The sequence below is a fragment of the Puntigrus tetrazona genome, chromosome 9 (assembly GCF_018831695.1).
Source record: "Puntigrus tetrazona isolate hp1 chromosome 9, ASM1883169v1, whole genome shotgun sequence".
In the NCBI taxonomy this organism is placed as follows: Eukaryota; Metazoa; Chordata; class Actinopteri; order Cypriniformes; family Cyprinidae; genus Puntigrus; species Puntigrus tetrazona.
This window is the reverse complement of record NC_056707.1, coordinates 8437435-8581613: the sequence shown is the minus strand read 5'-3', so window position 1 is coordinate 8581613 and position 144179 is coordinate 8437435. Positions and strand designations below refer to the sequence as shown.

Here is a 144179-nt window from a genome sequence, read left to right as displayed (position 1 = left end):
AATGGGGCAGGCGAAGTGCATAACATAAATTACACACTTCAGGGAAGAAGAGAGAAATGAGTTGTGAGGTGTATGGCAGAAGCTGTTGTTGGCAATAGTTGTGTCAGTGCCCTGTTATCTGTTGAGCGTTTTCCCCTGTTGCTCTATACACACTTCTGTGACTGTATCTTACATCTACCATTTCCTTTGGTCCACATGCCCACAGAGTCTGTTCCCAATGTGATTGTTCTGACTTTCAAATAGTTCTGTCTGCCAGCTGGGATCAATAGGGCTAATCCCTCCTGTGGACGCATCCTGTACTCGCTAAAGCAGGTATTACTGGCACAGTGTGATAATTTTTTTTTTTCTGGTAGGGTCTCTGATGCCGTAGGCTTTCCTAGAACGGAGATAAACAAGGTTTTTATTAGTGTGCTGTATTTGTGGGCCACAGGTGTTTGAAACAGCAATTTCTTAGATCGTGGGAAACCTGCAGCATTCCCAGAATAAATTCGGTTTTCTGAAGGAGTAATTAATTTTTTTGTCATGCCATGTCGGACAGATTTCTATAAAAGGTTTTCAAAGACAAATGTATTTTAAATTTCAATCCACTTCCTGAATTTGAACTGAATTAGAACGGAGGAAGCAACTGACTTCTAAATACACATTCAATTAATTCAAATTGAAAGAATTTCAATATGTTTTTGAACAACAGGTCTGACAGAATGATAAATAAAATGATAGAATGACAGACAGTTATCTACAGACATACTAAACTTACTGTGTTTTGTGGACACTTTATTTAAAATTTCAAGTCATGAATTGAAAACAAACTAATTCAGTCCTGATTTTTGCACAACCCTGCTATACCAATTACATAAAGGAAATGAACAGGATTTCATACAGCAAATGGATTGTTTTACTGCTTTTGCTCATTTTCTCTAGCCATTCCCAAGAGTGCTAATAAGACACATTGTTTGCTACGGAGAATGAATTTAAACATCGACTTGAGTGTATGTTTACAAAGTATACAGCAAATTACTGAGGAAGAATAGGGTGCCACGTTGCTGAGGAACAAATACTGTGTTAACAGGACCTGTGAGAAATAAAACTTCTTGAATATCTTAAGGAGCCAGCCAATATGGATTCATTCACAAGACACTACTGACATATTATAGTTATCCTGTTTCCGAGAGAAGAATAAATGCCATTAGAATTCCCCAGCTACTCTATTTGGGGCGGGGTAGAAACGGCCTTGCTCTGGAGCCCTGATAATGTGCTCCTTTTTTGTTTCTCCTGCATCATTTTCTGCTGACTGCCATTATCCAACATTGGTGAAAATCTATTCTTGATCACAGTGCCCCCTCCACGAGGACCTTCAGGGTAAACCTCCCACTTACCAGCGCTCCCTGTGGGAAAGCAATCACTCTGCGTCAACGCACCTTTGCAGAGAGTCTCGTAGGATGTACCTACCTTAACTAAGGTTGCACAGAGCCACTCATCTTTGCATCTGTTGCATGGAAACAGCGAGAAGAAAAAGAGGCTAAAAATGCTAACAAGCTCCTTGGAGGCTTTCAGCGATGTGTAGCATCAAAAGTGATTGAAGGTCAACCGAAATGCATCTCCGTTACATTATGAAAGAGGGAACCGCAAATATGCATTGATTGGTCCTCTAGCTGCCACCTTCTAGGCCAGCTCTGAAGCAAGCGAGGCCCCAGGGGTGTTCTTGCACTCCAAAAGCCACGTGACCTCCGTTATCTCGATGGCCCGCTTGCACAAAGCAGTGATTACCGGTGACCTCTAAGCACTGGGAGCAAAGACGGCAAGACTATTCCCTCCAAAAGCACATACGCGGCAACATGGCTGCCGCAGGCTCTCGAGCCTGCAAACTTCCACTTCCATCTGTTCTTCTCAACATTATCGAAAAAGAAACAGGGCGAGACAAGGTGGTCGGGGGGAAATCTCTCCTCAAGCCAAGCGTGCATCCTTGTGATGACAGACTGCTGGAGGCTGAGCATCATAGCAAACAATACTGTTAGATTTATAACAAGAGGCCCTGAGCACTGGCTGAAGGCCATCTCATGCTGAGAGCTGGGAAATGTACACAAGATGGATGACACAGAGCGACCGGTAAATACTGTGTGAACAATGGACCATTGTGGAAGTGAGTCACTGAGGACAGCCTTGCTTTTAGTTCACCTCTCATATTTATATTGCCTTAGTTACTTTTTAATGCATCCAGGCCGTACAAACTCGCATTTTTCTTTGATCTTATCAAAGTACATGCATTTGTGAACCACACAGAAGACAGAGACGGAAACTATAAGCAATACATCTAGCCAGCGCACATCTAGGTTTATGAAATCTCGTCCTCGAATGATAACGCCACAGGGCAAAGACCATTTAATCATACTCAATGTAGAGAAACGTTTTATTTTGGAGCATAACATCTACCACACATCCAATCGACACAGAGCACAAGCTGGCAGCCGTTTTGGCTTCTGAATGAATTCTCCTTCTCTCTGCTCCTCCAAATCAATTGGTTATATCGTTTTTTAAAGCTCTTCATAACACCCTTCCCCACCTCTCGTACGTGTCTACGAAGGCGCTTGGGCCCTTAGTGAGGACGACTATGGCTGAACGGCCATATGACTGATTGGCTATAGATAGGGTTCTGGCAGGTGTGCACACTTTGGGGCGAAGTCTACGAGTCCACATTCCCCTGAGTCAGTGCCACTTGTCATTCAGGTGATCAGACAGGGGAAAAGATAATGTCGTATCTGAAGTCAGCCCATAAATCAGCACACAAACTCTTTTAGACTTCCTCTCATCTCATCTGATAAATATTAGTGTCTGCTGTCTGAGTACAGTGCTTTCTTGTAGCACTGGCGGTCTCGCAACCTGAACAATTATCAGATGAAAGAAGCATTTCGAAAATGTTTTCATGGTTTGTAAGTCAAAACAGCTATAAAAACCACAGAGACGTCAAATGGAGGATATAAATGCAAGCTCGGATGCTTGTAGATATGGATTGTAGAGGACTGTGACCTTCTCCACGAGCAGTAAAGGGACTAGAGACAGCAGTTGGTTGGTAAGAGGGAGCAGCTGCCGGCATCCAGCGCTGTCTGATGTGTCAATCAGAGACTCAGGGTCCCACATTTACTATTAAAGTGATGATGGTAAAATGTGTATATTAAAGTCAAATCATTGGAAATGGACTCAAACCATTTTATGTACTATGTAGTATAACAATCACAAGTTCCCTTCTCACTCTATCAAGACCATATACTGTATGGAAACCAACCCATGAATACATTAATGCGTGATCGAACACATTTACATAATACAACTATTCAGTTATCAGCAACTTGGCCCTGAGGTAACAAACAGTATGCAGAATTGTAATATGAATTTAAAATTAGAGAGTATAGTGAATAAAGAAATTATTTCTTTTATATTGGATATCAGGATTTTTAAATTGATGAAAAGTGATAGTGCTGCTTTTTTTTTACTTTATATTTGTAAAAGAATCAAGAAAGAACAAGAAACAAGATGCACAACTATTTTCAAAATTGATAATAATAAGATATGTAATAAGATAAGAAATCTGAATGGAAAAAAATGACCTAAAACTGTACTGTAAAAAAATGGTGTAGAAATTATATTTTCTCTCAGAAGGTTCCACTTTATATTGTCCCTATCACCTATTTACTTACATTGTAACCACTGTGTCAATACACACTGGTAGGTAACAACCTTCAGAATGGTATGTGTAAGTAGTATGTGTAATAGGATATTTCTTTGTGCAAGAAACCTTGATAACATTGTGAGTAAATGCAATTCTAGAATAAGGCTGCTTTTAACATTTTGGAACTGTGGACAAAAATACAGCCGTGTTCTCAGAGGTCGCAATGCACATTATCAGTTCAGTGTCCAACAATGAACGGAAATTACATAAACTCAGATGATGAATGCTGCAGTGAATGTAATTGGAAAACCATCCTATTGCTTTCCTTTGCAGATCCACTGATACTTTTGCTCTTTGTTCACACAACCTGTGGTTATCGCTTTCCTCCTCTTTTGTATACTTCTTTCTCTCAGCATGTTGAATTTGTGCACAATGACAGCATGAGGTCTCACCACCAAGAAAATAGGCTCCCATTTTCTTCTTTTCTTTCCCTCTCTCTCTCTCTCTCTCTCTCTTTCACACTCTCAAACACACAGAGTCCTAGAAAGTGCAGGACTCAGTGGTGTCCCACTTATTGTTACAGGCCCGAGGGACCCAGGAATCTTGAATAGATGGACACTGCTCATCTCTTCCTCGCTTTCTCGTTCTTTCGATAATCTCTTTTTATTGTTCTTCTCTGTATTTCCTGCTAACTCCATTTCTCGCCTTTCCACTTGTTTATTTCTATTCTTGCTCACTTTTCTCTCACTCTTTTATCCTCGCTGACTTTTTCCAGAGAATAAAGACAGGACTCAGCAGTATCTTGCAGCCATTCCTGTGACAGGAACGAGCGGCTGCTAAGATGGAGATAAATGGGGAAGCTCAGGAGGGGTGAGCGTTGACATTTGAAGCTTTTGACATTAAGAAGGGATCAGCCTTTCTGACTCAACTTGTTTGGTACTTTCACTCATTAATGTGACTGAGAATATGGAGTTTTAATGTGTGGAGTGTAAATGACTCAGAACTTCCAGCTCCATCATCACCGGCACATCTTCGCATTAGAAAATGTTTGAATGCCATTTCGACTAATAATGTACTAGAGAGACAGAACACTGAACTAGAGCACAATTACAAAGTAAATAGATGTGCACCATTCAGTACAATTAGAATTGAAACAAAAGTATTTCTATCAGCAGGGGTAATCTTATTAAGCTTAAACTTTTCACTTAATGTGCGCTTAGTAATTTCTTTGCTACTTGAAAAGTTTTACACCAAAGAAATAAATGGCACCAGGGAGGTCTATAATACCTGAAGAGAGCCATCTGCTTGCGTTTCCATTCAATGCCAGTTGCTCTGCTGGCGCAGGACCCCTAAAAAGCACAGTATGGGATTTAAAGTTTACCAGCTTTGCTCTTTGGTGCTCGGTTGTGCCGAGAAAGTTTTTAAACGGGAGAAAGAAAGTACAAAAAAGTTCTGTAAGAAACTTTCAGTTTTCTGAATAAGCAGTCGCTTATATAAAGTGATGCACTACAGACACTTGGCAAAAACCCTTAACAAAATGCTACGACGGAATCAAGCGTTTAAATCTGCGCAATAATGTAGGTTAAGTGTAGTTTAGTTCAAATGCAAAGGCTCTACTTTTCTTAACACTACGTCAACAAACAAGAGCAAGTCAACAACCTGCAGCCAAGTTTGGCACTATCTCCTCTCAAAATAACAATGCTCTCTGTATCCGCGGCTGTCAACATCAGAGCATAATCCTGCTTGACAAGAGCACAGACTCTACGTGACGCTTCATTCACATTCCAGTCCCATCATATCATGGTCCCTGCAAACACCTGAGAGGAATCTCGGTTCAGGAGCGCCGGTCAGCAGCCAATGCGTGTGCTGATAAAGTCCACTGATGTTTGCGCATGGCTTAACCTGCACGCGGTGGTCAGGCCATTTTTTTAAGGGCATCATGCTGTATCATTCAGTGGAGTCTGAGCAGGGCTGACGGGGCCACAGAGGTTCTGTGAGCTGTAATTCAAACTCTCTCACCTCCTGTGTGATGCCCACCTCACTTCTGTCAGTTCATGTCAGCCCATGAACCCCCACAACCCCTTATGCTTTTCTTACACATTGATAAATGTTTTTCGGCGTACTCCTAGCTATACATTTAACAATAAAAATAATAAAATAATCAGTTTAATAATAAGCATTAAAATAATAAGAAATGTTTCTAATAAATGTTTCTTTTTTTTAATAGAAAAGATAACATTAAGAGACACTTAAAAAAAGGATTAAAGAAATAATATTGAATATGAATGTAATATAAGAAGCCTTTTGTGTGTTTGTGTGTGTATTCTCTGTTACATGGAAATTTATATGTACGTGTGTATAGTTCAAATGCAATTAGTAAGTGATAATTATTGTTGGTAAATATTTATTGTTTTGATATTATTAAATATTTCTAATAATAATAATATATATATACAATATATTATATATATTTTAATAACTACAATAAATAATAATAAACTATGACTATAACAATTACATAAAACTATTATTATAATCATCTTTATTAATAGTATTATTATTGAGACAACAAAAATACAATAGAAATCATCCTTTAAAAAAGTTTTATTATCTTATGACATTTTTGTAGTAGTAGTAGAAGTACTAACATTGTTAATATTATTATTATTATTATTATTGTACTTCATAGACAGTACTTTATAGATAAAATTATTTTTATATTAGTCTTACTTGAAGTTTTATATTATAAAAGCTTGGTTCTCAAGTAATTGATTATCTTCACTGTAGACGTTTGTTTGAAAAAAAAACGAGACAAAAACGTTGATTTAAAACCGGCAGTGGTCTTATCCCTCATTCCCTCTCCACACTGGGAACTCGTGGAGGGAGCCCTCATTACCGCCATCAACAATCAAGGAGAACCTCTCGAAGAATAATTAGATCATGTCTGAATGTGATCTAGAATGAGAACGCTTCACATGAAGGACCTCCATCCTTATTCCGATCTCTTTAGAGTCAAATGAAAGCGGTGCTATTCTAATGCGGCAGGAAAGCCTCGCGTTCACTCACACATCTGCACCAAGCGCCCAGGGCTGAATGCATTAAGTAAAACCACAGCACCATCGTGGTATTGATCCTTCACACAGACTGTTGCTCTTAAGGGAATTGATAAGAATCATTCTGAAAGAGAAGTAAACCTTGATGATTGTAATCGGGAGATATTATCATTGATTTTCCCGGCCTTTATTCCATTGTGTGCCAAATAAAGAAGCATTTCATTGCACGGTGGCTCTCCTCTTCCCCTATCCCACTCCGAGTTAATTCACATCCTCTCATTAAACAGTCCATACCTTTTCACTGGAGGCACTATTGATATGCACCCTGCCCTGCGAGTCTACACACCCAGATTATCCAATAACACGTTACTTTTCTGCAGTGCTGCATTTCTAGAATTTAATTAAAACTATAAATTAATAAGTCTAATAGGACCTGCATAAATCCTATTGCACAGCCGAGGTCTCCTTTAATTCCTTCCTGATCTTTTTAATATAAGATTACACAGTGACTAAGAGGGCCTGCATCCTGACGTGTTTTGAATTAGGCTGCATGTACCTATCAAAGCGGGATGTTTATGTCTGATGCCGCGTCGGGGCCAGGAAGCCAGTCGACTGACTATTGTACTAGGTTCTCAATTAATAATGTCAGCTCGGCAAATCACAGCACTTTTGGAGATCATCGTATCTGCATCCATCACATCTTCAGGCACAAACAAAACATTGCTCAACTCATTAACAAAAATCCCAAGACATTTAACATCTCATATAAAATGGAGAAAGAATACTTTCTAGTCTTAAGATCCACTGGTAATCAAATTCTTATTAAAAACGACTATCCATATAACCCATTTTTCATTTTAATGACTGCACACAAAAGTTGGGAATATTAAAAGTTAAATGGTCATGGAATATCCGAGTTAAGCTCTTTTGAAACACCAACTTCCACACATAATATTGTGAAAAAAATTCTGAGCATTCAGAGGAATCCCAGTCCATGCAGGCCAAGGCAAAACACCTCAGTTAAATGCGTGTGACCTTTGAGCCCTCAGACGGCCTTGCATTAGAAACCATCACGCTGCGGTGTCGAATATAGCCGCATGGGCTCTGAAGTACAATGGAAATCTGTTTTGACTTACAGCAGACCGCCGCTACATTAAGAAATGCTACTTGAATCTCTGTTACAATACAGGAGAAATATTTAAATCAATTCTGGGCAGAGTCACCAGAGAGTTCTCCGGGCCGAAAGACAGTGAAAATGCGTGTAGCGCTCAGATGAGCCTACAATTGCTTTAGGGGAAAACAGACAGTCTCAAAGACGAAAGGGACCATCCCGATTTCAATCAGTGACAGGTGCAAAACAAATGTTTGTCATGGTATATCGGTGCATGACATGGAGGCATATACTGCCATCAAGATGACATCCTTCATGGGAAGACCATGGTTATTGTGTCGAGACAACAGCACGTCTCATTCTTCACGCGCTAAAACAGCAAGGTTTCGCTGACATACGAGGATGCGCCAGAGGACGCGTCTTCTTTTGGAAACGTACGGCCCCGTCTTGAAAAGGAGAAGCGCAAAATACAGAGCGATGAGCAGCTGAAGTCTTCTATCAAGCAAGAACGGGGAAATATTTTCATTCAAACTTTGCAAGAGATGATCATGATTAAGATGTGCAATTAAAGGAAACGGTCTCTTTCTTTTTGAAGTGTGTTGTAGCCATCAAAATCTAAATTTGTTTACTTGAAAATAAAATAGTTGGCCTTTGAAAACATAGATTTGTGTATTTGAGTGAAATAAAATAAAGGTTAAAGAGCATGAACAAAAAACATGGTTGAGTTTATGACATTTTCACAAAGCGTCCTGATTTTTCTGGAATTGAGAATTATAATGATCATTATTAATGGCATCATTAACATTTTTATTACTGAGGTTTATGAGACAGAAAATGTTACTTACATTAATATGTATTATATATTATATCACTGTACTACTATAATATATACATAGAAAGGTGATAATTATAAAATATCGTTATGAATAACTCAACTGACATAGAATTATAACAGCCTAATTATACACCGTAGAAATGATTGCTGTGATGAGTTATCACAATTTAAAGTGTAACATTATAATAAGTAAAGCCTCGTTTCAACGTAACACAAAAATGATGTTTGCGTATGACTGAAGAGCAGTTAACTTAAAATTAGTTAGGTTAGATATTTAACTCAAGTTCTTCATCCAGATTCCTACATCTTAACGTGAAAAAGTTATTTTGCATCACATGATTTAATCAACACTATTGGCATAAGTATTGTTTGTAAATTATCAGAAAGATAAACGCTTCCTCCAATGATCAAACCCAAACTAGAAGAAAGTTGCTCACGCTTTTAAAATATAAAAAATATATGTATTATTAAATGAACACGCTGCCATCTAGTGGCCAGCATCCCATCTTAACCAAACAGGTTCACTAGAAAACTGCATGAACGTGTGGCTCTCTTGCATTTAAGTGCATCCAAAACAAGATGTTTCTCAGGAGAAAAACTAAAAAATTTGTTACTAAAATGTGAATGTTTGTGAACATTTCATTTTGAAGGATCCCACCCATGCAAATTTTCAAGAGCCTGCAAAATGGCAGTGCTTTTTTTATTTGCCATTAACTCGGGAAGCATTCGCACTGAAAAAAAAAACAAGACGTCTAATATTGTGTTCAGAGTGGCCTCCGATGTCCTGTGAGGTCAATGAAACCCTGACAGCTTTAACAGTGTACCCACCGCTACACCTATTTATGCATGAAAAAAAAAGCCACAAACAACATGCCATAAAAATAAGCCTGTTTCAAGGTTAGTTAAATCATGCCTCCGGTGGAAAAGCAGCAGTAATCAGGATGGATTATATGTGAAGCGGGCCCGGGGGTAGCGTGCATCTCTGAGCGTATCACCTGAGCTGTGCACTGGCAGCCTCTGACAGCAAGGGTCAGTCTCACCTCCAGAGACCCGCTCAGTGTCACCTTCAGCGAGCACTCAGCCATGTGTCTGATCTGGGATCCAGCTGGCTACCCCGTCTGACCTCCGCTGCCCGAACGGAGCGAGGTTCAGACACCTCAAACAAGTCTCAGGGTCATTTAGAAGGTCAACCAAAGAGCCCGGCGCGCAGAAACGCTCCACCTACCAGGCCTAACCTTTGAGTCTTGAACCAGAGCTAAAGAAATAATCTATAACGAAGGCTAAAGTTTACGCGAAGCCTGGGTCAAGTTACAAATTGCTTGCAGCCCAAAAAATTACATATTGGATTCTATTATACGCGACACGTTTGAAAACAGAATCTAGTAGAAATAAGGTACACGCAAAATCAATAATTCAATAAACGTATTCGATATGCTGAGCTGTGAATGGGTTTAAGCAACGCACGCCGATTTGTTCTCGTTTGCACATCTCACCCCGTATGAAATGAATTTCAATTTATTTTATGTTGAAGTAAATGCTGCGGCTTTGTAGGAGGTTTTGGACAAGCCCTAAGGCCCCAAAAGCCCCAAGCAAGAGTATATTGTTAACAAACTTCCCAGCCTTCTACATGTGCACAACACACAAATAGCTTTACAGCTACTATCTTTTTAGCAGGCATTTTGACTGCAATCTCTCATACAGCCAGAGGGGTTTTATCCACAGTTCTATTTAACAGCTGTTTTTCAACATGTTTTTCCTTAACTGATGTACGCTTTACAGCAGTGTTGCGAGGCATTTAAAACTGAACCAATTTTTTGCTTGTTTTTAGTAATACAGTTTGATACATTTTTCAGATAAAAAAAAAGGTATAATAAATCAAATTTAAACTTATTCAAAAATCAGAAAGGAAGACAATTATAATTTTTGTAGCTTTATGTTTTAAGCTATATTTAATTAAAATTTCTTTGACTTTATTTAATTTCTGTCTATTTCTGAATTGCATTGTATTTATTATTTCATTTTTAGGGTGAACTAACCACCTTTTCCCAGAATGGGGAAGTAAGCCTAGGCTTCCGGTTTGTTAGACGATATATAGGTATATGACAAGGACAAGAACAACGTGCAGTAAATGGCAAGTGTGTTCATAATGAAGATAATACATAAAAAAATGGAGGCATTAAACATGAAAAATATACCTTTATCTATATGTTGTTTTACATTAATTTGAAGATTGCATGTGAAATTATTGCAACATAAAAGTATATTTAAAAACCTTAATGTTATTAGGTGGAATTAATCAATGAAAAAAAAAAAAAAAAACTGTCAATTAATTATTTTTTTTAATGGACTGAAAGTTTTAATATGCATCACCCATTGGATTTCTGTGAATTGCAATTCAGTGAGGATAGATGTAACAACATGACTACAGAACATCTCTTTAAATGCTTCATTCTTAACCCACTGAATCCACCCACATGAAGACTGTGAGCAAACGCCGGATACTTTCGAAAGTCCTCAAAGTTGTGTCAGGTTTCTGACTCAAAGATAAGAATAAACTGAACAAACACATCATAATATTTGCATGATGGTTTTGGAAACAACCTGCATTTAAGGGTTTAAAAAATAAATAAATAAATCACCAGATGCTCATTACTTTATGATGACTTGCGACAAATTAACCTCTTACTCATCAAATACAACCAACAGTCCCAATCTTCAGCCAGAAATTTGCCCACTTGTTTTCAATTGAATGATGACATTTTTCCGATTTCCACATTATGGACATAAAACTGAACAATTGTTGTTTTTTTAAGATGACAAGTAAAATGCTCCCAATAACTGTACTTCCAAAAGGTAAAAACGTGGATCTAAAGGAGCGGTTTAAATGTATTTTTTTTGTCATAGCCTATCATGCCTAGTTAATATCTTAATACAATAACTACAGAAAACGAACTACAGTTAATCATCAATGTTTATTAAAGAGAAAAGGCATTTTCAAATTCAGACATTTCTAAAAAAATGGATTCTGTCCTATTAAAATAACAGATAAAGTTAGTGAAAACCCACAAAACTCCTAAAAACAGAGGTATATAACCCAAATGAATAAATCCTATATTAAGGCCTTGATCTCAAAAAGCTGTATGTGTCAATGATATTCTTCGACGAACCATTCTCATACATAAACCCAGAAAGCTGATCATAACCATGAACAGATTTTCTACAACAGAGTCCCACAAAAGAGCGTGTCATGATTTGGAGTCTTAAATATCCAACAAAACTTTCTCTTGGCATATTTGTTAAGACCTGAAACACATGCTTGTGATTTAGTTGTTAAACCTGTATGATTTTAAGGACAGACAAAAGGGACTAACTTCAAAACACACACAACTCCAAACCCAGCAGCTGAAATCAGTCCATGACAAACACTCAAGAGTCCATCTTCTGTAAAATAGCACGCATAGTTAATTAGTCGGCAAGCGAAGATATAAAGTGCTTTCGTATTCACTCAGTGCTTGTGCTCAAAAACCCCAAAAAGTCCGTTTTTAGAGCAATGTCAACACATCAGAGGCTGTCGATGGTCTCGGAGCTTTTCCATTAGGACCCTTTGAGTGAAAGATTACCATCCAAACATATACTCCATTGCTTTCGATACAAAACTGTCATCCTTTTTCGGCGTCTGCTGATCTGATACAACCTACGAATCAAAACAAGCAAAGCACTTTGAAAAAAAATAGTTGTTCCTTAGAGTAAATTTCAGTTTGATCCGCTAACCAGCATTTACAACAACATTTGGAAACATTTATCTAGACTCCATTACGTCTACAGGTATCATTCTCACCGTTTCCATTATTCAAAATGATACAAAAAATATTGACAACAGCTCCTCTTTCCACAAAACCTTTTTTTTTATTTTTTTTTATGACTATAAATATTTAAAGCTGCCATGGTCAGATCTGTTTCAAATAACGTGTTCAGTGGCGTTTGTGTGGTTTGAAGGGCAGCGAGTGTGTGGAAGGTTACCGGTCAACTGTACCTGGTAGTCACTGCTAGACGCTTTGTAAGCAGCACTGAGGGGTCTCATGACAGATCGGGGAGTTGATAGAGGGTGACTGGGGGTCCCGGGAGCCTTCACCGGGGGCGTGAACACAGAACAGGGAGCACTGCTCTTGTCTGAACTCTCCATTACACTCTGAGACAAAATAAAACACAAAACACTCACAAAGTAACACTAACACTCTTACAATTACATCCGACAGAACTCACTTTTGTACTTCTTACCTTATCGATACAAGGTTTGACGCCAATCATTATGGCTTCTCCAAATATCTTTCCATCTTTACTGAGAGCTTTTCGTGCCTGCAGTTTAGACTGATACTGAACGTGCATCCAGTTGCCTGTATTAGACATCTGTAAACGAAAGGAACTCGTTTTTTATATATTTTATATGCTAATCATACATAGACAGACTGAAGTGATGAACCTTTGTCTGCACTCACCACATGTTTTAATATGTTCCCATACTGAGCGAACTGTAAAAGGATGTACGACGCAGATGCCGGAGGGAATCTGTGCGCAAGCAAAAATAAATATGTAGACGTGAGCTACATGCACATTAACGGAACAAATGAATCGACATAAAATGATCCAAACTCACCCAAAAACTGTGACCCAGGTGTCGTCCAGCTGGTCTTCTGAAGACAGAGCATCCCCTTGTGTGAAGAACGGATCCACTTGAGCAGGGGAAAGTGTTGTTTTCCTCTGCTGCCCCGCGGGGCTAAACAAATTAGAAACTACAGGACAAAAATAGAAACTAAATAATCGGCTTTTTTGAAAGAACACTCGATAATAAGTAATTAAAAAAAGTGATTTTTACCGGTTCCTGGCGTCCCTGGTAGACCAGACAATGGTGTATGTACTCCAGCAAATGCCTGTGAAAAACACGGACATGGCTATGGACACAGTCTCATTAAAACGTTTTAAATTCTTCACTTACATTAGTTATCTAAAATCTAGATTATTCTATTACCTATTAATTAAGATAAAAACCTTTTGGGGCTCTTATGCGAGAACGTCGTGTGACGACAGGCCAAGGAAAAAGCCCTTTTATGAAGCTGGTTTTGTAGATTACTAACTTTAGGTATGTGCCTACGGTTGCTCATTTACAATACTTTAAATTCATTACTGTTAGAACAAGGTTAATCAACAACACAGTGTCTAATTTGATACAAAAAGAAAAAAAAAGACCCAGTGTTTATGCATCCGGCCCCAATCCTCACCATTGACTTTGAAAGTCAATTAATTTCATTTTGTATAACAAATCATAACTAATTCCTATAGAAACAACTCATAAATACATGCTCTATTTAACGCATCTGTATGTTCCTCTATCAACACAGGATATGCGCTTTAATCTCAAATGAAGATCTTTAATTCTCTCACTTGTTTGCGAGCAGCGAGAGGCGACATGCCCACAGCGGAGCCGTTGAGGTCGTCATAGATGCTCCTGACTGGAGGGGCTCCACTCTTGTCTTTAGGTGTCGGGACCACTGGCTGCGGAGGAGACCCACCTGAAAAAGGAGAGCATCAAACGTCTAACCAAGTAGCTTCTGCGTCACGCATTAAAGCGGCCTATTCACAATTCCTTACGGTTTTAGCAAAACACAGTAAAAGGATAACGTTTTACCAGCCAGAAGAGGAGACCTCGTTTCTGCCCCACCTCCTGTCAACCCAAAAGACCTGGGCTGAGGCGTGACGGGAGCGGGCAGGTCTCCCATCAGAAACCCAGGTAAAAACTGAGCCCCAGGCTTGGGGGAGGTCGGAGAGCCGAGTGTCATTGGTTCAATGCCTGTTATTAGACATCAAAAAGGGTCAGCGAGTCATACACGCATTACTTCTTGCGAAACACAGTCTAAAGCGTGCTTTTTTACACTTGAATGCGTGTAGTATATATTGTATTTTTGCTATTTTGTACATTTTATATTTGTATTATTCTTTTTGTTTATATTGTCTTGGCATCTTGTTGCATTGTAGAGCTTATGTCAGTAAAACTAATTCCTAGTACGTGTAAACACACCTGGCAATAAAGTTGATACAGATTCTACACGCGGACAGTTAGGAACATATACAGTTAACTGCAATTTACATTTTTTTTTATTTTACTCTAAGTTCAAAAATTCCCGCATCTGCTGATCATGTGGAAGTTGTAGTAAAGCCGATCAAACGCTTGTTTCTCCGCCGTGCAGCACCGGTCACGTTAGCACGGCCACATTCACGCACGTCTCCACAAACTCTATCTAACGCTTCAGGACGAACACGGGACCGCCGTACAGCACGGCAACTTACTCTGGATGTCCATGCCGGGTCACTTTCACGGCAGCCACTGATAGAAGATCAGCCCTACTTTACCGAACGTGAAAAAAAAAAGAGTGCAAAAATTTTTTGAACCAGGCGGAAGTTGCGCGTGCTCTAATGACACAAGCGCGCTGAACTTCCGCTTTCACGAGACCGTCTGGCGCCTCTGTCGCGCCCCCTGCAGGAAAGGACGTGACGCTGATTTTGCGTTGTGGGACCAAATTCGGGCTTTTATTTTTCTCACCTAGAATATTATAACGCTCTATATAACGTTTTGAGTAGGAAGAGGTGTGAAACGCTGCAACTGGTTGCCAAATGCGTTCTAAACGGGCGCTTCACATTTTTAAAAGCTGGAGACATGTTTTAAAGTTACTTTAAATAATACCTATTTTAGTAATTGTATTTTTTCTCTCTAATTTTCTCTTCGACGCTTAAATTTTCGCTTGCGTGTGTTGTAAACACAGACCGGTGAAATGCTGTTTTGCTATATTCTATATTTTTCAGGTTACCTGTCCTTACATTAACTGACCTGAAGATGACGCTGTTGTTCCACTGGGTGGCTTCATTCCCGTCCAGGACCTTCCAGAGCAAAGGGACCTCTTTCGGGGGCATTTATCTCCAAAATTAAAATTAACATTAAGTTTATTTTTTGTACCACAATTTGTCCTAATTAAATATGTATTTTAGTACTATATGCATGCATATCACTTAATACAATATTTAGATTTTTCTATTTTTTTATGTTGATTTAATTTTTCTGACTAAGGCCTAATAAAATTCTTTTTAGAAGCTTATATGTTAGTGAATTAATGTTACGTCATTTCACTCAAAGTTTCAGACATAACAGTCATTTTGTATGAAAATCATATCTTCATAAAGCGCAGGCTAAGTAAATAAGTGCTTAGGAAATTCAATTCTGGTTAACCAGTTAATTTTTTAACTTTGCCCGCAGCTTATTAGTTGCATTATAAACTAAAGTACATTTAATATGCTTTAGATGAGTAATTTGCTTTAGATTCGTTGTTTAATAATAATCATTATCCCGTTTTTGAAGACAAGCTGCTGGATTCTGATCAGTGCGCACGTCTAGACTGTATCCTGCCCAAGGAAGTACAACATAAAAAGGTTTTGAGAGCAATGCTAAGTATTCATTAGTGCTCAGTGATTTATATCAACAGTAACTATGTCTCTCCAGAACAAAGAGACGGAGAGAGCAAGAGTTTTCTGTTAAATGACTGAGCTCATATCCCCTGGAGCAACACTGAATATATGATGCCAGTCATCTGCATCCAAATAAAGAGAGAAATGCCAGCTCCGTCTAAACCCATTAAGCAAATTGCCATATTTGAAAGATGCATTTGTCTCTTTATTTTGATTTATTTAAACAAATTGACACCCAGAGGGCCTTTCCTTTACAAACCCCAAGATGGTGGGTGACGTTTCAGAACAGCATTATATTTGAACATATGCATTTTGCGGAGCATTTAAAGGTTAACTCGTGTAATAAAGCGTTCACGTTGCTGTGGCACTTCTATTTCACGTCAGCGATTTCCTTTATTTTCGCACGGTGTATCATCTTCGGTAGTTCTGAATGGCGCGCCACACTGATTCTTCCCTGGGAAAATAAAAGTCTATTATCGAGGAGCGAGATAAAGCTGATGTGTAGATGAAGCTGTCTGATAATACGAATGCAAACAGCCTGCTCTCCGTGACTTGTACCAGCCAGTGGCAGCCTTGCCTTTATTACGCCGCCGTAGTCCATGTCTTGCTCTTGGACTGTCATGCGGTAATGAGCGCTTTTTGACCTTGGTAAACTGTGAAACTGCCTGCTTACCGTGTATTACACCTTCGCCGAGCTGAAAAAGAGTGAAGAACTCAAAATGACTAATGAAATGAACGGTATGCTTGTGGAATATGAGGAGCTGCTTTAGACGACTAAAAATATCGGCGAATACAGGCAATATTCTTTGTATTGTTAAAGACGTTTTTTTCAGTTTATTGAGAGCTTTTACCGTTGCACTTTGAGTGATCTGTACATTTAAGGCTTATGTATGCTAAGTCAGTGATTGCATAAAATGCCCCGTTTTACTTCGGACAGTGAAACTGCTAAAGAGCGTATGTCAAGGTCAGCTGGCTGATCCCTATAAAGTCAGCAGAGTGAAATATAGCACCGAATGTGCTGAATGTCTGCTGATGGGGAGATATTTGAGACTCCTGCAAGAGGAATCCTGTGAGGACTTTCGGTTGGCATGTGCACACTTTTGTGTGACGAATGGTTGTCTTTTCCAGTCGATGTGCACTAAGTAGCCTGTAGTTTCCTCTGTGTAGCCTACCCTGTTTTGCTTTCACGACATGACATGACAACATGACAACAAAACACGTTTAACTTGGCTTTAGTAATTGTTAAACCCAGACTGTTTAAATGTTGGTAAAGCAACTTGTTTTATACTTTGAAATGGCTTTGGCATTGGGTTAAATTTTATTCACAGTGACACCAATACTGCTTTTTGTTTTCTGTTTTGTTTTATTTTTTAAATATGTGAATTTTCCAATTCATATTTGGAGAAAGTCTTGTTTTAGGCGTTATGAACAACGAATTACGGTTTGTTTGAAATTACCTTTATTTGAAAAATTGACTAAAAACACACACTCACACACACACATATATATATATATATATATATATATATATATATATATATATATATATATATATATATATATATATATATAAATTATAAAAAAAAGTTGATTGATTTGATTTGATTGAAAACTGGAGGAATGGGAGGGAAGTGGTTAAAAATCTGAAAAAAAAAAAAATTTTTAAGTGGTTATGAAAGGTTTTGGTTTAGATCAAAAACACTTTTATGGTCTTCTGAACAATTTTGAACTTTTTTGCTCAATGACTCCCAAACAATTCTCTGCTAGTGGCAAAGAATGAATTTGTATTTTCATTCTGACAAAAGTTTTTCCAGATCTAACATGTGGGCGGGCAATACATGATAATATTTCATGTTTGAAAACGACTCACTGAACTGATTCACAGTCAACTCTTTCTTCCAAGAGACAATAACTTTATACATGGTGCTCTTTCAGACTTAAAACTTGGCAGGATGTTTTCATTCACTTTGAGCTGTGTTACACGCATGAAAGCTAATTTTCACAAATCCATAATAGATTGTAGCTCCGCATTTGTATAACGTCATGCACAAGACCCTGCAAAAATGTGAGTACTTTAGTCAAACATGTCTAGCACTTTCACATAAAAAAACAAAACAAAGGAAAAGCTTCACAGTGGAACAGGCTGTAAGAGTGCGTTCTATGTGAACGGCCACTGAAATGTTCAGCATCCAAAAAATAAACTGAACGGCACTTTCCCCATTAAGTATTCATATGCTTTGAACAGTCACGTAAAGTTTCACATGCTTTTTGTTTCAGTTTAAGGAAAAAAACCTAAAACCAGACAATGAAGGAAAGATGCGTCAGGTGTCCTGAAGTGGAGACTCTTTTTAAACCAAACAGAAGTTGTGTTTTATTCTTTTAGTTATGTTCAAAAAGCACATGACCAGCTCTACAATATAATGCCTGTTAACTGTCAGGTCCACTTTTTGAATATAGGATTTAAGACTTAAATTTTGAATGCAGAGACTGAAGGTTGGTCTCCTTTTAAAGAAGACACTTGGCAGTTGTAATAAAAATATATTACAAAAGAGTTATGGAGGTTTGTGAAAATATAAAATGCAAAAATGTAAATATTTACATTTTATATAAATTTCATATTTTACAAAACAGGTTTCACTCTAGACGTGCTAGAAAATGAAAACCATCAATCTAAAGAAGTTGTGCTTCAAATGTGTTGATATCTCATAAAATAAGCTTTCCGTTATATTTTGTTAGAGCGTAGTAGCAAGTTTCCCACCAAGCGTTGACCATCAAACCCCATTAGTAACCGTACAAGGGCTGCTCCATTTTCTCACGTGGTTTGAGTGATCTGAAACATGTTTTTCCATACTTTTCTCAATATTTATTATGCTGACATCGCATTCTGAAGTATTTAGGGTAGTATGGCAGTATCTGATTTCAATTCAACCTCTAAAAAACATAAAATGTGACAAGAACCCTGGGCACATGTTATAGTTCACACTGCATCAAAAATTGAGAAACTATTGTTTTTCCTTATATTCAAAACTCTTTAAGATCTCTTTAGAAAAAAAACCTGAATGAATTGTATCTTTTGAATATTTGACATGAACATGAACGGAAATGTTTTTACAGATTTGTCATGATTCATGTATCATTACTTCAAAGTAAAGGTCAGAATTTGCTCTCTAACACTGATTAGTACTCTTCTTACAAATTAATAAATATAATTCAAAACGACACTCTTTAATATATAGCTTGTCAGGATTTCTTTAGGTTTGATCTACGATATCACTGTTTAAGCTGCATACTGTGTTTGTCCAATCAATCTCTTAAACTGTTAACCTAAAAGACTGCACATGACCCAGGATTAATCCTTTAAATGGACAGTTTACAAACAAATAAAAATCCAGATTTTTGTGCATGTGTGTCTCCTAATATAAAGTCTTACAGATGTGAAACAGCATGAGGATTAGTCGCCTGAATGATAAATAATAATTTTTGCGCGAACGGTCCCTTTCATTTTCAAAAGCCCTACAAGGTACTGAACCCAGAAATCAAACTCAAACTCTTTTCCTTTTCCTCAGGAAAGACAATTACTCACAGTTTAGTGCTGCACAGCATTTCATTATGCTGGACCCAGCTGCTGTGATAGGCACTTTGTAATTATGTGGTTGTAGGAGGCTCGTGATGAAGGGACACCCAGGGTCGTCCTTCTGCAAGAAGCATTTAAACATGTATTATTCAGCAGCCTGGCACAGAACATTTCCAGGACCCCGTCAGAGCTGAGCTGCACAGCTTTACCTTTCAACAAACCCCTCATTTACTGCAGGAAAAAATACGCATTTAACATTGAGAGGAGACAAATATTGATCGCTGCTCAATGCATGGTAGGTTAAATATACAGACATCGTATATTCGAAATTCCACGTGGCCGATAATAGCTCGTGCCTGATGCAGTACGGGTATAATGACTGCATTTCTTGTGTGCAGCCTGAAACTGTGCATTGTACTGTGGTGGAGATATGAAAAACACTTCACAGGCATTTCCACTGACAAGCTTTTTCAATTCTTTGAAATTAAGTATTTAAGAGGAAACCTCAAGCCGGAGAAAGTTTTAAAATTCGTTCTCCTGTAAAAAAAAAAAAAAAAAAAGAAAGGAAGACAGTTTCTAATATCATGTGTGTTTGATGGATGCATGTTTAAACAGCCAGACAAAATAAATAATAAATATGATTTTCACCTGGTGAAGGAGGCAATCTTTTAGACTTGCATTTGCCACATCTAGCTTTATAAAAAGATTTTTTATTTAAGTGTGCTATTAGTATAATTTTTAAAAGGAAATTCTGAATCTATATTTTATACAATATAATTATATATAGAATTATTCTTATGTATAAAGTATATACAGTATTACAATATATATATATATATATATATATATATATATATATATATATATATATATAGGTAACATAAGCCTAAATATGTGTGTGTGTGTGTGTGTGTGTGTGTTCTTACAGCTTGTATGCTAGTAAAGTGCAATCATATCTTAATGTTCATAGTCGTTTTACTAATCCTATGGTAAAAAGTTTGTTGTCTAAAAAAACTTATATTATATTAAGATTAACTGAAAATCTAGTTGAATGTTTTTTGATTGTTGTTTGATTCTATAGCTATTTATATATATGTTATATAAGTATATTCAAGCGTAAAGCAACTCAAAACACATTTATTCATATATTTTATGTATGTTGACACTTGTTATGCGCTTAGTTAAATAATATAAAGCATGTTGTCCTTGAACAGTCTCCACTATAGTTTATTGTGCTTCATGGGAGTGCTCCAGTCACTCACAGAAAGGAGTCTTAATGTATAAGTTTTGTTCAATTCACATTTAAACAATCACCAAATTAAAGCAGTGGTTTATTAGGTCTTCATGAGAGACTGGATACAGTCGGCAGGAGCAATCTAGAGATTACACCGACGAAATTGGGGACTGACACTTTTTTAACTTTTTCACAACGAACAGGGAACGACTCGTCAAACACAGACTCACTGTGAGGGTGATATCTCATTATAGCGGGTCTTCAGGTGGTTATTGTTCAGAGCAAGATAGAGAAAGAGAAAAAAAAACACAGTAGAAATGGATAAGTGTTGCTCCATTACATTTCACTGCTGGGGCATCTGCTCCTTCAACACAGTGCTTCCACTCTATAAGACATTTAAGTATAAAATACGGTGCAGTACAGGGTTATGATTCTGAAACTAATTATTATAATATAATAACTTTCCATTCTCACTTAGGTCCCTCAGCATCTTTTGCAATAAATCCAAGTCTATTAAATAACTCCCCACTAGCAGAAATCACATTTAAAAGCCTTAATTACACAACAACGAATGAAACTGCATGAAGAGAATGAATAACATCTCATTAATCTACTAATTAAGCGAGGAATAATATGATAATAATCCATTTTAATGCACAAGGTAATTTGATCAGCTGTGCTGATAATATACATTTTTATTTTATAAGTGTCTTACCTTTTCGCTTCAGCGGTCTCCTCTGCTGCATCTCTATGGTGCTGATAGTATGAGAAATAAATTCAGAGAACTACTGAGCGGCTCCATGGTTCGCCATTGCTGTAAAAACACGGTAGCAACTCTCTCTATATAAACACAATAAAACAATAGAAAAGATCATTGCCACATTTAATCACAAAAGTGTAATTTTGTCTCTCAATTTTGAGTTTTGGGTTCATGAAAAACAAGTGATAATTATGAGTTAGATACTTATTACTTACTTATTTTTTCTTTTTTCTTGCATCAAATACAAGCTTCCATAGCATAACATAACATTACAGTTATACTTGCAGCATCGACATATGCTTACTTTATAAACTGAAATGTCAGCTAGAATATTAAAAGTACATAAAGCTGGCTCACAGTATAGTTGCAAAACTCAAGAAACGCTTAGATGCAAGCTACTTTTGCACTTAAAAATATACCTTTTATAAAGTAATAATTTGGAAATAATTGATAATAAACCTACTAATATTGACATGAATTTACTTAGTACATAAAATAACACTGTATTTGGAAAATGCTTGCAGTATGTATTTAGGCTATATTAAGTTTGTTTGTAGTGACAGACTGAGCTGCAAGCACTTAAAAGCAATCACTTGCCATAGCAACAAGTAGAAAATGCTAGCAATCACTTAGTCACACGCTAAAAACAAATATATAGGCAGCAGACGAGAGATTTTTGAATCGTCTTTAGCTCTAGTGTTTGTGTAGATGGACACAAGAGCTTTTTGTCACTCTAGAGGTATTTTCCTGGTTACACTTCTTCACTCCCACTTTCCTGGACCCCAGACTAAGACTGGTTCAAGTGCAGCAATCATTGTTCATCAACCAGCCACTGTTTCTCAAAAACAAGCTAAATAGTCAAATATTATATGGTAATTGTGGGGATTTAATTCTGCACTTTAATGCCCTGATGAGCTTGAGGAGTCAAGAGGCTCCACTCAGAAGAAACCCGAATCAGCAAAGCTTCTTTTTCAAATGTTCCAGATTATGAAGAAGTGCAGACAGGCCCTAGAGATGAGTGCACTTCACCAAGGAAGGTCAATGCTATAACATTTCATACAAGCGTAATCTTTAAAATGGTAGTTCTTAATTTCTGATGTAACGTCAGGCATTTGAGAAAGGAATTTTTTTACAGGAAATCTTTCACCATACAACAAGATAGATCGGCTCCATTTGTTTAACTGCCTATCGTTGCCTAATTTCAAGATGAAGTGTTTGAGCCCCTTAAAGATTCTTTCTGCTTTGATCTTATTTCAAACTGTATTTCATCTGCCCAGTAAATAGAGCCAAAGTGGAAATAACGTGTTCAAAAATGTAGATTACTCACTTCTTGCTTAATTGTATTATCGCACTAACAATGGTGCGATATAGCTTCATTATGATTTGATTTAGCCCAGATGCATTGGAACAAAATCATATCACACGTCATTATTGCCATTATCATTAAAAACACTAAAGAAAAAAACAATGCTTGCTTAGAACCTGAGGAACTTATACCTTGCCTCAGTAAGTGGAAAATATGTGACTCTGGTTTGTTAATATAATTAAACCTGAGCTTTTACAGATCAGGTCAGATATGCTCCAATTTCATTAGTCTAGAGAATATTAATGTGTTTTATTAGAAACTAAATCTAAATTTAATATAATGATAATAGATCATTGTTTTTCCTCTGACCTGATGACAGATAATGCCAATGTTATTGTCTTATGCTTAATATACTCCAGAACATTCCGCAAAAGCGAAATCAATATGCAGCTCTGCATATTCTGATTTCTGTTTCTGTAATTTCATACATTATAAACATTGTCTGCACATACGCGCTCAGTTATGAATTTAATATCAATAGCTCAGGCAGGTCACTGTCCCTGGTTTATTTGTTCTGGTAGATTATGTTGCATCACGCAATTGCTTTTGTTTGCAATATGTACTGTGCATCCCATGATGGCTTTCTCTGATATGAAATACTACATTATCTATAATGCATTTCCCTTCTCACAATTTGCATTCTTTTAAAGGCAGTGTTGGAAACGCTGAGGCTGGAACTACAGTCTGTGTTGCAGAATTAATGGTCACATACATAAATTAAATCGAAATGTTAAAATCTGACCATAAAGGGTTACTGCACCCCTCAATGAAAATTTTTACCACTGTTCATCCAAACCCATAAAAGTTTTGTTTGTCCTTAGAACACAATTTAAGATATTTTGAATGAAAACCGAGAGGCTTGTACTGCTAAATAAATAACGATATAAAGGTCTAGAAAAGTATGAAAGACACTCTATTCTGAATACTCAGTTCAACCATAACATTATGAAGCGACGAGAACACTTTTACTGTATACAAATAAAAAAAATAACGCCTTTATTCAACAGTTTGGCACTGTAACGTCACAGTGAGTCAACAATCTTGTTGATCCTGGAACAACATTTCAATCAGCCAATGAGATTTGAGGGATCATTTTCAGGAAATACCTGTTTTAGGGTTATGATGAGGGTTAGGTGCTTCTACACCCTTGTTAATAAGCTTTCATTTCTGATTCTAGGAATACATTTTGGGTAGGGATATGTTTAAGGGTAGGGATTGGGATAAGTATATTTTTGGTGATCCAGGATCATGTCTTACTTGGCAAAATCACGGCGACCACGTGACTTACTCGCCTTCATGTTTTTCCAAACCTGCACTGCTCTGTCGCTCCATTTGAAAACAGGTGATGGAGATTTACCACTAAAATTTATTATCGGCATTTACTATCAAGATATATTGTGCGATATATTGACCAGCCCTAGCCTCGCAGTAACTGCTGAGGTTTTAACTGCCCTGAATGAGACACTATTCTTGGATATAAATAAAAAAGACACTTTTGGTTTATTCATGATATACAGTCTCCCTTTCATTTTGAAATATTACCGCATTCATGCACTGGATTTAGACTGACTAAAAACATAACTCATTGACATCAAAATGTTTCCTGACTTACCGACTCGTCATAACAGAGTAAACAGAAGATGTGACTTCAGTACACTATTTTCCCTTAGGAGGTAAACACCTTTCTAATCTTGGATTTACCATCTATTCATTATTTATAGAGGTCAGTGATTTTGACAGGGAATGTTTTTCTTTGCCATTTCTCTCGAGACCCCATACAGGTGTCTGTACACTGATTAAGTTATGAGTAATGTGTAGATGCTGGAAATGCCACAGGGGTTTCCTTCGGCTGCAAGCCCAGATTTCAAAGATCAGCTCAGCTGCACAGTCAGAGGTGCGATAATGAGACCTCCTCCTGTAATATGTCTGTTAACGAGAGTAGAATTGGCATGCTGGGTGAGTGGGCTGATTTTTGAACTGGCTCCTGTGGTGACCACTCTAGTGATGGGAGCACAGATTCCCAGCGCCGTTGCGCTCCTAAGATAAGTAGTGCTCTGGTGTCTGTCATAATGGCTTTATTTATGTAATTTGAATCTCTTACTGGCTAACAGCCTGTTGGCCTGCAATGAATTCATCATTTTGGCAAGTTTGTAACAACTCACCTCATTGTCGTGGTAGGCACTGAGAGCAACAGTGCGCTGCTGTTGTTGTTTTTACCCCTTTTGACCATTAGCCCTCTAAAAATAAAGAAAAGCTTTATCTGACTGTATTCCTGGCTGTAAGATAAAGTAGTTTGTGAGAGGAAATTACTGTGGTTCTAAAATTTTCTTTGTGTTTTTTGGTGCATCACGATCAATATACATCATGCCGTTTGATGACATCCAATCTGATATATAATATTTAATTATTAACAAACCTATGATGTGAGAGCTGCAGCAGAGGAGTTTTCTTAATGTCCTTTCATGAAACATTTCACAAAACAAACATCACCCTCAAACGCTCAAATACCAAAGACCAAAAAGACTCCATGAAAGGCTTCTCAGTGTGCACCAACTGAAGCTCCTGCAGCACTTTAAAAGCGAAGATCCAAATCCCCATGAGCACTGAGCTCACATTATACCACCAACTCCGACAAATCAGACAATGTGACCCCATTACATTCCCCCACCTTCATTCTACAAGGAAGACAAAACTGACACCCGTGAAGCTCTAAAGGGCCAGTAGCTCCTGCACTAGAAAAGAATGATACAAAATTCAGTATCTAAAGCCAGAGTGACTGAACCATGCTGTACAATTGTCCATACAGAGTGCTGTATATGATATATTTTTGTAAGGCAGCCTAGAAGTTAGCATCACCATGGTGCCTTCAACAGAAACTTAGCAGGATTTTTCCATTAGATTTTGGTTTATTGCTCAATTTTACACAATTTTACACGATGTTCATTGTGCTAACATTGTACATATATTTATACTTGAATCTTGAAAATCTATCACCAGAAGTAAAAAGCTACACATACGTTGCATGACTTCAATGTCACCATCATTAAGCTTTCAACACATTCAGTCTTTATTTTAAAACATTTTCCCTGAAAGTAAAGCATTCTTTGAATAGCTTGCAAGAGTGTGCCTGTAAACATAATGAGGCTATGTAAGTAACAATCGGCTGATGAAAATGAATGTGCTAAAATATTAACTAGTTTCCTACAAAAACACATAATTCCTGCAGAACTGTGACTCATTCAGTCATTCAGCACTCATTCACAAACATGTGATCTGCCAGTATTCCCATGGAGAAAACTCTCAATTTCTTCAAGATAAATTCAAGTTTTATGACAACTTTTTGATAGAGGCTATGAGATGCTTTTATTTAACCTCCAGTCAAACCAAAATTACAAGAGCAAGTACAGATGCAATCACTCATTCACGTCCATCCTTAGTCATTTTATGCAATCAGTGGGTTAGCTGACCCTTTCTTTCATCTGCTGATTAAAGTTAATATTAGTTTAAGCAGTAATTGGCATGCCTCAGGGTTTAAGTGTAGAGTTATCAATTTTTAGCTTTCATTCAGATTCATTTTAAAGCACTGACGATGAAAGGGTAAAACAGAAAATAATGCGCTCACATACAGTTAGGTTGATGTATATTTGGACACATGCAGGCACAATTTTTCTTATTTTAACTGCTGAACAAAACTCTCTGAGTTTTAATTCGAGGGCATTCCCATCAAAATGGTTGTAATTCCTATGCATTGTATTTTATATTTTTTCAGCCCCTTGAATTAAAGCTTAAAACCTGCACTTCAATTTCATTTTGATTGTTATGTTTTTAAATCTGTTCTGGTGGCATACAGAGCCAACAATAAGAAAACTGTGTCAGTGCCCAAATATATATATGGACCTAACTGTATTTTTTAAATTCAGAGAAAGGCGTTCACTGAAGAGTTGAAGGTAACATTGGAAAAATTTCCATTGCCTAGAATCACTCTCTGTGTGTAAATAACACTCTATTCATGAATAAACCAAGGTAAATTTGTATGTATATGGCCCATTAACAGCAGATGGCATTCACTCACATGACTGCCCAGTGATCAGTCCCTGTCTAAACACTTCAGGGCAAAGTCACCTCCCTGCCCACACAGCTACTAAAGTTAAATTTACTGAAGAAAGGACAGCTTTGGAAGCTGTCGAGCCCAATGGTGCTAAAGAGATGTATAATATTTGGAGAAAGCTATTCATTAACATCCATAAAACATTTCCCTGGTAAAGAGCTGTGATTTAAAGGACAGCAGACGAGCCCATTTTAATCTATATTTAATTACTTTGCTTTTATTTATTATTATTCATTATTAATAATATTTCATTTAATTGACTTTAAGTGCATAAGGTTTCTAGTTAAGCTTTTAAACTTACAATCTCTTCTATCTTTTTAAATTTGAGAGTGATTTGATTTAGATGATGATCTTTAGACTTAGGTTTTTATGTTATCAGAATATAAATACAATTTTTTCTGATTCATTTAAGGATTTCATCTAAACAGGATTTATTTTCTTACCTAATCTGCTATTTTTTAATAAATCTTACATACTGTATTGCAATATTATTTGGAATATCCTTCAACCGCTTATACAAAGGGTTAGTATTTTCTGGCATAAAATGAATGAATCAATTTTGGTATAAATTGATCTGCTAATAACTATACTGTTATTAACTATACTGCCAGTGCTTAACAATAATAAAAAACTGCACTGTAGTAAACAATTCTACACATATTTTAAATACATATCATTTGGGTGTACTAATAATATTCACACAATGCCCAAAGACATAAAAGCAACAAAAATTATTTCTGAAATATTTTATTGTAAGTCTATTTTTTTATTATTGTTTACTGGACCAGTGTTGAGGGTAACGCATTTCAAGTAACACAAGTTAGAAAATCAGATTAATTTTAAAGCTTAACTAGTAAAGAAAATATTCTAATTTACACGAGTTACTTAAAAAAATATGCTACACCAGGAACTGTGTTTTCCCATTTAATAATTGACATGTCTTCCGTCCCCATGTTGGGATAAATCAGAAGTGAACTTTTACATTTGCTATAAATAGAACTTTTTATTAAAACCCCAAAAAATCAAGCCTTGCTTATATTTAAAAAGTAACATAAAAGTAATGCATATTGTAACGTTGCATAAAAGTAATGCATTTCCCCAACACCGGTAGGGACAAGTAGCACTGTGGCTAGCACCTTTGAGAAGCAGGCTATTTTGTTGCTGTTTGTAAGTTTGAAAATGTTTTGTCAACTGAGATCTTTAGAATCTTCAGCAAAAATATTTCTGGCTGCTTGAATTTAATTGCTGTTTATCTTTGTACCGGTGTGCTAGTGTTTTCTCAGCTGCTGGCAGACTGGACATCACGACATCCAAGAACAGATTAATTATGGAACTGAAGACTGAAATATCCTCTCTGACGTCTCCATCTGCAGTGCTCACTTTACTGAGTCCTTTGCACACAACTTTTGCATAATGTCCTTTTTTTTACTTACAAAGGTTACAGATTTCTGGGTATTCTTCTGGGGTATATTATGAAGTGCATAATAGATGGAGACTGAGCAATAGAACATATACCAACTCATATACATATACAAGGACTGACAGTAATATAATTTTCAGACCAGATTGAATTAAATTCTCAAATGTCATTGCTTTTTTACAATATTTTTTCAAAGCAGCATTAGCAGCATTACAAATGCAACATTTAAAATGTTTACATTGATATAGACATTGACAAATTACACTGATCTGAAGATGGGGAAAATCTTGCACCTCATGATAAGTGTTTCCCAATTAAGAAGGTTTAAATCAATGAAATGTGTCTTTTTTTCTATGAAAATCAGTTTCTGAACCAGTCATATTCTAAAATTGCTGTAAGGTGAGTCATAACTTACTGGCATCTTGCTGAGGATCCCGGCATTTTGTTTTCAGATCAGAGCTGATTAGTCATGTACATCCATGTGACACTCATACATTTTGAGTCCTGTAGCTAAAGTTATTAGATACAGTGCATCTGTTGCTGTTACTAAGATGGTCATGAACATTTATACCATACATATCAGTCCTGTGTTTAACTGCTCATTTGACCAGTACATTTAGCACATCGCAACTAAAAAAAAAGTCAATTTGACTAGAGAGCAATGTCTAGCCTCCCTAGAGCCTCTCTAAAGCAAAGAACTGTTAGACTGACTATAATACGTATTTTAAGGGCTCGTATCTGAATGGACGTGAATGAGAGCTGTTCACTTCTCAGCATATGTCCTTTGTCCTCATCATGTGAAATATGCTTCTAGGAACAGCTTCTGAACCCGTGCTCCAGGTGTGCTGTGCCTATGGACTAAAAATCAAAATAAGGTCTAATCACCCTCTTTGCTACAGTTTGCTGCTCTCCCGTATCCTATTTCACAGTTCAGTGATATCAAACCGCTGTGGCTCCAATTTGAACCTGGAGGACTACAGAGGGATATGTTTAAAAGGCCACACGCTCTCATGTCTACAGTTCACACACTTATGGTAGCTGTGGGTCAAGACATTGCACAGCATATGGGATCGATAAAAAACATTGTTATCTGTAACCACGAGGCTAGCTCATCATAACATCTGGTGTTAAGCTCACATTTTAAATAACTTATGGTTGATATACATAAAAACACTTGAAACCATACAGCTGTAAAAAGCTACTTTGCATGGAGAGTGCACTGAACTCTCTGGTGGAGGAGGTGGAAGGAACTGAAGTGCTTCTGTGGCAGCAGATCCTCCAGAAGGATTTACTGGACCACTAATCAGCCCCCTCACGAGAGCCACTGCTCTGCTAAAGCTACCAGATATAAACAATACACACTCCCATCTAAAATAAACACGCTTTCACTCTGTTTTATACAACTGGAAGTGATTACTCACAAAACATGTAGACACAATATTGCCAGCTCCTATTTTTGCTCCATCAAATAATTAGCTTCTCTGAACCTTGAGTTATATTCAATCCACTTTAAGGCATTAAGAAATTATTATCACAAGAAAAAAATGTCGACATGATTATCAAAGATAATATCTAAAATGAGTGATTGCAGGAAATAATACTATTAATTCAACTATTACTTATTGTTAACTGAACTCACACAGCAGTCTAAGTAAATGAGTCAAAGATTTATTTTGTGTGTGTGTGTATATATATATATATATATATATATTTTTTATATATAATATATATTTTTTTTTTTGCTTTTCAGCATACAGTTATTTACATTGTCCACAAACCATTATTATTCACTGACCTGAAATTCTAAGGCACTAAAAAGGGATTAGACAAACAAAATCTTGTCCTAGGGCATGATGTGGGTAAAAGCTGGTCTTAATGCGCAGAATCTTGAAGGAGGATTAAAGCTGGTGTGGAGGTGCACTTGACAGATAAGAACACAATGTAGTCCCTCTCAGTGGGGAATACTGAACTCATTTAGAATGAAAGGGCAAATAACAGCCAGTTAATCTTATAATTCATAATAAAAATTAAGACAGCTAGACATAGAATAAAAATAATTATTTGCATTATTTTACTTCGTATCAAATTTGTTATGAAGACCTTACTATTAAGCACTGCGCAAGGTAATCAGATGCTTTACTATATCACCTCACCTCTCTGAAAGCACTTATGTTTTCTGCGTTTCGCAGATCAGTCATTATCATTCGGCACTTGTGTCTATGTAGCTTGCTAATAGGAGAGATAAACTTTCTGACCCTGATTGGTGCTCCTAACCCAGCGACTGCACCCCAGACAGTAGCTCTCATTACTCAGTGAGCCTCTGCTACCATCTTTGCTCATTATCCTCTTCAGTACAAGAGTGGCTAAAAACTTCTCAGTTGAGTAATTGCACTTAAGCCAACTCTCCAGTTCAGTGTGATCTCGGTGCAAGACAGCTACTTTTTTTCAATAAATTGAAACAATGCAGTCAGTTGAAGATATTGCGCAACATCTTTCGAACTGTTAATAAAGCTGCTGTTAAGGATAAACTGCATCTCAGAGTGCTTTTTGAAAGAAGCTCTTGTAAGAAGTGAATCTCAAAAGTTACTTAATAAAAAAAAAACCCACACAAAACCTTTTGACTTCAGAAAAGCATAAAAGTGATTTTATGATTTTTTTATCCATGAAATGTGAAAAACACTGTTGCCATTGTAATAAATTCCTATTCATAGCAAACATATGAAGTGGAATAGCATATCTAAAAGAATGGGGTTCCTTTGGTACCGTTTGACAAATGTGCTATAGGACCTATATCACCTATGTAGCACTTAAAGCGGTGCAAGACAATCAACCACTTTCTGTGCTATTTATTCCAAACCTATATAAATTTCTTTTTCTGCTGAGCACACAAGAACATACTTTGAACAATGATGGTAACCAACAGATTTTTTTTTCCATTCTATGAAAGTCAATGGCTACGTCAACTGTTTGGTTACAGACATTCTTCATAATATATTTGTTTGTGTTAAATCTATAATTTTATGTTTACATTTCTAAGGTCACCACTGAGGACCATTCTGCGTCCTAAAACAAAACCAAAGAATTAGAGGACATCCCTGTATGTGATGATTTCTGAACTAAAGACTGTTTGACTGATCTCCACGTTTGCCAGGGAATCCCAACAGGCAGCTGTGAGTGGGCTAATGACAGCAATCAGTGATTACACACACACACACACACACACACACACACACACTTATTCACTCCTAGGCATTATCCATCACCAAGGAAACAAAGTCTTCCATCATGGGAAAGTCCTTGACTGTATCGTTCTCTGATAACAAAGACAATCAAAACTAATGGATCTATTATTGTCATTGACAGAAATGATGGCAACTGATGCTATTCGTTCTTCTCTAATGAGAATATGTGTTAGCAAAACACATTTTCAAGATCTAACCTTAGCACCTCTGATTATTTTGTCCAACAATTTTGAACGTTTTTTCCCCCTGCATTTGGAAATCAGCACCTCCTAAATTATGCAACCAACAGATGAAGCAAAACAGTTATGCTAATGTCATATTCAGTTGTTGACATGCTTCCCACTGTGTCTATGTGGACCTGTTAAGATAGCAGTGGTCTGAGCAGGTTAATGTGGGATTTTGAGCCCGTCATCTAAACCAATTCAAAAATGCCTGAAGGATGGGATGATGACTCTCAATAGGATGATGCGCATTGACATGACAACCACTCTGATCTTAGCACCAACCGCATTTACAGCACTGCATGGGTCCAAGAGACTGATGGCACAGGGCTAAGCTGAAAAACAAACCAAAACACAACATCAGCGTGATGCTCAGGCCCTGCGGTTATTAATTCATCATCATTATTCCAGTTCAGTTTTGTTTGATGTGCTCGAAACAGCTGCATTCCTGATTCTTTCACAAAAACGCTTCACATCGCCTGCTGTCAAAGATGCCATTAGCGGTTTGGTCCTGGTGTGATGAAGAGTGAAGAGCAGATGGAAAATGTACAGATGCAGGTGTCTGGGTTTAGATTTCACACATTCCTCAATAGATGTAATTCCAAATATGCAATGAAATGAGAACACTGAGAAGCTTCTAAAAACTAAAAGATAAAAAAACAACAACTTACAGCCATATGGATGTAATTTGAATCTTCACTCACACTGTGTACTGTGTCTGAATTTGTATTCAAAACTGGGAAGTGAAAAGATTCTTTTTCAGTATTTTTAATAACCTCTGATCTCAACAATAGATCAAGTTAGTCAGTGCAAGGTTATTTCCTTGTCACTGCACTTTGGGTAGAATGATGAATGGCTCTAGAATTTCTACATCCATTGAGATTATTCAGTAATACAATCCTATACAGTTTAAGAGAGGTAAAATGAACAGTGGCTACTTGCATTGCATTGAACTATGGTGGTATTTACACATTTCTTTCTTCAAAATATTAAAATACATGTTTCACTATATCACTATATTTCTAATCACTGTATTTTCCTACTTGGTCACGTGGCATAAACGTAGCTTGATGAGCTTTTTTAGCAAGACTGTACATATCACTTTAGTTTCCAAAAGAAATGAACACTAGAGTCTATAAAACACATGTTATTCCTTTTCACAATTTGCACATGATTGCTCGAAGAATATGATGACTTCAAAACCATAATAATATGCTGGGATATTTGAAAACTGATGCTTTTGAACGTTAGTTAGCATTGCACATATCCAGCTTCATATCTATGGGTTTTCATAGGTGGTAGGTTTGTTCAGTAGGAAGCACAGAGATGTATTTGAGAGACGAGGAGCTCCGGATCAAATCCTGAGTAACTGTTCAACAAAACAATTCAAATATGTGTAAAAGGAAGTTGTAATAGCATGGTTGCAAAAAACAACCTAGCAAACAAGAGGTTTAGGTTTAGGGTCAGCTAACTTCCACTTTTTCTGCAAAGTAGTGTATTTGTACTTCCTTTATACCTTTACACTGAAGACTTCTAGGGATAGTGAGGGAACAACTGGAAATATGACGACGTATTTAATATTTAATACTAATAATGTCAATGTACTTACAGTCGGGTTCTCTTGAAGTGTAAAAAAGTTGTTCCAACTTTAAATTTATTTTGTTTTTGCTGTTAATATAAGTGAGTACACTGTGTAAATTTTCTGTACATTTACATGCACGTTTAGTTGTTCTGCAATAAAAAAAAAAGGCAAACGTCGTTATTTATTTTTTGTTTACTATCAGAAAAATTAAATGGACACAAGTTAAGTTTGGATCCAATTGCTTCTCAAGCACTAGAGAAAAAGAAGAAGAACGCTTCGAGCTGTAGGAGATTCACTGGCTGTGCACTGACAATTGAACGGACGAAGCATCCAGGGCCTGCACTTTGTGTGCCCCAGTCCTTTTCCCTGGGCTACCAGCTAAAAGAGCTAAAAAAAATTATTACAGCTGCATGGTCATTGAGAGTGTCTTCCGACCTTGTGCTTTTGGTTTCCTTACCCCTGATGATGGACACGATCACTGTCTCACTTGACTGGGCCATAAACATGCTGGGACAGCGTTCGTGGATGGTTCATGCCCACACTGTGAGCGTATTTCCATGGCATCGCTAACACCATTTATTAGGAGGCTGACCTGAGCGCTTAAGGCTGGACAATTGGTATAATTGCCATGGTTATCCTGCAGGTCCATCAAGCCAAGCCACTGACACTGTCGAGGACTTCGGCCCACAGTTCTTGGCAGTGCAGAAACCGACTGAGGCCATAAAACACATTTTTCAGTGGGTGGGGTGCTAGGTCTTCATCTGGAACCATTCGTCGAGCCATCCGCCATGCCCAGGGATGTGGGTGGTTTTTCTTCTGGGGACGTCGACATCTGTCCCCCCTCACCCACCAATTCAGAAATAGAACAATATTTTCACATTGCCCTGGGTACAGTTTGAGAGCAATGCACTGCTTCCTCATTCTCTGACTCGAGGCATAGCAGCCCCAGGATCAGGAGGAATAGGTAAGTGCTGCTTCAAGCAACCTGTTTGCACTACAGGACTCTTTGCTTCACAGGTTGAGTCACCCTTCTTCCCTTGGCTGCACGGGTACGTTGGTGACAGTCCTTCTGATCCCACTTGCATGCAGGCTGGGGGCCTGGTAAGCGCTTCCCAGTCTGTCTCAGTTCAGTGCTGTTATGTGGTTCAGTTCACCAGGCGTCCGCACAGGTTCATAGGCATCCTTTTCACATCTGTCCACATAGACAAAGATGTCTCTGTCCTGCATTGGAGATTGCAGTCCTGTTGGTGAAGGACATAATAGAGCCTGTCCCTCCAACCAGGATGAAATTGGGATTTTATCGTCCTTATTTCATAGTACCCTAGAAAAGTGGTGGGTTACGATCTATCATGGATCTGCGAGTCCTGAATCTGTCCCTTTATCGACTTCTATTCAAGATGTCGACACAGAAACATATACTCTTGTGCACTCCAAGTCAGGATTGGTTTGCAGCCATCAACCTGAAGGGCGCATACTTTCATGTCTCAGTTTTGCATATAAGTAGAGTTTTCTCCTTGAACTGTCCCTGTCTCCCAGCATTTTTACCAAACTAGTGGAGGGTGCCCTGGCTCCGCTTTAGGGAGGCATGCACCATCAGGCTCCTGGACAGGTCCTCGCCTGCGGTGGACCATCAACTGCTTTGAGCTGCTACCAGTGCTGCTTGCTCTTCGTTGGCTACAGGGCAAGCATGTTCTGGTCCAGACTGCATGAACCACCTGGACGGCATCCACTCTTGCCACTCCACTCTCACAGCGGCATCCACTGAACTCCATGCACTTTGAGTCAAAATGGAAGTTGCATGACGTCATGTGAAATATTCTGAACTGCCATAATACATACCTATATCAACGTAATAAAAATGTGACAGGGTTTATTTACCTGTGTTTTACATATTTTTATCAATCACTTCAATCAATCAATCATTTTTATTTATATAGCGCTTTTAACAACACAGGTTGCATCAAAGCACTGTTTTTATGAGACCAGGTTGTTTTCACATATAAACTCTATTTTCTGTTCATATTAATAATTTCATATTTTAAGCACTTGTGGCATCTTTTTCAAAATACAATTAACCAAGGCCAGTATCACAGATACCAATACTAGTGCTGATGTCTCTCTCTCTCTCTCTCTCTCTCTTAATTTCTACAGATAAAATTTGTAAAATGTGGATAAAAGCCAGGCACTTAATTATTTATAATAATTATATTATATTAAATAAATATATTATGAACAAAGTGACAAAATATTTACAAACCCATCATAATAAATGTTACATTTGATTTTGCTTTTTTATACAGTGTGTTGTTTCTGTCCCTCTCAAAACTCTTTAAGCTCTCACTGTTTGAATAATTGCTGGCAATTAATTTGTTCCCATCTTTAAAGTTTATTTTGCACATTAATTTTGTATGATAAATTAGTAATAAAATTTGCTATCAAAATTTGAGAGTTAATCTTTATGATACAACATCACTATCCCTGAAACAAAAAACATCTGATGAGTAAACCAATGTCCCTAAGCAGGCAACATTTATGGTAGCTATAGTTATCTTTACTCTTTGCATACTCTAGATGTCTATAACTATAGACATCTCTAGTTGATCTACATCCCATCAGAAGCCATTCTTACCTGGCAGATAACATCCTGCCGTTATTCACAAATCACTACAGATTGTACTCAAAGTGAAGGAAACCAAGCAGAGAGCTAACAAGTTCAGCATGCCTCAGCCAGCAACACAATCACTTAACATAACGGCTACAAGCAGATGCACAGCATGACCGAGACAGCCTTGATTGGAACTTCCACAGCCAAAGATCATGAGCATTCACACAGTAAATGTTATTCACCAAATGTACATTCGAACCAGCTGGATTCTCATCATGACCAAAAAAGGCCTGAGGCTAATCATCAAAATGTGTCTGTAGAGGTGAAATATGTACCCTTGGTTGAAGGGGTTTGTTCTGTCCTGACTGTAACAATGCTAAATGCAAAAAACATACATATATATTGAAAACATATATATATATATATAGGCTGTGATAAGCATATTGTTGGAATACCAATGGTTTTAGTTAACTATATAAGTTAACTATAAACATCATAATAAGTTGTCCTGCCTGGTGCTTGATTTTAATTACTAGTACTTGATCATGTTAGTTATTAGTACTTGATTAACACTATGCTGGCAACATGAGATATTGGAGTGCCAAGCTTGGCAACACAAACAAAGCAAGGATTCAGACATCATGCTTTAAAAAGTTTAGAATTCAAAGGCATTCGCATACCTGAGCAAAGACACACTTGTTATTCATTTCAATTAATGTTTTATTATCTGAACAGTCCTAAAGGAACATAGTTATAAGTGAAAAGAGGGAAAATTTTGTTGTCTGTAGCTGTAGTGTTTCCCACAAAAAAAAAAAAAAACGTTGCCAGGGTGACGGCCAAGGCTAATCATATGCATCAGCACTAAAACTGCCTCTAAAAGCATCATTTAATTTTCTCCACATGGCCCTCATCTCTCAGGACATTTAACAGTATCTCGCTGATAAGCCCAAGCAAATCCGCAGTCAGTTTTGCATAAGTATATTTCTGTTATGTACCCAAGCATGGACGCTTTTAAGCTCCTTGCACTGCTGTCAGCTCCAGAGACATTTGACTTTGAAGTCAACATCAGTTTGGCTCACAATTATAGCATGCCATCAGATTAATTCAAAACAGATGTGATTCATTTACAATGTCAATAACATTAAGAACAAAATGGACTATGTGGAATTTGATAACATGGGTGAAGTTTCTGTTGGTTTTTCTTTCCCTTCCACATATACCAACATGGCTGCACAACTCCTTCCTTTCCTTGTCTGCACTGTACCATAACCCTTTAAAAAAATAATTTGCGATTTAATTTCTCTATTTCTAGCTCCCATTTTTTTGCCATACATTCAAGCGCATGGTAATTGTGCATGTCTCTGATACACAAAACAGCATCCAGCAGCAGCGCTGAAGATTAAATACTTAACTCTATTCATTTTTTCCCTTGACTATCGGCATTAAAAATGCATCCAGTCTGTTTTTTTTTTTTTTTTTGTTAAAAGCATATTACGCAAGACTCTAAATATACAGTTCAGGGACTGCTTGTTCTCTGTCTTCAGCTGTCCGCTGTGGCAACTGCAGTTTTCTTCAGCAGGGACTCGAGAAGCTTTTAGTGGCTCAAATGACCCATCCACTCTCTGCAGCCATCTTTTTGACACCATCATGGTCAAAATGCATTTAGCTCTGCCTGGCTTTTCATGCAGAATAAAAGATAACTGAAATGATAATATCTGTGAATGAAGGAAACATGAGCAGACTCATGTTCTAATATTATCTTCTAATAATATCTTCTAATATTATGAACTAAAGCGAAATATTTCAGATTGCTGTTTAAGGTGTACAAAAAATGCTGGAAGGGACCACAACAAGCTTCTTCTCGGGTTTGTGACATCCTTAAACCCCATTTGTTACATATAACTTTATGAAACTGCATATTTTTTGAGGGAGGAGCTTCATAAAACCAGGAACTCAACAGACAATTTTGATGAGAATAAAGGTAAAATATGTGAAAATAATGTGCAATTTTTTTTACACTGCTTCTGGGCCAATGCCAAAGAAGAGATTCTCACATAAAGGTTCAAAAATTTTTATTTTAATATTACTATATTTTATTTTGAACTGACCTTGACACTGCATACAAATGCCTGCTTCCATAGTATATAGTAGGTGAAAAAAGGTATGTTAAATGACTGAATTCATTATCTGAATTCAGTATTTGAAAAACAGACCTACTAAATGACCTACTATCCCACAGGAGAGGATTTGTCAGTAGGTGTGTTTGACTTGAAGTGGTGCTGCACAGACCGATCAGTGTGTACAACATGAGCATGACAATGACTGTTTTTTCAAAATGGTATCAGGACAGTTCTACCACATTGTCATTTTTTTACTTAAAACATGAAAATATTGTTTTGATTCTGAATTTAAAAACATCACCACCATTAAAAAAATTGTGTTTGATTAACTGTATGCATAAATTGCATTAATAGATCAGTTTTTATGCCATTTACTCAAAAAGCTGGCTACATGAGACATGGGCTGCAAATGCAATACATTTAGTCATTTAGCAGACGCTTTTATACAAATGATAACAATAGAAGCAATCAAAATCAACAATAGAGCAAGTGCTAGGACAAGTCTCAGATAATGCGGTATACATAAGGTTTTTTGTTTATTTTTTATAAATATATGTACACACACACACACACACACACACACATATATATATATATATATATATATATATATATATATATATATATGCAGCAAAATGAAAACAAGTAGATAGAATAGAAAAAGAATTGAGAAAGTTAGCATTAGATGTCTTTTTTAAAGAAAACAAGCAGTTAGAAAATGAATAGAGAGTACAGCTGTTAGACGGTCAATTCAACAAATGAATAAAATTAATTAAAAGAGAGTGCTAGAGTCAAATAAAGATGGAAAAGATGTGTTTTTAGCCATTTCTTGAAGATGGCTAAGGACTCATCTGCTCAAATTTAGTTGGTCAGGTCATTCCACCAGGAGGAACTGGACAAAAGACCAATAGAGCTGGAAATTCCATCACCATTCAGCAGGTGACAAATAAAGATGAATGAGCGTTTTTAACAGTTTTTTAACGCCAGTTTCAGACCTGTAAGAACTTCGCTGTCACTGCTGTGCATTTGCCATGGTTACTGCCGAAAAGTCATTATGGGGACACAACATGGTGCCATGCTTGACTGATTGATATGAGAGTAAAGCGTTCAGTCACAGCAGTGCAGGGTTTCTCTGTGCTGTCTGTCTTTTTCCTCCCTTCTTTTTTTTCAGAGCAGATCTGCCTCAAGCCACATTGCCTGCTGCCCTTGACGTCCTATTAGATGAAAAACAGCAGTAATTGCCTGTCATCACATACCCTGCCCTTGACCCAAATGACCAAAAAATAAAAGCGCTCCCCTCGTTTAATCCCATGGTTTCTCATTTTGTAAAGAAACTGGTGAACTACTACTTACTCTTCCTTATTGTTATTTTGTCAAAAACCTGATGCAAGAATTCACAAAGTTGTTCAAGAAGCAGCACCAGACAAAGCGAACAGCGAGTGAAATGACATGGACCTTTGTAACTGATTTCACCTTCAGTAGTTCTAATGTAAAGATGATGTAAAAGTGATGTAAAAACTAACATTCTGTCATCATTTACTAAACCTGTCATTCCAAACCTGTATAACTCTCTGCATAACGTAAAATGAGATGTAGACTGTATACCATTTATAACTGATGAAATGTATTCTTTCAACGAAATGTAAGTCAACATTTTTTTCTGTGAAAAAAAGTAAAAACGTAATGTAAAATGAGTCCCACAACACTGACTAAAACAATTATAAAATCAAATTAGCTAGCTAAACTAGCGAAACGTTACATGTGTTAAATGTGGCATTATACTACCTGTTTGTCTGTGCAAAAGAAATCTGGGGAGTGTTAGGGAAACCTGTTTGAAAACAGTCATTAATTTTAGAATTCCCTTTGGTGCCATTTGTAGCATTTGTAGAGCAAAAGAGACACAGCTCACCTTTAAACTCACCAGTGGTTTTGTTATGTAGCATGTGATGAATGGCAGCGTCAGGTACTGTAGTCACAGGAGGGTTATGTGACATAAGATAAAGCATGAAAATGCACTAATATCAGCCATATACTGAAATATGTGTATGACCTTTGCATCATTAAGAGGCTTGAATGTGTAGTCTCTTCATTAAGCAAATGAGTGATTGTATGCTAATGACCGAGCAAAATCCAATTTAATGGGGATCCGTCTCAATTTAATTGAGCTTGGAAAGACCCGGAGAGCAGCTGCGCTGTCATGTGTAATCCTATGTTCTTGTCACAGAGAGAAACACAAATGCACAAATATTCTCACCCTCTTGATCTCTCTTTCTCTCTCACACACACACACACACACACACATACTCACTTCTATCTAAACGAGGCCATTGAACTGTTTTTACAGAAAGATAATTATAATCACTGCAGAGTCAATCAAACGCTTTGCATTTCAGAATAAAAATGCATTTATTTTATTTATGAATGGTTTTCCAACAACCCAGGCTTATTGGACATATGCTGCTCCTTGTATATTATGCAGAACTTTCAAAAAAAAATGTTAAGTGAGTGGCACTTAAAGTGCATCGTGTTTTATCTAAATGATTAAACAAACAAATTTCACATTTCTCATATCCAAACACTCTGCATTGCAATTCTGTACCAGGTGAGCTACCGAGCATGTTTACTGTATCACAAAAGCCACGCATATGGAGGTAGTTAGGTAAAATGTGTTAGTTTTAAAATCATGCACTATGGTACATATCTGAGGTCATAACATAGTTTTGTACAAGGAACCATGCAATAATGTGTGTTTATTAATCAACAATCATCCCCTTTGAAAATTTGAATGAAAAAGAATGAATTGCATTGGTCTTTTATTGCCACTGGAGTTCATTTTAGCTGGGAATTGAGTTGTATGTATACTGTAGGTACATTTTGTTTTCTTTATTTAACTTCTGGTGACAAATTGTCCCCAAAGTATAGCTAAACATACACACACACACACACACACACACACACACACACACACACACACACACTACAAGAGACAGATAAATAGAGCAAAAAGCCATCTGCCTGACCATTTAGATGGGAGGCGACTTGGTTAAATCTCAACAAATCTCACAAGATGGAGAATATCATCAAAAGAACATGCAGAGATGAGAGCCCATCTGCTTCAGTCTCACAGCTCCAGAACCTGCCTTTCCTGCCAGCACTCATTCTCTCTCTCTCTCTCTCTCTCTCTCTCTCTCTCTGCAGCCTTCAGCTGTTCTTCAGTGAGCTCAATATACAACAATGTATCACCGAACAGGATGCTGATAGACTCCAGTTTGAAGGTGCTGAACAGGTGAGGGTAAACACTCTGATAGCCAAAGAAACGCCTTGGCAATGTTTTTTCAAAGTGTGTGTGCACTGCTGAATGGAGTGTGTAACTCTCGTGGCGATGTGCCCAGGGCAGAGGGGAGCAGGTGTAACAATTTTTGAATCAACTATCCTGAATGAAGCTAAATCAGACTGACTATTCATATCCAACACGAAAATCAAGCTATAAAAAGCTTATTTCACCACAAGCGTGTTTAGTACTTATACAAAGGTTTTACAATCAATGTAAGTCATTATTACACCATATTGGACACGCATTCTGTTATTAGAAGCACTCTGGGGATTTTTTTTTTTAAACAAGTGCACAATATCGATTAGTTGAGATATGCTTACAAAGGTCTAAAGAGCATGCAACAAAGGCTTCCGTGAATGGTTCAAAAAGTGCTGCAGGGGTAAGCCATAGATGAGCATGCTCGTCCTTCATTTCTGTGTCGTTTAATTGTATTCAGGCCAGTGTCAGCATTGATTTGTCAGAGAATAGCACAAACAAGCAGGATGTGCCTCTTTCTGCCACTGGTGTTTACCTGCTGTGAAACTAAGAGCGTTGGGTTCACTTCTTTGTTCACTTTTGTGAAAGCGTCCTATCTGCAGCACAACGGCCACTTACATGTCTTCATGCTGCTTCATTGGTCTGTTCTCCTCCCCATGGGTCTCATTTGAGGAAGCTTCCTGCAATTGGAAAGATGTGTGCAACAGAACCGTTTGATAGGGCTGAACTAGCAGGGATCCAGTGGTCCTCTGGGCTTTAATCTGCCAAATAACATCCGGCCCACAATACTTTAACAACCAGCGTGAGCCTTTATTTCCTTCTACACTTTCATGTAAAACTGCTGTTCGGAGCTTTGGTGACTTATAATGACTTAAAGAAAGTAGCGCCCAAAACACCAGCTGTCTCCTGCTTCTGGGATATGTCTACAAAATGCATTGTTCAAAATGCTTATGTTCTTATTAGTTTAAACTTTATTTCTGAACGCTCCATTATATGTCATGTCAATGGAACAAATGTGCTGGTTAATACACTTTTGTTATCATGTAGATGCATCTAAGATCAAACTTCTTAATTTGTTGTTTTTTTTTTTCAGATTTCCCCTTCAAAAAAACGGGAAGATGAGGACTGTTTATTTCTTCATTGAGCTTTTGAGCTTTGAGTTTTGCACTTACTTTTTGACATTGCCTTCAGTTTGTGAAATAATGAAGCTCATACCTTACTCAAATCAAATGAAAATCAAAACACTTTCCGTTCCCCTAGTTACTGACTGAATTAAGGTACATGTGCGGATGTCCATGCAGATGTCAAGTTAAGGTTTGGGAAGAATCTGAATGAACATGAAGAATCTTATGAACTGTAAACAGAAAGTGCCAGAATAAGGAAAGTTGATAGCATATCTTTTGTGAATGTGAATTTTGTGTTTCACAAATGTTATACATCAAAAATCCCAAATCCATTAATTCACAACTCTCTTCTGAAGCATAATATGGATGTTCAGAAGCAGTTTTTAGCTAAGCCGCATTTTGAACAGATTAAGAGAGGAGAGACAGTTCTCGTTCTTTAAAGATGAAGTGTGTAATTTTTTAAATGTTAAAATAGCTTTTCCTATCCTAGCTTAATATGCACAGACAGCTATAAATAAGCCATTTGTTGGTTGATTTCCTCAAACATTGCTCTGTTTGTTTGAGCATCAGCACAACTGTAAAACTTCGCTTTAAATGATTGCGCCGGTGCAGAAGGCTTTTATTTTCTGCATTTATATTTTTCTCATATAAGAAGTTAAACCAGCTGAAAGATAAATTACATTAAAAAGAGCTCTTTTGAATCACGGGGATTGTCATGTTTTGCTATTGTAATCCTGCCTTCAAACTTTAAAGTGCCAACTCATAAAAAACAAGATCTATGATATTGTTAATGAATGGTATGCTTTTGTTAAAGTCTTCAGTCTGGTATATCAATCAAATATTTATAGTGAACTAACATCTTCCTTATTACAAGTTGACATGCAATTCTGCTCTATTAAGTGCTTTTAGACTGATATATCCATTTAAGCAAGGAAAAAATGAGGGAGAATTATATATTTAAAAAAAACTAATTTCCTTTTGAGTGTGTTCAAAAAAAATCGACCTCATTACATCCTGACATGCAGTTTCGTTCAGTTTACTCTCTCAACGATCAGAGCTCCCTGATCCTCCTGAGTCAAACCAGCACAGCGACATCCATCTAGAATCTGTGAAGCACAAACAGTCTTGGCCAGTTGACACAACATCAGAATATCTCTGTGGGATTACTGTGATTGTATTCAGAAATGGATCAGACACCAAGTGGAAATTCTGAAGGGTGATAATCTCCAGCTTTTGACAGAGAACTGATGATAAATGAGATTGTGTAACAGGGGGTGAAAAGCCAGCGATGAGGAGTTAAATCAGGATACATGTGAAGAGTGCAATAAAGCAGCACTACCTAAAAGACAGGCTAGTTATTAGCATGAGATATTCATACTTAGTTGCAGGACTTGGAGTATTTAGGGCATTTCTAGGAGAATGTGACAAGAAATTTTGATAGATACAGTGGATAATTTATCAGCTGCATATTAAACAGTCTAATCACCCATTTACGGACATACACAGTAATGAAATACCATTTCAACAAGTTGATAATTTGATGAGGCAAATTTATCTTTGTCATGTGACACCCCAAGGTTCAGCATTGTTAATTAACACTTAAGAACTTAAATGTAAACTGAATGTCATTTTAAATAAACCAACTGTTGTTAAACCAAAAGTGATAGAAGGAGCAGAGAACTTGATGTGACACATTTTTGACAGATCAGGACATGAATTTGTATAATGACACAGGTATGACACAGATGAAGGTGACTTTTCAGGACATTGCCCCATGTCCCCATTTTTCTAAACGCTTATACATCACATGTGCATGTGTTTAGATAATGCTACATACAAGAGAGTGAAAATGCAAGCAAACATTTTGGTCTTAATTAGATGCATTTCTACAGACCTGACACACTGCAAAAAACTGTGCTTAGACAACAAATTATAATGGAGAATGAATGTGGTTAAAGACTGTGGGGAATGGTGGTATATTTTAGAACCCAGACAACAACAAAGATGAGAGAAACCCAGACAACAAAACAAAGTGACGAATGCAACTTTTTTGCTCTTTATCATTCCCTTCATAATTTAAGATTTCTAAGCATCCTGTAACGAGAATTAAACATTCACTCTCACATTTAACATTTATTTGACCCCAATTTTTTTTCTCTCCAAAGAGTCTTCATTATGAAAATTGTTTAAAATAATTAACGTCCTCTCGTCTGTTCTGCTCTCCACACTCACACACACTTCGTATGTTCTCCATTTTTCCTTTTAAATGATTAGTCAGACGGGTCAGGATTTGAGTGTGAAGAGAGCAGAGAGGAAATTTAGTGCCAAGCACTGTGTCATGAGTTTTATCGCACATCCACCTCATTAAACTCACTCAACTGACCTGCAGCTTCAGCTGTCTGGGCTGAAAAAACATATCTTCTTTCCTCAAACAGGCTTTCCAAAGCCTAACCAGACCTCCACTCTTCAGCATCAAGCCCAAAACTGCCGACAAACAAGAAACCCTATGGAAATTTCGATAAGCAGTCATGTTTAATGAGCATGCTACGCTCACCCAAGTGCTCCAACCTTCAAAGTGGCAGCTGCTGATTATAGAAGGGAGAGATAAACATCAAATATAGCAAATATTCAGAAAACACTGAGCGCTGAGTGCAACACATACTGTCTAAGAAATACAGCATTTATAATGTATCACTGAAAGATTTCAACTGTTAGCAAAACAAAAACAAAACTTGATTTACTGCTTACGATTTTTGAACCAGTAGGTGGTGCTGTTTCAAACCTCAGGACAAGATGGCTGCTATGCAAATTACAAATGATACAAATTGATAAAGCATTATGAAGATACAGGCTCGAGTCTGTACTTCCAGGTTGGTTCTATAGTCAATATGTTTCTGCACTTTAAAAATCCAGGCAAAAGCAAAAAAAAAAAACAAACAAATTAATTCAAGCCGATGGAACCAGAAGTGCTAAATGCTAACTCATTTCTGAGTTTTATCTACAAAAACACGTCATCCCTGCAGCACGCTCAACTAGTTTGTTGCAAATTGGAGCATACTCAAATCAGTTAAAAAATGGCAGAAAGACAAATCCATTCAGGTACCCTCAGGGTATAGTTACATGACAAATGCCAAAATTACTTTCAATGTGTAAAAGCGTTACAAAAACAAAAAATGCCTCTCTTTCTATATGGCATACTTGCCATCAAATTCATTGATGCACTAAATGCAAATCCTATGTATTCACTTTTTATTACCATACTAGACGAATAAAGAACTATCACTCCTTTGAGCATCAGAGTCAGTGGCCCCTAAACGCATGACAGATCAATATAATGTTCAAAGGGTGGGCATGAGCACAAACATCTGTTTACAAAGTCAGTAAAATTATGAGACAACCTTAGTACCGAGAGAGCACAGATAGAGAGGTAGACAGTGATCATCTATCACTCACACTTTCAGTGTTGATTAGGATACTTCTCGAAACAGTGGGATTAACAGTGACGGCTCAAATAGGCTTGCATCAACTGTCTCAGGAGCTTTGCAGATGTTCGACAGGATTCAAGAGAGCAAACAAGAGAGACAATTTGTCTCTGTCCCATGAGAAGGTTTACTGATTGGTAGAGCATTTGCCAGTGCTTGGAGACAACAGAACCATTTTTCTGATGCAAAACAGCAAGGCAATAAATCAAAACCAAATATTGTTTTTATTGACTTCAACAGAAATCATTAATAAGCTATGTTGCGTCATTGTTATTTCATGCAGTGCATAAGCTATTTTTTTACAGTATGTGACTCTCTCTGTGAAATCCAGGCTAAAGAGTCACCAAATATGGTTCAAAACATTTTGCCATGGGCTTTATTTCTGATATTTGTTGGAGGGAAACAGTGAAAATCAAGAGTGGCGAGAACCGCTGAGATGCTGAAAAATGGTTGAACTAAAATAACTGCTCGTTACAGAAGCTCACAGAGAATTTGTTCGCTGCTCTCTATTGCACTGCTTTCTCTGGAGAGAAAAAAAAGCATTTGTTGCCTGTACATTGATAAAATGCTTGGCATTTAAGAACAACGGCGCTGCAAAGCACAGATTGAGCCCACATCTGACGATCTATAAAAGCGCACAAACCAAATCACCAAAACAAGCACTTAGCACATCTGTCAAAAAACATAATCCAGCCACAATGGCCTTCCACTTATCAGCACAAAGCCCATCAGTATTCGCCTCCAGCGAGCATGCTGCTCTTTCTCATGATAATAGACTGGGGGTGGAGAGGTGATGAGAGGGAAAACCGACGGCGTGCCGTATTCCAGGTCAGCGTGGCACACGTCCCTGTGATGTGGAAAACCATCTGCTGAGCCCCCATCTGCACAGACTACAGCCCCATTTACATGGCACTTCATCAGCAGAGTTGTGTTTGCCAGCCCAGCCCTTCCCACACGCTTTCCCCACTGCACTCGGCCATTCAAACACAAATGAGTCTGCCATATTCAACTCCCTCGAGAGTTCGTAGACGGCCGCTGGGTTTTGTTACCATTTCATTTCCATATATTGAATGGAGGAGAAAATTGCTCAGTTTTGGATACGAGATGAAATGAGAGGGGGAGAAAGAAAGAAAGAGAGAGTCAGGAAGTACCTGTGAAATATAGGCTACTCTACATTTGCATGCTTTACGGCTGGCTCTACCTTTAACGGTTTAATGTGCAGCTTCGAGGCAAAGTGCTCCATGCACGGTATAGGGGAAAGCTGGCCGTCAGAAGTGAGATTGTAAAAACGCTCAGTCCAATTCTACATAAAAAATAAAAGAAAACGAGTTTTAACCAAATGAAATTCCAATATCATAATAATGCAATAGCCGTTGCCTCATGAGTGTGAGGTAAACACGCTGAAATTTATATGATCTACGTGATACATTTTTCCTTTAAAATTACAATAGGCTATAGCCTACTTGTGTATGTTGCACACTCTCAGAAATAAAGGTCTTTTGTATATGTTAGGTTCAAATATATACACTTTACTACTGTGTACCTTTAAGGTACCAGATGCAATCATGTCCCTTTTAAAAAGGTATGACCGCTTTTGTACCTTTATTTCTGAGAGTGTACATATTTTTGTCGCTTATGTGCTTTTTTAACTTTTGTGTTTGAATTTTGCTGAAAAGTAAAAAAAAATATCTGGTATAATGGCAGGCTTCATTGTGACAAATCACCTCATAAAGAGGAGACACAAAAGGTCAACATGTGTTCAATGAACTATAGATTTTTTCCTGGGCGATAACATTTTAAAACATACTGCTCAGCCTTTTGGAAAATGTAGACTCGCAGCAATAATATGCGACTAAGTATGACTACTTGTGTATGTTTGTTAAGTATGTTATTTTAGCATTGCGATGCTAGCATGATATCGACAGTTATTTTTAATTTTTTGTGTTTTTAATTTTTGTATCGACAAGTGCAAAAAGACATTACACACTTCACATTACTCTTCAAAACATTATGTAGCAAGCAAGAGATGGTTTCTAGAAATGTTCATAAAAGCCGAATGGAAATTTTTGCCCCATATTTATGATGACAGACTGCCTATGCCTGCCTAGCCCAATATTTATCCTACTTTCATCACCCTATTTTGGGTATCTTCAGTTAAGCACTTAGAACAATGGAAATCTGAAAAGCTACCATTGTATTATTCTCTCCTAGATTGAGTGGCTCATTTGTGCTTCACTAAAATAGAGTAAAACACTGCTAAAACTTAAATATGACTGACTGATTATAGATTACAATAAACCACTTTTATCACGAAAAACCATTCACATTAATATGAATTATTCATATTTTCGCACAAATTAATGAATAACTACTATATTAATGAGTTACACTGTATAAGTGAATATAATAGCCAAAAAAGTAGATAATATGTAAGCCTTTTTGCATAGTTATATGTCATTTTCAAATGTGTTTCGAAGCAGGATGTAGCGGATTCTACGAATGTGAAGTGGATTATAAAAACCGATTAAAATAAAAGCATCAGTATTTACGTTGATCTTTTCTTTCATAATCATTTATCCATAGCGCTTCAAGGTCAAGGCACTTCAGGCTTGACAGGACACGACGCTTCCAAACGATTACGTTAATCAGATTCATAGTCTCATATGACCGCTGAAGTAATTTACAAGAAGATGCCCGTGACTCACACCGTTACGAGTGTATTCCTACCCAGGAGAGCTAATAACACACACAGAGCAATAAACATCTACGCTACTGTCAATTCATAAGGTATAAATGAGTGCCGGGCCATCAAACACACGCAGGCCTCACGCAATTCACATCAAGCGCATCTGAATATCAATTTCAGACCTCCTTTCGCAGCAGCATCCACACAAAAGTATTCCTCTACATTTGCATTGTGAATTTGACCCCGTCTCTTCAGCATTGGTGTTCCTTGAAAAGGCACTGTTTGCGCACGGTTAGTATAATGAATGCCTGAATAGACTGTGGACTGTGGAGTCAGGGCCATGTTGAAGAAAAACAACAACCTCCAAAAAACAATCTTTGAGGAGAAGAGAAAAGCAATGAATATTTTACAGGGTGAGCGCAGCGGAGGGCTCGGCGGGTGACTCAGAGACATTTATGGAGCTTATCAAACCTAGATCTCCCACAGAGGTCTGCACACGGACCACAGACTGTGGCAGCTGTTTATCAGGTGAACTATTGGTGAGTTCCCGATCCAGTAGTGGCTTGATTTACCTGCAACGAGGAAGAAAAAAAATAAGATTGTCCTGCTGAATATAAGAATGTTTAGCAGCGGGGTTCCCGCTCATGAGATTACAGACGTCATTCGGCGCATGCGTCTGCTCGTGTGGTTTCATTGAGCTGACTCAGTGTGTGTGTGTGTGTGTGTGTGCTCAGTCTGCTGTGGGCTTATGTATTAAAATATTCATATTTTCAGAGGAATATGTCAACGTTGAAAAGGACACACGCAACACGAAGCTGGGGAACCGAAGGTTGAAACTGCTGTTTGACATTCTGACTTTTTTCCCCTTTCTTTATGCAGCGCAAAATTATAATAGGGGCAATAAATGTCAAATCGTAATTAAGATCGCCTTTATGTTTTCTCAGTCTAATTAAAAGAATAGTTCACCCCAAAATGTAAATTCTGTCACTATTTACTAACCTTCATGTCGTTTCAATGGCTTGCTTTCGTCCACGGAACACAAAAGGAAAAGTTTTGAAGAACGCTCATGCTGCTTTTTTTTTTTACCTGCTTTAGTGACTTTATGCTTTTGATGAATAAACATTTTTGTTCCACAGAAAAAAGGGGGTTTTAAATGAGGAAAAAGTCATTAATTGTTTATATTTGGGGTGACCTGTGCCTTTATTGTGATTCTAAGTAACTATTTCCCTACAAAAATTAAGTATGGTCACACACACAGGAGGAGACACAGCAGCATTAAAGCCCCGTCTTTAAAATGCAGTGTAAGTGCTATATAAACATGACAGCACACAGAAAAGAAATCAATCAGTATCTACTGCAGGTGATGTTTATATCCTGACATCCCCCGAGGAATGATTGAAGCACAACACACACCATTTCTGATCTAGCAGCCTGCAGTGGAAAAAAACCCCCCAAAAAACAAAAAACTCTTGCTTGTTGTGTCTTCACAGTCTTACACTGCTGCTCCTGATGGCCATTTGGTAGAGCATTTCTTAAAATTTGATTAGAATAATCAGGCAAATGTTACTATTACTGCTTATATTTATGTTTAGGGATTGAAGAAAACTCTAATCCTAAAGGTATATATTTAAATGGACAAAATTTGTCAATGTCCAATGAAATCACATGACTGAAATCTTTGTGTGGGAATCTTTTGTCCTCAAAAATGGAACAGTAAATGTGTTTCACGTTAAGTAATAATTTGAGCACGCAATACAAATACAAATTGTGTGGCATGGTAAGGTATGGTGAGGTGTGGTATTAGTTTTTTAACCGATCAGATTTAGAAAAAAATAACCACCTAGCAATGCCCTAGCAACCGCCCAGGAACCGCATAACAACAAACAAGAAACAGACGTAAAAGCAGTGCACTGGCAATCAACAAAAACACCCTAAATGCACTGCGGTACAAGCATCACTCATGCTTTCACCAAACATTAAAAAAATATGATTTTTTTTTTTTTATCATCCTCTTATAGAATTCAAAAACATTTTTAGAGAAAGATTTTTTCAAACAGGCTAAGCTGATTTTGTGACACAGCTAGATGCCCTAAAATACCATGACCTTTCGTGAATTTCATCGTATATGGCATATCCGTTGTTTGATCTGCTTAAGAAATAATGTTCAATCAAACTAAGAGTCAAGATAAATCATCTCTTTTGTCTGTTCGTTAAACTATGCCTACTAAGTTTGCAGTATGCCATCTGGCTGGTGTCTTAATGGTTTCCATCTGGGCAACTTTTCGTTTGAAATTATTATTCATAATTACCATAAACGCTGTATCCTGAATCCACTTCTGTGGATGTCAAGGACATTTCAAGTATGATATCTTGATGACTGAGGCAAAAGAAAAACATTTTAGCCTTGTTTACATGGAAATTAGAGCACTAACAATACCTAGACCTTAGAAAAGCGCCATAATGTTAATGATAATTTAAGTAGACCTGAAAAAGAAACCTTTGTACCGAGACACCTGTTCCTTTTTGTTAAGCTTGGCAGGAGAACTGAAGGAAAGGATTTGGAAATCACGGCCATAATTGCCAGGAACATTTATGAGTAATATCAGTTCAAGTAGCATGAATATAATTTGCGTCCAATGGTAATGATGTGCCCTATTCATGTTCTGTGTTTTGGACTAGGATTAGCCTTGATGAAAATGCATTACACTGCAGAGGGTTCTGAATGGTCTTACGTAAGTCTGTGATTTGAAAGGCCAGTCATATTCAGCACTTAAGAGTCAGAAACTATTAAATTATCAGAGAACAACAAAGCCTTTTTCCTCTCCCAAATTACTAGTAACAGCGAAGCTTGCCGAAATGAAGAACCAATATGCCTTCATTAAACCTGCTATTATAGCTCCTTTGGTAGAGAACGGTGCTAACAATACCGCTGTTACGCGTCTGATTTCCAGAAAATACACATTATGAAGAAATTAAATGCATGTCGTGCTTGTTACTATACTCTTTAAAAGCGCGTGAAAAATTACGTATCTGAAGCACAAACCTCTCCCTGGATGATGGATGGGTTTTCAGTATCAGTAAAACTCTGCTGCAGTCTGCTCTCTTCACTCTTTCTTCACTGAGAATGACTTGTTCTAGAATGATCTAAATATTTCACATTTAACTTCATATATTGGCCAGCTATGTAGTGTGGCGAAGCAAGATTAGGTGAAAAAGTGTCATTTCTTTGTTATTTTCCTTAAACCTGAACTACAAAGTGTTAACCTCTCTGTCGCCATCGGTGGTGGAAATATAAAATTGCAGGCTTAGTTTTACCTCGCTTTTGAGTCGACAAAGCTCTCCTGCGCAGATGATTCTGATGGTTTGAGGGTGCATGGATAAACGTTACCACCGTATCTTGCTAGCTACACAAAGATTTGCAAAGAAGAAAAGCCTACAACATGAATATCTGAAAAGTATTTTTAGTAGCATAAAGTAGCCACCACAGTGGCCTCACCATATTTTCTTTGTACTGACACAACTATGAAATGATTCATTTGGAATAATTTAGCCCCGATTCCCTGATTCATTTTAACCTCAGTTCACTATGGATCACAGAATACAGTTTGCTCAATAATGCTATTTGGTTCGCTTCCAAAAGTTCTTTCGTACTGCATATATGTAGAGCGGCAATTAACATCAAATTAAGTACCATGCGAGGTGTAACAATTAACACAGAGATTAAAGACAAATGTAAAGTATAGCACTGTCTTTATGGGTGTAGCATTTTTTCCTTTAAATACAAGATTTCTTTTACAACAATGAGTTTATCTTGTCAGACAAAGAGAGAGAGATATGTGAAAAGAACAAAAAGAGCAAACATTACACAGTAGTTTCAATGTTTTCAATGATCTCCACAATGGATTTGGAAGGGGACAGTAGGGTGCATTCATCCTGGTCCCATAGACTTCCCGGACTCGAGTGTCCATCGGTGCTAAGTTCATCCTCTTCCTCAGACTCTTCCTCACAGGACTCCAGATAGTGTCCTCCCAAAGCGTTGATCCCCGAGTCCTCGGAGTTGGAGGGCGAAGAGCAGTGGCCCATTTTTGGTCCTTTAACAGTCTCCTCAACAGTCTGCTGCTGTTTCTGTGGCGTCAGAGAGGCGGGATTTATTTGAGGTGGAGTGGGAGGGGCCTCCGTGTGAAGTGGGGGCCGCTGAACGTAGCACATTTTGCCGTTGATGCGTTTGACAATGTAGTCATCGATAAACAGTTCGGCAATGTTGCAATATTTGGGAGATTCGGGACAAGGCGGAGGCAGGAAAAAGGGTGAGATGCGGAGAAAGCGCTCAGTCAGAGAGATGGACAGATCGATGGTGTCGGTACACTCGGACGGAGCGGCCGGCACAGGTGTGCTGGGTAGCTGAGAAACATTGGTCATGGGCTGGTAGACATATTTACCTGTACAGACAGAGCAAAAGGACAACATTAATTGGATGTGTCAGAAAACGCATACTAATGTGAGCATTAAAATCTATAACATCACCGAGACTAAAGCAAGCAGTAAAATCAAGCTGAGGCTTTGGGAATATTTACGCAGCAAAGCTTTAAAGAAATAGCTTTTCCAAAAATGAAGATTTGCTGAAAATGTATTTACCCTTAGGCCATCATATAGACAAGCTTGTTTCTCCATCAGAACAGATTTGGAGAAATTTAGCATTACATCATTCGCTCACTAATGGATCCTCTGCAGTGAATGGGTGCCGTCAGACTGAGAGTGCAAACCACTGATGAAAACATCACAATAATACACTACTAATTCACATGATTCTACAAATAAACCAATATGGTGGGCTTGATATGTGTATATTTATCTCTTGATTCAGATGAGATGACTTTTTCATTGGAGAAAGGAATATTGTTGAAACAAAACATGAATTATCGATTTCTTTCTTTCACGTCACAAGATGTTCATTGGTTGACTAGAGTCATATGAATTACTTATTGTGATGTTTTTATCGGCTGTTTTGACTCATTCTGATGGCACCCACTCATTGAAGAAGATGCATTAGTGAACAATTCATGTTTCTCTACATCTTGGATGAGCCCTGGTTAAGGGAAATATTCAGCAAATAATTATTTTGGGGTGAACTGTTCCTTTAGTTTAACTGAGGCATCCAGGAAAAAAAAAAAGAAAATATGCATTGCATTAAAACTCACAGGATGCTTCATTATGTACGGTCTCTTGCAGTGCACTGCAGTTTTAGTGCCAGACCTCTGTTTTGAATGCCATTTTCATTTATAAATCAGTCTGTTTTGTTTTCATTAACGCACACATATCACTATCTCACACAGGGAAAGTTATTCAAAAACCTGTGGTGTGCATCTATATGATGATGAAAACTACAGGCACACATAGTAGTGTAACTTTGGACAGTTCAAAAATCTAAAATTGTCAAATGCAATTCATTGAAACGTATTTCATTGCATAATAAAAAAACCTGTGCACACTGAAAAAAGTCAGAGATAAAGATAAATAATCTAAATAGTTTATGCTGTAATCCTGGTTGTATTATAGTACAACAATACTACTTTCACAGAATGAATTGCTCAGGGCTTATTATACATGTTGTAGCATTTTTTTTTGTATCACAGTCCACTAAGAATGTTAGGTAATGTTTCTTGCCCTCCAAAAACTCATGATTTCGTGGTATGGATGTGACCTTAACTGTGATCCTGTGTGTATCCTTTAATTTCTTAAACATCCATGTTGGAAGACAAACATGTACATTGATGAATTCAAACCTTTTTTGGACCCTAATTGTGAGACAATGCTTCAGGGAGCAGGAATCATTTTCATGCATGAATTGAAAACCACGTAGTCCTGAGCTTAGTCCCACTGAAAGACTAGGGGTATACTCTAAAAATTGGTCATATATTGGATCATATATTGTGTTGTTTTTCGTTTTTTGGGTTATTTGCTGGGTCAATCTCAGCCCATCATCAGCTTGGCGACACATCCCAGGCACAAGAATCAGCTCTATATTAGTGAAAAAGCCAAGAAAGAACGGTTGAAAAACACTTGAACTAAAATATTAAAGTCAATGCCTTGTTTTCCTCGATCAGTGTTTTTGCTTATAAATAGATTGTCATCTTTTGATTATTACTATTACCTCTAGTCTATTATGTGTGTAATTTCTCATTTCAAACCCATTTTGAGCCAGCAATAAGTTGAATAAACTTAATACATGAGTTAAATAAAACAAACCAGAATGTTGGGTCAAAGCAACCGATTATTTCCTATTATTATCATTCTTTGAGTGTACGTGTTCGAGTCAGCTTTAAAGAGTGATTAGACTCCATTGTCAATACAAGATCTCAGACAAACATAAACATGGTCGAAAAAATATTCAGAATTGCTAAATTTTTGGATAGGACAATTCTATCATATTCCAAAGACTTGCAACAGGGTAAACTGGGGACTCTGAGGTGGCTTTCATAATTTGAGCCAGATGAATCTTGACATCTGGATTCGTCTTGAAATATGGGCATGAGTACGTATTCTAACAGTGTTGCTTGAGAAACAAAAAGCTAATCAGTGCATCAGTTACGGTCGGTCGACTATAATCATATATTCACTGCAATAATCGTTCAATCCTAACATTTTAAGCATTTGCTTATTCTGAATCTAGCTGGTGACCTTTTTCAGGCAGTGTATATCAAACGTTTTATCAAGGGGGACTTTTGCCCATTTATGTGATTCAAGAGGGCAATCATGCTCCCCTTTGTTTAAAAACTGTCAAAAAAAAAAAAAAAAAAAGTGTCCAGAGAGGGAGGGCATCACGCGGCATCATACAGCTCATTTCCGCTCAGTTCCACACATCTGGCCGAATTCATCCGGGGTATGATCAGGACATCTCTGACAACAGTAATCTCCTGTTATCTAAGCCCCGGATCAACATCCACTCTTTCACTCATGGCCTTTGACAGCAAGTCTCTTGTCTCTTTGTCTAAGTGTCTTTCTCACATGCTCAATCTCCATCTTTCTCATTCACAAAAGCATCCCCTGTATTACAAAGTAGTCAGCTATACAGAGATAGCATAAGACAGCAACCCCATCCATCCCATTTACTTCCCCAGAATGGCTTTATAGGGGACACTTAGGAAAGTAAAACCGTCAAATATCTTGTGTCTGGTGCTGCAAACAGATGACTGTGTTAGGCTTTTATCTGACTAAAAGTAGCAACTCTACTAAAACACGTTTTAAAACCACATGAGAGAAGATTTTCCAGTATCTGAGAAAGTGTAAAAAATATATTGAATTATATAATAATAATAATAATAATACAGTATACTTGCAATACAAAGAATTCCAATAACAGAGCTGCAAAAATGACTAAAATGCTCTTTTCTTTGTAAAGAAACTTATAGACTGAACGTGTATACACATGACGTCGCCATTTTCAACAAAAAGTCACATTTCAATAGTAAAGTATCCTTATGGGTTATAAAAGTTTCATATTTTGTTTTGTGAGTACCTGAAAATAAGTTGACATGACCAACGTTTTAAAAATGACTTGTTTCAATGATTCAGATTTACTCTTTCTTTTGAGAGACAATAAATAACTTTATACATTGTGCACTTTCAGATTTAACAGTTTGCAGGCCTTTTTTTTCACTTAAAGCTCTGTTACAGAATGAAAGGTTATTTTTTCAAAAATTCACACTAGAGGTACTTTAATAACAGTACTACGGTTTTACTAACAGTAAAACGTTGATAATTTTCAGGCCCCCAAAACACTGTTGTGGTGTAAATGAACAGCCAAAACACGTAAAACGTTTCTATTTTTAGTTAAAAACAGAAAACTGTGAGCACAAAAAGACTTTTAAAAAAAAAGCACAAAACTACAAATGCACAATATATACCTTTAAATACTAATATGCACATTTTAGTAGTGAATAAGGTATAAAGATACCTTGTCACCAGTGATAATTCTGTACCTTTTAAGTGTATTAGGCACACAATTGTAGCCCTGAGATTTGATATGAGTGCGGTAATAAATTCATGAGTACAACTTAATAATCATATCTTGCCGAGAAAAGCAAAGACAACAAAAGAAACACAAAAGCAAAACAAACTCATTACATTCTAATATGATTCCAAACGTGTCCTGTGAAAAGTGCAAATAAGGCAAATTGCAGGGGTGGCGACTATCTTAACTCAGCGGAACACAATTATTTCGCAGTGCTTTTCTCATGTGCAATCAACAATAGAGGTTCCACTTGTACGACTTGGCATTCATTTACCGACTTCTTTCGGTTCTTTGTTTCAGAAATCTGTTGGACAAAGGACCGGATCTCCAAGCCAGAACAGAGCTCACAGAGGAAATCAGTGTTTGACAGCTGGAGCTGCAGGCACAGCGCCAGAAACAGGAGGCTTCCTTCTCTACGTTTCACACATGGCCGCATAACATCACTAAGCAGCACGTACGCGCCTGAAGCGCAGACGCCACTCACACAGCTTCTGCTCTCTCGCCGCATCCCTGGATTTGCTCAAAGTACAACTGGATACTGTCAAACCCGAGCACAGCTGAGCAAAGCTGACTGTATCACGTGTGGTGCTGTGGAACAGCAATATTAATAAATCATCGCAGTGTACACCGTATCGCAGAGATGTCCCGATGGGGCTCTCGCTGCACCCTTGGAAGAGTTAAGACACAATAAAGACTTTCTTTGTAGCGGAAACAGAACTGCATTTGAAAGGATTTAGGGGATTTATGGGGTTTTTTTTGTCATTAAGCACAATCTCAGTACTCTTTCAGTGGGGTCAGTAACGTTTTTAAAATAAACATCTTTTAAGCTCACCAAAGCTGCATTTATTTGATAAAAAATACAGTAAAGTACAAAATAAAATCATTGTTTTTTATGTAAATATACTGTAAAATGTATTTGTGTAAAGCTGGATTTTCAGAATTAGTCTCACATTTCTTATTCTTTTTTTTTTTTTATAATGGGAAGGCTCAAAACAACGGCATTCATTTGAAATGGGTATCTTTTATAAGACTATAAATGGATAAAATGAATGCATCTGTGCTGAATAATAGCATTCATTTATTTCAGTAAACATTGAACAGTAGTGTACCTCTCCGCTAAAGCGAAAGAGGGTTTTTTTTATAAATTATGAGTGCTTCACCTGATAATGAGCCACACATGGGGTTGCAGAAAGCAGTTGCCATTTGTGCTAGGTGTAATTTCAAAAGAACGCAACGCAGTTATGCATCAGAGCTCCAGGAGTTCCAGCCCTGAATTATTTAACAGATCAGGCACACTAAACAATACGTATCGGGGTGAGCACGTTGTGTTTGTAATTTTATGGTACATTTACTGCTTCTCACAATGATGCACCAGTCAGTAGTTATATTAGTTATATTACAGACCCTATGTGCTGGCTGATAAACCACCAGCATGCATTAACGTAATGCTTTGTCTCTATTGCAATAATGCTAGATTAAAGCCGTTATAATGCGCGCAGACTGATAAAAGACATGCAGATATTTAAGAACCGTCCCACCATCCTATAGTCCAGATTTATTATCATCTCACGTAAAAACCATTACGCAAATCACAATATATACTAACAATGATGCAGTAGTTATAAAACAGGCTGCGTGACCGCATTTGTAGAATAGTATTACAATGTGCAGTGAATTTATGATTACCTACATGCTTTTATCGATCACATAAATGCATAAATAGAGCGCCCATTCTGTGCTGTACAAGTATTCACAGACACCAAAATAAGCTGAGAAAGAATGGGCTTAATCAAAATAAAAATCTGTGGGTAGAAACTACTCCGAGGGCCACTGAGGATAATATTCCTTTATTATTTGACGGCTGAACTCAATAAAGTTTAGTTCCCCTGACGGAAGTGCCACGAGAGGGTATTAAAGTGGCTCGATCAGCTCAGGCAGTTCTAAAGGCCTCGCACCGACCTTTACCTCCCTTAAACACAACGGAAGCTTTTACAATCACTCAGGAGCTGAACTCGGTCTGAAGGACGTCAGCTAGAGGAAGTGAACGTCCTGCTGAAGGAGCGGAGCGGAGCGGGCCACTTCCCGCGGACGCCCTGGTGACCGGCGCTTCGGGGTCATGCCAAGCCAGCGACCCGGAGGACACAGAAGTGGAGTCCGGGGTTCAGGGGGGCTGAGGTCTGCTTTGATATTAAAAGGCAAATGTAAAGGTTAACCCTGGCGCTGGAATTTGCCGCTGGGATATTTGGTGGCTGAATATTTCAGAAATTCTCGAAAACACGTGGCGCTGAAAAAGCATCCAAGCGACACCAGACAGCGGTTTCCGATGACAGCACAAGCTCATAAACGTTCCCAAAGCAGCTGTGACGATAAATAAGAAAAACAGGCTGTGCGATCACACACCCAGCGCGTGGCATTTATCAAATAGATGTCATATTTCAAACACTACATTCATAAAGTCAAATACTGTGCGTGTATTCGTTATATCATCTAGTTTTGCTGCATGTTTATTTCTGCCACACATATAAAATACTTGGGCGGTGATCTTTTATCACACCGTCAGCTGCGCCACCGTCCCTTCCTTGCCGTTTTTTTGTGTGATGTGAATGATATTTCCCACTCCTCCTATTTTCACACGTATTGCATTATCGGACCGTGCATTTTAGAGTATAATAGAGTGGAATAGAATGCATTTGGGTGTCAGAGGTTGTCTACTTACAGTGACACCAGCCCAAATGGCAGCACCAGTGCAGTTTGAAACACTTTCCGTGGCTGTGTGTGGCGCAGATGGACAGTCCATCGCAGGGGAGAAAGTCCGGCCTCCCCGCACAGCTTTTGGCCAGAGCTTGAGCTTCATCTAACTTATCGCTCTTCAAAGCCTTCTGAGCTCCGGCGTAAGCCATGGTTTACTGCAAGTGAAGAGACAGCGTTACCTACCGACTTAACGTGCATTACAAACAGGAAAAGTTTCGTTTCTTGTATTTAGGACGCAATTAACACGAAAGCGTCAATACCAAACACAATACTGCTTTTTAATTTCACATTTTAGATCACAGTGTTATATAACATTACCATGCGGCTTCACCGCTGTTATATAAAATGTTACTGTAGTAAAAAGCAGCGTGTTAGAAGTACTCAGGTATTTGGAGTTCGCTTACCTTGTTGAGGGTCGAGCACTTAGAGCTGATGAGGATTTCCAGCCATCTCACAGCGTCCGCCTTAAACTTCCCACAACATCTGCGGCTAGATCCCAGTAGTCGCGCGGGATACGAAGAATGGCATTTTTTTCCCCACGTTAAACTGACAAATGGCCACTCGGATAATCCTCGGGTTTTCGTAGATTTCCAAAGAAACGTCAAGTGAGCGGAGTTAAAAGAGCGGCGGCGGCGGCGGCTGCCGGGTCTCTGTTGAGGAACAATCGCGCGCGTGAAGGGTCCTGGAGCGTTAGCTATTTAAAGAGAGGGGGGGGGCTCGTCAAAGAAGCACGGGCTGAAACTTATGTGAGACGAGAGAGCGGTGGCGCGTGAGCTCCTCGCGCTGCTGTCGCGGTGGACGCCGCTGCGGGACTGAGAGACGCTCGCCTCGCACGCGGACGGATATATCACACCGCACGTAGCGGCAGTGGCGACACGTGACCAGCAGACGGCGCTACAATCTCCCCAGAGTCAACACAAAGGGGTTTATTTGCATAATTGTGTAGTAAGGTGTGCGAGGACAAAAAGAGATTTTTTTTAAATAGATACATAATAATAAAAATAATAATATTACATATATCGCTGGTAAATATATGTTATTACATTATTCTAGTGGCAGCAAATGCATTAAATGTTATTGATAGCACTCTGTGAACATTTAAAACAATGAAACGCATCGTGCAATGATATAGCAGTGAATCTGAGTACTGATGCAAACTTCTGATCTCTCTGCGTATGCGTGCAGATAATTTGCTCTTCATAGTTTGATTTCTACACCATCTTTGGACATAGTTCAAAGGGGTGAACACAGGGGCTTAGTGTGGTTTAATTAAACAGCCTCAAACATATTTGGGTAGCAGCACAGAAGTAATAGCAATTAACTTATCCCTTGCAGCAAAGCACAAATCACATCATACACACTACACCTCACAGGCCAGCTATTCCACATAGATCCTCAAAGCCAAATTAATTAAAAAGTTTTCCTCTAACTGAATGCACAGCCATATGAATGATAAAAAAGAAGCACATTAACAGGTAATTCATCATGTGCAGGGCTGGACTGGGGTTCACATCTGGTCGATCCGGCCCACAAGTTTCTCATGTTTTGCTAGGTTATAAGGCCTTCAATTGGAGTAACACATAAATAAAACAGAACAGAAACAAATAATGATATTTCTCAATAATGATCTAAATCATGCGTTTTTGTCACATAGAAAGAAACGCAAGAGTAAAGTAATGATTTTGTGCTAGAATGCAGAAAATGTACTGCTATTCTGTCATTTCCTTTTTTTATACTGTATTTTACTGTTCGTATACTGTACAGAAATTTCTTGAAATGTGGAATGACATGATGGTTAGTAAATGATGATCATTTTAATTTTTGGGTGAACTATCCCTTTAAGAATTTAACGTTTGTAAATAGTCAACATCTAATTTATATAAGGCACTAGTTATCTTTAATCAGGCTCTAAATGAATTAACATTTCACTTCAATTAAATTTAAGTAGAACTAAACAGAGATAAAAAAAAAAACAACAACAACTATTAAAGCTATTTTGCCCTACTGAAATTTAACATAATTCATATCTCAGAGTTTAACTGTAACTATAAGATGGTGGTCACAAGAAGTAAAACCACTGTTATTATAAATTACAGTATTCTTGTTTTTTCTCTATTTTTGATCCAATAAGTCTTAAGCATAAAAAAGATTTCTTTCAAAAACGTTACATCTAACTGACCTCAGTTTTTTGATTAGTAGTGCACACAGAAAGAAAGATGTTGTGTACATGTATGGGCAGCTGCAAGCATCTGAGAAGCCTTTCATCCATGGATCCTTTAAAGTTAAAATGCCACTTTTCTAATGCCTTTTTACAGCAGGGTAAATGAAACACCAATGGGCCGTGAGCACAGAGTGGTGCAAAAATGAAACAAGGTAATTTGTTCGGATTTATTTGGCTTTCTGCCAAAACTAAAGACATCTGCTTCCAAGAAATGCTAAAAATACAACACAGGAAATTAAAACCTCTTTAGGGAGACATAATAAGAGCCGACAGGGTTAAGAGTTGAGAAAGTAAATTCTTTATTAATAACAACTTTAGCGGTGTTTTAAAATGAACAAATTTGCCATGTTGTGTGTTCAGAGATGGCTGCGTACTGTTTTGATATGCTCTCTCCATTTTTGAACAGGAGGACTGCCACAGGCCACAAGGTTTTTCAAAAGTGGACTGGGCTCCAAATGAGGCACATCAGGGTGGGCTCGGTGATAATGCTCCAACCTCTCCAGCACTCTTTCCAGGCCCACCATGTTGGCGTAGAACATGGGCCCACCTCGATGCCTTGGAAAACCGTAACCGAACAGATAGATGACATCAATATCCTCAGGTCGGGCAGCTATGCCATCTTCCAGGATACGGAAGCCCTCGTTGGCCAGGGCGAAAAGGCATCTCTCGATTATTTCTTGATTTGAGATACTGCGCGGTTGAATGCCGTACCTGCTCCTGTACATCTCAAGGAGATTCTGAATTAGTGGGTCGGGCTTTGCGTTTGTGTCTCTAGGTTTGTCGTACATGTACCAGCCACGACCTGTCTTTTGGCCAAACCTGCCTTGCTCGCAGACCATGTCTGGAATGGACAGTACCTGCGCCCTTGGCGCCTACGTGGGGGATTTTTTGGGTCAATGTCAGGACCGGTTAACCCAGATTCCTTCCGGACTCTCCAACCAACATCAAGGCCTGCCAGATCAGACATCCTGAAGACTCCCATCGCAAAACCAAATTCCTCCAGAGCCTCGTCGATTTGTTCAGGTGTGGCTCCCTCCTCCAGCAGGAAGGTGGCTTGATCCAGGTAAGGCTTCAGCATGCGGTTTCCAACAAAACCGGGGCAGTTTCCTACAGCAACGCTTACCTTTCCCATCCTCTTCCCAAGGCTCATTGCTGTAGCAATGGTTTCGCTTGAGGAACGAGGACCGCTGACAACTTCTAGGAGCTTCATGACATGTGCAGGTGAGAAGAAGTGCATCCCAACCACCAGGTGAGGTCTGTCAGTCACATCAGCCAGAGCATCCACATCCAGACCAGAGGTGTTAGTGCAGAGTAGAGTCTCTGGTCTACAAACTTTGGACAGTTGTTGGAAAACACGCTTCTTAAGTGCCATGTCTTCAAAGACAGCTTCGATAACAAGATCCACATCCTTCAGGTCCTGTAAGCTGAGGGTGAATTTGAGGAGACTGAGAGAGGCACTCACTCCCCGTCTTTTGGCATCTCTCTCCAACATGCCAATCACCATCTGCTTGCCGGTCTCCAAGAGTTTATTTTCTGACTCTACAGCAATGACAGAAATTCCCACGCGTGCCAGAGACACAACAATGCCCCTGCCCATAGTGCCCAGACCTAAAAGAGTGACAAATTGACGGTCAGTACAGAGTAAAACAAAACCGGCAATTTAAAACAACATAGGTACAATTAGACTTGTTAATTGGCAGATGGTGAAACTGAGCAGAGCAAAAAAACTGTGCCAGAATTCAATGCATGCCGGTTTGCACAGTGCCAGTTCCTCTGTGATAAGCGAACATCTCTGCTTGTCTCAAACTTCAAACAAACAGATGTTTTCAACACTGCTGAAAATCAACATTAGCACACTAACAACCAATAAGTGTGCATAAAGCTGTCTAAGATTAAAATGCTCAACAGAAATAAGAAAATGAGGGTTTTGATGGTTTCAATTAACAGGGGGCACACTGATCAAACATAAGCTTTGAAGTTATTTTGGGTTAAATAAATGTAAAGATATTTAAAAAAAAAAAAAAAAAAAGTATGAATATGATTTTGTACATACAATGAAAATCAACAGGTCCAGTATTGTTTCTCAAATTATCTTTTACGAGAATCTTTAATATTTCTGTCTTTCGCTCTACAATGCTGTGTTCTTAGTATTTTATATTGCTATTATAGTTTTAATAATGTTTTTGTTCGTTTTTCATTTTTATATTTTCATTTACATTTTTTTTTGAGAGGCTTTAAGAAAAAAGGCTTACTAAAATAAAGTTACTGGGTTACTCTTTTCACAGTTCCCTGGTTGAGAGATGCACTAGGGACCTGATTATACCTGATTGTAGCACCTTGAAAGTTTTAGTTTAGATGTAGTTTTTAAAATTTTCATTTAGTAATAATAATAATAATAATAATAATAATAATAATAATAAAACAAAAAAACAACAGTCGACACACAGTAAGCTATAAAATGGCAAAACAACTTAGTTACACTTTATTTTGATAATCCTCTTTAGACATTCTAGTAACTTTGTAACTACATGTCAACTAATTCTCACTAATTTGCAACTACTTGTCCACAAACTCTCATAGTACAATGTTAGAGTAGGTTTAAGGTTAGTAGAATAAGTTGACATATACTTGTAAAGTTTTCATAGTCAGTATGTTGTAAGTTGTGGACTCATCAAAATAAAGTGTTAGAAGTTATTAAGCAGGCAGTCTACTAAAAGCCTAATGACTGCTGACATGTAGTTGTAGTTGCAAAGTTACATATTGTTAGTAAAAATTTCTAAAGTGGAATAAAATTTCTAAAGTGGAATTTCCAACAATTTAATACTGGACTTCACATAATGTGACCTTTTGATCTGACAGGCTTTTACAGAGCTACATAATAAACAATGATTTCAAACGCACCTTCATACTCACAGGTGAGAGTCACATGACCCTTTTGGAGCCCATGGTGTTTCGTTTTGTTTGCTGATTTTGGTTCCATCTTTGTTTATTTGATCATTTTAGTGTTTCCACTGAATTATAGGTTTTAATCTAGTATTTATATTTTATTTCAGCTTTATTTAACTAACATCCATTTTTTAATTAGTTTTAGTTAACAATAAGAATACCTATGACGGCAGCCTTCCGGATCTCTCTGGGTTTGCTCTTGTTCCACTGCGCTCCACTGGGTAGAGTCCATTTCCCAGCAGTCCTCTGCGCAAAGAAGCAGTACTGTAGAGCCCGGGCCTGGCCGGAGTTGAAAAGAGTGGCCATCAGTTCACTCTCCCGCTTGATTCCCTTGCTGTAAGGCATTGTAGCGGCTGCCCGCACCGCCTGAATACAAGCCAAAGGTGCCATCACTCCTCGGGCCTTCTTTTTAACCTGCATGGTGACCGATTCCAAGAGGGCATCTAGATCTGGAGGGCAGGGTGTGGTCAGCATGCTCACTCTTCGGGAAGACAACGGTTTGGCTGTTAAAGGTACATAAAACATGATGTCAACATATAATGTGATAAGCTTAGCCAACGCTGACTGGACTGAATCTTTCCAGTGACTAATGCATTTTGCTTATTGGTTTACAGTCTACAGATTAACGATGCAAAGTAGCTGTGATCTACACAAATATAATTAAACTGTCAAAAAAGTTTATCTATCGATATTACAACATTCTTATGGTAATCTAAAGTACTTGCTAAAAATATTGAATTTATCACAGTCTGAAAGTGTATAATCATGGCAGTCGAAGCACAGAGTGACAGAAACAAACACTTTGTCTGACTTGAGTCCTGTTCTGTCTGGATTACACCCATTCACACTTCCTCATGCATACACTAGCACAACACACACACACACACACACACACACACACACACACACACACAGACAGAACAACCCATCAAAACTGCATTTTTCTGAATTTATCAGGTTCTAACGTTTGACTTCCTGCCTTACTAAAAGGATTATGCGGGGCGGTACTTGATTCAATATAGCTTCTAACTGCATTAGATTCATCTTCTCTCTGGAATCTGGGTCACACTGATGAGCCTTAAAGGGCCAGCAGAACCAGAAACCAACACTGTTGTCTGTTTAGAGAGTTTAGAGGAATTAATATAAAGTATATTGATAAGAAAAAGTATTTCAAGCAAGAGCTAATTCTCTAAATTTCCGGGATGCAAATACTGCATGTTTTTCACAAAATTTGATTCACTAAACTTGTGATCTCCCTTGAATAATCATGGGCACATTTTCATTGCACTTCATTGGCTAAGAGTTACCCATTTCATGTAAAACAAATAAAAACATAAAAATTGTTCAGTTTAAGGTCTTGTGTGCTGTGCTATACTGCATGATACAGATGTATCTGTGGTTAATCTCTGATGCTGTGGGCAGGACTTGATTCACTAATTCTGTGATTTATTGTGAGTAAGTACTGTAGGGCTGGGTCAGATCCTGATAGGTGCATTTGGCAGATGGTTTTGCAACTGGAAAACAAGATAAATCTCTGTAGCTATGAGAGCAGTGAGTGAGATTCTACAGAAAGTATTTAGGGAGTACAAGTGTGCCACTTTTGATTACTTTTACATGGTTCCTTGTTAAATAAGTAAAGTAATAAAATGAAACAAACACATAACAATCATGTATCCACAAATACTTTCCCCATTCATTGGGACATGGGATTTTAAACAAATTCTGTAAGTAAAGAGCTACAAGATGCATGACAACATTTGACAAATGAACAAATAAATAACTGGAAATCAGTAAAAAGACACACATAACACGTTTTTTTACTAGTGAATTAATGACGCTTCTCATGAAGCATTGTGAATAATGAAACGGACTCAAAAGCCATGATATAAAATAAAATTTGCAATATATAAAAAGAAAATTGTCACTACACATGCATTTATTTAATTACAAAAATACAGTAATATTGTGAAATACTATATCAAATCAAATCTATTGTAATATATTTTAAAATATATAAAAATATATAAAAATATATATATATATTATTATTATTATTATCTCATTACTATGAAAACAGTTGCTGTAGTCCCATTTCATATTAGGTGACCTTAATTGCTATGCATTCACATCAAAAAATAAATACAATGTAAAAACGTACCGGTTTCACAGACAAGGCTTAAGCTAGTCCCAGACTAACGTGAATGTTTGAGCTGTCTCAATTTCTTGGTATCTTGATATATCTGATACATGTCTTCGTTCTGTGTCAAGATGCACAGGTGCGAGCAGGTTTAAGGGTTGGTTAAAGTCTAGTGGATGGGTCAATAATGTAATTACAATGTACTTTAAATGCAAAATTAATTACAGATGTAATTATACACAGTATTAAAGGATATAAAGTTACTTAGTTAAGGACGCCTAATATAAAGTGCAGTTGTTGCTTATATTTTGGGGGAAATATTGATACTTTTTTCAGAAAGAACTTCTTAATGAAATCTTAATGACCTCAATCCTTTTAAAGGTCTCTGCTGAGCTCTTTCAATGGAGAAAATAATTTTTGCCTCAGGGACCCTTACTGTTAAACACGATCTATCCCATTCAGGAGACTTAACTCCCAGGCTATTCCCAGCCATTCTCTTTAATCACATTCTCCGTTCACAATCGGCCCGTTCACATTTTGACAGGATTGACCATTTTAAACTATTTACAATAGGTATTTACCATTAGTAAATCAGGCACATTTGGCCCATACCTGCTCTGCAATTCCATTTAGTTGACTGTCGTGAGGATTTGGTCGGGCTGATCTTCGCTCAGCGTGTGATTACAGTGAGAGCATTAGTTGTGGCCAATCTTTAATCTCCCTCCAGAGCTTATCCTGACTCTAGATGAACCCTGATCTCTCCCTAAGAGTGTCGCTCACAACATTCACATCACAAGGGATCTGGCTCCCTCAGCCTCAGCGAGAATCTGTGGCCCGCAGAGTACAACCAACAGCCGCAATTACCGCAGACCTAGAAAAGCTGAATAATGCGACAGAAATATTTCCAGCGATCCTTACAATGATTTAATTGCTCTCATACGATTTGTCATTACTGAAGGAAATGGGGGTCAAGCAGAAGGTGAAAGATTGGCATTGGTTTTTCATAAGCTGCAGAGAGTGTCTCTAATCGCTTTTTGTATGATTCAATACCCTCAGCATAAACAATATTTTTTTGACTCCACTTGGTCAGTTTTTTTTTAAAGACAATCAATGCGTGTAGTCCATGAGTAAAATAAGTCGCATTTGTTGAGGTGAGGTGATACAAAGACCATCTTATCATAATAGCGAATTAAATCCCCAGGTACTTGACCTATTATTATGACAGAAAAAAAAACATTCATAAAAATGTAGTTCGTTCAAATCGTTCTCCGATGCTCAGAGGGGTCATAATTAATATTCTAATGATGTTTGTTCCTTTTCACTTCTTGAAAAATAGATCAAAAGAACAGAACGACTCTGAAACTCGCTGACAAGGATATGAAACATTAATTCCATTTGCTGTGACAAAGGATTTATCTGGTACGTCCCCTGACTCCGAAAGCCTGCCAAAGACTCTGCTTCCCTTTACTGTTCAGGCTTTTAATATCCGTATTTCTGCTTTGCCAGCTCGTGACATACCTACAGCTCTCAGGGCAAACTCCACAGCCACCTCACAAGCATTCTGCTCCGTGACCTGGTCAACGATGCCCAGCTTCAGGGCCTCCTGCGCGGAGATATGGCGGCCTGCAAGATCAAACAATAACGCTGCTGCAGGTGAAAGAGAAACTGAGGAAAGGGCTGCGTTGCTTGATTATTTTTCTGCATAATATATTATGAGTAAAATCCCATCAAAATGAAAAAACAACTGAAATCTGATCGCTCATTTGTTAAATAATTAGCTGGCTCAGAAATTACGCATGCTGTTATTTTACCAGAAGAAAATAAATGTTTTTTTTTTTAAATGTTTGTGTATGCTCACACATACAAAAAATAAAAATAAAAACACACACATAAAATGTGAAATATTGCACAGAAAAAGGCGCTGTGAAAATTCTTTTCGATTTGCACTTAAAAATAAATAACTAGATAAATAATATAACAAAATAAATAATAGAATGACATAAGAGTAAGTAAATAATGACACATTTTTTATTTTTGGATAAACTATTGCTGGAAGTCCCAAGGCACATCAAGCAAAAACAATATGCAATGCTGACACCTAGTGGGGAAAGTGTTTTTTTTTATTTTTTTTTATCATACTGTACTTTATTGGATTAAATTGAGCACTTGCTAAACAAAAAAACAATTTAATTATTCATGAAATCTTTCTTGAATTAGCAGCAAACGGCAGTTACAAAGCATTAAAAAATATTTACAGACTGGATAATTTGTTCTTAGGCAATCAGAAATGTCAGAAACACTCTCCGCATGACATGACTGTTATATTTTTTTTATGGAGGGCATGTGGTTAAAGTCAGCAAAGGGGCTGAAATCTGTTGGGGTGTGCCAGTAGGCTAAGTGTATGATTTACCCGTGGTGATCAGTTCTAGGGCAGCAGGGATGCCAATGAGCCTGGGAAGACGCTGCGTCCCCCCTGCAGCTGGCAGGATGCCCAAAGTCACCTCTGGAAGCCCGAGACGTGCCTGGAACACATAATGTGCGCTGCACTCCATACTCAGTGCACAAAAACAACCTTTCCCTTCTTAGATAAGCTATCGATATCAAAGTTCAACCGACTAGCTAGGGGCATATCAGCACTAGACGGGGTTGCGCAATATTGAAGCCAGTTCGGTATGCACCGTTCATAAGCATAAACAGCAGAATAAAATAGTTCACCTTAGAGTGCGCGATACGATAGTGACAGACAAGGGCTAATTCGAAGCCCCCGCCGAGAGCCACCCCCTCTATGGCAGCGACCACAGGTTTCTCTCCTGCCTCTACGGCATCCAACAGGGGCACCAACGGAGGTCCTTTTAAAGGCCCGGCAAACTCACGGATGTCTGCACCTGCAGAAGAGCACATCATCAAGAAATAGTATGAAAAGGCTCGAATAATCGGAGAGAAATATAACATCTTTAATGTTAGCGCGGTTGTGCGTGTTCCTCAGTTGCTTCGCAAGCCCGGTTTTTGTCAGCAGCCATTTACAATGTCGGCAAGTGTTTTAAAGCCTGTTCAGATTTTAAAGGTCTCGCAGATGAGGCGTTTCACTAAAAAAAAAAAACTTCATTATAAACTTTATAAAATATGAACATCCTGACCTCCGCAAAACCTTCCACTCTCTCCACAGATGACCACCGCCGTGACCTTTGGGTCATGCAGGGCACGCTCCATGCTCTTAGCGATGGCATGACGCACTGAAGAACTAAGGAAAAAGCAGAAGCTCACATTACTTTCGTTCATGAACTTTATATGGGTTTATAAACATGCACTTGAAAAGATCATGTGTATAAATCTTAACATTTATAAAACGTTTGATACAAAGCATTACATTAGGAAATATAATGCTGGAGTAGTATTCATTGTAAGATGCATTACTGTAGTTGTTTTCCTGGAGGACAATAACGCATTAAATAAACGCATTGTGCTTTAGCGATAGGCAGGTTTTCACTCACCTCAAGGCATTGACTGGCGGGTTGGTAAGAGTGATCAGAGCAATTGATCGTTTAACAAGTTCATATCGGGCCATTTTGCTGAGCTGGACGTTGTTGTTGTTGTGAGCTGAAAGAAACGCGGGACTTTGTAACTTTGACTTTGGACGCAGTGAATGTGTCACTCCCACTGCTCTCTCGGTGGAGCTCGCGTCCTCGAGCGAGGCTCTCGCGCGTTCTCCATGACAACTGACTTTCAGCGAGAGCAGAAAACGCCGCTTCACCAAAAAAAAAGCTAAAATTATTCAAATAACATCTTGTCGCCGCACTCTCGTTCCCGGAAACGACTTTACAAATTCTACTACGGTCAAGGACTGGCTCATGAATATTAATTAACTAACGTGAAGCCCACCCACTAATCTATATATAATTATATATTTTAGATCGGTGGGTCCACAAGTAGTGTCTTTATCCGATTTGGTGAAATACAAGTGTCATTTAAAAATGTACAAAAAAGCACACTGAGTTTATTGTTTATTAAATTGTTTATTTCTGCGGTACCTTTGATTAAAAAAAAGTTTAATACTGTAGTAGGCTTTTAGAAAATTGAATATTATTAATTTCCTTTTTTTCTGTTTATTACATTCTAGCCAATCGATCATTTTCTGTTTGGTATACTGGTAAATTAAATGTCTAGCTTATGAATATTACATTGGTCATGTGGTCAGTCGCGTCAAGAATCCTACCAATCAGCGGCAGCATGCGCTAATTAATATTAAGGATTCGTAATTTGCGGAAGTGAATCGGACACGCGCTTTTTGCGCCCTCTAGTTACTCCGTCATGCGCTCGCTCGTCGGTCTGATCGCTGTAATATTGACAGCTACTTTTTACCTTTACTTGCTGTCCTCTTATCTCCCCCCTGGACCTCGGCTGCCAAAGCAAGAGCACGCGGGACAGACGATCACTTCTAAAGATGAAGACAGCCCCAGTGAGACGGAGACTTCAGCCTCCAGGTGTGCTTTTCTTCCATGTGTGATAATGACTACCGTCTGCCTTTCGCTGCGCAGCTCTCGCGGCCGATTTTTCAGTCTTATACGAAACGTTTTGAGGATGTGTAGCTTGAAAAGTGTGAAAAACGTAAGTGTGAAGCAATTCCAAAATGGATGCTCTCTATCTTGTCCTTGTCTCTAGCTGTCATTTGTCCTTTGGCTTTGAAATTAGATCTGTTGTTGTTACCACGTTCATAACGCAGACGTTTATTCTTGAACATCCCAACCTACTGTTTAGATTTTCGGACGTTTTTTTCTGTTTTCAGCGTTGAAGGCTTAAACCTCGCGAAAGACTGAATCTTGAACTCTCACCATAGTGTCCTTGAACCAGATGCATAATCAAGAGAGATACTGTCCTTTCAGGTTTACCAATGTCCGCCCCGTCACGTGACTTTATTTTGGTCCAGGTTGAAGTTCCCATCAGACCTGGATGAGCTGAAAGAGATGGCAGAGCTGTTGCAGTTTTATAAGACGGAGCACACAGGATATGTGTTGTTACTCTTCTGCAGTGCCTACCTCTACAAGCAGGCTTTTGCTATACCCGGCTCCTCTTTCTTAGTAAGTACAGCATTACACTTAAATGAAGGTCCACTGCTTTAAACGGCGGTTAAACAATATTTTTCTTCTTGACATTTCGTGACCCGTTCTTCATTTAGGTTCACAAACGTACACGTTTTGACGACTGTGGTCGTTTTCTTGCCCCCCGATGGCTTCCACGTGATTCTGTACATGGGAACTGAAAAGAAGCGTGAGATATCTAATTTCCCCTTACAAGGGTTTGAGAACCAGACATGACATAGATGGAAGAGGCTGTTTCCCAATACATCTTTTCCATCTACACTCGACCCTCTTACACAAGCGCTCTCTATTCTATTTCTATTGTAAATGCTTTTTTGTTATTATAAAAAAAAACTTCATATTGTTGCTCTTTCGTTGGTTTGATTGCTTCTGTTGTCCTCATTTGTAAGCCGCTTTGGATAAAAGCTGAATGATTAAATGTAAATGTACGATATATGTAGATAATGATGGATACTATTCTTACATTCTTGGTTGTATTTACTTGCACCTCAGTGTGTGAACAACATTTTATCAATGCAGGTAGATTTGTACAAAGATACATGGGTCAAGTTGGCCCCTAAAGGGTTTCTAACAAGTTGCACTAGAGGTTTTATTTTATAGTGTTGGCAAATTACAGCAGATCCAGTGAAGTGGCACAGCAGGAGCATTATGTACAACATGCACCTTTTTACCCCCAGAACATCTTGGCCGGGGCCTTGTTTGGGACGTGGTATGGTCTTCTCCTCGCCTGCGTCCTCACCACGGTGGGCGCCACTCTCTGCTTCCTGCTGTCCCGGGCGTTCGGCAAACAGCACATTGTGAGACTCTTCCCTGACAAGGTGGCCATGCTGCAGAAGAAGGTACGTTAAGTCATCCGAAAGCACAGCATACAAAGTATCACTGCTTGATTTTTAACTTTTCTATTTTTTTTTCCCAGGTCGAGGAAAACAGAAGCAGCTTGTTCTTTTTTCTGCTGTTCCTGAGATTCTTTCCCATGAGTCCAAACTGGTTCTTAAACATGACCTCCCCAATACTGAATATTCCTGTCGCTCTCTTCTTCATGGCTGTATTCATTGGTAAGAAGTTAAATGACTGTAGAGGATATTCCAGAACATTTCCCTTAAAGGAACACACTTTTTTTTTTAAAGGCTAATTTTCCAACTTCCCTAGAGTTAAAGAGTTGATTATTTTAAGCCAATCTCCGGGTCTGGCGGTAGCACTTTTAGCTTGTAGCTTAGCATAGATCATTGAATCTTTTCATTTTATGTCAGCCTTAATGTATGATGCAACTATAGAAGAGTGATGTTTTAAATAGGAAAAATATTGAAACTCTTTGGTCATTTTTGTGTGATGCCAACAGTCAGATTCAATGATAAAATGCTAAACTTCAGCTAAAAGTGGTACCGCCAGACCCGGAGATCGGCTGAATGGAACTGAAAACGATAAAACTCAACAGTGTATATTGTTAAAAAAAATAAACTGGCATGTTTCTTTACTATTTGTAGCATTTATTTGAATCATCTGTATTTTCTTCTAGGCCTGATGCCGTACAACTTCATCTGTGTCCAGACGGGATCAATGCTGTCTCATATCTCCTCGCTGGACGACTTGTTCTCCTGGAGTGTGGTGTTGAAACTGCTCCTTATTGCCTGTGTTGCTCTGCTGCCTGGAGCTCTGATCCGTAAATACAGCACTCAGCATCTCCATCTGGACGGCCTTGAAACAAATGGACTCAGTCAAGACAAGAAGAAGAACAGATAAGGGACGGTGTGGGGTCAGTCATTCAGTCCCTCTTGGCTGATTTGTGGGTGGCTACTATTTGTATCTAAAGTGACCTTGGAGAGCTCTAAAATCTTTTTTTGGCCTCACATTTTTTAAATTGTCATTTTTACATATTCTTTATTTGGAAGCTGCTTTACTGGCATGGGTTGTGATGTGAGAAAAAGGGACTTTTTGCTGCCTTTTTCTAGGATTTCTGTGTATATAATTCTGAATCCTGCCTTTATGTCACAAAATGATTAAGCATTGGGTTTTACATATTGTACATACTGTACATTTAATCCAGTGCACATAAGCCATCCATAACAGGCTTTTATAGTTAAAAAATGTGGAGTCTAGCAGCAAAGTATAGACATTTGAGGTTTTTAATACCCATATTCTGTATTTACAAACCGTAATAATGTGGATATTGTCAGCCTTAAACGTGACCTACCTCACTGAAGTGAAACATGTAGTATTCCACTTTCTTGGAGTACTTGTAAATAATGGAACATCAAGCTGTAAATATTTACTATGGGTACGGTTTCTTTGTGGAAGGAGGCATTATGTGAAGTCCCTGAACGCCTATCCAACTTAATAATGTTGAAATGATAAATTAAAGCAAATCTTTTCTATGCATAAATGGCATTAGCAGTGCTGCGAACAGAATGCAGTCTTTTTATTCACCGAACACCCACATCATGTGAGTAAAGCTGTTTACAGTGTGATCAGTCATCTGATAATAAACTCATTCCATTAGCTTCTTTCACAACATTTTACCACATCTGTATGCCGTTCATTTCAAGGCAGTGTTCGTATGCACAGTTGATGAACGTTACGAATGCACGTTTTTTTAATTAAAGGGAGAACATTGCATCACGTTATGATTAGTGCAACTATCTGACCAGGGAACGATGTCCTGCGCGTAACGGGGGAAAGTACCTCCAACCTGCCCTAAAAATAACTATGGATATGTCATAAATTGCAACGGATAGAAAATACAAAAATAGTAACAGTAATTATTACAAATACAAAACAATTAAATACTAAAAATACATTTTTAGTAATACAAATTACTAAAATGCAATAAAAATTTGATTATAACTGTAAAATTACAATTCCAATATATATAGTAATATAAATATTACTGCGATTTAGTTTTTGGACTATATAGTGCTCAATTCAAGAACAACCATTGAACTCTAATGAGTCCAAAGTATCTAAATTTAGTGCTCATGGACAATATTAGTTGAGTAATGTAGGGAATAGTGAATGAGGGTGAGTAGTAGAGTATTCAAAGAGTTTGATTAGTTGACTCAAGTGTGTTAAATAAGGAGCTATGGACATCTGTCAATGAGATAAAAGGAACGGACACCCCTGTCCAACAGCATTAACCTCAGACACGAGAATTTTATAAAGAATTTTTATTGCTCAAATCCATGTTGATCAGCAGTACAGTTCACCTACATTTCAAAACAACATGGTTGTTAGCAAAAAAAAAAAAAAAAAAAAAAAAAAAGTTCAGCTCTCAGTCCCCCGTCCCCACCCCCACCACGACCCACGATCCAGCTGAGGGGACACGGCAGGCAGTGCAGCGAGCCCAGTCTCTGTTTCACATCGCTCCAAATGAACCAACGTGAGAAGCTAGAGAGCTGCGTAGGAATGGATCTGCCGTGATAAAGGCGCAAAGAAGTTTTCACAGCCTATGATTTGCATTGAATTCTCATGCATCGCTCTGATTTCCGCTCTCATCCCGGGTTAAACATGACTAGAACAGTGCTGTCATACAGCAAGCAACTATAGCTGTGCCTGTGGTCTATTCTAATATCAAAAAATAAACATAGAACAGCACCTACCTTAAGTCTCCATTCACCCTAAAAGCTTTAGGGCCCAGTAAAAAGACCACGATGAGATTTCATGCCAACACTACAAACAACAGCTATCCTAAACTGACCCGATTCGTTCAACTTATATTAGCTATGACTTTTGGCCTAAAGTTAATGCAAAGACCTCGATTCTTCCTAGCGTTACGTTACAGGATATCATAATGAATAGTGAGACAGCTTAATTACCAGACTACAGAGACAATATAACAGTGTGGTGTTAGTTAATGCACGTATCGACTAATGCTTCCGTAAATTTAAATACCGATGCACGACTGATGCACACCTGACGAAGCCTCGAAATACAAACTCTTAAGAAAAGTTAAGAACCACTGTAGAACGTTAGATAGGTGTCTATCGACAGCGTGGCGCGTGTTACAGTTACAATAACAGTTAAAAGTGATCTGAGTTATCATACTGCTACACAACCTGAACTCCATCAATGAGCGAACACCTGAGATTAAGCAGAAAGTCTATCGTTCAGGGGAAATAACGGCCTCGTCTAGCTACAAGCCTTCACAGAGTCAAGAACCGTAAGAATCGTTTTTAGCTTCTTGAGTGACAAATCCGCAAACCAAGCTAATCTAGCAGAAGCCTCTAACCTTTACTAGAACAAACACCTTCAGCACCTGATGTCTTTGCTACTCTTTGCAAGTAAGTATGGACGAGTTGATTCAGTAGGTAAAAAAAACGATTTACACAGGTCTACAGTAACACGCCGCTACCAAAAACGGTCAAATGTCAGAACTAAAAGTACGGAGTGGGACAGCTTGCAGTTCAGTCCACTGACAAATGGTGTGAATTACTGCCATCGCTGGTACATACGCACACCTAGACCTAACACGGTGACCTCCCACTGTCTTTCGTCTTGATTTGACGTAGGCCTTGTTGTTTTAGCGGTAACAGATCCGCTGCAGATCTGAGGCGACAAAATACCTGCATTGGTGATTTTTGTGTAGTTACGATAAACACTTTTACCAAACGGTCACTGTGAATTACTTAGTTTTTTTTTTTGTGTGTTTTTTCACTTTTTTTTTATATCAACATGGTTTTTCTTTTGTGAAAGGCCTTGATTTAAAAAAAAAAAAAACTAATTATTTAAAAAATTTGGTCTGACTGTAATTCCTGAATTTGGACTCGTTTTTATAAAATGTAAAGAGAAAGCTGGCTTGCGCTTCAGACAGCGCAGTTGCTCCTGGAGAATGCTTCGAATTAAGCAATTCTGCTTGATATTCACAGGCCCGGTTTCATAGACAGGGCTTAGCCTAAACCAGGATTAGACCATAGTTCAGTTGAGTTATTTTTATAAACAAGCCTTTGAAAAAAAGCGTTACTGATGTGCATCTTAAGACAAAACAAAGGCACTGACATGTTTTAAGATCAGTCAGGGCAAGTCTCTTTCGGTTTACATTTAATCTAGCACTAGGTTTAAACCTTGTCTGTGAAAACGGAAGATAGTCTTTTTAACCATTCGTCACTGATCTAGACATCAGTACACAGTATCCACATTAAGAACCCCTTTCGGGCAGGAAAGTACCCCTCAGTTACACATTCTGTAATAAATCACGAGGTTGTAATTGGTAAAAATAATGAAGTAAATTCGCATACAGTTTCGAAAGCTTTAAGATCTATACTTCTTTGTCAGATGGACCTGAATACTTCAGACTAGATCTTTTCCTTGATCTTTTTTAATTATTATTATTATTATTATTATTATAATTATTAAAAGAACATGTTCAAAACTTTCAGTTTACAAGGCATACAAAATGTGGGGAGAAAAAAAAAAAGGGAACTTAAAAGATTGGACTGAGGTACCCTGACGCCTGAGGTAGATCACAATACTGACATGCGCACCGATCATATTCTGATCAAAGTGTTGCGGTGATTCATTACTGTTCTTACTGTTAGTATACTATCAATATTCATAGTCTACTTCCGAGAAAATAAACACTTCCCTTCAGAATAACATGGCAGTGTTCCACCAAAAAAAAAAAAAAAACTTGTTTTTTTTGTTTGTTTCTTATTAATAGCTCTCGTCACAAAATAGGAAAAAAAATAGATTCATAAATATTTCTCTCTCTTTATATATATATCTATATACACACACGCATACACACAAATGGAAGCTGTGCGTATTGGCATGAACCTTGCGTCTGGAAGATGAGGCTTAGCTCTCATTGGGCGAGGGAGCTGTCTGTGATGACATAGACCGGTGACGTTTAAGGCCACGAGCTTCCATGGTCAAAAAGAAGAAAATAAAAAATAAAGCACAAAGGGATATCCATGCCTGTTGAAACAGTCAATCAGTTGCTTAAAAAAAAAAAAATCAAAACAATAACGATCTCGCTGACCAATCAGCTTACTGAACATGACAGGGTGGCGCTCTTTCTAAAAGGCTGCTTATTGTACATTCACAGCTGTCATGCAGTTTAGAAAGCTCCCTGACAAAGAGATTTAAAGCCAAACGCGGTCGTGTGTGTACCACAGGTCATAAGGTGCCTCCCCGTCCCACATCAACCTGACCCTCCAATCACATTTTGAGTCGCCCGTTTTTTCATTTCCTTTCAGCATAGATTAAGGCAGAGTTCTTGGTGCACATTCGATTTCGTTCTGCCCGAGCCAGTAAAGGTGCGCTGTCTTTCAGACGCTGGTGCTTGCTTTATATTCTTTTCATACCCCCAAAAGCAAACAAGGGGTGTTGACTCCTAAGTCACTACCGCATACCTACTTCCGTCTTGTAATAACCACCGCCACAAGAATGCGGTGGCGATGAAATGACTAAAATGCAGAGGCTGCAAAAACCCTGGCGTAAAAATCAAAAGGGAGTGTAAGAGCTGGACAGAAACAAGAACAAACTACAAATGATAAAAGCTTAAAAAAAAAAAAGAAAGATATGCACAGAAAGAAAGGTTTTAACGGCATCCGTTGGCACGCACGGGCTAAGTAACAAGGATCCGTTGAGCTGGATGATGTTTCCCGAAATGTATACAGGCTAAGATATGAATACGTTCTGTCATTTACATTTCCCAACTTTCTTGTCCCATCATCATCAAAAAACAATGTTATATGCGTACGCATATGTGCACTACACGCCCGATGGCTTGTGCAAAACAAGAAGAATCGTGCTTCTGCTTCAGATATAATAGTATATTTGTTCTAGTGTACTGGTGAGAATACGTCTGAGAATCACTGAAATCGTAATCTGAGCGTCAAAAAAAAAAAAAAAAAAAAAAAAAAAAAAAAAAATCATCGGTCGCCAACTTCTAGTGCACACCCACACTTTACCTACTTGAGAAAACAGCAACACAACTCAGTCAAAATGCATCAGTGTACACGTGTTAATGGAGCTTCTTATCTGTGTTAACCCTAGATTAAGCCTAAATTAAGAATTTTATAGAAATGGTTAAGAAATTGTTACGTGGGGCGACCATGATGTTTCCTGTCCTGATAACAAGACGCCCCATACCTATTCTTCTCAAGCTCAGGGTGTGTTCGAACGACAAAAGGAACACTTGTCTTCTTGCGCTTCCTCCCCCTCCCTCCCCAAGCTGGCAGTGCACTCAGAGCCCTTCTGGCTGCGGCTCCTTCATCTCCCCCAGAAAGAAGTTCTTTGGTTTTGATCCCACGGCTGCTGGTCTGCCCGGCCGGTCCCCTTCGTCCGGTCTGGTCTGGTCTGATTCCAGTTGGGAGGGCTACATTCATTGGCAGGTGCCCGCTGGGGCTGGCCTGATGGTCACTTGGAGCGGTGTGTCACGGGGGCGCCTTGCTGGTGCTTCTGCTCCTGTTGTTTCACCTGCTGGATGATCTCCCTGATTTTCCTCTGTGCAGTCTGTGGGAGGAGAGGAGAGTGTTTATAGTGGTTGTATTTGGTGGCTGAAAAAAGGTGGCGCTATAAGTCTGCCTTACAAATTTCACGTTTTGTCACTGCTGCACGTCACTGACCAATCTGAGGTGACTTGATTTACTCCAATTAGCCTTTACATGGTTAAGGAATGAAGTAAAAAAAAAAAAAATAAAAAAAAACCTTAACATGCAAAAGTGTGGGCTTGGTAAAAAAAAAAAAAAGCAATACAGTAATAACAGTAAAATTATTATTACAATTAAAACTAACTATATGCCGCTTAATATTTTTGTGGAAAACTTTTTTTTTTCTGGAATAGCCGAGTTTGAATGTGTGTCCAAAATGCAAAATTAAATAAATAAATAAATATATATAATAACATATATTTTAAGAATTAGAACTCTGTAATAGTTACTGAGCTGGAAAATGCGATAAATGCCTAATAAACAATACATGTTTCATGTGAAAACAAACACTCTCCACGTTTGAAGTGATGTGTGATGCATAATTCACCTGGCTGGCAAAAAAATGCCCACTAATTTTGACAAAGACTTCATCGTTCTCGTCTGGGGTTTGGTCCCGTGGCACTATGACCTCTGCACTGGTTAGGTTCTGCAGCTCGTTCACCTGAAAAAGGCACAGAGAGACAAGCTGATGAGAGCGCTATCTAACAATAATAATGTCATCTGGGTCAAAATGTGCAAACGCTTTGGTTCAATCAGACTCGTACAAGCACAGGAACAAGCAGCACATAACCAGGTGCTCACTGGTGCATGATCTACGTCAAGACCAAGCTGCTGTGATGCCCTTGTGCGACAACTGCAGCCCCTGTCTACTCTACAAATGATGCCCCTGTGGTCTGAGACACTATGAATAGAGCCAAATATTTCCAAGAAACAAAACACAGAGTTCATGAAACATAACAATCCTGACAGGAACAGGTCACGTTGATTTGGATCGGCCTGTTCTTTATAAAGCTTTTGACTAAAAGGCAAGAGTTAGATAACGTAACAACCAAGCCTTAGTCATAATAAAGTTTTTTCCCTTAAAAAAAAGCTTTCAATGGCATTTCAGTGCTTTTAGCGAATTTGCTGAAGTTTGTAGAGTACATTTAAAATGATTAACAAAAACGATAATATTTTCCCTCATTTGCTCTGGTGGCCCGTATTAGCTCTCTCAGGAAGTCTTCACATCACTTTAACTTTGATTAATCAACAACGTTCCAGTTTTTAACAATCAACATTTCATCGTTCTTTGGAAAGCTATTATGGGTATGAGAATAACTGTTAACTTTTGCCAACACATTTTTGACTTAACCATTTATAATAGTCTTTAGTGCATAATGAAGGAATATTCTGACTCTGATAAGGACGACTGGATGAGCTACACAACATCTTGTTGTTTGAAAAAGTGTAAACAAAAGGTAAGTGAATCGGAATCCTTTATTACGTCTGGCATTAAAACCTTTGAATACAAAGTCTTACATTACTTAAGCTCAAGATAAATATGCTTTTTAGACTCTGAAATAAATACATAAACAAATAATCCCCATAGATATCCCCATAGAATACTTTATTTTCACCTATTTTGTATTTTTTCATTCATTGTTTTTTAATAAACGCCACACTGAGGCCTAATGCCTTTTCGCTTTGTTTGCTCTCCTGTCATAAGAGAAAGCACTACTATATACAACTGTACTACTACTACTGCTGTGTTTGACCGTATTCTCACCGTTTTGCCACCTTTCCCGATGACCCTCCCCGCTGCTGAAGAGGGCACTTTTATATGCGTTTCCAGCTTCACTTCTTCTTTCGCAGTAAAGAAATTCTCTTCTTTTAGTTTCCCAAATATCCTGCCCTGGGCCTGAAATGCAAAAGCAGAGACGATGTCCATTGCAAAGAAAGATTGCAGGGTTTCAAAGGAGTTTGATAAATCTTAATTTTTTTTTTAGTTGTTGTGTACTAATAGTGTAATTTTAAGCTATTATTTTATTCCTTTACCTTAAACTGAGCTTCTGGCGGGCCAGTGATGATGACCATCCTCTGAGTGACATCAGGACTCTCTGCGGGTGCGATCTGAACATAAAATACAACACATATTGTTTTTTCATACCAACTTATGAATGACAAAACAAATATTCTTTTAACTTCCAGAGCTATATCTAAAATGTAAGCCAATCACAGAGCTCATTCTCTTAAAGTCTCCTCACACAGCCACCAGAAGGCACTGTTTCCTATTACTGATTTCAGTTCTTCAGTTTAAATTCTCAATGTTTCTTTTGTATTTAGTGGCCATGAATTACCGGATGTCATTAAACCAACATTCTGCGTTTAAATAGACCACACTGTAAGACTGAAAAGGTAAATAAATGTGTTGTCACTTTCAAATGTCATTCTTTTAGCATACATTAGTTCATTGGTATTAGGAATTACTTTAGTGGCTTAAAAACAGACACCTAAAAATACACCTTCATAAACGCATGCTGAACTATGAGTGGTGAACTATCTCACCCCTACTGTTTACCCAGCAATCCGCAAGACTCGGTTGAATCAACAGAGAGGTTACGGATGATTGGCTCACCCACACTGGGGCACTGGGCCAAATCTGAGCATGATATGATTAGTTTCAAATCAAGGATCTCAGCAATAGGACACAGAAAATTAAATGGATCATAGTGCTTCGTGTAACAAAAAACAAACAAGTAACCTTAATTCTACAAATCTGACACGACAGCAGTGGCGTTCCAGTAGGCAGGAGCTCCTACCTTAATAGAGGCTCCCGCGAATCGTGCCAGTTGTTTAATATGTTGGCCCTTCTTGCCAATAATAGCACCGACAGCCTGAGTTGGAATAAAGAGGTAGACCACCTCCTGTTCAGGAGCCTGCTGAGGAGAGGGCAGAAGAAACATGCGTAATATTACATCCTCGCACTCAACACGATCCTGTAAACTAGGGAGTGCTAAAATCCATCTGAGCACGTCAGGCAGAGACGTCCTTTTTAAAAGCGGTTTGGGAAAATGTCACTCTGTCTGTTTGCTGCGTTTAGTTTCCCCAAACCACCCACGATCCCACTGAGATACTGCTCACTTCAGTGCAGGCTGGAGGTCAAGCCCTGAAGGTTCACGCAGGTTCGTAACGGAGGCAAAAACAATCCATTCATCACTCGAAACCTCTTGTCTGTTTCTAAAGGACATGACCTGCCTGAGACCAAACTGCAAACCGTAGGAAACCGATGACTCATTGTTCAGACTCAGCACGAGAGGCAGCGAAACATTGAAGATTGCCAAAGAGCTAGTTAACAGCATTTCAAGTCAACGCCATTAGCGTGTGGTGCTCGGATACGGAGGTTGTTATTTTGCGAATAACTTTAATAAGTGGATCAGATGTTGCTGTTGCACTGGGTTACAGTAAAGCTGATAACTGTGTCCGATTGGCTAATTGACAGATGATGTCACTCAAAAAAAGGGGGCTTTGAAATAAATATTTAATAAAATAGATCAGGGTTTTTTTATTTTAAATTTTTGGTTAATTAAATTCTATTTGCATACAATTTATGTTAACATTGTATCAGCCATCCCACTTTCTAAATATCAATATAAAACGTAAAATATGATTTGACAAATTTGGTCATCCAGAACCGTAATAATTCTTAGTTTACTCACTGTGTGCTGGTGAGAGATGGCACTAGCAGGCGGGACACCGTAAAGCCCACCCAGCTGTGATGAGTGACCCTGCAACAAACAGATCAGTAAGAACATTTCACCGGCTCTTGTTTATTACACATGAAAACTATAAAAAGAATGGCGATATACAGAATACTGACGATACTGGCGATACTGACACAGAAGACAAGCGATTGTTGAAGTTGTATTTTTGTTTTCTTCGCACAGAGAAAGTATTCTTATAGCGTCATAAAATGATGGTTGAACCACTCCATCACATGGATTCTTTGAACAATATTCTCACTACACTCCTGGGCGAGGTGGTTGCATTGCTGTCTATGCAGGATTAGAAAGCTCTTACATATCATCAAAAATATCTTAATTTCCGTTCCAAAGTTGAACACTGATCTTACGGATTTGAAACAACTTGAGGGTGAGTAATTTATGACAGAATTTACATTTTTGGGTGAACTATGCCTTTAATATATATATTACAGATGTTTATATTAGGTGCAATTAATCATGGTGAATTACAGAAGCCTGTTTGATTAATTATGGCCATTTTAAATAGATTTTTTATTTAAAAAAAGACACTGCCCCATTTATTACATGCAACCTTTTAAATGTTTAAAACCAGCTAGTTACTAACATTAGTTACTAGTTTGCTGGTGAGAATAATTTTTCGAAAACAGTTTGCAAGTATGATTTGTTATTGACAGTAAACGCCATAGTCACTAATATAATTACAGAGAGCTTGATTTACCGTAAGCAAAATAAGTGCGACAATAAAAACCTGCTGTAATAATTTACAATAAATGACTGCTCAAGTTTTACAGTACTACTGAGGATGATAAAAAGCAGCGCACACTCATTCAGCAATCTGTGCTCTCACACACCCACGCACCATTCTACCTTCATTAGTTCATCCGTGAGCCATAAGCTGTCCTGTCTGACTCATCACTACAAACCAAGGAGAATCCTGCAGCACACTAACCGACCTGAAGCTTTATACAAATCAAGCATGAGTAGGTGCATGCTAAGGTGAGCACTCACTGAGAAAGGGACAAATGTAACTAAATGTCAGGGTAGTGCACGTTTAGATTTGAGCTGAGAATTCAGATTAAATTTACATTCATTTCCTGAAATGGAACAAGCAAACAGAACAGAATGTAGTACTTCAAATTTGAACTTGACGTATATAAAAAAAATAATAATTTTTTGTCTAGTTTTTAAACGTAATTATTTGTAAATGTCATGCATAGAGAGATATTTAAAATCATTTTTGATGCTATATGGCAAAATGTAACCATTTTGACAATTGTTCACTTAAAATATTTATAGTGTCTAATTACTTGAGACAGTAATGTATTTTACATATTATGCAAAGTAATATACATATTTATTCATACACCTATAAGTCGTTATTTGTATAATAACACACAGATTTTGATTTACAACCGGTAAAATCTTGTTTCTATCATTTCTGCCACCACTGCATCCTATACAATTAAGCTAACTGTTAAAATCTGAATTTTGACCTGCTCAATCCCGAGGATGAAACATCCAAATATGCTTTATTTCCATAATGAAGTGCATAACTGTGGTTTGTACTCACAAGAAAAGGGTTGTAGCCAGTTGGGGGTACGGGTGGGACGCCTCTGGGCCCAGCAGCTGGTGGCAATACTGACAAACCGGTTGAAAAGATGCCCAGTGCGCTCAGGCTTAACCCAGGGATAAGGTTGGTTTGTTGCTGCAAGACATCATGGATTATGAATGATTACTCGGTGCTCGACCTCAAGCTATCAAGTTTCTCTCCACACATTCATTTGAAATTAATAAATGCAAACAGAATCCTCCGTTTCAGTGTATTTCTGTGCCGTCTTGTAATATTGCTACCATCACGCTAGGTGGCTCCATCGACCTGCCGCATCGTGGCAAACGTTTTAAAAAAAAAAAAAAAAAAAAGTTACGCTGTTTAGTTTAGACGGGGAACTTCACGTGTCTACTTTTTCATGTTCATCTGCTGCGCCTCCTTCATACAAAAGAGAATGAAGGTTACGGGGATCGACTAACAGACACTTACACACAAAACTGTCGCTAAAACACTTGATCCGAGCATGAATAATTTACCATACGCCTGACCGAGAACTGACTAATGCGAGATTATAAATGAAACCGCATAAATTTGATCTGTGCAGTTGATAGAGGCCTCTTCCGCAAAATAAATGACTCACTGAAGATGAAGAGAGGCGCTGGATGAGCCGGTGTAAACGAGACTGATGATGCTATTGTTACAGTATTCGCTCTCTGTCTAGAGCTTCGCCTCCCTCAGACACCGGCAGTGACGTCATGCGTGTAAACAGGGGGAATGGAGTACATGTGCGTGCACGTCTGTTGACAGGATGACAGTGCGTTCTCCGTATGCACGGCAGGGGACGGTCTGACTCAAGGCCGTTTCCTATAAACACAGTCGATAACTGAACACGAGTAAACAGACGAGGCATTTAACCCGCCTGGTCTTCTATTAGACGCTGACTCAAGGTGGATCACACTTGACGCATAAAAAGCAGCCTTTTATATGGCGCGTATCAGCGTCTAAGGTTTGGGTGACATCTGACATATTGATTACGACACTGAAACGGTGGCTTAAAGATGGAAATCGCGTTTCCTCTCAACGAAACCACAAAAACTTACGTTAATAGCAGCAATGTCATTCTCATAGGCTTCCCTCAGCTTTCTCATGATCTCTGCTTCAGCCCTACAACAGGCCTCGATACTCCCCTTCACTATAATGGTTCTCTCTGGGTTATAAATAGTTAAGTCCTGTAAACTGTGGAAAGAATCAAGAAAGGCAAAAAGTAGGTGAGAGAAAAATCGTTCGTCCATGTTTAAGACACATACTAATGTCGGATCAGAATTCCAGCTGAGGGGAATAAGGCAGAGCATGGTCTTATTAATTATGATATTGTGGATATGATGCGACCAAAACATGTTTTTTCTCTTTAGTTTTTTAATTTGTGACATCAGCCAGAATGGGCCAGTATTATTATTATTATTATACCAAAAGTGTTTAAATTATTGCATCACAATGGGTCAACATCTGTATCATCATTATTATTATTATTATATAGTGCATGTGAGGTGATCGTACTTGTTTTTACTGACATTGTTTTTGTAATCATTATAATTGTAATGCCGTAATGGTATGGTGTTATTTATAATATTGTTTACATTGCAACTCTCTAACTGTATGTTGTTCTAGAACTGAATACCAAATTGTACTGAACATTTAGTGCATCTCTGCAGTGATGAAAACACTCATCCTGATCGACTTGGAGGTAAGTGGGTGAAGAGTGAGTTATCTGAATTGGTATCAGTGAGCACTGGTGAATGAGGCTGCTTTTAGAGGGACAGCGATGCAATGATGTCAGGAGTCCTGGTTAGGGCTTAATTGGGTGACTCACTTGCTAAGCTATCTGTGTGCCCAGCACACACTTATTTCTGGGAAATACATAAGACCACCTGTACTCTAATGATCTGAACCAGATCGCAGCACTTAGCGGCCCATTACAAGATGTCACATGTTCAGATCACGTTTTTGATCAATATCGTCGCAACAAAACACCATGTTTCCATCAAAACAACTCTCCATGGTGAACCGAGTAATCATGCATGCCTCCATAAAAAAGTAAAGGACTATGTTGAAGCGTGACAAAACATTGCAGATTTTGATAAGAGTGAAACAATTATGAACTCCCCTTGTTTTCACCAGTTGAAAGCCATTAAATGCAGTAAACACTTACGAGGAGATGGTAATCTTGGTCTCTGTCTCCTCTTCAATCTTCTTCAGGTTCCTGCCCTCCTTCCCGATCAGTCTTCCGACCAGACTGTTGTGGGCCAGGATCTTCAGAGGAATATCCTCAGTTCTACAGAAGCAAGACCACAAGTTGGCAACCAAAGAGATGTATATAAAGAGCTCCCATGACTCCAGAAGATCCAGACTTACACCTTCGTGTCATCAGCCTCTTTCTGCATGATGTCCATGATCATGCGGCATGCAGCGGAGCAGCCTTCAGGAGTGGAGTGGATGGTGATTGGTTTCTCTGCCGCTCCCGCGTTCTCCTTACGATGGATGTCCACCCTATCAGGACGGGAACATGACTGTTCAGCAGAGATCAGACGAAGCTTCATGAAGAGCTGTCAATGCCATCAAGCGTGTGTTTAAAAAGTTCGTGCTTATTTGATGAATAACATATTTCCAGGATATTTAGTGTGAAAATATATTATCTTAGCAACAGAAGATCTTAGCAATGAATATTATATCAAATGGGTATTTAACTGGAGCAATTCTACGTGCATCGCCATTTAAAACATTTAACGCAATAACTTTTAATTAGGATTTTTAGTCAGCACAGACTTCAATAATAATAATAATAATAATAATAAGTAATGCTTTTCGTGACACTAAAGACTGACATAATGATAAAATTCAGCTTTCCCATTACATAAATATATTTTAATATATTTTAAAATGTCAAAATAAAATGTAAACAAGACAATATTTATAGTAACCATTAACAAATCAGCTGTTTATTAGCTCTTATAAAGCACATATTCTGCATGACCATATTCTTCGTCCCCAACCCTACTAAATACCCAACCGTTAAGGTTAACTACCATGCTATTAATAAGCAGCAAATTAGTTTATTAATGTATTAATTCTAAGTTAATGGTTTGTTAACAGTGAGAACTAGACCTTAAAATAAACTGTGACCCCGTTATATAAATAACAGTTGCAGATATTAATTTCAGTGCAATAAAATGATTCTTCTGAATCTTATTAACCACAGATGTCTCTTCTCTACACTTAAGGACCTCACTCTCTCACTCACTTGGACTGTGTCTGTTTGGTGATGTTTTTGATTGTGAGCCCCTCCTTGCCAATGATGGCTCCCACAAACTGTGTGGGCACCAGCATGCGCAGGGGGAAGTCTGGCTGTTTCTGTCGGGGCCCCAGGGAGCCTGCGGAGGTCCCGGGCTGGGAGTCCTGTTCCCGTGATGTCCTTCCACCCCGACGGTTCCGGGTCGCAGGCAGAGACGGAGCAGCATCCATATCCAAAATATAAGACACTTTAAAGGAGTAATCCTCAAACGTCTGTCCTGTTAGCTTCTCAACAGCTCTGAAGACACAGAGGGGGGCAATTATCAGGGGATTACAATGACAGCGTATAGAGGGGGAATTTTGTACTGCTCTTTTGCAAATCGAAAAAATAAGGCAGGAAAGTAGGACAGTGCATAAAAAAAAGTGACAGGTAAAAATGCACCAACTGTTTATTGAAACATTTTGGGATTTGGGATACGTTTTTCAAAAAAATGTATTTAAAAACTGAATTAGTTACTTGTAATTAATTAGTTGCTTAAATAACTAGCAATGTTTTTTACGTATTTAAGTTTTTGACAGTTTATATAATTTTATGCCCGTGTTATATTAATATTATTTATTTACTATTATAGTATTTTAAATATTTTGATTTGTCCATTTTACATTCAGTTTACATTTTAATCTTAGCTTAAATTTTCTTCATCCATAATTTTTTATTAGTTTAAATGTTTCTATTTAGCCTTAATTTTTTTGTTATTTTTCCATCTAACGTGCAGTACAGCTAACAAAAAGGAGCTCTATACAAAAACCGTACAAAAAAAAAAAAACTATATAACTAAATTAGATTTATACATTTAATATAATAATATTTTAATAATCTTAAAAATAGCAAAGATAACTACATATTCATTCTTAGATCCTTACATTTTAGCCTCTTCTTTTGTTGAATATGTCACATTCACCACTGCAGTTTCTGTATCAGTGTTAACTGCAAAAAGAATGAATACAGAGAGAGAAAATGCGAGTTAGAAGAAGAGAGCTCGATCGCCTTCAGAAATGTGAGACTGCATGCTTCTGCATTATGTGCATACAGACAAACAAATGAAGTTTTACACTAGTGCGTGCATATAAACTAAGGATTACTGTGCCGCGGCCAGATGTGTACTTCACAGGACGAGCACAAAACAACCCTGACGTCCGTAGATCAAAGCCCTGTGTATCTTCTAAATACTCACACAATGAGGGAAAGACCTCCACTCGAAGAGTTCACGCAGCTATACGCATCCAACAGCTAACAATAGCACCTGCGTACAGATCCGGACCTCTAAAGGTCAAGCTGCATTATACTCTCCGAAGAGTGTGAAATGGGGCTAAATGAAGGTTGTGCCACATTACAAGGATTCCTCTTGGGTCATTTGAATAATTACAGACAGAAGCCACTGCAGAGACGATGTTTTTAAGAGGAAAGCCTGCCTTTTAATTGATTAGATGAAATTGTGTTTTCCTAAACGACCAGACAGTCTGTCTGGAAGAAGAGTGGAAGTTGAGTGGGATGGCTGGGCAGAAATCCAGAGCTTCACACATGAAGAGAACCGCAAAGTATCGCTGTAAGAGAGCTCAAGCGATCAATCTCAGAGCCAATGACTGTCACCGGTGAAGACACATCACGCAATAAGTACTAAGAAAGAAAATAGCAATGCCCTTGCATCATGCCGACACAATGGCATTTAATTCATAAGATGCAGTAACACAACACTATTTGGATACGATTCGTTTTCTAAATGATGCTGGAGCTATTATTATCACCGTAGTCTCTGATTTCATTCATTCAGACTGGATTCCAAATTCTACAGTTTTTCGAGACAGTAAGTCGTTTCCATCACCCTGTTTTTATCTACATTCTGACATATCCCAATTCACTAAAAAAGGTTTAAGATCAGTAGACTTGGCTTGTGCAAAAAAAGGGTTAATGTGAATAATGGGAGGTAGAAACACATTTGGAGAATAAATTCCCCCATATGCATCAAGAAAGTGTTATGGGGTGGGATAACTTCACTAACCAGTGGACCAGACTCATTCTATAGCATCTGAAATTATGTTTTGGTCATTTTTGAAATGCCTGAGCAAAGTCTGTCAAGGTATTTTTGTATAACTGCCTCCCAAACTGTGTTCCCAAACAGCAATCATCCACCTCCGAAAGCAATGACCACATTACTTTGTTTCGTCTACTATGAGGTGCAAGTCATTTATTATATATGAAAATTATTATATTCAGTTTCTTTTACCATTTTTTCACAGTGATTCGTAGTCTCAGCTTTTCAGAAAGTGACAATTTTGTTGTCTTTGACTCGTTGGATGGAAACGGTGCTTATTTGGAAATGTTTTATGCAATACTCAAATATTCACAAGTTAAATTCGCAACTTTGGATGGAAACCAAGCTTATGATATGATGCCATTTTAGAAAGTCATCTGTCATCACAGCGAATGATAAATTCCTGAGGTACAAATCCTGTTCAGAAAAAGACCTTAGGAATGTTAAGTATTAAAAGAAACTTTTAGAAATTCTTGAAATAAAAACCTTACTGGTAATTATTTTATTCATTAAATTAATTAAATTCAGCACCTTCTTTTATTTCATATATATTGTAAATTAATTATAAAAACATTTGTATAAAAATTTAAATAAAAAAATGAATAATCTCCCCAATAATAAACAGTATCAGTATTGTTACATTTTTAATTGACTGTTAAACCATATAACAATTTTAGTTCCCATTTATACGAAGGTGTTTTTTTTTAAACTATCCTAGTCTACACCGGTGTTTTCTCAGCATTTTAGAAACAATCTCCATCTACACTCTACAACTAAAAACGCATGTCACATGACCGTGCGTGCAGGTACATCCATGGTCGTCAAGGATACGCAGAGCGAATGTGGCAGACACATTTCAGTTTAAAACGAAAAACACTAGTAAAACTGGGAAATCCGCAAAAAAGGGGGTTTTCTAAACTATATGAAAGCAACATATGAACCTTTTCATATACTGAGTACATTTCTAGGAACACAACATTTTTGAACCTTTTCTCCTCTATTGTTGACTCATTCACATTCAGGATACCACTGACACGTTTACTAAGACGAGAATGACTTTGTCTGGATTATGAACAGCTGTCTGTGTCTGATATCAGCATATAAAGACAGATCATCAAGCACCATTCTAACAACATTCATTTAACACCGACGTTTTATCACTTTTAGTCACTAAACACCTCTTATTCAAATCACAAGTAGTTACAGGAGGAGCATGTTAACACCAAGCGTACACACGATCCGTCTCAGCTTTGAGTGAGAAAGAGACCGCAGGCGCCTACCTCCCTATTACCACACCCCACCTCCCCTAAAACACACACACACACACACACACACACATTACAGCTGGAGCCTCGCCTCTCTGTCCCACTTCAATCCACACACTGCCACTCCATCACACTGCTCATATGAGACAGAGCAGAGTTCATCCCTCTGATCCACGCTCAGTCGCCTGTGTGCCTCCCTCTCATGCTCTCTCTCTCTCTCATTTGGGAAAGACAACTACAGAACCTCAAAACTGAGACGGCTCCACTGGTAGTATGTGTTAATGCACACATTGTCTCTGTAGTCCGCGGTCTGTTAGTAATCAAGGCTCATCCACAGCACATCAGCACATGAGCTGTAAGAAGAAGTCCCCAAAAGAAAAAGATTTTTAATGGGTTCATAAATATGAGTAATACACCTGATTACAAAAGCATCCACCTGATACGAGCTGCAAACATGTTGATTACAAAAATATTGGAACATTTTTAGGCAGAATTTATCTCTGCTTAAAATGTCAACTACGCAAACACACACAAACACAAACTAAACTTGGTATACTCTATTAGTATAATCATTTTTGGCTATGGCAACTCATTTACCTTGTTCCACATTTTCTACAGTACCATACTGTGCTAATAGGCTGTCCAAAACCTGCAACGAGAAGAGAACAAATCAGTTACAAACAAAAACAGCAAAACATCTCATAAACTCTTATTAGACTGAATTCCAGAAGATAAACAAAACGAAAAGTTCACCCGAAAAGAAAATGCCATTATTATACTCACCGTTATGTCAAATATCAAATCCTATTATTTTTTATATCAAAGTAAGCATATAACTAGGAGTTTGGTGGAAGGAAGTGTTTTGGTTTTGAAAGGCGCCTGGTGTCCATCTAATCTGGTGTATATCTCTTATTTATTTGACTGAAAATGCAGTAAAAACGGTGATGCTGTGAAATAAATATTACAATTTAAAATTATGTTTTCTTTTTTAAAAATTAATTAAAATACTGATGATAAAGCTGATTTTCAGCAGCCAGTCTTTCGCAAGAAATAACTCTAACATGCTATTTAGGTGCACACGAAACCTTTCTTACTATTATCATTGTTAAAAACTTATATACTGCTCAGTATTTTTCTTCAAACACAGCTTTTAATAACGAAGTTCACAGTAACTACGATTAATGAATGCTGTAGAAGAATTGTTCATTTTTAGTTCACGTTAACTAATGTAGCTAATTAATGAACCTTATTGTTACCAAAAAAACCTAACTGACAGCAACCCTCTGAACGGTGGTGTAGCTTTCATCAAACAACCGCAGTACAGTCACCTGGGGCTGTCAAAGTTAAGTGTAATTGTTTAGTCATCATATGCTTAGTTTGGTTCGTTTGAGAATTTTTTTAATTCTATGCTATTCTTATGTTCTGCAAAGCTTATGTCAAGCGTCTGTTCATGCTCATATTAAAAACGATGTCTAAATGTCACCAAAACAGCCACTTGTGTGAGCAGTAATTGCTCATATGGTGTGATATTCAACAAACACCCCGCTTTGTGCACAGTGGACCACTAAACTCAAAAGAGCGCTGCGTAATGCTGAGGCACAGTGTCCAAATGCATGCACAAGTGTGTGTGAGCGTGCAAGTGGGCCAGCGCTCGCTGTTATGATGTCATCGGGATTTACAATCAGGTCACCAGGGCTGAACTCTCTCTAGACAGATTCATGTGGACTGCAGAGGAAGTGTACTTGTGTGTGTGTGTATGGGTGCAGCATCCATAACCGGGAGTTAAAGAAAGAAGCGCTGCAGCCCAGAGGAGACAGACAAGAGTCTTGACCACACACACACACACACACACACACACACACACACACACACACAGCGCTGTTCTCTCTGTCCGTGCGGTTACACACTTACCTCCCACTGGAGATGAGGAGGAATGTTCCGGATCTGAATCTTCCGACTCCTGCGGACACAGAAAGAAAGAGAGTGACAGTGAGACAAAGAAAGAAAGTGAAAGGGAGATGCACAGCGGTATTCAACATAGGTGCTACAGCGTGAAAACATACAGGCTGCCTCTAGATCAGATCCAACCCAAACTAAAGAAACAGTGGGGAGAAAAAAACGTTAGTTGTCCAGTCAATAAGCTGTAACTTGGGTTATCCACTTGCTGAGATATGAGAAACCTTTTCCTAAAAACTGTGAAAGACATAAATCATAACAATTAAGTGAATCAATCTAGTTCTAATCACTGAATAAAGGACTCTGAAAACACTATAGTCCAGTATTACGCTGTTTTATATTTTGTAAAATGCTACAGAAAATAAATACTGTTGTTATATTGCAAGGTTTTGTGATATTGGTATAAAGTATATAAACAAAACGTATTGTTGAAATGAACAAACATAACCCATACAAGCTATATGAGAGCAAGTATACACTCGCAGATATAAATATATATCGTGATATAATATGCATAATACTGTATACACAAGATTTTACACTATTGCCTTCACACAATGAAAAAAAACATATGCTGTGTGACATGGAAAAAATACTATTAAGATATGCATGTATACTACTAAGATACTATTAACTTATTAAATATTATTTTTATGACTATAATTTTAACAATTTCAACATAATTATGCCTATTAAAAGGTTTAAACTTGGAGCCTTTTTAATAGGGTTATTGCACAAGGATTTTGATACATCTATTGCCATCCTGCCTATGAAGTCCAATGTCTTTCTGCGCCATTCTAAAATTGCTCAAATCCTTTAAACCAATCACAAGCTCATCGTGTTCACTGCGGGCAACCGTCCAATGACACATGCTTAGGAGAGAAAGAGAGAGAGAGAGAGACAGAAATAAGTGTAGTAGTAAAGGGAAAGCAGGTCCCTCATTCACTACTTTGCACAGGAGGAATTTGACTGTGTCTGCGATCCTTCATTCGTCGGGTCTGACGCTACCCACCAGCCTGTGAGCGTACTGACACCAAAGCCACACAAACCGCTCCACCACAAGCTGTTAACAACTACATTAAAATAAGTGGAACCGAGCTGGCCAGAGGACGAGATTTAAAAGAGCAGTAAGAGAGAGAGAGAGAAGGAGAACCAGATCAGCAGAGGCACTTTCACTCTCCGTTCATTAGGGCTCTTCTGCAGGTAGTCTTTGATAAGACGAATGCAGAGTAAACAGATGGATAACAACGCATGCGAGAGGCTTACAAAGATGTGCCACGCATTATTTTTCACGGTGCCCGACAGCAAGAGATTAAACTCATTCTTTCAGAGTGAACCGAATACACTGCAGAGTCTTTACACATTCTCTCACCCTCTGCCCAGCACACTTTGCAGTACTCTACGTGGATCCGAGCGCTCACACGGCTCTATAAACCGTGACACTCCCTCGAGCCTTCTAACTGCCTCGGCCTTAAAGCATCCCTTCAGCTTCGGGCTAATGCTGTGGCCTGCAAACTGTCAATCCTTTTAAGCCTCCTGTTGAGAAGGGGCAATTTGGGATATCCCATTTGAGCATGGCAGTTCAGCTAGCTCAAACCTCCACCTCTTCATCCTGACCCTCCAATTAGAGGTTCAGCTGTAGCACCGCATCTCCGGCGGACATGATCTGCCCCACTACACTACATAATCATCATTATAATCACTGACGCTGTCTGCAGTGGAGAAGTCCGTTGCAGCTGGTTGTGACGCAACTTGAGTTGACAGGCATGTCATCTGTAGTTCTGATGCACCTGTAGTGCTATTATGCAAGCCATCTATTGAATATTACAAAATGTAAACCATATTTATGATACAATTCAAAATGTTGTGTAAGGGTGATTTAACGTGTATGGGATGATGGGTCAATAAATGTAATTAAAGCAATGAAAGAACCCTCACACCCGGGCTTACTGCCTTCTGGTGGCTTTAGAAGACAGTAAACAGTGAGTTGTTTATTTAAAAGAAAAATACTAAAAGAATATATCAAATTAATTTATATATCCCAAACCTCTGACTGCCAGCTGGTGGCGCTATGTCTATAACTGAATATTGGCATGTAGATGTCTTCAGACCAGCACTTTTATCAAACATATGAAGTTCGGTGCAGATTGAACGTGGTATGCTTGAGTTAAATCAAAGCATGACATATCCTATTGTCAACAGGTGTCGTTACAATTATATCTGAATCCTGGCTTTTACATGCCTTCAGGCCAGTGTTCTTTCCAAATATTTGAAGTCTGGTGCAGATTGGACATTGCATGTTGAAGTTAGTGTAAAAAAAAAAAAAAATTTTCCTGTTGCCTGGCGCTATGACTAAAAAGGAATTTTGGCCTTCGGTTGTGTTCAGGCCAGGACCCTTATCAAATGTGTGAAGTTAGCGGTAGCGTCGTGGGCAGTGCACTGACATTTAGGTCAGCACTAATAATGCTTAATAAGGTGCTCAGGTCCTAATAATAATAATAATAAGAAGAAGAAGAAGAAGAAGAAGAAGAAGAAGAAGAAGAAGAAGAAGAAGAAGAAGAAGAAGAAGAAGAAGAAGAAGAAGAAGAAGAAGAAGAAAGACAGAGTAATTACAGAAACTATCTACAGATTTATTTACATGCAGGTATTTTTTAAATATATGTACAAGTATAAAAACGTATGTATAAAATCAGTGCATTTTACCAAGTAATTATATTATATGCAAGTACATAGTAGCTAAGGCCACTTGAGATGAAGTGGGACCTTTTGTTTTTATCGTCAGCCTGTGAAGGCTGGATCACTGAATCACAGGAAAGAAGAGACTAGCGGCAGCGGTTCGTTTCTCCATCATGCCATGCGCTGAGGTTCAAGTGCAGACGACAACAAGTGGACGGCTTCTTTTCTGTCTGCTCGCTCTCCCTCTCTAACCACCACAACCATCCGTGTTCTTTCCTTCTCTTCTCCTCCTCCATCTCTCCTCCACCCTGCTGGGGTGGAAAAAGTGACAGTGCTCTCCACAACTCTTCAGGGGCTCTTCATTTTCAGCATGCCTGTGGCAGCACTGGATTACTGAGCCCTTCCTGGACGTGCACAGACTCAGACGCACACGCCCTGCCTATCACAGGAGGATCCTGGTAAACCTCGGTATGAGCATCTCTCTGCCTTTCTTCATATTCATAAATGACATGCACATAAGGACCTTAAGTTGTCCTTGTTGTCTGAGACGTGGCCTGGTGCATATGCTCCATCAGCCGCATGATGGTGCTTGCATTTGCAACACAAGTCCAGTTTGCATTATTTCTCGATCCCGTTTCCTTATTTCTCCACATTTTTAAGTTCTTTCAACCTCAGCGTTCCCAAAAATAAAGTGTTGCAAAAAGGTCCAAAAATTAACAGTACTAAATACACTTATTTGGCAAATACTTGAAAATTATTTACAAATTTATCCGTATCATCAATAAGTTTTGTAAATGCATGATCATTTCCCCACATTTCATCTTGATTATATATGCAATCATACATTTACTTTTACTTAAAATTACTTAAATTACCTGATCTCAAAATGCATATTTATTTTTCGTACTTCACATTATAAAGTCATAATTCATAGTGTTTATAGCATTTAAATAAAACTTAAGTTTTAGTGTTTCATTTTTAATTGTTATATATTATATCATTGCATGATTAAAAACAAAACGAGCTTTAAAATGATCACACAAACACTTTACTAAAAAGTGTATTTTTTTAAATATTTGAATATCTGCTATACATCTATAACTCAAATTCAAATATGCTAAATAAAGTCCCAGTTTAAGCCATGACCAATTCTAGTTAGTCTTGTTTAAAATAGTACAGATTTTCAACCCATTTGTCTGCCAATACAATAAACATAATAACATCGGTTTACTGGTATTTGCTTCAACTTTTAAAATCGTAAAATACTAAACACCGAAAAGGTGCATTTACTCCGTAAACAAATCACACTGAGAAACACAAGCACATAGAAGCGCAACTTGAATTCTGCATTAGTCCCACTCACGCACATAAAAATAATGCCATAAATGAGCTCACACACACAAACACCGAGACAAATTCTGGATCTCTGAGGATCAATTTATGATGTGCCATCAGGAGGGGGCAGTTTTATTAGCTTGTTATTTTCGAATCTCTTCAGTGAGTATTTGTTTATATTTATGTGTAATGGAGCTGAACCCAATGCCCTTTTGAAACCAGTCTCACAGACCCCTTCACCCCAGTCCAAAACCACCAGCACTAGAAGATGCAGGCTGAATGCACTGCTTACCGTGTGTTTGTTGAACGTAACCAAGCTGTCTGCTGCTGGTTTAGAAAAGGGTGCCAGACAACTAAATAAAAAAACATGCTTCTCAATTTCTGCCTTTGAATATCTGAGGGTGGCCACGTTCATTTGAAAAGCTAATATTTACAGCAGCCAGCTGCAGCGCACGAGCTAGAAAACCATGTCGGCGCACACCCTCGCATACAGATCCTCACATCCGCGCGGATGGTGCGAAGGAACGTTTACCGTTCAGCTGACGGGTCAGAATAGCACCATTCACCTTGGGCCAGGACCTCTCAGACCTGCTAACGACCACCATCTGATCATCCCTGTCAGCCAGACGAAAATGTTATTCACCATACATAAATCACCCGGCCACAACGCCGGCACGTGAGCAGGGGCAGCTTGCTGGGCATCACACGTGTGCCGACACAGAACAAACCTACGGCCATTCCTCGTTGGAGGAAGAGAAAACGGTGGACCTTACTGCTTCTCTAATCTTCTGGCTGTGGAAACAAAGAAAGGAAGTGGACTCTTATCTGGATCCATGCACAGGAAATGAGAACAGCACTTGGATGCATGTCTTGTGATGAATTAAAAAGGTTCTTGAACAACATGACCTCTGTCTGATCCTGAGACATCCACATTGAAGCTTAAATGCTACATGTTCCTTACAAGTGGGCAAAGTTTGACTGGTTAGGCCTCTATAAACAATGAGTGACATACGCAAGAGATTACTTCCGGCGTATTTTGTGCGTGCTCTGCCATAGTCTGTGCACGCACGGTGGACATGGTGGTGTACAAGAGGTAAAAAACGTTTTTTCTCCTCACAAAAACTGCTTTGTGTCTTAGACCATCAATATATCGTTGTGATGGAGTATGGTTCAATTTGGATTTCTCCAAGTGTTTTTTTTCCTCTCATAGAGAAAGTTCCTTATACCGATCATTATATGACGGACTACAAAGGTTTGGCTTACAAAATCTCAAAATTGGATCTAATGAAGACATAAAAGACACTAGGTGCCCTTGGGGTAAGCCGATAAACTTCAAATTTTATTTTCAAAGTGAACTATCCATTTAACCTCTCCTATTTGAATCTTGCTACTAAGTGTCCGCTTTCAAACTGTCAATTTTATCATGAAACTTAAACAAAACACATTGTTTTAATGCTTCTAATGTAGTTCTAATATGAAACTCCGCTGTAGTGGACTCAAAAGCACATAAGAATGATCATTGCTTTCTCCATCTTTACTACTAGTTAAAGCATAAAATAAACATGTCTTAGCATCAGAAGCTGTGAAACAGCGCAAACAGCAGAAGCATACAAACAGCGCAAATAAAACTTATTTCTTATGTAATCATTCATCGGACGTCAATGAAACCGCTTGTAAACAATGTCACATAATGCTACATTTACCTCAGGTAAACCATTCAATATCTACAGTAAGCTAAAAAAATATTTTTCCAAATATATTAAATATTATTTAGAATATTTTTGCTTAAACTTTTAATGATGTCTTATTTAACGCACGTTTAAATAAACAGCTCATGAAATCAGGTTTTTATATCAGTCACGGGATGTAAATCACATTATTAAAAAGTAGATTTAAAAAACCTGCCAAATATATACTAATCATGTTTTATAGTAAACAACATAAATAGCATAGATTTTTTTTTATCTGTATTATACCTAACATCTAAATGGATCGAGTCAAATCAAGAGGTTTTACATTTAAATGGAAAACTGTGAATATCCAACCGTCACCCAGACCTACCATTTATTGTTGCATCTTTGAATCTAAATCCATATTAGTCTCATGGGAGGAGCAGACGTTATGATGGGTAACATCCACAGGAACAAAAAACGCACTCATGCAGAGATGAGACATAGTGGCTCCACTCCATATGGGTGGCAGGACACATACACTCACACACTCATAAGGGTGTGCAGAACTGACACCAGGCGGCAGCTCGCAAGCCACAGACGGCCAATGTTCCATGTCTGTCCTATACGTCCCACAGTGTGGCCTCATAAAGACTCAAAGAAGAAGAGCTAAGTTAGCAGGAACGTTTGCTCCCTCCTCAGATGCATGAAATGCAGCCCTACTTCAAAAGTCTTGTACTTGGGTTGTAAATATATGCGGATGCTTTAAAAAGAATTACATTCCTGGCTTTAATAGTTTTGGATGCACATGAATTTTAAAAGCCACAATGGGTTCCCCTCAGTCTCAGGAACCCCTGTGAAAAAAAGAAGCATTTATGCTTACAGAAGTGCTGGTTTTCTTCAGAAATTCAGCATTTTGGAAAGCTCACCGGTAGTTCTTGAGAGTCACATGACAGAAAGAACAGAACTCACTTTGCTTGGCATGTCTACAGCTGAAATGCTGAATGAAGATAAGTAACGAAAGATTTCCGATTACTGGTTTGCAAGAAATTTCGGTATAGAATAATAATCCCCAAAATGTCTGTTTTCAAAGAAATAAAGAAAAACTCCTTGCAATGTTCTATTTTCACTGCTTTCTAAAGCAAGGTCCTGGAGATGCTGGAGTGCATGAAATTTGCTTTCTAATACTGGTCATGAGATTCATTACAATTATTTCATTCTATATATTATATTTATGTTTCTCTTAAGGATCATACACTACCCTTGAAAAGTTTGGGTCAAGAATTTTTTTTAAGAAGTTAATACTTTTCTTCAGCAAGAACACAATAACTTGAGCAAATGTGAAGGAAGACATTTATAATGTTACAAAAGATTAGATTTTTTCATATTAACAATTCTTTCTATTCATCAAAGAATACTTTGAAAGTAGCACAACTGTTTCAACATTAATAAACGATAGGTTATCTGATAAATGATAATGTATCAGCTTATATATTATTTCTGAATGATCACGTAACACTTAAGCCTGAAGTAAAGGTTGATGAAAATTCAGCTTTGCATTGAGCACGACTTTCTGTAATGGGGCAATTTTTACTAAGCTCATTGTTCTAAACAAGCAAGGTGTGCTCTCATTGGCCAGTTATCCAGTGCCTTGTGATTGGCGGAAAATCGCGAACATGTGACGGAAATGTTACTTGTTTTGACCGTACTGTGATGTCATGTCCTGACAAAACAAAACAAAACACAGAAACAGCTAAAATGCTGAAATGATACTATATTAAACCATTCAGAGGGCAATCAACTGAGGTTAACACCTCGACCAGAAGATCATTCTTTGCGTCAGATAAGTTGCCAAAGATGGGGTTTTACTTTTGCACAAATGTTTTGTCTTCCTTGTGATCAACACAAATGACTTCCTCCCCACTGTTACAACTGACTGAGCCTTCAGTGTTTCCTGAAGTCACTATAGAAGTTCTCACAACAGGAACTAAAACTCTGAACTCTGCAAGTGTCACTGGAACACTGTGTACTTTTCTAATGGCAACAGATCAGACAGAAGAAGAAACAAGACTATGCCGTGCATTTTAAGAATAAACTCAATGAGTACACAATTTATTTGGACAAGCAACACTTTTTTGTAGAGTTGGCTCAAAAATTCAGTTATCGCTTAAGTATAAAAAACTATTTACATTTTAATTACTCAGATTGGAAGAAATGTCCCATGTGTTTAGATTTGCATTTACCTTAGAGTGTACGGAGGCAACAAGAGGACAGAGAACTTCTGCCAAAGAAACATCACAGATAAAGGCAATGTTCAAATGACACCAGAAACATTCAACGTGATGAATGTGACCTGAGACAGTGACGTTTATCGATCACTGCAGAAACCATTGTGATCCATACTTCCTTTTTTCTGCTCCTTAGACATTCCTGCAAAAGGACCTTAGGGGGACAAACAACACCATATAACCCTCTCTGTCTCTTTCTTATTTGCTGTCGCTCTCACTCTCAGAGCAAAGGCTAATGAGAATGCAGTGTTTTCACCTGCCTGGCTGAAATCCTGCGTGAGGCAGATGCTCCTCGCGGGTAAATAGAGGCAACAGTTCCCTGACAAGCCCTCTGCTGCTGTCAATATTCACTCATTCAAACCAGCAGTCAGACAGTTGTGCACTTAGGAGTCACTCATAAACTCCTCAACTTAGCTTAAGGAAGAAAGGTTTATGTAGCCGTTTAGGAATGTTTAGTGCTTGCTAACAGTTTTGAGGAAGTAAAGCTTATTATGCTTATTATGTTAGAAATGGGGTTTTACCACAATTAATCCTGGGTATTCTTTAGTTGACATTCCAGACCGTCCATTCCTAAACCCAGGGTTTAAGCACCCGCTTGAAATAAATAAGTGGTCTCTTCAATTAAAATTAAAATTGAATTATGCTTAATAAAAAAACTCAAGCTATGCTATGTTTCATTACATATATAGGTTGCATAAATATCAATTTGAAGTGTGGGGTAGGGGTTTGGGCAAAAGGTTGGAAACCACAGGTCTAGTCAATGTATTTTAATGTGTCCAAGCATTCAACATAACTGAAATCAATAAAACAAATAAAGTTATTTGAAAATCAATTTTTTTTTTTTTTTTTTTTTTTTTTTTTTTGTTGTAGCAGTTGGCAGCGCACTTCAGAAAAACCCTACACCTTCCCCAGCTCCACCTTTATAAATCTGCAAACACGGTGAATCTATAAGGGTTATACATATGTCCTATATATGCTACAGCAGTATTTCCTATATGCTCTAGCAGCATGTTGTGGATATATTGGCAGTAGCAAGTCTCGGTAGCGGATCTATTCCGCAAACATTAAATACATCATCACTGTCATGCACATTACCACACCAATCCCTCAAAGAGTACACTTACATACATATTAGGGATGTGCATCTCAATACCTAATGGTGATGCATTGATATCTAGTGGCTCTATACCATAATTTTACCAATACCAGAATGTAATACCTGGGTACAAATAACCAGTCTCAAAACCATATAGAGGATTCATTAATTTTGGTTAATGTTAGGTATGTGTTTAATGCATAAAGTAATGTTAACATGCTAAGTAGCCTTCATATCTCGTTTATAAATAAGTGCTGCAATACTGTTAATGGATATTAACAAATGTTTCTTTAGAGTGTTAATAATTAGTAATATTTAAAATCACGTTCTTATTTCTCTCTGCCTCTCGCTCAGATGTTTCCAGAATTCAATCTCTCGTCTGCTTCATGTTTGCGTTCGGCAATGTAAAAACATCCCATTCATAGTATTGATACTAAAATATAGTAAATTCAAATTAAAATAATATCTGATTGTTTGAAACGCAAGTTCAAACATAATGTGACCAAAACGTCAATGGTTCTAGAGTCACATGCTTAAGCTTTCGTGTTTACTGCATCACATCTCATGTATGTGCGTTGATCAATGGATTCATATTTGATTGTTTTTACTTTTCCCAAGAGGTGGTGTGGAGAAGTTAGTGTTTTTTAATGTATAGCCATGTTTGCACTGCACTGCGAATCGAAAGCATGCGAAGGCGTCTGTTCTCCGTAGCTTTCGGGGTGCTTTGACGTCATACGACGACCACAATGCGTGGCCAGTGCCGCTGCATTAGACCACGTCACGTTTCAAGCCGGCTTGTTTCACGGTTCAGTTTTGTTGACATCATCCAACCCTAGTCAGAGTGCCAGTCTGTCAATCAAGTCAGAATCAAGATGCAATAAATGACTTTCGTGTGCATTCATTTTGCATCGCAGAAGCCTGACAATGCGTGAGGCCCTAGAACTGACCACAAGGGTTCTGTCGCATCATGTGCACACATTTGTATGTCAAAAAAAGGTTGGATAGTTTCAGTTACGCTGCAGGATAACTGATATTAATCTTGGTCATCCTGTATTCTGCCCTACAGTAATCCGAAACCGCTTCTTTTTAATGTCTGAATATTTATAGATGAACTAAAACACTATGAAATGTACTCTGTTAAACAACTTCAGACACTTGGTCTCCCATAATCATTCCCATCTCACCAACTGAAAGTCCACCCTGCAGGCAAAACTGACAGTCAACGTTGAAATAAATAAATATGACATGTAGTCAGTAACAACAGTTCCCGATGACTAAGTAATTAGTGTATCTATACAGCAAGTATCCGTTTACCCTGCAGGAAGATGGAGAAGTTATTAATATTAATACCAATAATACATCTCTCATAATATGCATCTTCACTGAACCATAAAAGGAGTGAGACAGATTTCTGACAGTCTTGGGACTGCTACAGGCAATATTTATTTTTTCACTACAGTTAATCTTTGCCGTGAAAATTCAACTGAAGTGGTTTTAAAATTTAAAAAACACAAATGCAGACTGCTACTGTTTTACAGAGTACATATTAGATGATTTTGTTAACTACAATGTACAATGCAGCGCTCACGGCTGCAGGCGTAACTACTACTCGAGCAGCTGCACTGCAGCTCACTCACACACAGATCACACAGCAGCACCCTCGGTCACAGCCCCGCCCACTGACTGCCACAGCCTATCAGAGAGCACTACACTCTCATCCAATGAGAGACAGAGGAGGCAAACCATACGGTCGGAATGACTGGTCAGAGTCCTGAAATTCACAACACTGAAGATTAAAAATACTGAACCTTACTAAAACAATAAATAAATTTAAACAACTTTTTTTATAATTAACACTGTTCACTAAAAAGAAAAGGATTATATAAAGAGCTAAAAGAATTATTATTAACAATTTAGCTGGGCTACCAAATCATTAGCATGTCTAGTATTAATGTATTGGCTTTATTAGTGTTTATAAAGCACATATTCTGCGTGATTTTGTATCCCTAATCCTACCCGACACCTACACTTAACAACAACCTTCCTAACTATTAATAAAAATCTAATTAAGAGTTTATTAAGAGTTAATGGTTTATTATGAGCGCGAATCGGACCTTATAAATTGTGACCAAATTCATTTTTAAAGCGCTGCGGTCCAGTTTAAATATATTTTTTAATTAATTTATTTCCTAATTATTTTTATTGTATTATTTGTACAATTAAATAGAACCAGTAAACAGTAAAAAAAACAAAAACAAATTCACAATATGTAATAAATCTAAATTTCATTGGTTGCATTATTTAATCTTTAAATTAAATAATGCTATATCTTTTATAATGCCATCTTGGCCATCAGCCACCTTGCGCTCTAAAATAAATTAATAAATAATAGCCCACGTCGCTCTACAGCAGCACTGTAGAAACGTACATGAAATCCATCATGGAGCCAGGAAAGCAAGACAGAAATTACTACAGCACACTGGACCCTGCAGGCGCACCGTGTTCACGGTTTGCTTAAATGTTCAGCTGAAGAGATCACAGGATTTGGGGGAGGGCATTGTTGGTGCACTGATGCATTAAGTAATCAGCGTGCTGGGAGTTTGCTTTCAAAGCATGGTGCAGCAGAGTTGTTGTTAGGTAAACAAAGGTAAAGTCTGCCAGCTGTTTCCAGTACTGCTCCATTTTATGGGTCAGTCACACACACACACACACACAAAAAACCCGGCGACAAGAATCTGCAAGTATTTATCAGTTATTTGTGCTTTCATCTTCCACCGGTAACCGTGATCTGTTTGTTCTCTTATTTGAGACATACCTGCTCTAAATACCACGGCCCCATTAGAGAAACACAAAGAGTACTTCTGGTAAGGAGCTTGACCACTTTGCTCCAGGATATTAATGGTGGAGACAGCAAGGAGTGTTTACATGAGGCATCCTCACTGCATCTCTAAAACAGCTAATAGACTTTTCCCTGATGACTAAGTCTAGGAATATATAAATGCTCTAAAATACTTCAAATGTTTGAGACAAACTAATTCTGTAATCTACCTTACTAAGCATGTCAAATTAATACAACGGCATTTAAGATTTGCTGAAAAAAGCCTGCAGGAATACATTACGGTCTCTATTACGTATTGAATCAAGCAAGTCATTGGAGAATCCCAAATCAGTTCCTGTCATAGTTTACATTAAAGTGACTTCATGTAACGAGTAACAGCTCAAAAATGTAACGAGTTATCCAGTGCCTTAGGCTCTTATTGCTGACAAGATGCATTTATTGCTCTTCGGGAAGATGTACGTTTCATTGGATTTCTTAGAGGAGTATAAATGATGAGAAACGTGCATGATGGGGATGCGGAGCGAAACGACAACATATTTAATAAATTATATACCACATTCGTTTATACATTCCACATCTGTCCTATAGTGCGTAATCATCCGACTCAGAAGCTTCTAATTTGATATCAGAGCAAATATATAGACTGTTGTTCGTGCAATTTGCGACTGTCGTTATTAATTTCGATTGTTAGTATTTACATAAAAAAGTCAAGGCTTTTCTTAATATGTAGGTAATTACTGAATTATTTGATTATTTGTCCAGGTCTAATCAAAAGGCCAGCAGCGGAGGAACAGAATTAAACTGAGCAGCTGAGAACGCCAACAGTATTATAACAAGACAGGCAGAGCAGCAAGGAAGTTGTAGAGGACATTTTAAAATGTGAGTGTTGACAAAACAGGGATGTGTGAGAGAGACTGCAGCTCATCTGAACCCAGTTGGCGCGGTCTACGGGCTGATGATAACATGAACTGCCCTTGGCAGGCTTGTGGTTTTTCTGAGCCTACTCTGGCACACTGAGACCGGTTTCTCCATTCCGTAAAGTGGCGTCCATCGTGATCCACCTGTGCACAGAGTTACAGGCCTTCGAATGCAAAAACGAAATCTCTCTCAATACAGCAGCCTGACGGTCTGCGAAAGGAAGGCAAGTACTGTGTCCAGTGTCATGAGATGTTACGGAAAAGACCACAACAAACACATACTTATGTTTACGATGCTCTACCAGTCTATAAAAACTGCACCATAAAAAAAACCCAACAGCAAATTAACATATGCCTGACTGCATTTATTTATGAACAGCAACTGACCCTTCAATACGCTCTGCTCCCTTGAGTTACGACAGGCTTTGAAGAACCTCCCACAGGACTGAATCTGAGACGTCTATGAAAAGTCTTATGTTTAGTAAAGCGTGCTCATTAAGCAAAAACAATGAATGGGTAATAATTAATGGAATAAAGCCATAAAATAAAAAAACGTCAAGCTTTTCACTCGTGCTCAACATGTCTGCTCTCGTGTTAAGCGCGCAGCAGCTTCAAAACAACTTCAGGCCGCCGAAATACTGATTCACGAACATCTTCATATTAAAACACTCCCCCTTCTGCACTACGAGCTGACACATCGCAAGTGACACAAATAAGAACGGACCACAATACGGCGCTACAGACACATCAGCATCATACTTTATTTCTCAAGTAAACGTGCAAGGACAGGCACGCCTTAACATTTTACAACAGCAGCGATTACGCCCATCCACAGTAAGACAGCTTTTTTCACCTTGAGGGACAAAATCCTCCGATTTTTAGACTAAACTGAGATGTGAAGATGTACCTACCCTTTACAGTAAGATAATTACCCAAATTACACATGCATAACTGAATCTATCACAGCACCATATGGCAGGACCAACTGCTGTTCAAACAGTCAGCTCTGAGCTTTACTTTCATTTTCGCTTGAATATTCCAGAATTTCAAAGAACAATGTAGTTTTGTACCAACATTCTTCCAAACCTCTTTGTTGAGTAAATGATGACGGAATTTCATCCCTTAAAAGGGACAAAGCCGAATATAAAGAAGATAAATGGTGTCTTGAGACTCAGTTCATGGCCATACACCGTAAGAGACTTCAGATTTAACTCGTGCTCCTTCTTACAGTCCTCAAGCTCGACTCAGATTTCAGACCTCTGAATATCACTGGAAAGCTTTCAGGTGTCAAATCTCATCGTGAGATTATCCATAAAAAAAATACTGTGTCATCTCGGAAAAGATTAAGCCGCATCGAGTGAGGAAAAACTTGAACGGTCGCATTAAAGTGAGTGCCGCGCTGAACCTGAGCGGTCTGCACGGAAAATGACAAACCAACGTCCTGCTCTCAGACAAACGAGACGTGACAGGAGGAAGCAAATATTGCATTTGTTTCTAAATAGGCTTTCAGTAAGTTTAAAAGACACAAACCACTCACCGTGGTCATTTTCAAAGCGCTGAAACTCAGTGCTAACTGAAGTCATTTCGTATCCTAGCAACATGTCTGTTAGTGAACAATATCGCTGAGACAGTTAGCACCCTCAAAAGAGAGAAAGAGAGACTTTAACGAAGGAACAGATGGGTCAAATGAACGTAAATGTCTTTTTAGATTTGAGTTTCAGCTAACTCACTCTCGGTCTTTCCTCAAGGCCACCGCTCAAGTCCACATGTTATTTTTCCTCGGGGGACTGAGTCAACAACATGACCCAATACATTCTGAATGAATCACTTAATGAACTTGGCAGCTGAGCCACGAGCCAGTACAGGGGAATTTGAGAGGAATGCTTTGGGGCTATGATTTTTGGTTTCTTATCATGTTCATCTAAAATACTCAATGGCTTAGGTGTTATGTAATGTGACAGATCAAACTAAAAAGGGCAAATTCAAGGAAGTAGCAATCAATTACATCAAAGTGCCTTGAATTCATTTATTCATAAACACACATGCGTGTATCATGTATATATTTAATATATATAATATATATATATATATATATATATATATATATATATTCTAAATACATACATAATAAAATAGTACACAGACACATATTCTATAAACAAAAAAAACTGTATTTTGGACGCAATTAATTATGAATTAATAATTAGTTGCCCAGCGCTAGTAAAAATATATTCTCTATTAAAAACATGTATGAAATTCTCTGCTGTATTACCAAGCTTTAGTAAGTCGCCAATGTTTTGTTTTTATCAGGGTCAAGATTCTTTGTTGATCAACTTTATGCTTGTTGCAGAAAACTGTAAGTACACAAATTCACTAGCATTTTTCATAACACAGTCAGCCCGAAGTTAAGTCCACAAACTTATACCACATTTACAATCATTTTATTTCTTTTTATGCTGTTGTAGTTTAAAAGTTAATAAAATGTATTACAATTAATAACATACTGACAGTACTATTAAAGCTATTCTGTAATAAACTAAATTCTAGGCTGATAAAAAAAAAAATATATATATATATATATATATATATATATATATATATATATATATATATATATATATATATATCTCCTATACTCATTTCATTTCTTTAAAAAACTATACAAAATAATCTTACTGACCCTTCTCAACTACGCTGCTACATGGGTTAAAAACTAGGCTCAAAAACTCTAAAACTTATGAAAAGGATAATTATGAATCAAAATTCTGATTTGATGAGTCACCATTGAGGCTGTTGAAAATGATCCAATGTTCGCACCTGTGTCAACACACCAGAAGAATTTGATATCAATGAAACATGTTTGTGATGTTGTTCAAACTAAAATTGTTTCCTGTTGTTCCAAACACTCCATAATAAGTTCTTCCTCATTTTGACGCATCCTTCATTATTGTTCCAATACATGGTTCCAAATGCAAATGTAAATAAAGCAGACCTGCCCACTGGTAGCCACACAGACACAGCTACCTACAAACATTATATAATAGCGTCTTTACATGTGGCTTTAGATATATATATATATATATATATATATATATATATATATATATATATATATATATATACACACACAAACACATCACAGCACCAAAAAGACAAGCTCTTTACCTTTAACAAGCTGGGTTTGCTCTGTTCAAAACATTATATCAGCCATTAGACCTCAAACAATCTCACACGTATTCTGACAGACGTAATTCGGATCCATTTAGCATAATTTGGCTGGATGAATACCTCAGAATTACAGCTGTGCACATAAATTGAAATATGGTGCCTGTGATTAGATTTATTTTTCTTTGACTACTGGAGTACATTTAGAAGAAATGTACCGCTTCAATTCTGCTTCATACTTCAATTTTTCTAATATACAGTCCTACACACACTCCACGTGAACTTCATCTCCAGAGCTGCTCTGAGACTCCATCAGTATAGAAGAATGTTCTTATCACATCACTTATTGTGTTTTTTGAAGAAATAACAGACAATTTTAATTAAAGTTGTTGTAAAGTTCTGTTGTACAGCTATTGGTTTTACAGAAAAGATTTATTAAAATTAAGCTTACCAGCATTACCATGTTTTTTGATAATAAAATTATATTAATTCAACCGATAGACATTCTTTTTTAATTATAGCCCGTTTGAATTAGAAAGATCAGAACGTTTCGGACAAAGAATGAAACTGCATTCTGTTCCATTCCAGTTTTGTTTTGTTTCCAATGATTGCAAACTGCCTCTCACTAGCATGATTATTTCAAGGGGCTCTTTCTCTATGCCTGGCCTGCAGATTCTGTGTCGAACAGGCTAAATATTTATCAGCGAGAGTTTCATTCAATGTACTCATTGACCGGTTCCCACAATGAAGGCTGAGGCAGAGGCGTTTCAGTCAGCGAGAGGGTGACAAAGACACACTGTGCAAAAATGGTGTAACTGAAAGACGTGGCTGACATCGTTTCGTCCATTGTCAAACTGCACCCACAAGAGACTATCTGTGAGTACGCCACAGGGCACAGAGGCCTTCATGACTGAGCTTCTTGCCTTATTAATGCCTGTATATATGTCACCAGCACTGCAGGTAGACTGTTCGTCACCTCTGAAACACTGCCCTCTGCCAGCGACTCTCAGAGCCAACGAACTGAATGCAGACATGCAAACAAGAGAAGAGCTGTCAATTATCCCAATGTGACTCAATGGAAATTGAACCGTCATCAGAAGGCTGATAAAACAGCACTTTTCACTTGTCTGCGAACAACGTTTGCAAATGTCAGGTTGTATGGTGATAGACATAATGACTTAATGACATTAGGACGATAATGGCTTTTGTGTGCAAGGAGCAGACTTATTATTACTGCTTCATTAATACATCTTTTTTTTTTTTTAAAGGAATTTTTTTAAATATATTATCCACCTGCTATAACAGAAAGTCATTACTTGCTACCATGCAAAATTGTATTTATTCCATTTTTTTTGTTTGTTTCTCTGTAATTAATTAAAACTGTTCATTATAAGTAATGTATTTGGGGTCAGTAAGATTTTTTTTGTTTTAAATTCAGCAAGGACACACTGATCGAGTGTCACAAAAAAGTGTGTTTATTTTTAATGCAAAAAACCCCGATTTCAAATAAATGTTGTTCTTTTGAAGTTTATTTTCACTAAACGATCCAGAAAAAAATGCATCCGTGTCCACAAAAACTAGAAGCAGCGCAGCTGTTGTATAACATTGATATTAATAAGAAATGTTCCCCGAGTAGCAAATCAGCATATTAAACAGATTTCAGGATTTACAGAAATAAATTTTATTTGAAAACACAAAACGATATTTTAAACAAGATGCATTTTAATGAATTTTTATCCAATAAATGCAGCTTTGATGAGACTTCTTTCAAAAACACTACGACAAATTCTTACCGTCCCCAAACTCAACTTCTATTGAGATGAATGAAAATGCCAAAAAGGCAGATCTCTTTGTAATCTACAGGTGGGAAACTATTTCTCTAGCAGCAGCGCATATACATTATGTATTAAAAAAATTGACATTCTATTACTACAGCTTGACCTTCTGCTAAAATCGAGCAGACGCTATCCATTTGAACAAAATTTCCACACCCATCAAAGGTAAAAAAAAATAAGGCAGAGATCTCACAGGAACACTGAATCAATCATTACAATTCCTTCAAAACTCATTAGTACGTTTTCAAGGCCCGTGGATGGCTTTGATCCTCCATCTCTCTAGTCCACTCGTGAAGGGCTGCGTCTTCGTTCTAATCAAACAGTGCGAAACAATACTCAGAGTTGTGCTCGGGGAGCTGGTGGGTGATGACTCGCTTAGGGCTTTCTGAGGATGTGTTGTTGATGCCCTCTCAATCATACATATGGAGAGGCAAAATGTAGATGGTTGATGCATGAGTGGGATTCGTGAATAAAAATCCTACTGACAAAATTTCACAGTTGCGTAGGGGAAGATCCCACAAACACCAGAGACATTGTGCTCTAAATGCCAAATGCAGATATGCAGATGGACCATGAGGGATGGGCAGTGACAATTTGATTAACGGCTTTAAACAAACACAACACATAAAACTAAGCCACGCTCTTCCAGAATTAATTGTAAGATTACACAGGAAAAATATAAATATATCCTAATAATGACACGGCTGTTTTCTCTTTTCGACTCAGAAAATATCCTGGGAATTGTGAGAAACGCATTTTAAAAAGATTTCAATAAAGTCACAAGCTTTTACTCAGATGAGCCGGTTATTTGAGTTGCGCTATCCATTAACTTCAGGGCAGTGGCATTTAAAAGTCTCCACATTAATGAAAATCAAGGAAAAATCTAGTTTTAAGCACTTAGTAAATGCACTCTTTGTTTTCATTATGTTAAAGATAGAAAGAAATAATAAAAAATTGCCTATATAATTATAAAGCTTTACATTCGATTACTGTAAAATGTCATGAGGTGGAACCAACAGATGCTTATTTTATCTTTGATTTGCCTGAATGTCATTTGTTTTTTATTAACACACTTTTTAAACAGTGAGGCAGTTTTGTTACATTTTTTTTAATAAATAATTAAAGGTTACGCCAAACAACTTTGAGTTTTCCCCCTTTTTATTATGATAACTGGACAAATTACCTAAAATTATTTCAAATTTCACAACTTAAAAATCTGTTCATTGCAGAAGATAAAAAAATTGTAACAGATGTGGACAAGAATTAAATGCATTTAACCTTTTATTCACATTTATAAAATATATAGTGTATTTATTCAAAAGCACTAGCACTGCATTCAAGGTGTAAGTTTTATCTCATAAACCTGCGCTAAAATTCTGTACTCTTACATAATTCACAAATAACAGTTTCAGTTGTGTCTGTTTTGATTCCTGCTAAAGAGTTTTAGAATAAACTTATGAGACAAAGCCGACACTTAAATAAAACAGCAGCCAACTCCACGGGTCTCCTGAGCTATGAAAGAACAACCTCTAAGCAAGAAAATTTTCCTTTGGGCCAAAAAATAAATAAATAAATAAATAAATTCTACATGCACTTTTACAAAATGCAATGTATAATACAGGATGCCTTTCATCCATCTTTGACCTCTCAAAAAAAAAAAAAGCAACCCTCCTATTAGGTTGCCATGGTAACCATAGGATTATTCTGCTGGAATCACTGTTGGGTATAGACTCTGTTCTGCCAGAACAGTTGGAGCACTGATAATATTTGCAAACACTGCTGGGTGAGGAAAAGCTCCCTTTAAGGGTATGGCGTGCTCTCTTCTGAACGCTGTAAGATGAGGCAGCATGCCCTTGATGCAGCCGCAATGAAATATTTACAGCTCCTCTATATTACGCATATTTCTTGTGACAGTTGCGCGGAAGGACAAGTTGAATGCCACTGAGTTCAACTGACAGGCGTCTTCAGTGGACCAACAAATGAAGCTTCACAGAAACACAACCACGAATGGTTAGGAGAAGAATAGGTTCTACAAGACAGGTGGTTCTGACCAAGCCTGACACCATCCCACCAGAGCTGGGGGCTAACAACTGCTCCAACACACACACACACACACACACACACACACTATCAGGGCTCAGTCACAGAGTGAGCCAATCGGGGCCGAAGTGCAAGACGTGGCACCTGCTGGGTTCTCAGCTGCCCGTTTCCTCAGCCTGCCATGCCACCCAAGAGCAAGACAAACCCCAAAGCAGTACCACTGCGCCATGTTTGAACGCTCACCCACTGCTGCTCAGCGGTGCCCTGCTCAGCTGAGATATCCCACAGTCCTCTACTGCGAAGGTAGGCTTCCTTCAAGCCAAGGGATGCGTATCTAATCCAGAATCTATCGGTGAATAAACAATATAGAAGAACGTGTAGTTCTGAAGCGTTTTATGCCAGATTTTTGTAAATAATGTTTATGCTTCACATTTAGAGACGTCCTGATTTGATGGGCAATCCAGGTGCAATTTCTTCTGGAAATTCTGTGACGTGAAAGCGTATGCAATTTTTTTCCCCCAAATTCTGTCAATACAGGGTAAAGGAGCATATTGGAAATTAGTGCGAAAAGGAAGTAGTGACTGATTGTGTTAAGTAAAATGGATTATTAGTAAAAGTAAGACGTTACATTGCCTCTATCCATCACTTCTTGATTGGATGAAGCTTGCTTCAATCTTAATAAAGGGGAGAGTTTTATGATGACTTAAATGCAGAAGTCTGAAACCTGTCATTTCATCAGGTGATCTATGATCCGCAAGATTATGGTGCTGTGATTACATTGATTATATTACAAGAAAAAATTATTTTTTGCATGGTCGAATCACTCCCAAAAAAAAAAGTGTTTTAAGAAAATAAATAGGGTGAATTTTCCCTTCATGCTGACTTTAAACCTCAATTCAAGCAAGCAGGAAATGACTGCAGATTTGTTTTCAAACAGCGTCCATTCACGTTAAGCCTTTTCACACTAACCCCACCAGACTGAAGCCTTTTTCCTCAACGCAGCGACCTAGACAGACAGACACAGATTAAATCTGAAGATTTACTGTACGTACAGGAACAGAGCCTGTACAGTCTGAGATTAAACTCCACCACCTTTCATGCGCTCCCTGTCAACATACGAACAGTTAAGAGTCCATGTTTTTAATGTACGAATACGATGACAACAAATAAGCCATCTCGCAAATGAGCGACAAACCACTAACCGTCATCCCTTCACCACTCGAAGGGCACAATCCACTCCACCGACAAAAATACTAAATTACACCTGTTCAAAACAGACCATCTCTTTTATAACGCTCAACAAATGAGAAACATTATCATTAGCCCGCTAGTCTTTAAACAAACAAACACTTGATAAGAGCCCGTGAAGAGAGCCGCCAAAAGCCGCTTCACAAGAGATTACGGCATAAAAGCTTCTATGACAATCATTCTCACATTCTTTATGATATAATCCTTTTCTTTTCTCTGCCCTCTTTATAGCGATAAAGGGATTAACAAATGAGGAATTTTGCGTTACAGTATTTTAATCTCAAGGGAGGCGAGGTTACAGAGGACACCGAAAAAAACCAAGTACAGTAACACTAACATTTCAATAATAAAAAAAAAAAACCACACACTGAGCGCTGGTAAAAATAGATTTGCTGATGCCAATGAAAAGAGCAGCGCTATAGTAGGTAGATTAGATATATTTGTACCATAGAGAAGCATCCACAAATGAGAAGGGAGAAGCACCTGCGCACAAAGTTTCTGCAATTTCGTTTTTAGGTTTGAAAGATCTAGCGTGACAAGACGGATAATCTCTAATCACTTTGGCAAAGTAAGATAGTGTACTGACAAACCAATACGGGGGGGTTTTGAAGTGCCTGTTGTAAAACCCCAAATCGAGACTCGAGTTGGACAAATAGTGAGTTCAAAAAGAACAAAATCGCTTGGTATTCAATTTGAGAACGGCTTTACAGACACATTTTGATCGTGTGAAAGGAGAAGGGGACAATGCAGGGAATTTCATTTGCTCTGAGTTCAAACATTGCTTGTGACGGCAAATACAACGTAGAAGCACCTAAAGCCGCAGCAAATCTGAAAGGATATGGATTTCTTGCGTCACATCCGCTGCATATTATTTTCTGACGACAAACACCCGAGCGTGCGTCAAACTTTAACGAGAGTCTTGAGTCATTCAAATAATCTTTTATGAATCTGCACAAATACTCTAGGATGCGATGCGGAGTATTAGAGATCATTTGTTTGCCATACGTGATGATGGATAAAGCTGTGATGGGGGGGGGAGGGTATTATTGAACCGACCTCGTCTCTGAGATCCTAATGCCCCTGGGCTTTGTGACTAGTTGTCTATTGAGAGTTCAACTTCGTAACCCACTTTTCCAGCTACAGATCTGTTCTTAGCCTTCATCTCAATCTATTCAACTCGTGAGCCAATAAAGAAAAATCATTTGAACTGGGTGAATAATTTTTAGCCATCCAGATATAGCCATCAAATACACAATCTAGCCCTTTTACAGAATCGCTTAGATCCCTTTCTAAACCGCAAACAGATTAGTTATTAGAAATTAAAGCTAAATGAGTAATTGCTTTAATCTGCCTGCCAAACATAAAATGATCAAATTAAATCCATCAAATGTTCAAAAGAGTATGAATATTCCTACACGGCAAATAATGAATCGACTATAATCGAGCAAGCCTCACAGAGCGTCATTACACAGGGACAATTTTGCTTTGTTTGAAAACAAAATTAATAAATCATAATTCCTAAAACTAAATGCATGATTATTCTGAAACCAAAGCAAATGTTCTGTAATCCATTTACATCCGTTCAACACACTTCGGTTTAAATATAAAATGATGGTTCTGCAAGATTCAAAATCATTTTATTTGTTTGGATTTTATCAAAACAATAACGAACTGAATTGTTCCTGATAAACTATACAATTAAACTATTGGGTTTAACGCCACACGTAAGCACAGCAACAGGATATGATGAAAGAAAACAGAAAATATATGTCTAAACCTCTTCTGGTAGTTCAGAAAGCAAATCAACAAAAATAGTCACTTTCGAAAGCAAGAATATGAATTAAAGAATAAAAACAAGTTATTAAAGCGCATCTAAATTGTGAGACCATTTAAATACACGTTATTTGGACAGCATTTCAGAATAATTTTAAAATACTCATTACATGCTTAAAACATCATCGGTTTGATACACTGTAAATGTATCATTTTGAACAGCTTATAATTATATCCAAAAAACATCTATATAATTTTAGACGAATGAGAAGCACGTTTGAAACTATCCACAGCATTAAATGTCATCCGTTACATGCATGCTCCCACTCCCTTGATACACAGTACATCACAAAGCATCACATTTAAACAGAGAGCGTCCCGAAAGGAGCACAGGCTGCTTAATAAAGCACTGCTTAACCTAAGCCAACATTTTTTAATCTAAAAGTAACATACAACAAAAGAGAAAGTGTAGCGCTACTCAAGACAAAAATCGCTGCAATAAAACTTTCACAAACTGCACCAAAACACTGGGACATTTCTGTTCTAAATACATATTCAATATTAGTTCAGCAAAATATATGTTTTTAAATAATTATCTTGCAATTATTCTTTATTCGTATTCTAAATGCTGAAGCATGAAATCCAGTGAAAACAAACTGTGTGATAATGGTTACGACTTTGCTACATTGAGTTGTTAAAATTCTATGTATAATTTATAATGGCTTTTCAGACAGCTGACTAAATGTTAAGGTACAATGTAACCAAGTTTAAAAGCATTGTTCGTGAAATTCTGATTTGCTTTAAAGCTTGATAAACAAAAAAATATAAAACACAACTAAAAACACAATGCATCACTCACACAATCAAACAGCAGTTGATAACTTACAGATCAATAAGCCAAAAACAATACTCGTGTAACATCTCCTTTCTGACATACTAATGTGATCATTTATATTTTTAAACACTGTTTTGGGTGCTATGTTAACATGCATGTACGTGTACTTGTTATTTCTCAAAACCAGCCAAGATATAACTACTTAAAACTAATCTCAAAAAAATCAGCTGCCTAAAAAGCTTGCTTGTTTTTAATCATTTCTAAAAACTGTAAAGTCTGTTCAGCAAATGCAAAACAACACAAGGAACATTACAAATAGCTCTATGCAATCACTTATGTGGGCTGATTTAGTCCCTTTAATTTTTTTTTTTTCCCAACAGAAACCAGTTTATCCTGATAATTTAATGTCAGCATGTATAGAATTTCCTCAAGTCTTACAGGAAAAAAGATGCAATGTGTTAAAGAACTGCCAAACAATAAAACAACCTTTTAATTCTATTATAATTAATTATCAAGGCAACAACTCTAAAAACAGCGTATTAAAAAAAAGAAAAAATCTGATGTAAGATATTGCCTCCATGCACCTAAATGTCAATTTGTTACATGCTAATTACATTAAAAGATCCAGTTTTAATTTATTAACTTTTTTAACGAGTAGGTCTCCTCTAAGTTAATTTAACACAGTACTGATATATAAATTAAGCATATAAATAAAAACAGCTGTTACTAAACACACCCTTTAACGACATTAAACACGGAACACGCCAAGGGTTGAGTGAAATATAGCTAACATTGACACAGGTTAACGCAAATAATAATACAAAAAATAAAAAATAAATAAACATATGTGCCCAGCTCGACTGAATATCCACTTCACGTGCGTACTGAATATTAGCAAACGCTCAGTACGTATAAACTAAAACGAACCCTGTCATAAATAACAACAGAAAAACCTATAATCACGGAAAATGTGGACGCGGGAGCCCGCAGTGCCCTATCTAACACGTACGCGCATTGTGTGTGAGGAATATATTCCGACATAAACGCGTCCAAACGTCTCACGCGCGTAACCTGGGCCGCTCCAGCTCGCTTCAGATTACACCCCTCGTTCTAGAAGCGTTCTAGAACCGCGTTAAACGTTCTACAGCGAGCTGCACGCGCGCGCACACACACACACACGCGCGTTCTGCGCGTGCATGCTGCTTTTTCAGTCATGTTAGGTTGACTCTAGCAGCAGCATGGCCGACTCTTCCAAATCAAAGACTGGCCATCTTGACTGCGCACTTCATGCAAGGCGCTCCCCGAGTTACACGCGACCCACCGAGGCGCCGGGGACCGGCGTTAACGTGTTCACCGAAAAAAACGCTTCCACGCCTTCGCAGCGCGGTTACTTTTCGATTTAAGCACTGCGAGTGACGCCTCGCCTGACAAGGAGACGCCGTAACAGGCGTGCTTTTGACATGAACTGTGCGTCTGCAATTTTACATGAGCCCTTAAATCTCAAGGTTGTGGGCTGTTCTCTGGCAATTTCTATGCCGCCCTCCCGTGGAACACAAACGCGGGGCCTATAGGGGAAATCACGTGGGCCACGGAAGGGCCTAAACACGCGCCATGAGGTCATGCACAATGATCTTGCTCTTGCAGCGTAAGAAAAAGGGCGTAATGTCAGATTTCAGATGCGTTTCGGTTAAAACTTCATTTGCATATTCACCTTTACTACCTGGAGCTGCTGCACGTGTAGCGCTGCGTGTTCTTGACGCTTTTCGAAAGGGAAAATCTGTGCTGGATCATGCAAGGAAATATTCATTTTTTTTATGCCCGATACAGCCTGAAACCGCTTTTATACAGTACATGACTAAGGTAAAACGGCGCATTATGAGTCCAGGCCATATTGGGCCGGTATTAACGCTTAAAGCGAACCGCAAAGGAGTTCATTAACCCCGACAAAACACGCATTCATTAAAAATGCAAGTCAAATAAAACGGACAGTTAAGAAGAACGCGGTATTAAAAATAAAGCTTACGCCTGAGGGTCAAAAACACAAAATAACCTACACTTAAAGGAGAATTTCCCCCACACAACACTGCACCTACAACTTCCAAATGTGGCAGGGCTCGTGCTTCTTTGCATTGCAAAAGCGTATAAATAAAGCAAAATTATTACCGTAGTTTTTTCGGAACAGAGTAGTCGACCTCGATCACTTTCCCATGCAATTCAACTTTCCCTGCGGACAAGAAACAAAACAAATGATCACAAAATTGCATTCCTCCAGTGCATTATCCGCACTGCTGAAATATGCATTTCAGCTTTTTTTTTTTTACTACTATTTATAAAACAAACAACCGCGCGTGCGACGTAAATACGTGGGGCACAATCGCACGTGCGAGTTGGTGCTTATAAATGCACGTCGGCGACGTGGTGTGTTTTATCACGTCTACGTGTAAGGTGTAATATCTTTACCACGTTCCTGTTATGCCTGATGATATTATGCGAAATGCTTGATGAGCTGATACGATATGAAGAATGGGCAGCCATGCTTTCCACTCCCACTAACCACATACGAGCAATGAGGAGAGTTTGAAGAATGGGAGGTCAAAGGATACAACTCTTCTGCCTAAATTTGCCCCGTTTCTTCAAGTAGGTTTGGACGTGTACTTTTCTGTTGCATGCATAACGACTCGCGAGCGTGGAGGAAGAATATAGAGGTGTTGTGCTGTGCATCTGTTGTGTATGAGTGGCCTGGCGCAGCACAAAAATTGGCATCTCACCTCCGTCCCCCCCAGCTACCTGTTTATTAGCACTTTCCTCCAGACCCCCATCACCCACCTTTAAGACACCTCGTAAAAACATACCTGGACACCATAGGAACACGCATGTGACGCCTTCTTCTCGCTCAGTTCGCTCGCTTCTTTTCAATAAAATCAAGACAAAAAATAACTGAAAAATAATTACGCCTGCCACCCGAGCATCAGACCCATCCGACGCGTTCCTACGGGCCGTTGGCTGAGAAATCACCCCCGTTCGGCGGTCTCGGCGAGACGGGCGTGCATTTAAAAGAATTGTAGCGTAAATTCAACTTGTATCGCGTATCGAAAGCGAGCGAGCGAGCGCGAGAGTGACTGAGCTCGCGGCGTTCGTTCGCGCGTACGCGAAGAACCGGAGCAGCGCGCGGCTGATGCCCGAGCGTTACTTTTTCTTTTCTTTTCCAAGAAAGTCTTCCACGGTGTCAGTCCGAGGTGTACGCATATAACCGAGGCTCGGCGCGACGCGAAAAACGCACTTACCGGATAGAGTCTCGATGGCTTTAATCGCCCAGTTCTGGTCGGGGAAGTCCACGAAGGCATAGCCGGATTTGAGCAGGACCTGGTCGGTCACGGGAAGCTTCCTCTCGCCGAAGAGCTGCTTCAGGTCCTCCACGGTCACCGAAGGACTCAGATTCCCCACATAGAGTTTGTTCATGGTCTATACCAAGAGCTGTACGTCCAGATATATCGGCGCGCGCGTGCAGCGGATTGCTCGAAGTGGGGAAAATAAGGGTAAAATAAAATAGAAAAAAATAAAATAAACGTGCTGAAAATCAGCGGTCACCCCCCAGATGCAGCCGGACCCCCCTGCTACATGAACACAACTCTGTTCCTGCTCAAACTCTTACTGGGATTGAAAAAAAAAAAAGTGTCGTTGCGACGTTACTCTGTTGCCAACAAGCGCCGCCTCTAAATAAAACCGCTCTTAAATATCACAAAATCACTTTTGAGGTGTTTATGGACTTGAATTGGTGTCTGGCGTTCGGTTTGCGGCCACAAATCATGGGATAAGGCATAATGATAAGACTCGGTGAGCGACACGGGAGGTTAGTTCATTTAAATCCACTTACATGGAGAGAACGTCTCTTCAAGTCGGTGTGTATTGTAATGACAGGCCGTGCAGCCCTTCAGCGTGTCTCAATGAACGGATGCGTGCGTATTTAAATCATTTTCAGAAGCGGCTTTCGTTTACATTTGTGATTGACAGCGTGATTGGCGTCTTTGGGGTGTTGTGGATTGATGGGCGTTTTCCCCCGTCCCCTGTGAGAATAACTCGCCGTTTGTTTTAGACCGGTTTACAGCCTTCGCGTTTGATTCGGCATTTAATCTAAGATTGATAATTGGGACTGTAAAACTGTAAGCACAGACTCCAAAGAGAATAGCAGCTGGAAAATGGGACTTTCTCTGGGAACGCCCATGTCAATGGAAAAGAAACAGGAATGTGGATAAACCTTATGGAATTATGATTTAGGAGGAGCACGAGCGTTATATATCAATATAATGCAACGACTCCACTTATGTGGACTGTGCTAAGAGCCTTCTAAAGATATGTGTGCATTATATATATATATATATATATATATATACACACACACACACACACACACACACACACACACTTAAAAGACTGCGTACAGAATTGCTCTGTACAGCAGTATATTGGGGATTTTCTCCTGTGTCTCTAAGACATTATTTAACAGATCTACAGAGGCCCTGCAACATTACAAGTCTGCAAATGCAGCAGCGCCAAGTAGCGAGTGTGTTACAACAGCTTAATCTTTACTAACACAATCTATGACTAAACCGGGACCAGTTAATGTCAGTTCGTGCTGCTTAAACAGACCTGAAATATATTATATTATGATGCTGATTTCAGCACTCTAGAAAGCCAATTAAAAACCCCTCTAAGAGCCAGGTACAGTAAAAGTAGGGAATCCCAAATCGGTCAGCTAAAGACACCCACACCATGTCCAAATTAATGCAAAATCCCAGAGTACTATAACTACATTTTTTTACACTTACTGGAGAAGTATTTTAGATGGTCCTGTTAAGGATATATTCTCTGAGGTAACGAGACTTAAATTGGAACAGAGCTCGGGGAATGGTGTTCTAGAGGTTCTATTCAGTAAACACATTCATTTCAACGTAGTTCAAGGCAAATGTATTAAGAGAAATTGTGTATGCATTACATAAATATGAGGTCCAGGTCTACCAGGATTACGTCAGACTTGACCCGCACAGGTTTCAATGTTTTGAGTGATTGAAGCAGAAGCTCAGGTGGGAGGTATAAAGCAGTTTATTGCAAGACCACTGCTAAGCTTAAAACTGATAAAAACATAACGGGGTGTGAGCAGGACATCATATAAAATAAACGCAAGTTCAGCATCAGATTGGAAACTTAAAAAAAAAAAAAAAAAAAAAAAAACTCAAGTGTGCACAAATATTGAAACTACCGAAATATCCAGATCAGTCAAAGACATGTGAAACCTTTAGGCAAGAAATCAAACGGATTGAGTTTAAAGAACATCCAAACTCATGCCACCAGAAATAAAACATCTACGTCAACAAGAACGTCATTGTCATCAACATCATCTTCAGGGATGGCGAGAGGAGTCGAACTTCACTTTAGTAATGACCTGGAAAAACAAAACAAAAAAAAGTTTATTTTCTCGCATGTCAAATTAGCAGAGCATTTTACACCGCGCTGAGATGAACCCCCTGAAACAAAGCCAGGGAGACAGTGCCACTGAAGTGGGTGGTGTGCGGTACTTACGAGGAGAGTAGGAGCGGGAGCGTGATCTCGACCTGTACGGTCCTCGGCCGTAGTAAGGAGAGGGGGATCTTCTCCTGTGAGCGGAAACATGACATTTAATGGGAGCCGCAACATCTACCGATCACAAAGAAGTGACATTCAAACCTGTAGAATATGAAGCAAGTTACAAATGTAAAGGCAAGTAACATTGTCAAAATACATTTTTACTCTATGCAATGTGAACTAATGTATGCAGTCTGTGGGACCAGGGCTCAACAGTAGAAATAAGCTGATATCCTGGAGCAAGTGTTTGTTTTTTTGTTAAGGCCAATAGAATCAACGGTCACTTGCCCTATTTGCCAGTGGTGCTCACCAACTTTTCCTTCAGTGATCTCATCTAAATGTTATCATTGTAATGCATCTAAATAAATTTGTATACCGGTTAGCAGTAACAAATTTTATAACAACATTAAGAAAATGTACTTTACCAGCAAAAGTTGTTTATGAATTTATATCTGCATAGCAGCCAGAAATTACTAATTGAATATTTGTCTAAAATCATTACAATTTAATACACTTATTCCATTTAATTAATGAAGTTTAATTTTCAGAATCATTATACAAGTCTTTAGTGTCGCATGATCCTATAGAAATCAGGATTTCATTCATAGCATTTTTTTTGGGAAACTGGTATTCAATTCAGGATTCTTTAAAGTTCAATAAAACAGCAAAAAAAGTTAAGTATAAATTAGTGCTGTCAAACTAATATAACAGCATGTCAAAAAACAATATTTTGGATGTGATTATAAACTAGTATAAGTCTTGTGGAACACCACTTTTGTTTAATAAAAAGCATCCTTGCAGATTAACAGTATTACTTAATATAATATAAAAAAGTACTACAATATAACATAATGAGTCACGTAGGATAGAGGCATGTCTCTACAAACACACACAGACTGCTGAAAAGTAGTGAAGTCACCTGTACGACCTGCTGTTGTAGTAGTCTCGGTCATCATAGCGATCATATCCACGCTCGTATCCTCGCTCGTAGTAATCACGGCGGCGGCTTACACTCGGCCCTCCACCACTGCGCACAAGAAAAAGAAAAACATTAATTCAACATTGATCAGTGTTGTGCATTTTAATGATCAAGAACACCGAAATACACACCCAAAACACAGACCTCTAAGCTGAATAAGTGCAAATTAATTTTGTCATTTTATAGTCAGCTTCAGCTAAATGTGTCCGCCTTAGGTCAGTAACTAGCTGGCATGCTTTTTTCCTTTGAGAGACCGCATTTTAAAGTTCATGTGAAAAGCCTCTGTATAGTTTGTGTTTGCTTAAATGTTTAATTTAAGATGAGAGGGTATTCGTTTCCTCACTTAAATTGCTTTACAGTGTGATATTCAAAATCAGCATTTAAAAGACAATATTAAGGCAATAATTCCATAGCATTGTGTGTGTAGTTGGAGCCTGTCGATATGAGCGTGCCACCTACAGGCTGGATTACACTATAAAGTTTTCCTGAGTTTATTATGAACTACTGCTCTTCAGTGTTCATCATCATTCATTCAGATCAGTCACTTAAGTGTGCGATCAAACAGACTTCAAGCAATCAGACTCACTATGTTGGTCTGCCCATATATATTCCCGGAGTAGGTGTGTGTGGCCTCTTGGTAATCGAGTAGTCAACTCTGATTCTGCGGCCATCTAGTTCCATACCATTTGCACGCTCCTTAGCCTGAAACCAAAACAGACAGGAATAAAGCATACTGAGCAAACAACAATATTCTTAAGGCCATTAATCCCAGGTATTATTGTTGGCCACAAAACAGCTGTGATTACATTCTGTATAGCTTGTCAGCAGCTAAGTGTTTGTCAGTTGTGCCACAAACTACATTGAATACACAGATGTGTACAATTGACTCATTAAAAGAACAAATTACTCATTTTTTTAAACAATCCGGTATCTAAACACAGTTTATCAGAAACGATTTGTAATAAATTTAGTTAAAAAAATGCAGTTAGAATAAGATTTTAAAGTGCTTTTTTTAATAGAGAAAGCAGCATTTTGGATAGAGGACTCATATCTGGGAGGGTGAAATATTCCTTTAACCTTCTGAATTAAGCAACTGAAAAAAAAAAAAATATGTAAAATGGTTAGTGATTTCAGACAACAATTCCCATTTTTGGACATGCACATAAATTACAACTGCTGTTTAACAACATATCAGATTTTCGAAAAACTCACCTCTTTTGAATCTTCTCTGTTCTCAAAGTAGACAAAGGCAAAACCCCTGGAGCGCCGAGACTGCTGGTCATACACGATGCTGACGTCACTCAGAGGGCCAAACTTGGAAAAGACCTCCCTCAGGTCTCTCTCTGTGGTGTACAGGCTTAGGCCAAACACTCCCAGGCAGCTGTTGGGGTCTGGGTTTGCCTGAAGGTGAAGAAAACGTGACTGATTATGATTTGGCACAACAAAAAACACAGCACAGAACATCAGGCATGGACCCGGCTCGGTGTCTCACCCGGTCTCCAACGTGACGTCTGCGGTTGGACATAGGAGAATGACTGTGACTGCGGCGGCGGCGGTACTCGCTGCTGTACGAGCGGCTGCGTGATCGTCTCCGGCGGGAATGAGAGCGTGATCGGGAACGACTGTAGTGCCGGCGAGAGCTCCGATGGGAACGGGACCTGCAGAAGGATCGAGTAAAATGAAAAGGAGCGCCGTAAAAGGCAACAGACAGCGATACTATCAAGTTACCAAGCGATAAGTCCTGTCTTCAACTTCTTAGACAGACAAGAACCTCCGGCTTCAATTTCATTACAGATCAAGTTGCTACCAATGCGTGTCAAACGATCAAATGCAGAGTGCTTAAAATCGTAGTCCGGGGTGGGGTAACATTTTTTTAAATCTGGGCCAAACATCATTTCTACTTTTAACCGGAAAGCAGCAGGTGTAACTTCCACTCTGCCGACTCGGTGCACTGTGAAGTCCACTAGCAGCCGAGACACGAGGACGTTTCAACGGTTTCAAGTGACATGCAATTTTGGACTTAATCAAAAGCAACAACTGTTTCACTACATCCTAAAAAAAAAAAAAAAAAAAAAAAAAAACTATTTGCAAAGTTATATTCTAAGATGAATGAAATAACATTCATTTTGTGAAGTATAATACATACAAGGACAGATGTATATAATATGAAATGAATTCTTGTTTCAAGCATATATTGAAACACTAATGTTTTGGACAACTTTAAGACACATTTAATTTGTTTTGTAATGATACTTTTACTCGTTTTAATATGCTTTACTTTCTTCATGGAAGGTGCTATACATAATACATTATTATTATTATTATTATTCAAGAACATAAAGACCCTTGCTTTCCCATGTAGACTGTTTGACCTCAAAAAAAAAAAAACCCTAGAAACACTCACCGAGTCTTAGACCTGGAACGAGAGCGGGACTTCGAGCGAGAGTGGTGGGACCCCTCTTTGGACTGAGCAGGGGAGCGTTCTGGCGAGCGACTGGCTGACTTAGCAGATCCTCTAGGACTTGGGCTCCTAGAGGTCGAGCGGGACTCCTAAACCAACCACATCCAAATCACGTTAGAGCCAGAGAACACGGTCAAACTAAGAATGTTTAACTAATTACTGTATGCATATAAAATGAGTTTGAGACCATTCTAGACTAGCATAAAATGCAGTGGCCTTTTCCCTGCAGGTACATGAACTAGTGTTAAGTGTAAATTTACTGTGAAGCACTTACAACAAAGGAATTTGTAGTTTTTTTTGACATGTAATGCATTACTTATGAAAATAACTACCTGTAAATCTGTCATGCTGCAGGACAATAGTAACTATTGCAATACAAATGGACAACAGAAGATTTATGCATGCACGCATGGGACAAACATACTAAGAGTTACTTAGCGCTGCGATCTTATCCCAGATAACTTCTGATCTTAACTTCATAACACATCTTTTCTTCTTTCTTCAGTTTCAATTTCATTTCTGACTTCATTCCTCTTCCCCCATTTCTCTCACTGCCCATAAATGCTATATGGGAACTTCTTTTGCTCCGAAAAATAGCATGCACTGAAAATTCAGCTTCAAATTATTTGCATTAACAACTTGACATTTGACTTCGTCCAGATTTCTCTTCTTCCAACCTTAACCTTAACAAAAAAAAAAAAGGATGAAGAATGTGTAAACACTGGACATCACAACCAATAATCCTACTGTTTTATTAGTGTGGGGAAAACATTATAGATGAACCAACAGAAATGAAAAGTGAGCTTTAATATCCATCATGAAGAACAATTAAGACACTTTCAGGTGCATCCTGAGCCTTATGCAAGCAAACATGCAAAAGCAGTTACTCCAGATCACAAACTAACGCGTAATTGTATTTCTTGCAATATTTTAGATTTAACTTAAGCCAACTTGATACTTCTGATACGCCTATAAATGTTACGTTACATATCAAGCCTACAGTTGAGGTATCATACTAGACAAAATAATAATGTCGGTATAATATTAAAAGTGCACGTGATTTTGAAACGAATTTGCATTTTGTGCATATGAGATTAGCTTTAAGGCTCAGGATGACCTTCTCTCACGTATTAGCAGCAAGTATTACTCATACAGATTAAATAGATTTATTAAAACATGCGAGGAGAAAACACTTAGTAAAGACAGTAATGTTAAAACATTTTGCTTACTATTAAAGAAAAGCAGAAAACTGATAGGCAGTTAAAGGTCTTTCTGATCTGAAGCACGCTGTCTGCTAGCGCTGGAGCTGGCTAACGCACGTTAACTGGATACTTGGATTTCGACACAAATCCATAATACGTGTAAAAGCTACATCGTTTCATTAACCGTTCAAAGACGTTAAAATACAAAGCATCGAGACCATCACTGCACTTGTACATTTAGAATCAGATTTTACTAAATGAATGAAGCCCGTCTGACTCGGTCCTGCTGGCTAGCATACAATATGGAGGACATTTCCAGAAGAAACATGGAAGGGCGCGTGCAGAAATACAAAGCAGTACAAAAAATACCACATACCCGCTCCACGAATTCCTTCTCGGCGTCACTCATTGTTGTTTTGCGTGTATTGCGCTGCAGCGGTAACACTGGGAGAGATATTACAAACGAAAACCAAATACAGCGCCCAAACGCACTCGGACCGCGCGTCTGGTAATGACCGCCTTTCGCTGTCGTAGAGGCTTTATTTAGAAACCAGCGTTTCCACTCCCACTCGCACTAGCGCGGCGGGGCAACGGCCGCAAGAGGGCGACGAAAATACTACACTGATAAAACGCTTGTTGTCAAAGCCTACATTATTTTCGCATCTACAATAGCACATGTTTTACACGACCACACCTTTATTCTATTTATTTTACATAGAGCAATGGTTACAACAAAAAAAACTCAGAACAAATCTCATCCGACTGGTATCAGATGCGGAGTGGCTGTTCCTACTTCGGAAAGATTCTTTACTATTCAGTAAGCAAGAACCTGATTGGTCGACATTTAGTAGAGGGCATCTGTGCAAGACGGCGATTGGATGGCGCCGATAGTATTTTCCCCCCAAGTTCACTACACTCGAAAACACATGAATGGGAAACCGCTGCATTGCAATGAGCTGAATTGTATTTCCCGCGGTTTTCTTCACATGACTTTGTTAGAAGTAGTCTATACTCAAATGCATTTTTTTGTATGTAAGTGTTTTACTTACAAATTACAATTTTGTTGCCTCAGGCTATGTTTTATACACTTACATATATTTTTTAATGAAATAAAATATTTTTTTGAAAAAGCAAATATTAATTACAGAATATTCCATGCAGTTACGTCTGACAATTAGAAAAGCCCGCGTGCACTTATATATTGATTTATGAATTTTCAGGAATATTTAGACACTTTTTAGTGTACGCGGTTATTTATAGTCCTCTGCTAGGTGTCAGATAACATATAGGTCATGCCTTTAAGTTTCCAGTAGATGGCGCCTAAAATACAAACTGCATTTTTGTGTAATTCTTAATCTTAATGAGCGACAGGAGTGGTTTCTGCAATCTGTAGATTTATAATAATAATATATTAATATAGACAATCAATTTCCTTTATAATCCTATGTTCCCAAGACAGGATGCATGGTGCCTGCATTTCTTGACAAATCCAAAAGGTTAATAAATTTAGTAAAACAAACGTGAAAAGTGTTTAATGTAATCGGGGTGAGGTATATTGCAATATAATATAATACAGAGGGGAAAAAACCAAATATATTTTACAACACAATCAAGTTCTAAACTTAGTCATAGTTATAATATAAAAAGAAAATAGTCTGTGTATTACTAAAATCCCTCATTTTTTATTATTATTTATCTATTATAAATAATGTCTTAATTGTATTTATTGCATATATTGTACACTTCAATTAAAAGGCCTTCTAATAAAAAATAATGTAAATCATTAGCTTACAGACGGTACAGTACAGTTAGATACAGTTTCTTTGTTGGCTGATAAAACTATTTTTCCAGTCATCCATAAAATGTTCTCTCTCTTCATGTGCAGAGTAATGATGCATAACCACAGGACATAATGACATTTTAATCAACAAAGCATACTGATGATCCGTGTGCAAATATGTGCAGGTATAAGTCTTCTGAATGTTTAGTGAGTGTGCTGTTATTTTTAGGTGGTCAGCGGACCGATTCATTAGTGATGAGATTCATCCTTTAGCTAGTTTCAAGGTATGTCATTAAGCGTTAAAGTGTTATCATGTGATACGCTGATTTAAGATTTGGATAACATTTGCATTGAAGAACGTCTGATTTATGAGTTCAGTTGTGTTCTTGCTTTGAGTTGCTGTTTCTGGCAGCAGATAGAGTCCATGTGTCCAGTGCCACTAGACTGTCCTTAATTTAAGGACTTTAGAGAGAGCAGCTCTGGCACTGGAGTAGATGAGGTAGGAGCCATCGGTTGTGTTAAAATATTCCCAATCTCTGCAGCCATTGGTGCTCAGTCTGTGCACCGGGATAAAGCCCTCATAACCCTGCCACCTGCAAAACAACCATTTATAATGCTATTAAAACATTTCACTCTTCAAGTTACAGTGTGTCACTTCAGAACTGCTTGCAGTATCAAGTATAATGCAAGTCTTTTTTTTACATTTCAGATTAAATGATTGAAGTTTCAATAATTTTGCTGTTTAATGTGTGTTTTTTGTATTTGTTGACTGAAATAACCCAATCTCAGCACTCACCGCACTGTCCCGGCTTTTGTGGACGCAAAGACCTATTTCTTATATCGAACATTAGTCAAGATCTGCACTCTAAAAATTTCCTAATTCAAGCAGGAAATAAAAAAAAAAACTATAAACCTGAAACAAAAAGAACTGAAAGAGCAAAATTAACTGAAATAGAAAATGTGAATTTATTATTATTTATTTATTATTACTTATTATTATTTTACTTACCAAGGACCAAGTACAAAATTATCTAATTACACATATACACACATATATATATATATATATATATATATATATATATATATATATATATATATATATATATATATTAATTATTATTTAATAATATTTATTATAATTATTATTTATTTTTAGTACTTCAAGTTAACAAGGAAACTAGCTGAAACAAAAATAAGTTTGAATTTTGCTTATATTCTATTTCATTTAATGCTTCATTTAAAGTAATATAGTTTTTATGGTTTTCATTTTACAATAACCCCGGTGCAGTATGAGAGACGTACCTGTATATAACACTATTAAGAGAGTATGAGTTTCCATCGTAAGAGTTGGCCACCACCAGGAACTTGTCGTCTCCCACAGTAAAATACTCCCAGTCCAAAGCACTGCAAGATCCAGACAAAAAAAGCGCTCCTTAAACAAAAATACTAAAGGTGAAAAGTAAGATTTTCTAAGAAAGACCAGTTCACAATTCACCTGTTCGTTTCAATATCCTGAAACTTGATGAAGGTCTGAGATGTCATGCTGAGCTCATAGATGGTGGAGTTGATGGAGTACAGGATTTTACCGTCTTCGGTGAGCATCTGGCTGTTCGCCACCGCCAAGAAAACCCTGTTTTCAATCTGGAACATCTCCCAGTCGATCGCCCCAAAGGTCTGGAAGATTGTTTTGGAAGAAATGAACGCTTTTACTCGGACACGTATACTTTCTCGACTGACTGTAAAGACGTTTGTAATGTAAATAATGTCCAAAAATAGCTGCAGAAAACTAAAAACCCCAAACTGATTAGCAGATCAGGGATCAAAGGGATGTGTGTGTGCCCTCGGTGCTTCCACTGTGATGATGATCATGCTGAGAGAAGATGATTTCACTCACTGTAATGAACTGATAAGGCTGAAACATCCCTCCCAGCCAGATATAGATGGTAGAATCAATGACTGTAGATCTTCCATTGAAAGTGTTAGCGACCGCAAGGAAGTAATATGGGCCGATGGCGAAAAACTCCCAATCGTAAGCACCAGTGGTGGGGATCGTCTGATTGACCTCAAAAAACTGTGTCACCTCGTTCCACTTGTAGATCACACTGTCAATATTATGGTTTCTCTCTCCTGTGGACAAAAAATAAAAATCAGTCTAGAAACGGCTCTTCAGCTACATTTTGACACAGAAATCTGCATGGATTGACACGACTCGGTTTGGATGTGTTCCAGCAGATGCAGGTGTATAGATGGGGCCTGTATGGTTATGAAGTGCTATGAAAGGTGTCTTTTATGCCTGCGTTTCCGCTTTGATCAATGCCAGAGGCGCACGTAAGAACTTCACACGAACGGATGGGCACAGCGCGCTCTCATAAGCGAATACACATCAAGTGCAGAATCAAAGTGAACCACATAAACAAGGAGACCTTTTAGCCTTGAAAAGATTTCCTTGATGGTCTTTTTGTTCGGCTTGTGGGCCTCAAAGACCATAGATTTGTATGAGATTTGCGTGGAATTCAAGTTTAATCTTCTTTTAGAAATCGCATAAATGAACTTCCTCCTCTTTTTGTTCTGCAGTTTAAAAAGGGCAACAACCACGCCACGCGAGATGACAGACGTGCAATGAGCTGTTCGGATGAATATTACCTTGCCTATGATTGGCCACCGCGAGGAAAGTTTCTTCCTGAATGTTGAAAGCCTCCCAGTCACGAGCGCTGTGTGTGTTCAGAGTCTGATAGCGAATAAATTTCAGCTTCCTTGAGCTCCACTTATATATCACAGACTGCTCCTGGTCCTCTGCATCCTCGCTTCTGCAGTTTGCAACAACCAGGAACTTCTGTTACGGGAAAAATGGTTGCATGAAATCACGTCAGCAGCTTCGGTAAATTAAAGGCTACTGAATGAAATTGTAATGAGTTTTGTACTTCATGATTTTAGGTGCTTTCTGCATCTTCAGAGGCTTTTAATTATACCGGACAGATTTCAAAGCTGCGCTGATGGGAATATTTTAATGAATTGACTAGCTCTGAACTTCAGTTTAATGGTGCATTGATTTATCTTTTAATAACTGGTCACTGATGCAATTACAAAAGCTTCCCCCCTCTATTTCACTTTTAAATTGAACATGAATCATAATTTTAGCTTAGACGTTCAAGAAGAAAAACATACGGATAATTGCACTGCAGGTATTAACAGAGTCCCATACAGCTTTGGCTGTAATTATGCAGTAAGTTACGGTGAAGGGAAGCAGGAGGTGTCTGCTGTACATTTTGGATACAGCATCAGACAAAATTAATTTCTGTTATTATGCACATGTGATTTACAACATTAGAACTTGAGAGCCACCCCCTCACCCACTGGAAAACCACATCAGAAACCACTCTAATGTATAAAGAACAGCTGGGGATGAGCAAACGGTCTTCTCATAGTGGCCTAGCAGCTGTTCCACTTGGCAGCTCTATCAATATCCCAGGTTTTCATTTCTACAAGTTAGTTTCGGTCTTCAAATTTGATTGGCTCAGCAGCATTACAAGAGCGCTGAATGTATTAGTCCAACCGCACTAAGAGTTTTTACTGTTTGTATTGCTGCGCTTGTCTATGTTTGCTTCGGATATAATGTTAATCTTTGTATTAGTGCTGTGGATTACTTTCTGCAGGTTACACAGATATGTCGGTAGGTTATGATAAATGGGTTATGAAAGGTTCATATTTTAGTCCCAAACAAAAGGTAGCTATACATGCAAGGTCAAAAAACGCATAAATTTTTTTTAGAATATGCATTTATTTTACTTTATATGTTCAACAACTCCCAAACAATTCATTTAATGATACATTTTTTCCAAACCTGGAACCTCCGGTGATTGGTCGATTGCATTTGAAGCTGTGTTCGTGAGCATTAAATGCTACAAAAGCGGCATGTAGCGGCAAAGAATGAATTTGCATTTTCATTCAAACAAATGCGAAAAGACCAACAAGTGGGAGAGGAAAATGCTCTCGTGTTTTATTTTGACGTCCAGTTGAAACGGCTTGGGACTCGTTTGAGAGACAATAACTGTATACACTGTGCACTTTCAGATTTAAAACTTTGCAGGATGTTTTCATGCAATAAGAGCTGTGTTACACTGCATGAAAGCTCACTTTCAAAAATCCATAATAGGGGCACAAGTGAATCACCAAATCGTTTACCAAATTGCTTAATTTAACTCATTTTACAAGAGATTTCTTTTCTGGGCGAGCCATTGCATCATTCACCCAACCAACTTGTAATTCATTCTGAATGCAACTTATAGGAATGCGATTTCCGGATTTGCGATTTTAGGAAGCATAAATAGCCATTTTTTTACTAAAATGTACGTTTCTCGGTATAAAAGCAGTATCACTTTCTGTAAGTAGTCCACACATACCTTTTTGCCCACTGTGAAGTACTGCCATGCTTGTGCATCATAGGTGCTGATGTTTTGATATCGTTCGAACCTCCCATCTGTCCATTTGTAAATTCCTGATCCGAGGTGGGAGTCACGGTTGGCGGTCGCCATGAAAAGCCCTACAGAAGTGATGTGGAAAACCTCAATGTCAAATGTCTCAGAGTTGGTAAATAAATCCTGGTGATCCTCCACGTAATCCAGCTTCTCTTTCCCTGTGGAGATGTAAGGTGATACTTAGATAGCATATCAGTTATAAATAGAAGTTGCATTCATACAAATTGCAGTTGCAAATTACGGTTACAAAATCACCTTGCAGCATACTGAGCCATGTAATCCCATCACAGAGAAACAGTCCTCTCTTCAGTGTGTTAAACCACAGCTGTCCCTCCTCTGAGAGTCCACAGGGAGGAATCACACCCGCAGTCACCCGAACCTCTGCCTCTGTGTCAAATAAACAAAGACGGCTTCAGAAATAGTGTAGTGTATTAACAGTTTAACGTGGCTTCTGGAAGAACTATACTGGTTAGTCGTTGAATCAAAAGAAAGAAATCTACATTCAAAATGCATTCAATGACTAAAAATTACACAAAAACACAACCACCAACACCACCACAAGCCAATATGCACATTTTAATACTAATTTCAAAACTGTTAAACTTAAGTTCTGAGCTGAACAAGACATTTTCACACTTAATTAAATATTTTCCATTAAATACTACCAGAAAGCTTTGATGGAAGTGAACATATACTCCGTTTTTTGAAATTACATTATCATCAACTTGAATAATTTTGTACAGTAATGTGGACATGGACCATGTGACGTTTGCGGTGAATTGCAATAGTTGATAGTGTAGATAGTGATTCTTGTTTTTACAGAAGAAAACATTGTGTAGTGCCACCTATTGTATTTTTTAGGTATTTGCTGTACGAATGAAAATGTTGGGTGACAATATTTGCCAGTGTAATGAAAAAATGAATTGATTTGAGACATGTATAAAGTGTTTTGGTAAATTTAGAGCATTGCGAAATTAACCGATGCCAAAAAAAATGCTAAAAATGCTTAATTATTAGGAAACGTGTCTCACTTAGAACTGTATGTTTGCTATCATATTTGAAAATATCAAGCACATCTGTAATGTTACCAAGTCTGCATGCATTATATGAGGGCAAATGAAGCAAACATGGCCTCTCACTGCCCTGTGTCATGTCTCTCAACAGGCCCACAGTATAAAGCGTAACAGCGAGCCCTGCACAACTGCACCCTGCTTTCAAACACCAGCACTTCTTCTGAGCCACAGAGAAACTCAAAGCACAAGGCTGTCAGTCAACGTCAGCGAGTGAGCAACAGACCTGTGAGATAGAGTTACTCACATCCCCATACAATCACAGACCTGTGTTTACAGCTAAAACACACAGCATTCCTACAGGACGGACTCCTGCAGACTTAAAGATATCCTTAGTGGACATGACCTTCACAGAAACCAATCTATAACACCTGCACCTTTTGAAGATTAGCTTACATTTAGATTGTTACTGGTTAGACAAGTTTACGATTCAAAACATCAAGTTACCAAATGAACACATGCTAACACCTGCATGCAAATGCAAACCATACATCATATTTTGGTATTAAGGTGATAGTGTGTCTACATCTTTACCAGCAGATCACTGTGCATACCGATAAGCAGCCTATGATTCCAGTGTTAATGTTTTATTAGCCTCACCGTAAGGGTGGAGGGGAAGGTCAGCGGATGATGGTTTGATTGGCAGGTGTAAGAGGGACTTAGGAACTGAGAGAGCAGACAGCCGGGGCTCAGATGAGGGACAAATTTGTGAGGTAGCATCTGAACCCGGTAACAAAACTAGCTGTCGTAAGAGACCCTGGAAAAAAAAACAAAAAACATGATACATTCACATTTCAAGGGCATTGGGAATCCAATAATAATAAAAGCTTTGAAATTGTATTTGTACAGAAAATAGGCCGTTCCATCTTCTTCTGCTGGCGATGAAGAATGTGGAATCAGTTGTATCAAGATCATCGGGAAAGGTCTTTCAAACACTCTGTTTGAGACACAACAGAACATTTTATAAACTTATGAAACAAAATAATATAGCTTAATCTAAAAAATATCTCCCATTTTGGCTCATGATATCATTGTAACCCGACATCTATGAATTCCCAAAGAGAGTCTTACAGCTCTAGAGGTGAGCCACAGTCCACAGTGAGTATGGTGTAGCGTCCTGTAACAGCCAAGACCACAGTGTGCCAGCGGTTATCATCCAGCCCCACTGCTTTAAAAGTGCTGCGCCTCCTGCTGCCGTGACCCTTCTGTAGAAAGTGGAACTTGTTTTGGGACAGACGCAGACCGACGAGCGGCTCATCTGAATCTCCCTCCAACAGTGTGAAGATGTATTCACTCTTCTGCACATCAAAGAGTGAAGACTGATCACTATCGCTACTCCGAAATCTAGAGCATATTCTGAGGAAAAGGCTTCTGAAGGTGCTTTGATGTTTTCAAACCTAAACCTTTTTTTGTTCTCACCTCAGGAGCCACTTGTGGGATTTTCAGTGTGACGACGATGGAGAACTCGGCGGGAAAGAAGTTACAATTAATGAAGAGCTGAGAGGCAGGGAAGCTGAACAGCTGTGGAGATCCAGAAAACTGAAAACCACGAGCACCTCTGGACTGGACCATACGTATCCCATCCTGAGCCCTGCTGGACACAGGAAGCACCCGGGACAGGAGATCCAGTGGTAATAGATCTGTAAAGAAACATACTGTTTTCATGCATTTTCTACGTGTCATACTGTTTGCTTAAATGTGATTATGGAGATTCAGCAGCGATAAAATACCAACTTAATAAATAAATAAATAAATATATATATATATATATATATATATATATATATATATATATATATATATATATATATATATATATATATATATATTTCATGAGTTCAGATGCAAAATTCAAAAGTGCCAGATCTGAAATTTTCTTCTAAAAAAAGTCTCCTATGTTTACATTCAGTTATTTCACTCCAGTGACACAAAGAATATTATAAATACCAAATCAAACTTTTGAAAACCAGTGAACACCGTTTTAATGATTTACAAGATTCCACAAAATGATTTAAGGCATGAAAGATTCCAATAGCAAGCGCTCTTGTTTTGTTTTGATTCACTTCAGTAAATCAAAGAGGGAAATGGTTGGAGTGAAGAACACTTTATGGATCATATTTCAAAGAGAGCGAAGCAAAAGACATTTTGGAAAGCAAACAGCGCTTTTCAAAATATCTCACATTTACATATACAGCTCAGTGATTTTAGTATGCAGGTACAGGCCATGTACTGTATGTCTGCTGGCTCTTATACTGGAACTCATATTAGAATATTCATTTAAATTCTGAGAATAAACAGGAACGTTTTAGTGGCATAAGCTGTTTTTTGATTACTAACAAAAAGCCTCGCCATGTTTTATTCTTTTTATTCTTTATCTTTATTATAATGTTACAATACCAGTTTTTGCTTATTTAGCTAATAGATCTGCATAAGCCTGTGAGTAGATTTAGTGTACACCTAAAAGGAATACTAAATCTATTCCTGTTACAGTATAAGCCCCTTTCTGATTTTATGTTGTGATGAGATGAGATATAATCTAAAATGTTTCAGGTGTCAGGTGTATTTTGTGCTTGCTCTGTCCTGGGACCATATCATGTTTTTCAAAGAGTTTATTCAAATAAAAGCAGTGATAGCGTGATTGTGTAAAATGTCCAGTTTTTACACAGTGTCACTAACAAGTCAAATTTGCTAGAGATATTTTCCCAGCAAACTTTGGTTAATGCTCTGGCAAGGTTCTCTCAAAGCAGAGAACAACTTCAGTTTCAGATTTATCTTTAACAATGCTCTCAAAAGATATTTTGCCCAGGGAATGATTTTATTATCTACATCTACATTAATCTAACACTTCTTAAAAAAAACTTTTAAAAGTTAAAATTCTATAATGTTTGCAAAATAATAAAATTAAATCTCTCTTTAGCATTAATGCATAAACAAAAACAAAATAATTGAAATAAATTATATAATGCATGCAAGTAAATGTTCTCAGAACGTATATTTGTCAGCTAGGTCAGTCAAGCAACAGTTGCTACAAACAGATTCTCATTCTCATTGTCATTCTACGGTGCATGACGTCTTTCAAATGAAACCACTGTGCAACACCAGAGTGTTTTACATCAGCACCTGGCAACCACATCTAATCTGTGTCTTCTTTTACGCCTACATCCCACTGGGAACCAAGATATTCAGAGTGGCTTATCCTGACCAAGTACATAACCAAAAAAAGAAACAAAAAACACACACTTCTGACAGTAGAGTATAACGTGACAGAACTGATTGACATTTGTGTTTGAATTACAAGAGCTGCTTTTTTCCTCCCATGACCATCTGCCTTTATTTAGTTTTCCGAAATGGTTTACTAACCGTAAAGCCTATAATCCAAAGGCAATTCAGTAGAAAATCTGCAATAATTACATAGGATAACATGATTCAAATAGTGACTTTAACAACAGCGACAAGTTGTGACTGAGACTAGACTTCTTCCAAATACAATCTAATAAAAAAGATCGTTTTAAAAAAGTAAAACGGAACTATATTATTATTCTACAAAATGCTTCTAAATGTGTTTCTTTACAGCTGTATGCATGTTAAATGTTAAGTAGGTCTGACCTGTGCAAGGCCTCCATGGTCCAGACTGGCAGGTGATGATCCAGGAAAGGAGCACACAGGCCAGCAGCAGCAGCTCCGACATCAGGGTCTCCGCTCTCTCAGCTCCATCCACACACAGCCAGACTCGAACAGAGCGATCCTCAAAGCCCAGAGACCATCCTTACATCCGGCCCGTGAGGATGAGAAGGTGTCCAGGAAACGGCTGAGGTGTCACTCCTAATCAAACTGGCATCCCACTCCCGAAGATGCTGCCGTCCTCCTCTTTTTTCATAAGCATTACAGTGAATGCGTGATCAAAAACGCAGAATACGATGCCAGTGCATTTTGCGCTATCGCAAATCCAAACTCTCAAGAGAGTCTGTCAAAACTCCACGGCTGTGAAGAACGCACTCCTCGAACGGTGTCCGGCTGAGGTCTCTCTGCTTTGCTGTACATGTCAGTGTGCTATGAAGGGGAGTGTAAACTTCACCTGTGAGTTATGAGCGGGGAGAGGTGTTTTACCCCGCAGACATTTAAATGAGAATAAGTCAGCTGTAGAAAGGAGGGGTCGACGTTAAAGAGAGGGAAAGGTGGGGCGAGTGAAGCACACAGAAGAGAGAGAGAAAGAGGCTCTTTCCAGCTCTTATCTCATGTCTTTAAGGTGTCGTGAGGAATTCCCCAGTGTTGTACATGTGTGTGTGTGTGTGTGTGTGTGTGTCAGGTTGCTCTTGTTCTAAACGGCATCGCTCGTTTCGATCGCTGCGATGAGAGCCTTACCCCGAGGACCACTTGTCAAGGAAATCTCCCTTCAGTCAATCGTTTCTTCACCTGCATCTCAACCCATCAACCCATGTCTTCAACAACACCCCATGTGGCTGGCTGGAGGGGGAAACAAGCACTGGATAAACAAATGTTCACAAGGAAACACTGTTAACACTCTTCTAATTTGATAAACACATTGATAATGCACACGCTCATTTCTAGTCCTCGGATGCGATGGGCCAATTAGGAGTCCAAAACACTGACACACAGTCTAATATACAGCCCTGTATGTACTACAACACAGTGTATGAGTGAAAATTACATGAAAGTGGTGTTGTGCAATTTTGCCTGAAGCATGAAGCAGATATTTAGAAAAATTGTAAAATTATTGTACTATACTACTGCTGTATCATTACAATTTTACACATTATTTATTCATTTATTTCATACTAATTATCAATTATAAAAATAATTCTGTCTATGTGGGACATATAATTACTTATAAATATACTAATCTGCTGATAAAAAAGTCTTAATTTAATAAAATAATGTTTACTATGCATTTTAAGGATTCAGGTTTTTCATTTATTCATACATAACTCATTCAAATAATATTTGTAATTTAAAACATTACATTACCTGACAGTGCTGAAATCCTGTGCAGCATTAGTAATCTGAGTCTGTTTAACCACCAACCTAGAGATAAAATAGATGAACTGAGCAAAGTCAGAACTTCAATTAAAGATAAAACACCTTTCTGAAAAACTAAATTACAAACCTTACTAACAACTTTTACATTTAAATGAATAGTTCACCCAAAAATGTACATTCTGTCATCATTTGCTCATCCTGATGCTGTTTCAAACCTGTATGAATTACTTTTGTTCTGTTGAGTACAAAAGTTTTGGTAACCAAACTGCTGATTTAGTATATAATATTAGCATGTACATAGTATGCAAAAAATAGATTAGAAATCAACAGGAATCAGGAACAGTTTGGTTACACACATTCTTTAAAACATCTTCTTTTGTGTTCAGTTAAAAACTGAATGTGTACCTCGCTTTCCCCTACATTTTATAGAAATTGTACATCAAAGCACTCAGGCAATAATGAGAACACCCTCTGTCCTTTTCACCTGTGCCATATTGTGTCTTCAATTTCCTTCCTTAATACTGCTCAGGCTTATCTGGAAATCTGAATGTGTGAAAAAGGCATAGATTACACTTAATGGAAACAAGAGAAAAGTCTGGATAAAATAACAAACTGTTACACAAAAATAATACATTACATCAAAACTAATGCAAAATATTACACACAGTTATCCAGTCTTCCATGTTGTTGTGTTAGAGATCGACTTGATAGAAAATGTTCAAAGCGTAATTAAACAGAAAAGCGCAACACAAGAGAAAATGATCTTTCAGGGTCAACATTAATCTGTTCCCTTTGTTGATGCTGGCTGCAAAACTCCTCACAGGTTCTGTGCAGCGATGCCAAAGATAATTTGTGTGTAATACAGCATAATGGATGCAGCTCTGCCACGTAAACGTACGTCAAACAGTGTTAAGTAACAGCGCTTAACCTCTAAATAATTCCTGACAGGAAACTGAAAACAAGATTATAAAAAAAAGCAGCGGTAGTGAAGGTAACTTCTTCTGTTCTATGTAAGCAGCAACTCTTGCATTTCTGTTTTTGTTTCATTATCAGTCTGAGGAAGAATCCTGGCATGTTTGGGCAGGTGAAAAACCCTTCAGTACATGTGAGAAATGACAGCTACTGTTTGCATGTGAACATCTTCTGCCCTGTGGAGCGGAAAACCCTACAACTGTGACATCCACATCTAAATATAAACGCCATTGTGTTCTTATTTCACAGGTTAGACTGTAAAATGAATGAAATTAAATAAAATAAAATAATACAATTAAATGTAATTAATTAAATTTATTTAAATTAACAATCTTTAAAAGCATTTTTTAGCGTTTATTTTCTTTACATAGTGATAAAAAACTATTAAGAGCAAGCAGTGCACTTATGGTCCAGCCCGAGGGCTGTGTGGGGTCAGCTAGCTGGGATATTTCACTCTAATGGGCAGCTAATAGTGGGGCGGCCACACTGACACTCGCGGTAGGCCTTTAATCAGGCAGGGAAGCAGCCCCGATCATTACTGAGGGACAAGCTCCCTCACAGCTCTCTGCCTCAACCAGTACATCTCACCTACTCATTAACCCTCCAACTGACCACCTGACCTCCGAAAACAAGTAAATACCCGAGGATGACCCCGTGACTGCACGATGAGGTCATACTCTTATTATATGAGATCTAATGACTTCAGAGAAACATTCGCTTCACATTGATTTGCGTGATTTTCTTTGAAGTACTGCACTATAGCCTTAAAAAGTATGTGTAGTGCTTTTTAAGACAGACAGATGAAAATGTATTTAACACTATAGAGCAACACTACATACATATTTCTCATATTCTTTTATGTGGGCTTTTTCCTCATTCGTTCAATCAACCTTTAAAAGAAGATTGCAAGCTGCGATCGACATGAAACTTTACAAAAGTTTGGACATTTCAAGTATAACTCTGATTTAACTCTTTGTCTTTTTCTTTCCTCTAAGTCTAAAAGAAGATTTATGTTTTGGCACAAGTTGTGTCTTGTGTCTATCACATGTATTCCCATGTAGTATCCAGTGTACAGATGGAGGGGAAATGTATCAGATATGCAGCATCTCTGTCAGTGGTTTCATTGTGTGATCACTTCTTTTGTATTCTGAGCTTAACGTGTCATCTGATCCAAAGAGCCACGAACAATCAAAAACTATCAGCGCTATGGCCCAGAGCATAAGAAAGATACACCTTGGGTAACTAAGAATCAAATTTTCAAATGGAGTTTTACAGAACCTTTATGAGTTCCACAAAGAATGTCTCCAGTTCTTTTGTAAACCTTCTAAATACCTTCTAAAATAGGTGCTTTAAACAACCCAGAAACCACACTGACCTAAAGGACCTGTTCACCTCAGTTTTAGGCCTTGCCGTTTTACTCTGAAAGTGCAAGGTTTTCGGAGTTCCAGTTCAAACACTTCCCCGGCTAAAATGTTTTATTGTGTTAAGATTTCTCTTCTGGAGAAAGGCCAGCATAAATTGCGTATTATGTATAATATTACTCCGAAATAGGAGTATAGTTAGCCTAGAAAGTTGCAACTTTTCATTTTCCTCTGGTCTTAGTACATGATACAACTACAGAAGAGTCCAGTTTTAAATCGGAAAAATATTGAAACTCTTTGGTGATTTTTGAACCCGATTCGACCGGTCTAATTGTATTCAATGATCTATGCTAAGCTATGCTGAAAGTGTTATCGTCAGACCCTGAGATCGGCCGAATGGATTCATCTCATCAACTCTGGGGGAGTCTCAGTGTGGCTCTGTTAGTAGATTTGTAACTTTAACACATTTTAAGCAGTCAGTTCATTCAGTTCTGCTTTCTTATTTATTAACATAGTTCTTCATTTATGTATTTAGCTTGTTGTAATGCAAGTACAAGATTCCCTGAAACTGAAATATCGACTATACCATCTGATGTACTCGCTGGGACACAAATCAAAGATCAAAAGGCCCCATCCTACGTCAGGACAAATCAAAGCCTCCACGCACTCATGGCATCTATAGCTATGCCATAGATGCTATCTGCCAGCCCAGTGCCCGAGCTCTGCCAGCCTGCCTCATCTCGGAGCTGAGACACAGACTGATAACCGTCTGATAACTCCTCCAGCTCTCTGTGTCAGAGCCAGCGGGGCAGATAATGTGCTCCTCCACACAGGAAACACTTTATCAGGCGCAATGTGTCCCTGATCCCAGGACTCTTCACATCTCAAGGGCTCCTTCAGAGCATGGTGAGCAGCCAAAGAGTTACAGTAGCAGATAACCACCCACCGGCCGCTCTGTGATGCTCTATCAAAGCCCTGAGGTGTTTTGGGCAGAACATAAGGGGCATGGGGGAAATGATTGGCTGATATAATCACTGGGACGATAAACGTGTGTATCGACGGGGTTCATCATTTTAAATGAGGCCTGTACGTTTTGTCCGAGAGGGCAAGGAGAAACATTGTTGTGAATCGAACGAACCGACTCACTAGAATGAACCGGATATCCTAACGCTACACCACTATGAAAATACCGTCACGCCGCTGAAAACAAAGGCAAGCAATTAGGCTGGTAAATTTGAGCTACTTTTAATTGCTTTTTCAAGTGCCCCACATGCGCAAAATGCAAGCTTCTGACCTTGTCTTGACATCGATCTCTACTTGATTCATCTCTACTCTCCTGATTCAGGAGTCAGCACAAACTTGAAGTCCTTCGCGCCACGGGGTTCTGACTCTTGATAAATACATCTATACATATTTTTCATGCACATTGACTGGAGAAGGAGTTCAGGTTGGCTGCATGAAGAAAAAAAAAACGCCCTGATATGTGGAATATTTAAAATAGTCTACCATTCCAATAAGGTCAGCAATTTTATTTTAAAGAAATCAATAGTTCTTTAGCAAGGATACATTAAGCTGATCGAAAGTGACAGTAAAGACAATCATGAGATTACCAAAAAAGAGCATCCTATATTTTGAATAATAAATGCTGTTCATTTGAACTCGAAATTAAGCACAACTGTTGCATCATCTACAAAGAATCATTTTCTTGAAAACATAGTAAAATGATTTTCTCCATAGGTTATTTAACAAAAAAAATAATTGTGAACACCTTGGCCTAGCTAATATCATAATAAACTAATTATAAAGTTGCATAATGCTATAATAAATATTATTTTACATTGTGATTTACTACTTCAAAAAATAGCAAATTTTAAGCTATTATTTATTTATTAAATCAAGGTTCCCAGTGAATTCACTTTTAAATCAATACATAAAAAATTATAATAAATGTGAATAAAAGTTTATTCTAAATTACAAGAAATTCACACTGAAGCATTTGGATTGTCATTGTCTCACCGTGTCTTAAAACAGAACTGAATTGGTTTTAAATTCA

General features: G+C 38.2%; 7 protein-coding genes and 1 long non-coding RNA gene across 15 annotated transcripts; 2 read left to right on the top strand and 6 right to left on the bottom strand.

Annotated features, from left to right (window-relative positions):
* Positions 1–11616: 11616 nt before the first annotated feature.
* Positions 11617–15160, bottom strand: nup35 (nucleoporin 35). The gene is made up of 9 exons (XM_043248052.1): positions 15006–15160; positions 14347–14508; positions 14103–14230; positions 13537–13591; positions 13318–13453; positions 13160–13229; positions 12942–13070; positions 12697–12852; positions 11617–12357 (listed from the first exon to the last, which is right to left on the bottom strand). Exons 1-9 carry the CDS (start codon positions 15016–15018, stop codon positions 12280–12282), a joined length of 927 nt encoding a protein of 308 aa, XP_043103987.1. The 5' UTR covers positions 15019–15160; the 3' UTR covers positions 11617–12279.
* Positions 15161–52742: 37582 nt separating this feature from the next.
* zgc:162707 (UPF0524 protein C3orf70 homolog B) lies at positions 52743–60680 on the bottom strand. Its single transcript, XM_043248716.1, has 3 exons — positions 60176–60680; positions 59737–59926; positions 52743–53448 (listed from the first exon to the last, which is right to left on the bottom strand). Exons 2-3 carry the CDS (start codon positions 59918–59920, stop codon positions 52871–52873), a joined length of 762 nt encoding a protein of 253 aa, XP_043104651.1. The 5' UTR covers positions 59921–59926; positions 60176–60680; the 3' UTR covers positions 52743–52870.
* A 1587-nt stretch (positions 60681–62267) lies between these two features.
* Positions 62268–70902, bottom strand: ehhadh (enoyl-CoA, hydratase/3-hydroxyacyl CoA dehydrogenase). Its single transcript, XM_043248712.1, is given in 8 exon segments — positions 62268–62839; positions 62842–63600; positions 65100–65441; positions 68594–68698; positions 69486–69597; positions 69791–69960; positions 70213–70316; positions 70567–70902. Coding segments are annotated over 8 exon segments (2157 nt in total). The 5' UTR covers positions 70641–70902; the 3' UTR covers positions 62268–62348.
* A 425-nt stretch (positions 70903–71327) lies between these two features.
* tmem41aa (transmembrane protein 41aa) lies at positions 71328–74682 on the top strand. 2 transcript variants are annotated; one of them, XM_043248713.1, is made up of 5 exons: positions 71328–71680; positions 71956–72150; positions 72849–73010; positions 73088–73226; positions 73688–74682. In XM_043248713.1, exons 1-5 carry the CDS (start codon positions 71384–71386, stop codon positions 73909–73911), a joined length of 1017 nt encoding a protein of 338 aa, XP_043104648.1. In that variant the 5' UTR covers positions 71328–71383; the 3' UTR covers positions 73912–74682. The 2 variants fall into 2 exon arrangements, with proteins under 2 accessions (XP_043104648.1, XP_043104649.1); XM_043248714.1 differs by having other exon boundaries at positions 71331–71556; positions 72000–72150.
* Positions 74683–76817: 2135 nt separating this feature from the next.
* igf2bp2a (insulin-like growth factor 2 mRNA binding protein 2a) lies at positions 76818–120870 on the bottom strand. Of its 3 annotated transcripts, none has more exons than XM_043249496.1 (16): positions 120491–120870; positions 119370–119430; positions 93445–93493; positions 92131–92182; positions 89100–89163; positions 88186–88473; positions 87300–87434; positions 87097–87219; positions 85988–86123; positions 84909–85043; positions 83294–83362; positions 82397–82516; positions 81633–81707; positions 81364–81495; positions 80146–80259; positions 76818–79620 (listed from the first exon to the last, which is right to left on the bottom strand). In XM_043249496.1, the coding sequence occupies exons 1-16, from the start codon at positions 120663–120665 to the stop codon at positions 79525–79527; spliced, it is 1824 nt and encodes a 607-aa protein (XP_043105431.1). In that variant the 5' UTR covers positions 120666–120870; the 3' UTR covers positions 76818–79524. The 3 variants fall into 3 exon arrangements, with proteins under 3 accessions (XP_043105431.1, XP_043105432.1, XP_043105433.1); XM_043249497.1 differs by having other exon boundaries at positions 82397–82513; XM_043249498.1 differs by lacking the exon at positions 82397–82516.
* LOC122352023 lies at positions 107036–110751 on the top strand. The gene is made up of 3 exons (XR_006251831.1): positions 107036–107144; positions 108621–108666; positions 110148–110751. It is a non-coding gene; the product is annotated as an uncharacterized LOC122352023 (long non-coding RNA).
* Positions 120871–122288: 1418 nt separating the features above from the next.
* tra2b (transformer 2 beta homolog) lies at positions 122289–128010 on the bottom strand. Of its 5 annotated transcripts, XM_043249451.1 has the most exons (9): positions 127844–128001; positions 126598–126948; positions 126209–126354; positions 125297–125462; positions 125017–125205; positions 124391–124506; positions 123745–123852; positions 122784–122857; positions 122289–122646 (listed from the first exon to the last, which is right to left on the bottom strand). In XM_043249451.1, exons 2-9 carry the CDS (start codon positions 126610–126612, stop codon positions 122636–122638), a joined length of 825 nt encoding a protein of 274 aa, XP_043105386.1. In that variant the 5' UTR covers positions 126613–126948; positions 127844–128001; the 3' UTR covers positions 122289–122635. The 5 variants fall into 5 exon arrangements, with proteins under 5 accessions (XP_043105386.1, XP_043105384.1, XP_043105385.1 ...); XM_043249449.1 differs by lacking the exon at positions 126598–126948 and having other exon boundaries at positions 127844–128009; XM_043249450.1 differs by lacking the exon at positions 126598–126948 and having other exon boundaries at positions 123754–123852; positions 127844–128008.
* Positions 128011–128940: 930 nt separating this feature from the next.
* Positions 128941–139254, bottom strand: tspearb (thrombospondin-type laminin G domain and EAR repeats b). Its single transcript, XM_043248312.1, is given in 12 exon segments — positions 128941–129840; positions 130553–130654; positions 130746–130924; positions 131145–131377; positions 131894–132083; positions 133651–133883; positions 133981–134112; positions 135396–135552; positions 135643–135730; positions 135867–136093; positions 136215–136435; positions 138402–139254. Coding segments are annotated over 12 exon segments (1998 nt in total). The 5' UTR covers positions 138484–139254; the 3' UTR covers positions 128941–129686.
* Between the last annotated feature and the right edge of the window lie 4925 nt (positions 139255–144179).

What these genes read in the sequence shown, in the direction of transcription:
- nup35 (XM_043248052.1), bottom strand. An exon ending in GAGGTCTCCTCTTCTGGCTG is followed by an intron (nt 14,231 to 14,346) that starts GTAAAACGTTAT and finishes CTCCTTTTTCAG; the next exon opens with GTGGGTCTCCTCCGCAGCCA. An exon ending in ACCTGGGTCACAGTTTTTGG is followed by an intron (nt 13,230 to 13,317) that starts GTGAGTTTGGAT and finishes GCTTGCGCACAG; the next exon opens with ATTCCCTCCGGCATCTGCGT.
- zgc:162707 (XM_043248716.1), bottom strand. Translation starts at nt 59,920, where the DNA reads ATGGCTTACGCCGGAGCTCAGAAGGCTTTGAAGAGCGATAAGTTAGAT. An exon ending in CCATTTGGGCTGGTGTCACT is followed by an intron (nt 53,449 to 59,736) that starts GTAAGTAGACAA and finishes CTGTCTGTACAG; the next exon opens with GTAAATATGTCTACCAGCCC.
- tmem41aa (XM_043248713.1), top strand. Translation starts at nt 71,384, where the DNA reads ATGCGCTCGCTCGTCGGTCTGATCGCTGTAATATTGACAGCTACTTTT. An exon ending in TACCCGGCTCCTCTTTCTTA is followed by an intron (nt 72,151 to 72,848) that starts GTAAGTACAGCA and finishes TTTTACCCCCAG; the next exon opens with AACATCTTGGCCGGGGCCTT. An exon ending in TGGCCATGCTGCAGAAGAAG is followed by an intron (nt 73,011 to 73,087) that starts GTACGTTAAGTC and finishes TTTTTTTCCCAG; the next exon opens with GTCGAGGAAAACAGAAGCAG.
- igf2bp2a (XM_043249496.1), bottom strand. Translation starts at nt 120,665, where the DNA reads ATGAACAAACTCTATGTGGGGAATCTGAGTCCTTCGGTGACCGTGGAG. An exon ending in CTGGCTACAACCCTTTTCTT is followed by an intron (nt 83,363 to 84,908) that starts GTGAGTACAAAC and finishes TGTTTGTTGCAG; the next exon opens with GGTCACTCATCACAGCTGGG. An exon ending in CCATCTCTCACCAGCACACA is followed by an intron (nt 82,517 to 83,293) that starts GTGAGTAAACTA and finishes CCCTCTCCTCAG; the next exon opens with CAGGCTCCTGAACAGGAGGT.
- tra2b (XM_043249449.1), bottom strand. Translation starts at nt 127,876, where the DNA reads ATGAGTGACGCCGAGAAGGAATTCGTGGAGCGG. An exon ending in CGTTCCAGGTCTAAGACTCG is followed by an intron (nt 125,463 to 126,208) that starts GTGAGTGTTTCT and finishes ATCCTTCTGCAG; the next exon opens with GTCCCGTTCCCATCGGAGCT. An exon ending in TATATGGGCAGACCAACATA is followed by an intron (nt 123,853 to 124,390) that starts GTGAGTCTGATT and finishes TCTTGTGCGCAG; the next exon opens with TGGTGGAGGGCCGAGTGTAA.